The following is a 135,657-nucleotide window of genomic DNA, read 5'->3' as shown; positions in this document are numbered from 1 at the left end:
GCATACGCTGTGCCCCATACAATTTTTATACTGGGAAGGCATAGGCTGTATACTGCATAGGCTGTATACTGCATAGGCTGTATACTGCATAGGCTGTGCCCCATACAATTTATACTGGGAAGGCATAGGCTGTATACTGCATATGCTGTGCCCCATACAATTTGTACTGGGAAGGCATAGGTTGTATACGGCATACACTGTGCCCCATACAATCTAGAATGGGAAGGCATAGGCTGTATACTGCATACGCTGTGCCCCATACAATTTATACTGGGAAGGCATAGGCTGTATACTGCATACGCTGTGCCCCATACAATCTATAATGGGAAGGCATAGGCTGTATACTGCATACGCTGTGCCCCATACAATCTGTAATGGGAAGGCATAGGCTGTATACTGCATACGCTGTGCCCCATACAATCTGTAATGGGAAGGCATAGGCTGTATACTGCATACGCTGTGCCCCATACAATCTGTAATGGGAAGGCATAGGCTGTATACTGCATACGCTGTGCCACATACAATTTATACTGGGAAGGCATAGGCTGTATACTGCATATGCTGTGCCCCATACAATCTGTAATGGGAAGGCATAGGCTGTATACTGCATACGCTGTGCCCCATACAATCTATAATGGGAAGGCATAGGCTGTATACTGCATACGCTGTGCCACATACAGTTTATACTGAGGCTGTATACTGCATATGCTGTGCCCCATACAATCTATAATGGGAAGGCATAGGCTGTATACTGCATATGCTGCGCCCCATACAATCTATAATGGGAAGGCATAGGCTGTATACTGCATACGCTGTGCCACATACAATTTATACTGAGGCTGTATACGGCATACGCTGTGCCCCATACAATCTAGAATGGGAAGGCATAGGCTGTATACTGCATATGCTGTGCCACTTACAATCTATACTCGGATGGCATAGGCTGTATACGGCATACGCTGTGCCCCATACAATCTAGAATGGGAAAGCATAGGCTGTATACGGCATACGCTGTGCCCCATACAATTTATACTGAGGCCGTATACTGCATACGCTGTTCCCCTTACAATCTATACTCGGATGGCATAGGCTGTAACGACATACGCTGTGCCCCATACAATCTAGAATGGGAAGACTGGCCTTTATATAGATTGTATAGGACGCAGCTTACAGATCAGATGACCGTTTTGGGCTCTTGCCCTATTGTCGACCTTCTTGTGCCCCTGAAGCAAAGATATTAGCGTTTAACTAGCACAGGGTTCCAGAAATATAGCCATGAGCCCGGCCTGTCTGTCTTGTTAGGCCATTACCTCACGCTGATAACTGGGCACCAAAACACACTGGCCCTGGCCCCTCTTGAAGCCATTTTGGCTCCTTCCCGCTTTTACTGACATATTCTAGGACGTCTTCCATTGCAAGTGGGATAGCAAATTATTTTGCACACTATTAGGTTAATACCCTCTCTGCCATTATTTCTACCCTCTTCACATCCCTAGGGCAATAGTATGGGGTTTCCAGGTCAGGGTGCCGGATATATCGATCTGAACACTTAGTTTAGAGCTCTTCCTGCTGTACGTCAGATGGGATGGTATTAGGCCTTGCTGCTCCCTCCTTTTAGATATATTCATCCCTACACTCACACTGCTCCCCACCCATAGGGCAAGGGTCTTAGCCATTTACTAGAATAGGGGCGCACAGCCTATGGATTGAACTCAGCATTTTTAGTCCCCATATATATAATTAGTGATTTCAACTGGAGGGCGTCACTTGAGCCTTTAGGTCAATGTCTGTAATAGTAATGTCCACTCTGCAGCTTATTGAATGCTTTAAAGCCAAAACTTGTTTATTTTGTATATTGGAGGCTGCTGTCAGATTTTTCTATTTCAGTCTGTGTCTCGGAGTTTTCCATTTACTTCCGGCTCTATAGACTCAACAGGAAGGGGGAGGACGTCTTCCAATGTAAAGGAAATACATTTTAGACAGTTGTCACAGTAACAGGTGTCCCAAAGGAAGATTTCCCCTCTATTGCTGTTCTGGTGGCAATTGTGGATTTACCGGTGATAATTTTGGTGACCTAGGGAGATTTAGTCTGATTGTCCCCATCAAACAGGGACACTGCAGTAAAGGAATTGATTCTAACCAACTCTATCAATTAAAAAAAAAAAAAAACCTTATAGGCCCCTTTCACACTTGTGCGACTTGTCCTGTAATTTGGGACTGCAAAAAAGCATGGCAAGTCGTACTCCATGATTTCCAATGAGTACAAATTCATATCTGTACGACCAAGTCGCAACGACTTCAAAGTAGGGATCGACCAGATTACCGATGTATCGGGGGGCGATATGCACTTTCCCCAATATATCGGAATCGGCCCCTGAGGTTACTGATATTGATATTTTGGGAAAGTGCTGCACCAGAGTGATGCCTGCAGTTAGAGGCATCACCCCGGTACCGGCGTCCATAGCCCCACGGTCGGCTGTCTTGTAATGACGACCGATGCAGCTGAGAAGCCGCTCGGCCCCCCCGGGCATCCCACCTGCACAGCTGCCGAAGACCCGATCAAAGCTGCATCCATGTAAAAAACCCGGAAGTGATGTCATGACATCACTTCCGGGTACTCGGCACCAAATTAAAAAAACTGCCCGCATTCAAAACAGCCAAACTTGGTGTTTTGAATGCTTTTCAGTGCCGAGGAGGGGTTTGGGGGTCTTTTAGACCCCCAGATCCTTCCACAAGGGGTACCTGTGAAAAAAAAAAAAATTTTTTTTTTACATGTCTAAAAATGTCTACCAATATCGGTATTGGCATTAAAAAACTATATCGGTCGATCACTACTTCAAAGTAGTCCCTGCACTACTTTGGGACGATTTTAATGCGCTTTGAGGTCAAAAGTCCAGTCAAAATCGCGCGACTTTTAGGTTGTTTAAGTGTGATAGGGGCCTTAAAGTAAGGCTGGCTATATAATGGTAAAGGGAAAAGTCCTGGAAGTCGCACATCTCTGCAAAACCCCATAAGGTGGTGTATGACTGCCTCTGCCCAGGCTCCAATGTGTGTCATCCCAATGACTAAGCTCTGTGGGTGGTGTGACACATGATGTGGGTGTGGCCTGGTTAGAGCCTGGGCTGAGGCCGTCATACACCACCTTATGGGGTTTTGCAGAGGTGTGAGACTTCCAGGACCTTTCCCTTTTCCTTTAGATGTCTAGAGCTGGGATGAGCTCCGTCCTTGTCTGCACTCCAAACAGTTGCTACATAAAAGGAAGCCTTAAGAAGCACATGTAAATTTTGGGTCACAAGGCTGGCCATACATTATACAATTTTCTTAGAGATTTACCAAAACAACATAATGAGGTCAGACCTTAACACTTTTAATTCGTATGCAATCAGGCAGGCCCGTGCACTACATAGTTGGCGGTGTAGTTAAAGGAAAATTATGTAAAATATGGCCAGCTTCAAACTGTCATGGGTTTTTTTGGAGTGGGGTAGCTTAGTCTGACACCTTCCATTAGGGTCCTTTCACATGGTCTGCCTCCGTTGGCGGACTCCGTGCTGCTCAGCGGGGGATCGATCCGCCGATCCCCCGCTGAGCAGGCAGGTGACAGCTCCCTCTTCGCTCTGTGTGCAAGGAGGGAGATGTGAGAGCACTGCTGCTCTCTATGGGGGAATTGGATGAGAGCAGACCGCCTGTCCTCTCTCATCCGATCCCCTGGACATATGGAAAATAGGGTTTCCATCCGTCCGGATTTCCCGGACGGAGTCTGATAGCAGCGGAAGTCAGTGGACATGTCTCCACTGACATCCGCTGCCCTATAGGGATGCATGGAGGATCCGATCAGATCCACCTAAAAAACTTGACAGGTGGATTGGATTGTTTGTGTGAAAGGGGCCTTAGGCCCATTTCACACTATCCGTCTGTCGGGCAGACTTCGTTTATCTCAGCGGGGGAGCGATCCCCCGCTGAGCAGAATGACAGCTGTGTCTCTGCACTGTCAGTTCCCCATACATCTCTATGGGGGAATCGGATGGGAACAGACCGCCGCTGGACGGATGGAAAATAGGGTTTCCATCCAGATTTGATGGATCGGATGCCCGCGGACATGTCTGCTGACATCCGATGCCCCATAGGGATGCATGGGGGGGCCGTTCAGATCTGCCAAAAAAACGGACAGGTGGATCTGAATGGGATCTGCCTGTGTGAAAGAGCCCTTACTGTTTTATCCCTGTTAGAAAAATTCTCCCCTTTTTGTCCTGACTTATTTTGAAGTGAAGGGAAAGGCAGGCTTTAGCTTCAGAGCAAGATGAGGAGGAATCATCCAATGGGGGAGGAGAGTACTGGGTAACCACCACTAGGAGAGCAGCTCCCACATTGGGGGCATTTTCTCATTTCCTGTTGTGTCCTCAGAAAAATATGTAATGGGAAATCTCCCCAGTGGGACACAGACACCAAAAATCTCAGTAGTTTTAACCATGCTCTATTCAAACTGAAAACAGTTTTGGCTTTAAACACTAAGGTCACTAGCCTCTGCTTTCCAAAGATGGCAGATTAGAGGGTCCAACAAAATGTAATGCAGGGAAGTGAAAAGATCCGTTATGTAAATTGTATTATGCTTTGTACTGTTCTCTAATTGTGTTTTTCCCTTCTGTTGTAATCCTTGGAGATTGATTTTTAGCTGGCCATCAGTATACATCTTTCATTCTGTGAAGATATAACTGATGGCTAGTACTGTTGGTTTTTTTCCTTCCCTGCCTTGCAATGTTTGTCAGAAAATGGACTTGCAATAGAAGACCATAAACCCGTTCTTGCCCTTGAAATGTCTGTACTCTACATGTTCTGAGATGGGGAACACAAGTCAGTTGCTTGTTAGTTTGTCAAGGCAAAATGGGGAAAAGATATATGCAGTACATGTCTGCAATACATGCATGTTGCCCATGTGTATCCCATTAAAGAAAATGCAAGTACAGACACATTCCCTTAGAACTTTCTGAAATGCACTCGGCTCCTAGGTCCTGTTGTGGACAGACAGCACAAAGCCTATACACTAATAGAAAATTGTTAAAATGCATTTGGACAAATATCTATTTTAGTACATAAAGTAGTAATTGACCACCTTAGCATGCAGATAAGGCTGCCCCTTTTCAAATTGGTGCATGCTCAAGGTTGGTGCTGAGCAAGACCCAAGTAGGCTGTGGCTCACAGATAAGTCAGTGGTATTTATGCCCATCTAAAATAACACAGGACAGGGCGGTGTAAGCCCTCCCGGTGTCTTCAACCACTCCCATGTCCCAACCACATAAAGGGCTTTTTATCTAGTGGAATTGGGAATGATAAATGGAGATAATGGGGATGTATGTAGAGGACACAGGAAGGCTCTAAATTTTTTTTTTTTTTTTTTTTTAGGTGTAGGAAAAAAGATTCATGTAGTCGACCACACATTGCAGCTTTTTTATTCAATGGAAGTGCTTGTTTCACTCAAAGGTTTTGACATACTGTAAAGTGGATGGGGGGGGGGACTTAAGCAGGCCATAGTTGGTGCAAATTTCTTTTGAAATTCGCACAATTTCCCCCTCGGCATGGACAGTGCTGATGGGAATCCCTCCCGCTGAGACTTTGTGCGTCCCCCATCCCCCAACTGGTAGAAGACAGTGATTGTTGCTAGCGGCTATAGCAGCTACTAGCGATAATTGCAAGTAAAATCTGGCAGGCTGGTTGTACCCAAGTTGATCAACTTGGTACGTGGGTGGGATTACGATTCTCTGACCAATTCAGTGGCTAGTAGTGACAAACAATGCTGCATGCAGAGGATTGTCGGATATGGTATCGGTATGGCCTGCTTGGAATCCCAACCAAGGTGGTACTGTTTAAGCGAGCCGTACCATGTAGTGGAAAAGTGCCGCTGTACCAAACCGAACCGTTCTAACCCGTACCATGCAGTGGAAAAGCGCCATTAGTTCCAGCTCTCATACTTGTGGGTTGCTCAGCTTCCACCTTCCTCTCCTTTATAATAACCTCTTGTACCATTTTCACATAATACAATGCATTCTTTGAATCATCATGGCATTCATCCACCCTTCTCCCCTCATCCATTCACAGGACAGTATTTGATCCTTCGAGTATGAGAGCCGGAAGTTTGGGTGCTTACAGTATTGTCTAGAATGAATAAATAGTTATTTTACCTAAAGCAGCGCCATCCACATACTGGACACCTATCATTAAAGTGTTTTTTACTTTACATGGCAAATGTCCACTATTTTCCTGGAGTACAGCTTTGTTTATTGGACAGAGTAGGGGATATTTAAATATCCCCTGTGGTCATTTTTGGGGTCTGTGTCTTTTGATGTGATTTTTTTTTTTTTTTTTTTCTTCTGATCGCTTTCACAGAGAAAGAACGAAGATCTAAAAAGGCAGCCTGTCCAAACACGGGAGGGGGGGGGGGATATTGGTCTTTTTAGTTACTTTTAAAGTCCTGGCTGGGTCTTGCTGAAAATAACACAGGCAGTTTAAATATTTTCCATTCAGTAGTATTTTGATGGTCCCTGTTTTTTCACGATTTTTTCCCTACCCCAAGAAAAATAAATGCTTTAGGGAGTTTTATAGTTTGTCACCCCCCTACATTTTTTTGTAGAGTAGGTTCCATCCCCTATATATGTTTTGGTATTCCTTGGCAGAATATCTAGATTTAGATCTGGAAATTCAGATTAGCGCAGAATTAGTTGAGTCTTTAACTTGCATTTCCAATGAGCCTCCATATCAGCGAAGTAGCCTTTGCCAGTTTCCCTCTGACGTACTTTAACTGTTATTTGCTCCATTGTCTATTGCGTTTTTAGTGCACATTCTCTATTTGAATAAATGGCTTTGAAATGTGTGATTGGTATGCTATAATATGTAAATAAAATGTATGAAATTTGTTATTTGTCTTTTTTTATTTACTGCTGTTTATTGCATCTGTTTTATTGAAGGGTTGAACAGTAAAAAAAAAAAAAAAAGGGTTTGACACTCATTGTGGTGGGAGGTTTTGCATGTATTTCAGTGGTAGTTAATATTTGCATTAACACAGACATTTTAAAGCTATACATATGCATACCTTTTTCTAAATGCCAACATAGCTAGTAAACGCAATCACAACATGGCTATATGTGGGATTCTGGGTGCATGTAAAATCCCGTCATTGGACTAGACACAGCAATATTTTTATTTTGACTAAGCTAGTCTGTGTGATGTTGCAACAAGTTCTTTGGGTTGTTGGGAAAGTTGCACAATAGTTTTTACGCATTACATAAGGTAATTTCAAGTACCATCTACAGACGCGTAGCTCCTTTTTCACATACCGTTCACATACCGTTCACATACCATACACAACATTTTACATCAAGTCTTTCTTTGGCGTTTAAAATGTTCAGTGACTGTGTTACAGGTTTCAAATACACACCTGCCCCAGGAGTTTAAGGCCTCATTCAGACAGCTGATTGGCTTCCCTGCCCGTAGGAATCTGCATTTCTTGCTGGCAGAGAAACTTTGAGCCCATTCACAATGTGTGAATAGCTATAGTGGCCCCGTTCGTACCCTAGCACCACTGATATTCACATGTACCCATACGTATGTAGGGCCCAAGGACTCAAACCCAGGCCTGGCATTCTCTAGAAATGTACTAATTCTCCAGTCTCGCATGTACCCATACGTATGTAGGGCCCAAAGACTCAGACCCAGGCCTGGCATTCTCTAGAAAGGTACTAATTCTCCAGTCTCGTATGTAGGACCCCTGGCCCAAGGACTCAGACCCAGGCCTGGCTTTCTCTAGAAACATATTAATTCTCCAGTCTCAATGTAGCCATAGGACAGAGTGCTGCTGCAGTCAGATGGGGGCATTTATCATTCAGCTGAAGCAGCCTAATCGCCCGTCTGAAGGAGGCCCAAACCTAAAGGGTATATATTTTATGTACTTGTCTGAACAGTATTTAATTACTGCAATTAGCTCTGTACACTGTGAGGTAACTGGACAAACACGCCACTATAAAAGGTGACTAATATGGCAGAAACTGAACAGGTGACACCTGTGGATAATCTCACTTTCCTGAGCAGATATTTAAACAGGTGGAACCATTCACAGGTTAACTGCTTGCTTACCTCTTGAGTGCTTCATGCTGGACACATATGGGAAATGATGTGGAAGATGCAGCATACCTGGCTGTTCAAAAAAGGAAAAATAAAATCTTCAGCAGTTGCCAGATGGAGTGGAATGTTTATAACGCCTTCGAGTATGGAGAAATGTTTCCTCTGGTCATCGGGCCTGGAGATCCTTAAGAGAATGCAACTTTTTAATTGTTGAAAAATGTATAAAAAAAAAACAAAACGTTCAGTTTCAAACAAATGGATAAATCTTAAATCAAGCGGCTAAATTAAAATGGTAACCCTAATATTTTGCTATTTTCTTGTGGAGATATCAAGAATTATTTAAAAAATAAACAAGTTTCTCTTCATTGCACGTGGGAATCAGTTAATCTTAAAGCCATGTTCTTCTCTTGGTTTGTATAGAAATGGGATCAGTAAACTGGGCTGATGGTCTTGTCGTATTAAACTTTATCAGTTTTCTTTTATTTAGGCACCTAGCTCAGAGAAGCTTCCTGTCATGTATCTTATGGATTCCATTGTTAAAAATGTTGGAAGAGACTACATTGCTGCGTTTGCTAAAAACATAGTGTCCACGTTTGTTAATGTGTTTGAAAAGGTATAGATTCATAATTCTTGAAACTTCTGTATTGCAATAGCTTGAATGTGTATGTATTGTGTTAATCTATCTTAACTATGTGCCATGTTATTAGGCCTCATTCACACGGGCATTCAATAATATGGATTTGTTGGATAATTCTTAGGCCCCGTTCACACTGGGGCGATCCGACTTCCCGGGGCGACCTCGGGGCGGCCGGCACGGACTTCATAACATTGAAGTCTATGCAGGTCGCTCCGGGTCGCCCCAAAGAAGCTCCGGACCCTTTTTCTAAGTCGGAGTGACTTGTGTCGCTCCTATTAGAACGGGTCCGCAGCTTCTCTATGGAAGGCGATCTGTGAGGCGACCAGGTCGCCCCAGTGTGAACGGGGACTAAATGCATATAATTTATACTTCATTTATCTACGTTCTGGTGAGTTTAGAAAATGTCAGATACTCAGATGTGTACACACATTGAAATGCTAGAGAAGGTGATCTGAGCTGTATAATGCTTATGCATCCAGATTAATTTCTCGTGATGTTTGTTTTATTTTTTTTTATAAATCGGGCTCGTGTGAATGAGGCTTAAGTGTCTGAAAGGAAGGATTAGTTTGGTCTTGGTAGCAACCAATGAGCTGTTCTTTTCATTTTCGTTCTGCTATATGAGAAGATAAAAGGTAGAATCTAATCTCCTCCTTTCAAGGTTTTTATTAAAATAAAAGGTCCTTGAAAAACTGACTTTTATGGAGTACCCAAAGTGAGTGATTTGTTATGGCATTTGTGTGTTCTGGCTGTTGCTGAAAATTGTCTAAGAACTACAATCTCTAAACAAGTTATAGAAGGGGATTAAAGTCCCAACTGTGGGAAAACTAATTTAAAGTATGTTTGCAAAAAACATTTATATAAATTTTGCAGGTAAAAAAATATATACTTTTCTGTTAGGGCCCTTTAAAGCATGGGCGCTCAACCCTTGACCCTACAATTGTTAAGGAACCTCAAGTCCCATGGGGCTCTGGAATCTTGCCGGGTACAGGTCCCATGGGGCTCTGGGATCTTGCCGGGTACAGGTCCCATGGGGCGGTTGGGATCTTGCCGGGTACAGGTCCCATGGGGCGGTTGGGATCTTGCCGGGTACAGGTCCCATGGGGCGGTTGGGATCTTGCCGGGTACAGGTCCCATGGGGCGGTTGGGATCTTGGCGGGTACAGGTTCCATGGGGCGGTTGGGATCTTGGCGGGTACAGGTTCCATGGGGCGGTTGGGATCTTGGCGGGTACAGGTTCCATGGGGCGGTTGGGATCTTGGCGGGTACAGGTTCCATGGGGCGGTTGGGATCTTGGCTGGTACAGGTCCCATGGGGCGGTTGGGATCCTGCCGGGTACAGGTCCCGTGGGGCATTGGGATCCTGCCGGGTACCAGTCCCACTCCCAAAGACAGAGGCATGATGGACCTTGTAGTTTTGCGACATCTGGGGGGGGGGGGGCACAGGTTGAGCACCCATGCTTTAAAGCCGTGATATACAAACTCTGGCCCTCCAGCTGTTGAAGAACTGTAGTTTTGCAACAGCAGAAGGGCCACAATTTGCATATCCCTGGTTTAAAGCATTATTCTCACATCAGGTGGCGGCACACCTGTAAAATGTTACAAAAGGTGAACCCATCCTTTAAATTCTTTATCGATTTTGTAATGTGGCTGCTTCCACACTGAAAGGGTTAACAGCTTGTTTAGGTCTAGGGTGCATAGAAATGATTTACTTGGTCCTCAGTACTGCTAGAGAAGTCCCTTCAGCATCTTCTGCCCCATGCTTTAGCGGTCGAAGGTCCTGATGTCAAGATCGATGCAGGGTCCACAACACTACTGCATTGGACATGATGACGCTGAGGAACAGTACACAGTTGGAACATAGGGAAGCGCCGTCTGCTGGGAGAGCAGGGGGTTCGGGTAAGTGCTTTTACTAGTATAAATGAGCATCTTTTTAGCGTTGGGCTCTAATTCAGAAACATTACCAAAGCTGTTTCCTGGCAGGGTAATGTAAAGATCTGGCTTTAGCCCTCCTCAAGGAAAGACCTCTGTGGTTGACGTAAAGCTTTTTGTTATCCTTAAATCGGATCTAAACCCTCCTTTTCAGCCAAGGAAGCTGCCATCTTGGTTTCTGTTTGATCTGCAACTGCCATGGTGCCGCACATGTGATCAGTTATGACACCAGCCTTTTGATTGGTTGAGAGCACAAGCAAATGTGACAGCATTCCCAGCATATAACTGTTTTATGCAACTGTTAAATTGATAGGTTTAGTTCTGCTTTAGGATATTATAGTTTAACTGGTAGCCTTTTTCTATACATTTTAAAGTTTTAGTATGCGATCTTCCTTGATGCACTTACTAGTTCTGGGTCTGTTCATGTTGTGTGATAAAGACGCATGCATTTGTCTTTTTTTTTTTTTTTTTTTTTTTTCTTTGTTTAGCATGTGCCGAAAACAGGTAAATTTCAATTTAAAAACCTTTTTCAGGTTTACATTTTCAGCAAACACGATTGTGCATGTGCCATATGTATGCTCTTCTATTAAAGTCAGGCCTGGTGTAACTTTTAGAATGTACTCTTCAGCTGCTTCTGCATCCAATATTTTTTTATTGTAAATTTGATTTTTAAATGCCTGTTCGAGATGTAGCTGGATGAACTGTCAAGACGCAAACTTGTTCTGTCGTTTTCCAGGTGGATGAAAACACTAGAAAAAGTTTGTATAAGTTACGTTCTACATGGGAAGACATTTTTACTTCAAAGAAACTATATGCACTTGATGTGAGGGTCAACCAGGTAGACCCAGCATGGCCTGTCAAGCCTTTACCCCCTAATGTGAACACAGCTAGTATCCATGTGAATCCTAAATTCCTAAACAAAGTAAGTATTATGGATGTGCGTTTTTTTTTTTTTTTGTCCTAAATAAAAAGTGTAATATTTGCCAGCACTCCCTGGCTGACACAGATGATTATGTTCTGCTTTGTCTTAATTCCTCAGAGGATTCCTTGGTCATTTTCAGGTTTTCTGTGAATTGGTACTTAATGCAATGAGCGTCGCATAACTCTTGTGTGTTAATCTTGAACAGAGTAAATGTTGCATTTTAGCAACATGGGTTTTTTTTTTAAAGTCCCCCCTTTTTTCTTTTCAATAGCCAGAGGAGTCTACTACACCCGTTAGATCGGTGCCAAAACCTGCCCCATCTCGTGCTATGAAACCTGAGGTACCAAAGACTCATCTTTCACAAGAGCAGCTTATAAGACAGCAGTTACTTATGAAGCAAAAACAGTTGTTAGAACTTCAGCAAAAGAAGTTGGAGTTAGAATTAGAGCAGACTAAGGCGCAACTGGTAAGTAACGTTTTTACAAGTTCATTTAAATGGTTTCTAACATGGGTTGAGTTAATGTAAATAACCTTTTTTGTCACTAAACCCACATCATAAAAAGACCATCAAATGCTGTTCATACTCGGTCACTAATGAGGTTTGTTTTTCTATATTCTGTAAAAAAAAATACCTGGTTGATCTTTATCTCCACCTTTTTGTTCATGTCACTGTCTCAGCTAGGGTTTTTGCAGAGCAGTGTTGGCAGCTCTGCACATGCTCAGATTTCAGTGAGTTTTCTATGCTGAGCTTTTCCTCCCTATAACAGTGGTTCTCAACTCCTGTCCTCAGTACCCACTAACAGGCCAGATTTAGTGTGTTTCAGCAATGATAGCCTCTGAACTGTCCCCGGGTTCACTTACCTTTTTATACTTACCTTGAAAATGTCTTGTCCAGCGCCGCCTTCTCAGGTGTGGACAGCTGAAGCCAGAGCGTCCTCTTCGGTGACGTCTGAGTCCCAGAATGCCCTGCCCAGAAGCTGTTTAGCAGAGAATGACGCGCCTGCGCCAGAACCAACGAGCGGGGCTTGTGCAGGAACATTGACTCCTGGGAGCAATGATGTTCGGCTCCCAGGAGTCAATGCAAGCAGGAAGTAACGGCGCGGGCCACGTCCGCAGAGGGAGGAAGTGGAAGAAAGGTAAGTATATTTTCTTCTAAAACAAGGTAAAGCAAAAAAAAAAACTTGATTATCCAATTCTTTTTTTAGGTTAAGCCCCATACACACGCACAGATTGTTAGCCATAAATTGTCGGCCAACGTCCGATCGGCCGATTGTAGGCTTGTTTGTATGATTCTTCCGACAACCAACTGCGACTTTTCGGACGAAAAAAAATCTGGTGTGCATGCTATAAAATTTTTGTTGGCCAACAGAACGGCCGATTGTTCCTCAGTCAGTACAGATTTCGGCAGACAAAAATCAGATGAGCAAGACTGGGCATGCTCAGAGAAGAAAAAATACACGGAAAGTCAACCATCACATCGCTTCTGAAGTTTTTGTTGGCCAACAAAAGTCCAGTGCAAGTCTAGAGCACATTTCAACCAACAAACACTGGACAAAAGACGGCCGATCGGTCGGCCAACAATCTGTGCGTGTGTACGAGGCTTTACTTAGAGCAAGCGGATGTCAAATTTTCATTTTGAGGCTGGAACTCCACTTAAGTATCACCTTGGGGAGATACAGACTAGAATACTGCAATCACTGAGCAGTAAATGAGATCACCTGTGATGTATTTGTTATCTTGCAAACCTGGCCTTTTAGGCCCCCTACACACATGCAGGTCCGCCTGTCCGTTTTTTTTTTTTTTTTGGCCTATCTGAACGGATGCCCCATGCTGACATCCGATCTGGACAGATGGAAACCCTATTTTCTCCGATTCCCCCATACAGAAAAATGGAGTTGCCTGTGTGAAAGTGGCCTTAGTGGGTCCCGAGGCCGGAGTTGAGAACTACTGCTAGAACATATGAGCAGCCCATGGTGACTATAGAATCACATGTGGGTGTATACACGGTGATAAATGACGGCTCCCTCCATTACAGCTAAACGCAATAGGAGGTGGGATGTTTCATGTAGATTGATTGAGGCTTCACCTTTTATTCTGAGACGCAGGCTGGAGGAGTGTGACAGACTGCCTGGCAGAAATCCTCCCAAAGCATGGTTTTGCAAAAAAATAATAAAGATTTGATTTTAAAACCATTTTTATTGATATTTCTACTCTGTATCCCAAAGGCCTCTTGCACACGATACTCCTGTTTGAGCATCTACTTTTTTCAGACTGTTTTTATGTATTTGCGCGTGTTTTCATGCAAATGCGGTCACATTTTTGCGCAAATGCATGGAAAAGTTTTCTTGCGTTCTTGTTCAGCACAATATGTAAATGGACATTTGTGCATGAGGTGTAAATTATTGATCAAAAATGCAGATGTGTAGGAAAGTCCCGCGCTATGGAAATCAGGGGAAGGGCAGAAAAGGCTGCAGCCTCCCTAGAATATAGCCAAAGACTATCAAAATTGTGAATGGGTAGGGAATATGGCACTGCCCGATGGGTGATGAGTAACAAAGCAAATAACTTCTAGTGTATCACAAGGATGGTGATTCTGAGTATATAAGTATATTATGCTTTAGGCCCACATATAACGTAGTTAAAAAAGGTTTGTACCACAATAAATATTTAAAATTGGAAAAATGCATCCAGAAAATCGCTAGTAAAACAAATTATTTTTGCAGTAATAGCATTTGTAAAGTGCTTAGTGACATTGCCTGGTATGGTTACTCCCAGTAAAATGATTGTTGTGGCATAAGGTGCAAACAAATAAATATGAGTGACTTATGTGGTATGAGGGAGGTGTAGTAAAAACCGTAACTTTAAATAGGAACTACCAATAGTAAATGTATAAAGTTTATAAAAATTAAGTAGTGTAAACCAGAAAGTGGAAACATAAATAAATATATCCTATGGTAAATAATATAAAGTAATAAGTATATAAAAATGTATAAAGTGCCAGGTGGACTGTATTAAATATATATAAGTGCACAACAGGTTAATAAGGTGCAAGTAATCTTATGCACAGTGAAAATTAAACAATGCTCGGTGTTTAAATTATAAATAATTGTCCATAAATGGGAAAAGAAATCAAAAGAATGGAGCCAATGGAGGTCAAATAATGCACCGACATCCCCATAATATATTTAGAAAAGGAAAAGGGGTATTGTGGGACTTTATAGGTGCGTGTTTTTCATCTAGATATCAAGACTGAGCAAGACACAAAGTTTTTTAAAAGGAAAAACAATTTTCCAATTTTATTAAATACAAACACTTAATATAATCACAAACAAAATTATGATAAAGGAAATTTATGCCATAGCAGGAGGCATGAAGTATAGATGGCTTCTGAATCCTATGTGGTTTTGACCGGTTTCGCCAAATCAGGCTTTCCTCAGAAAATTTAGCGTAAAAAGGGGTCCCTCTCAAGTAAAACGCACGTCATTACAAAAAAAAATAGTAAATTTAAACAAAGATATACAATAAATGTAACACCAAAGTACATCGATGTTCATGCAAAATGACCAAATCCAGCCCAGAGAAACCCAATGTAGGAAAAAACTGATCCAAACCTGTACTTGTCCATAAATGGTGGTGCTCAATCTTCGTGTGGCAGTCCCAAAACTCTTCTTATTAAAAAAGAGGTTGCCCAGGGTGGTTATAAAATTGCGCTCACTAGAGTGCCCAACCCCACACAACGGTATTTTATAAGCTGTATATCACAGCGTGGAGAGATGGCTGGTCCTGTGGGTCCCAAGTACTGCTCCTACGTCTGTATGTCTTGGTACCAGGGAGGGTAGGGGAGTAGGTATTAATCCTTCAGCACTCAGTATGCTTGCTTCCCAATTGGTATTCCAGCGGTTATGTATGTAAATGAACAAGGGGGGGGACACATAGTGTAGTACCGTAATGTAAGGTTTATTTTAAGGTTTCACAAAAATTGGTACTCGCAATTCCATAATGGATAACTCGCATAAAAAAACATCCAAACGGAGGGGCCGTGTAGACAAACTGGTGGTTGTAGCTCTGGAACGGGATGCATTTCAGGAAGTGACGCAACTACGCCGTACGCGTTTCGTCATAGACGTCTTCAGCATTGAGAAAACTGAGTCCACCGATGGACTCCCCTGTGTGAAAGGGGCCTTAGTGGGTCCCGAGGCTGGAGTTGAGAACTACTGCTATAACATATGAGCAGCCCATGGGGACTATAGAATCACACCTGGGCGTATACACAGTGATAAATGACAGCCCCCTCCCTCCATTACAGCTAAACCGAATAGGTGGGATGTTTCATGTAGATTGAGGCTTCACCTTTTATTCTGAGACACAGGCTGGAGGAGTGTGACAGACTGTGCCTGGCAGAAATCCTCCCACAGCATGGTTTTGCAAAAAATAAAGATTTGATTTCAAAACAGTTTTTGATCTTAATTTTTACTCTTTATCCCAAAGGCCTCTTGCACACGATACTCCTGTTTGAGCATCTACTTTTTTCAGCTTTTTTTTTTTATGTATTTGTGTGTGTTTTTTTAATGCAAATGCAGTCGCATTTTTGTGCAAATGCATGGGAACGTTTTCTTGCGTTCTTGTTCAGCACAATATGTAAATGAACATTTGTGCATGAGGCGTAAATTACTGATCAAAAATGCAGATGTTTCTATTTTTGTTTTTACTGAAGGATGCACGGCGCTTGTTTACGTGCCTGTGTGTTTATAGGTACATTACAATGAATGGGCTGTATTTTAGCTCAGTAAAAAAAAAGCTGTACTGAGCTTTTTCGAGCTGCAGTGTGCAAGAGGCCAAGGGGGTTTTGATTTTTGTGTTTGTTTTTAATTTTAAACGTGACCAGCAGCAGAGAAGTAGAAGCTCCTCCTGCTTGTTTCCCTGCAGACAGGCTGGGTCATGTGACAGTTGTATATGGATTTAGGAGTAAGGTAAATGGGGGTGTATGTGGTTTTTATTTTATAATGCCATCATCCATATACAGAAATGGAAGACAATGTCAATTTATAACAGTCTGTTATCACTTTTTACGCCAAGCTATAAAAGAACAATTACATTTTTTATCGCATGAAAATCTGACCATCAAATAAAAAAAATAAAACAAAAATCTGATCAAATAATGCAATCGCTGTCAAATTGTTGAAACAGATGTTGGAATTGTACTCTCTACCACTGATCATCCACGTTTGGTAATCTGTCATTAATCACTTGTCTATCAAAGCCTCTTTTCTGTTTTTGCACACATCAAAATTCACATTTTAAGCCTGGATATTGGGTCTGCCAGAAATACTTTTCCGTAGTGTTGGGAAATCTGTTTTGAATAAAGATATATTGTAGTAGACAACTAAATATTCATTGGATCGCTGAAAATTTGTTATGCGCTACTTAAAGTGGTAGTAAACCGCCCCCAGGAAAGTAAAACAATTGTGCCCCCTGCAGCGTTATGCCATAATGATCTAGTATGCACTGCATACTAGAGCATTATGACACTTAAACGCATACGGAGCCTTCCAGCGAAGCACTGTCACGGGTCCTTGGCGCTTCCAGGTTCGCTTGCTCCACCTCTATGAATGGCTGGGGCAGCAATGACTTCACCCACAGCATGGAGCTCTGAAGGGACAGCACAGGTATGCCATCCCTTTAAAGCGCATGCACTGGTGACTTCACCTACTGCATCCTGTGTTTTTAATATACCCTAAACCGGGGATCCTCAAACTACGGCCCTCCAGCTGTTGCGGAACTACACATCCCATGAGGCATTGTAAAACTTGACATTCACAGACATGACTAGGCATGATGGGTGTTGTAGTTCCTGAACAACTGAGGGCCAGTGTTGTAGTTCCTGAACAACTGAGGGCCATAGTTTGAAGACCCCTGCCCTAAATCGGTGCAACTTTAGGAGATCTTCACTGTACCTACAGGTAAGCCTTGGGTACAAGTTAAAAGTGGATTTTACTACGGCTTTAAAGCCTGTCTGAACACACAACCAAATTGTAATATTTTGTTGCCTTTTTATCTCTGGATGAGGTAGCTTCATCCGTGTGGTTTTTTTTTTTTTTTGTTTTGTTTTTTTGTTTGTTTGTGTTTTTTTTTCAAGATAAGATACAAATAGCATGCTGTGGAACATTTTTAATTGGATAAGTCTGAGAATGGAGGTGGAAAACAAAAAACGTATATAACTGTTGTAGGATGTGCCATAGGGTAGCAATTTATGGTTTGACACTGTCAAGGGAGAAAAATCAAAATGCCATCAAGATTGCAGACTTTAATTACTTGTACAGTGCTCCAGTTTATGCAGGTACCACCGTATAATACCAAGTTTCACTTTTTGGCAGTGTAATAACGAATGTATAAATTGAAAATATAGAAGTTTGTCTTTGGTTAAAGCGTTTCATCTTAAAAGGAGTCTGAAGCAAATGGATTAAGGTGGAAAATTCTTTGTAATTTCTAATTTTCAGTAGCTACTGGATCCCAGAGACAGTTTTATTTCAAGCATTGATGGGTTTTTTTTTTTTTCATCTTGACCCCCAGCTACTCCTTGGCACCTTACAGGATTTCAAGGATTACAATGTATTTTTACATCAATAAGACCGGCTTCATTTGGTGTCAGGACTCCCAATGTGTTTGTTACCTGTGGGCACCACCTGTCAAAACCAGGTACCTGGCTCCTTATTAAAAAAAAGTCCCAGATGTTGATGGCCGGAGGAAGAGCAGGACTTCACCTTTTGGTTGGAGTTCTGCTTTAGGTGACCTTTTTTGTTTTGCAAATACTCCTTCACTCTCGTTACCCTTTTTTTATTTTTAAAGTGCAGTTTGTTCTATGAATGGTTCTTCGGGATTTTAGATTCGTGTGAAATTTTATTGCTTCATTAATGCGCATCTTTACTTATAGGCAAGTTCAGTACCTACAAAACCTAATGTTGTCCCAGAAATTCCACACATGCCTGTTAAGGCTGTGCAACCTACCTCTACTACACATTCTGAGAAGAACAAGATTCCTGTCCCCTCTCAGTCTGACAAGGCTCCAGCATCAACCAGAGACCCAAGGCTTAACAGGGGAAACCAGCATTCATCCCATACAAAAGAACAACCACATAAAAAGGAAATGAAGCCAATCATGCCTGCCCCACCAGACTCTAAACCTCTAAAACCTGTGCCATCAGAAAAAACGAACTTGTCTAAGCCAGAAAAAAATAAGCCAGTGGAAAAGTTACCTAAAAAGGAACCTGTACCCTTGGATGTTAAATGCAAGTCTAAATCGCCCTTGCCATTGATACCCAAGTTAACTCATGCAAAAGATGGCAAGCCCCCGGTTGCCGATGGCGCCAGAGATTCTGGTACAAGAGATTCTGATGTAAATAGAAAAGATCCAAGGTTACGCAAACACGTGAGGGACAAATCTGTTGATAAACCTGAAGAAATTAAGGAAAAACGAAAAAGCACAGAGAAAAAGGAGGACCACAAACCCTCTGAGCATCGACCTGGTAATAGGAATAAGACTGTAAATGGTATTCTACCGAAAAACGATTCAGGTTCAAGTGACTTGGACAAACTAAACCAAAAACCCGGGAGAAGTAGTAATCGAAAAAGGTCCCGATCACGTTCTCCGAAGTCTAGGAGAGACAGTCGACGATCTCCTTTAAAGAGACGACAAAGGAGCCTATCTCCAGTTCCTCAAAGGAGCCGGTCTCCTATTCCTTCTGTCCCTAAAAACAGCAAGCTGCGTCAACCTGGAAGTAAACCACCTCATACAAGTGACTTTTCATCAAGTGCAAGAGATGACCGAATTAAAAGGATTCCCAAACTAGATCCTAGAGATAGCAGGAGGCAGAAAAGACCCTCGGAGGAAAGGCAAAAGAGACCCTCGGAGGAAAGGCAGCCAGATGCAGCAACACCGGTATTTAGTAAAACTGGTTCAGAACCAAAAGAAAATGCGGAGAACTGGCAAGGATCTAAGACAGGGAAAAGATGGCGACCTGGATGGGAAGAAAACAAGCGACCTGGATGGGAAGAAAACAAGAAGTGAGTGTCTTTTTTTTTTTTTTTTTTTTTTTAATTACATATTTTGTTTAGTAGGAACCTGTACTCGGAATATGAATTTTGCTTAACGCTGACTTTAAAAAATGCTTGTTGCTTTGCAGGCATGATCTAAGCTTTTTGAGGCAGTTTTCAGAAATTCTGACTTTCTAATCTGTATGCTTTTTGCATGTCATTGACTAAGAGGCAATGCACACTATGTGCGGTGACAGACGTTTTACTGCATTCCAATTGTTTCCGAGGTGTCCCATTCACGCTGCAATACAGCGTAGCGCTGCATTAAAATGCAGACCTGCTACATTTTATCGCAGTGAACTTGGCCGCCTGACATGCAGTGAATTAAAGTGCATTTTGTAAACTTCAAATAAAGCTTGTACAAAAAAGAGCAGTTGAATGTGCAGAATGGCTCATCACACTGCCCCCTAGAGCAGCCAGCAATGCAGAGCCGCCAGAGAGATCATAGTTCTGGCTGCTGTGTGAATTGGCCCTCCAAAGTATTGATGCCAGAGATGGCCATGTAATTTGTATTTTTAGGAGGCCAGCAATGACAGGCCCCCCCCCTATGTATTCAAGACTGTTGTTGCCCTAACGTGTATCTTTTGTTTGACTGGTTTGTCTTTTTGTATCTTGTAGTTCTCAGACTGATGATCACCACCATGGTAATAGACCTCCTTATCCAAGACATCGGGACAGCTGGCCTAATAGTAAAGGAATACTTTCCCCCCGTACTCCCAAGCCACAACCGTGGCTAAGTGTGGATGCTAACCTAAAAATTCCAAAAGAATTAACAAGTGCAAGCAAAGGAGAACTGCTTCAGAAGGTAATTGGCAAATCAATATGGTTGAGTTGTTTGTACTATGAAACCTTGCTCTTGGTTTATCTTTTGCTATACTTTTCACAATTGTCAAAGACCCCCCCCCCCCCCCCCTGGAAAACTAAAGGTGATCCATCAGCAATGGAATGTCTTATGCATATGATTGGGAAAACATGCTTGCGTTTATAGGCATATGGGTTGATTTACTAAAACTGGAGAGTTCAAAATCTGGTGCATCTGTGCATGGAAGCCAATCTGTTCAGTGGTGTGGGTTTTTTTTTTATCTTAAAAGCGTTTGTTACCCTAACACTTTTCCTGATATGTGCCTGCATTTTTTTTTATCTTAAAAGCGTTTGTTACCCTAACACTTTTCCTGATATGTGCCTGCATTATATGTACTTGTATGAAAGAGTCTCCTGTTCTTTTCTTCCTTTTGTGTGAAATTCCTGAGGTTCCTGCCAGTCCCTCTGCTTTTCTATTAAAAACTGACCACACTTCTCTAGCTATGCATAGGGATATCGGAATGATGCCTCATCATTCAGATTTTTTTTTTTATCCGCCGGAAATTCCCTGCATGTAAGAACAATCCTAGCGGCTGTCCAGCCGCTTGATCTTACAGGCGGTGGGACGTCAATGTCCAGCCTGGCAATTGTAAATACTGCCGTAGACTTGAAAGACCAGAAAGCTGAGGTGTGTGTGTGTGTATATATATATATATATATATATATATATATATATATATATATATATATATATATAATAATGTGTGTGTGTGTGTGTGTATATAGAATAAAGTGTGTTTGTGTATGTATATAGAATAAAGTGTGTGTGTGTGTATGTATAGAATAAAGTGTGTGTGTGTATATAGAATAAAGTGTGTGTGTGTGTGTGTGTGTATATAGAATAAAGTGTGTGTGTGTGTGTGTGTGTGTGTATATAGAATAAAGTGTGTGTGTGTACATACATGCATGCATACATACATACATACATACATACATACATACATACATACATACATACATACATACATACATACGCTATTCACAAATGTTTTGCCTTTTTAATTTCAAATTTTAAAATGAATGGAATCTTTTACTAGGTGAGGGTTTACAAGCACTTTAATTAAACAAGCATAAGATAGAAGCTGATCGGCTGCTATGCAAAGCTACACCAGATTTTGCCTTCTCCAATTGAAGTAAATTGATCTCTATGCCCATAAATGCAAGCAGGTTTTTCCAGTCATTGGATGCATGAGACATTTCATTGCAGCTAGATCACTTTGGTTTACATGGTCAACCTTTTTTTTTTTCCTGCCCATGTTCTGTGTATAGTATTTACCATTACCTGGCACTATGTTTTGTGCTGGAAATTTTTTAATTTCTCTTCCGTTCATGGACAGACACAGCTCCATATTCTTTACTATAGGGTTATGCTGCCCTCTACAGGAGTAGGACTAGGCAGACAACACAAAAGCTTGGCTTCGCCCTGTGAGCCATCCTCAGCTGGCATAACCCCCCCCCCCTCTCTGCTTAGAGATTCTCTGTTTTTTGTTTGCCTAGACGTACCTTCAGGGGGTTAATCTTTTTACTCCGCCTGTAAGTTCTCCTCTTTTACCATGGGTGTTGAACCTGGTTCTGTCGGTTCTTCAAAATCTCCCTTTGAAAACCATACAAGAGATCCCTTTCCTTACGCTGTCACAAAAGGTGGCTGTTTTTTTTTTTGTTTTTTTTTTCTTGTCACCTTTGCCCGCAGGGTGTCTGCTTTGACTTGTCGTCCTCTGTGGTGGTTCACTAGGATAAGGTGGTCCTGTGACCACAGCCATCGTTCTTCTCTAGGGTTGTCTCTGATTTCCATTTGAATGAGGACATTGTGCTGCCGTCCTTGTGTCGCAGGCTGGTTCCTCCCCAGGGTATTTGTCTTTTAACTCTGGATGATTGCGCTATTTGGCAGCCACTGAGTCCCTTCAGGGTTCAGACTCACTTTGTGATTACGGATGGGCCGCGGAAGGGGATTCCTGCTTCCTCTGCTACCTTTTCCAGATGGATCAGACAGACGGTGACCAGACTTATTCAGTTACGGGTCGGGTTCCCCCTTTTCCCTGTGATGGCACGTTTTACTCGGGCACTTAGTGCTTCTTGGTCCTTCTGTCATCAGGCATCCATGGCGCAGGTTAGCATGGTGGCCACTTGGCATTGGTGCGTACTTTTTTCAAAAGTTTTTCAACATGGATGTTTTGGTATCTGCGGTTACCTCCTTTTGGTAGCAAAGTTTTTGCGGGCTGCCATTTAGAGGGTCTGGTTTTTCCTCTTGAGGGTGTATATCAGGTTGCGCTACTATTACCTGGATTGGCTTGTTACTCTTGAGTTGGTTTTTCCCACCCCTCATGTTCGGCACTGCTTTGAGACGTTCCTATGGTGAAGAATATAGAGCGGTGTCAATGAACGGAAGAGGAAATGGGATTTCTCTTACGTCCTCCGACAGTCGCTGCCCCTTCCCAAGTCTTCACCAATGGGTATTGACCTTTGCTTCGCAGGAGTAGCTAGGCACAAGATTTGTTAATAACAAAAGCTTTTAGCATACACACCCCTAGGGGCTGTCCCCTTAGTCAATACCTCCCTGCACCAGCATTCCCAACTCAGTTTGATCTTGCCTAGCTTAGGAGTAGCAGGCTTTCCTGTGCTGGGGCTTCAGTCTCAGCCTTCTACCCTTTTTTTGATTTTATTTCAAGTATTTTTTCTTTCTTTACTAGCTGTTGTTATTTTGTCAGCTTTAGTTTAGGGATCTTCGGATGAAGATGATCATGCGGAGCTGGGTCTCGGACTGGCCGCCCTGGATCCCAGGGCTGAGGGCCAGATGGATCCCCAGCCTGCCATCGAGCGTTCAGCTATGGTTCGCCCTGGCACCATGAACGACCCATCCCTGTTCGCTGCAGGGATGCTGCCTGTGAGGTGGCTACCTCACTGGACGCCATTCTGCGGTCTCGTGCTGCAGTCCACTGCGTCCTGGCTGCGGCACTCCCTGTCATCCTGATAGCGGTTTGTCGCTTGAGACGGCTCCCCACGCCATCCGGTACGGTAAGCACCTTCTGTGTGGGGACTATCTGTGTGGGTGTCAGTCTGTGGCTGTGTGTGCCCCCATGTCTGTGTACTATGCGGGCTCCCTGTCAGATCCCTGTATGGATGCATGCCTTTGTGGGCTGCGAGGGGGGGGGGGACCCTCCCGCTCTGCTGTGAATTCTGTGGGGCAGATTGGACAGACATGCTTGAGCGGCGGCCGCTATTGCGGCCCGCCATTTTTTTGCAGAAAATTGCTATGGACGGCCCTGTCCCTATACAGCGCTGTTTTTGGCGCGGGCCGCGCTCGTTCGAGCACATGTCGGCGCCATTTTCTTGTAGCCTCGATCCCTCAGCCGAGCGGCCATTTTTGCGGAGCCTTCATAGGCTATATAAGTCAGCCGGTTATTGCATCGCTTCCTCTTTCTCTGGGACAGTGATCGGTGGCAGCAGCCTGTTTGTGCTCTCTCCAGGTTTTTCCTTCATTGTCCTGTCATTCATTGCTCAGTGTTCTCTATCTCTGCGGGATCGGTGCATATAGTAGTGTACGGTGGGCTGCGCTCGCCGTGGTGTTAAAGGGACAGTACCTTTTTTTTTTTTTTTTTTTTTTTTTTTCATTGCTGTGGGCATGGATTTTCAGGATAGTAAGTTTCCCCCCGCCCTGGTGGGGGACCAGGGGGCTGATCTGGCCACGGTAGTGGCATCATTGGTGCATATGCTGATGGCTGAACGATCCGCAAAAAGGGCCAGGTTATCCATTTCCTCTGGATCAGAGGGCGATGTGGCTGGCGTGCCCTTCTCAGGGTCTCGCTCATCTCTGGACCTCATGGGGTCTGAGGGGGAGGTGGAAGGGGTTGATGCTTCTCCCCCTGGCTCGCCTGAAGAGCTTGCACTCATGGATGAGCTGATCGCTTCCATTAAGGATACTTTGCACTTGGAGGATGAGCCCACTGCTCCTGCTAGGGTGTCCTCCTTTGGGACACAAAGGACCCGCAAATCAGCGCAGGTTTTTACCTGCCCTGCTGAAATTCACCATACTGTTAATGAGCAGTGGCGCAATTTTTAAAGAAGCCCTTTACAGTGCCGAATAAGTTTAAACTGCTTTATCCATTTTCGCCATCCACCGACGAGCATTGGTGTGTGGCGCCTCAGGTGGATCACGCGGTAGCCACTTTAAACAAAGCTAATGCGATTCCTTCTGAGGATACCCCGGTTTTCCGGGACCCTACGGACAGGAGGTTGGAGTCTCTTGCCCGTCATGCCTATATGGTTGCTGGTTCTATGCTAAAACCTATTTTTAGGTTATGGCGGCCCAGGCGGTAGCCGATTGGAGTACTTGTGTGATGCGGACTTGAATTTGACTCCTTTGGCTGCACGCCTGTCTGGCGTGGCGGTGCTCAACCGTCGCCTGATATGGCTGAAGAATTGGTCCGTGGACCAATCTTCTCGCAAGACGTTGGCGGATTTTCCCTACGTGGGATCTCGCCTTTTTGGCGAGGCTTTGGATACTCTGATTAAGGGTGTTACTGGGGGCAAGAGTACTCTCTTACCCCAGAATCCCAAGCACAAATCTTTCCGTGGCAAACGGAATTCCTCGTTTAGGCCCTCCCAGGGGTCCTTTCGTGCCTTTCGGTCACAATCCAAGGGCCAGGGCTCCCAGAAGAAGCCGTGGGCGGGTAAGCAAAAATCCGGCCAGTCCGGTTCGACAACCCACGCCAGTTCCGCCTGAAGGGGCGCCCTCACCCGTTTCTGGGGTGGGGGGACGTCTGCGCGGTTTCCTCCAACCTTGGCTGATCCGCATGCAGGACAGATGGGTTCAGGAAATCGTTCGATCTGGTTACAAGATCGAATTTCTCTCTCGGCCAGCGGGCAGATTTTTTCCCTCAAATCTTCAGCTGTCTCCGGAGCGTTTGCAGGATCTGCATCTGGCGGTGCGGGCCCAAGGAGTGGTGGTTCCGGTACCTCATCGGGACAGATTTCGGGGGTTTTACTCCAATCTGTTCACTGTGCCCTGAAAGGTGCGTCCGATTCTGGATTTGAAAGCTCTGAACCGCTTTGTGCGGGTTCGCAAGTTCCGCATGGAATCCCTGCGCTCAGTGGTGGCTGCCCTGAGTCCGGGGGGAGTTCATGGCCTCCATCGATCTGAAGGATGCGTACCTACACATCCCCATCTTCGAGGGTCATCAACGGTACCTTCGATTCGCCATTGCGGAGGAACACTACCAATTCGTGGCGTTACCTTTTGGTCTCGCTTCGGCTCCGCGGGTTTTTACCAAGGTGCTGGCGCCGGTCCTGGCCCTGTTGCGGGCACAGGGCATTGCGGTCTTGGGGTATCTGGACGATCTCCTCATACGGTCCAATGCCAGCCAGAGCCTGATGGCCGACCTGTCCACCATGGTGCAGACGCTGCAAGAGTTCGGTTGGACCATAAACATTCCGAAGTCGACTCTGTATCCTTCGGTTCGCCTTCCCTATTTGGGGATGGTTCTGGACTCTGTTCAGGCGAAGGTTTTCCTTCCAGAGGACAAACTCCGGATGCTTCAGGACGAGGTCTGGGCCCTCAGGGACAACCAAAGCTCGTCCCTCCGGACATGCATGAGATGTCTGGGGTTGATGGTCTCAGCCTTCGAGGCGATTCCTTTTGCCCAGTATCTGCGGATCTCGTTGAGTCACCGCACCAGACAGTCTGCTGTGGTGGCTCCAGTCCCAGACGGTGTCGGGGGGGGGGGGGGGGCAAGTCTTTCCGTCCGTTGTTGACGGTAGTCACCACGGATGCCAGCCTGTCGGGCTGGGGTGGTGTCCTGGGCGTTCTGTCCGCCCAGGGGACTTGGTCGGAGGAGGAGTCCTCCCTTCCGATCAACATTCTGGAATTGCGAGCGATAAAGCTTTGCCTTCGGCATTGGTCGGAACGGCTTCAGAGCCGTCCGGTTCGGGTTCAGACGGACAATGCCACCGCGGTGGCCTACATCAACCATCAAGGGGGCACCAGGAGTGCCCGAGCGGCTCGGGAAGTGGCCGACATTCTGTCTTGGGCCGAGACGCACGTCCCGGCGATAACGGCAGTTCACATTCCGGGGGTGGAGAACTGGCAGGCGGACTGAGTCTCCAGACCCTGGACCAGGGAGAATGGTCCCTTCACCCGGATGTCTTCCAGATGTTGTGCGCGAAGTGGGGTTCCCCAGATGTGGACCTGTTCGTGGCAAGAACGCGCGATCCTCAGGCGGACGCGTTGGTGGCGCCCTGGCATCAGTATCGTCTGATGTATGCCTTTCCACCGATTCAGCTGCTGTCCAGGCTCCTTCGCAGGTTAGCCTCGGAACCGCACATGGTGATTCTGGTGGCACCAGACTGGCCTCGCCGGTCTTGGTACGCAGACCTCGTCAATCTGGCAGTCGACGCTCCGTGGCGCCTGCCGCTTCGAGAAGACCTTCTGTCTCAAGGGCCGATATTCCATCCTGCTTTACAGTCGCTGGCTTTAACGGCCTGGCTGTTGAAAGCCAGGTCCTGAAGGACAGGGGTCTCTCCCCTGAGGTCATTCCCACTTTGATCAAGGCTAGAAAAGCCTCTTCGGGAAAGATTTACTACCGTACTTGGAAAGCATACTTTGCCTGGTGTGAGTCCAGGGGGTTTTCCCCTCGCTCATACTCGGTGTCCAGAGTGTTGGCTTTCCTCCAAACTGGAGTGGACCAGCTTTTGGCGCTGGCCACGATTAAGGGCCAGATTTCTGCGCTGGCCGTTCTTTTTCAGCGCCCTGTGGCGTCAAACTCGTTGATCCGCACCTTTGTTCAAGGGGTGCGCCATTTGGCCCCTCCACGGAGGGAGCCTTTGCCTCCGTGGGACTTGAACCTGGTTCTGTCCGCATTGCAACATGCTCCCTTTGAAAAGATCAGGGAGATCTCGTTGCCTCTGTTGTCCAAAAAGGTGGCCTTTTTGGTGGCGATCACGTCGGCTCGCAGGGTGTCGGAGCTGGCAGCTTTGTCCTGCAGCTCTCCCTACTTGGTGATCCACAAGGATAAGGTGGTCTTGCGACCTAACCCGTCCTTTCTGCCGAAAGTGATCTCAGATTTTCACCTTAATGAGGAAATTCTCTTGCCTTCGCTCTGCGCGAAGCCGAAGCACCCTAAGGAGGTTTCCTTGCATTCCTTGGATGTTGTCCGTGCGATTAGGGTTTACCTGTCGTCCACTGAGCCTTTTCGCAAGTCGGATTCCCTCTTTGTCCTTCCTGAGGGACCTCGGAAGGGCATGGCAGCGTCGGCCGCGACTATCGCCAAATGGATTAGACAAACCATTGTGCAGGCCTATGCCTTGAGGGGGAGGGTTCCTCCCTTCCCTGTAAAAGCGCACTCTACCAGGTCTTTGAGTACGTCTTGGGCTTTCCGGCATCAGGCTTCTGTGGCCCAGGTGTGTAAGGCGGCGACTTGGTCGTCCGTTCACACCTTCTCTAAGTTCCTTAAGGTGGATGTTCAGGCATCGGCCGATGCCTCCTTTGGCCATAAAGTTCTCAGTGCGGCAGTGCCTTGGGGACCCTTGTTTTTGGGTCCTTGGCTGGTGGGGTGTTTTACCCCTGGGTTACTTGTTTTTTCCTGGGTTGTTGCTCCTGTTGAGCACGTTTTTCCTGTTGCCCAGTTGGTTCTCTTACTGTGTGTAAGGTTCCTTTCTTTGATGTGGGTACTGCGTTGCTTTTTCTGCGGCTGCATCTCCCACCCCTCAGGTCTACACTGCTTTGGGACATCCCATTGGTGAAGACTTGGGAAGGGGCGGCGACTGTCGGAGGACGTAAGAGAAAACTGAATTTTTGTAAAATCTTACCGTAAAATTCCTTTCTCTGAGTCCTCCGACAGTCGCCGCCCCCCGCCCCTCTTTTGGGGTTTTTGTGTACTCTTACTGCTATGCTACCAAACTGAGTTGGGAATGCTGGTACAGGAAGGTATTGACTAAGGGGACAGCCCCTAGGGTTGTGTCTATGCTAAAAGCTTTTGTTATTAACATCTTGTGCCTAGCTACTCCTGCGGAGCAAAGGTCAATACCCAGACTTGGGAAGACTTGGGAAGGGGCGGCGACTGTCGGAGGACTCCGAGAAAGGAATTTTACGGTAAGATTTCACAAAAATTCAGTTTTTTGTACTTGCTGTAAAATCCTTTTCTGAGTTCATTGACACACAGCACCCTCCCCTCTAAGGAGTTTTTATGCTTCCGTTACTACTTGCTACAAAATTGAGTATTTCTAAGCAGATAGGGGTTATGCCAGCTGAGGACGGCCCACAGGGCGTAGCCAAGCTGATGTTGTCTGCCTAGTCTTTCTGTTGTAGATGGCAGCATAACCTTATGGTGAATATGTAGCCGTGTCTGTCAATTAACTCGGAGAAAAGGATTTTACGGTGCGAGTACAAAAATCATCTTTTCCTTCCCTAAAATGCCACAGGACAACACTTGCCAAGTCCCTGGAATTGTGGTTGCTATGTCATCTAAAACATATTGATCACATGGAGCCTGGAAGCTTTATTGGCAAAATATGCCTTCAGTCTGCAGATCGCAGTGCAGCCAGATGTCAGTCGTATTGATCTGTTACTGGAATTGTCATATTCCATTGCCGTGTATAATAAAAATGTTTGTCAGCCTATATAAAAAAAATATATAGCCTTTGGTTAGCAAAAGTTAAAACCTAGAGAAAATATAGGTTGCTATTTTGCAGATGCCAAGTATGTTGTGTTTTTTTTTTTTTTTTCTTATTACCAAATATATAATAAATGCTAGACCCTTATTTTGTTTGAATCTTTCTTTTGATGTTTTTTTTTTTTTTTTTTTTTTAAAGGCTAACGAACGCTTAGCAACTGGTGAAATTACACAAGATGAATTCCTTGTCGTAGCGCATCAAATCAGGCAACTTTTTCAGTATCAAGAGGATAAGCAAAGATGTGTGTATAGCAGTCCCACAGAAGAATCAAGCAACAGTGGAGTGCGAAAGCCACTTCTTTCTAATGCAGAATTGACTTACTACCAGCATAAAGCGAAGTTAAAGAGAACTCAGGTACAACATAATTTTATGGATCAAGACTTTATGGATTTGCCAATGGATATGTCCATGGATGAAATGGTCTCTGATAGAGAAGGCGAGCACAATGACCGAATACCCAGCAGCTTGTCTGAAAGAAATGAGCAGTTCCCAGAAAGAGTGCGTCTTCAGTCTCCTATGCCTGGAACTCTACACCTCCAGGAAGACCTCCCTCATGAAGATCATAGAAAACTTGATGATCGAGAACTGCTCAAAGGTTTGCTTGAATTTAATTTTTCACTTTGCTTGATTTTCCTTTTTTTTTTCTCTGTATTTAGCAAATTTTTAAACTTTTTCTACTTTTTTTTTTTTTTTTTTTCTCCTCCTGTAGGTTTAAGAGATGAATCACAGCCTTTATACAATGAACAATATACTCTCGAACAACTCAGATTTGATGAAAAAGAACATGCGCCTTTTTTAGACAGTACAGATACAGATCCAGAGCCAGTCAGTAAAGAGAACTCAAAACATGTTGGTTTACTTGAGGAGAGAAGGCCGCCACCACTACATGATCTCCCAACAATGCATGATCTCCCACCACTGCATGATCTCCCATCACTGTTGCCTAATAGAGTTGAAGATGCTGGCAGTCAGGGTTTTGAAGATATGGACATTATGGACAGTAGAGAAAGTTCACCAGTCAAGAGATTTGAAGGTCTTTTAGCAAGTCAAACTGGAGGTCAACTTTTTGAAAACACGAAAGGACAACCAATGGATTTTGATCCTATGGGAAGCAATTTAGTCGACACTCCAAGGTTTGACAATATTTCTGCACTGCCAAATGCACAGAACCAGACATTGCAAAGATTTGAAGGTGTGCAAAATCAAATGGTTATTAACCCACCAATGTGTGGTCAAAGAATAGAGGCTTCTCCAGGTCCACCTCTTGTTCCAACAAGATTTGATGGACCACAAGGACAGCAGTTGGGATCTCAGATGTATGATGGAATTCCTGGACAACCCATAGGACCACCACGATTTGATGGAGTGCAGCCAGTGGGACCGCAGAGGTTTGAAGGTGGTTTAGGACCAGGACCACAAAGGTTTGATGGCCCACAGAGATTTGATGGCGGGCCTGCACCACAAAATTTTGATGGACCTCAACGATTTGATGGTGCACAGAAATTTGATGGACCTCAAAGATTCGATGGAGTAGGCCCACAAAGATTTGATGGACCCCAAAGGTTTGATGGTAATTCAGGGCCTCAAAGGTTTGATGGACCCCATAGATTTGAAGGACCACCCAGGCCACAGCTACACCAGCAGAGGTTTGAGGGTCCACAGGGTCCTCCCATGAGATTTGAGCAACCAATGCCACAACCGGTTATGTTTGACGGTGCTGGACAACCGATGGGGAATGTGAGGTTTGACGTTCCACATGGTCCACGGTTTGATGGTCCTCAAGGTCCTAGGTTCGAAGGGCCACCTGGTCCTAGGTTTGATGGTCCCAGATTTGATGGTCCTAGGTTTGATGGACCACCAGGTACAAGGTTTGACGGTCCTCCTCAAGGTCCACGATTTGATGCAAATCTAGGTCCCAGGTTTGATCACCGTCCTGGTCCCCAAGGTTTAATGAGATTTGATGGACCTATGGGACAGGCTGGGCCCAGATTTGACAATGTTCCTGTAAACCGATTTGAAAATCACCCTCATTTGCCAAGGTACGAAGGTGTTCCTGGACAACCATGCACGCGGTTTGATGGCCCTCCTGGACACCAAACTCCTCCTAGATTTGATGGCCCAGTGCACATGCAGCCTCGGTTTGAAGCGCCTATGCCACAACGATTTGATGGCCCTAATCAACAGCCCAGATTTGATATGCAAATTGGTCCCCAAGGGCCACGATTTGAAAATATAAATCAACCCATTGGACAGAATCCTCCACCCATTGGACAAACTCCTCCTCCACCCTTTGTCCAGAATGCTCCTTTTGTTGATCCCCAAAATGTGTTTCATGGACAGCCGCAAGGTATGCCGTTTCAAAGGCCAGAACAAAGATTTGACCTCCCTCAAGGACCAGGATTTACTGGGCCCCCGGCCCCTGGAATGCAGATGTTTCCGAACCAGCTCCCTAGACCATCGGGACCTTATTTCGATGACAAAAATCCACAGGCGCCTCCATTTGGGAACTTCAACCTACCTGTTGCAAATATGCAGCCAACCCCTCCAGTAAGTAGTTGGTGTAAAGTTTTTGTCTCCATTAAGAAAATGAAAGGGGCTGTCGCTAAAAAAATGGGAATACCCTACAAAGAAAATAGGTTTTTTTTTTACCATTTTTTTCTCACATTCCTGCTGTGTGGTGCAGTTCCTAGTTAATAACGTCCATACACAGATCATGCTTGATTAGCTGCTTTCCTGGACAGGGGTGATAGAATGACCGCTCTGAATGTGGAAATGCTGAGAGCTGAGCGCTTCCAGCTTCATACACAGCAGAGACTTGGGGTCCTTTCACACAGGCTTTTCGCCCCGCGCACTCTGTTTTTGCTCATCGGGGATAGATCCGCCGATCCCCGCTGAGCAGGCGGATGACGGCTCCGCTTACTTTGCAGAGACAGAGCTGGTCAGATCCCTGCTCTCTATGGGAGATCGGATGAAAACGGACCACCTGTCCGTTTTCATCCAGTCTAATCCTCCAGGTGGAAATAGGGTTTCCATCCGTTGAGTTTCACGGATCGGATAGCAGCGGGTGTCAGCGGACATGTCACCACTGACATCCGCTGCTTCATAGGGGTGCATGGAGCATCCGATCAGCCTGAAAAAACTGACATGCGGACCTGATCAGAAAGCCCGTGTGTGAAAGGGCCCTATCTGATGTTCCCTGATCTGCTCCCGATCACCACCCGAACGCCCCTTTCACACATTCATTTCAAAATGGATGCAGTATTCATCGGGGGATCATCGGTTTCATCTTTTTTCTACATCCACTACCAATGCAAAAACAAATGAAAAACTGACAATTCGTCAGTTTACATCCATTTTTCGTCCGTTCTGTTTTTTTAACAGAAGAAAAATAGAGCTTTGATCAGTTTAAAAAAACAGATGACTGAAGCAGATGTAAATGGATAATCATCAGCCGCCTAACATGTGCGCCAGCTTCCCTGCTGACGGCCATCAGCGCGCGCTCGCCCCCTAGCTCCTCCCAGGCAAATTGCGTATATATGTGATTCTGCCTGTAGGTGCTACTCTGCCGCCGTTTATGTACAATAAGCGGTCAGCAAGTGGTTAAAGTTGATGTCCATGTTTCTTGTGACTTTAGATTAGTTTGTACCAAGCTGTTCCAAGCGAACTCTTTGCTTTACTGAGTGCTGCAGTGTCTCGAAGCGCTTGTGTGTATTGCATGGAACCTCCGCTTTCTACAGTACAGTGTTGGATTCCAGCTGTGAGACACTTTCGTCTCACACCTGGAACAAAATCTGGCGGCACTCAGCCATTTATAGGCAGTTTTGATAACGTCAGGCTCAGCCAATCGGAGGGAGCTTTGTAATGATTTACAGAATACAAAACTGCCTATGAATGGCTGAGCACCGCTTAACCAGAATCTGTTTTGCTCAGAGTGTGAGATGGAAGTCTTTCTCATAGCCAGGACCCAGCACTGTGTACTCCCAAGTATGTAGCTTAACTTGCATGCAGTACACAGTGCTTAGATTCTTAGAAGCACTTTGTGAAGGAAATTGTTAATTTGGGCCAGCTTGGTCCAAACATACCATTAAGCCCCCGTTCACTGGGGCGACCTGGTCGCCTCACAGGTCGCCTTCCATAGGGAAGCTGCGGACCCGTTCTAATAGGAGCGACACAAGTCGCTCCGACTTAGAAAAAGGGTCCAGAGCTTCTTTGGGGCGGCCTGCATTGACTTCAGTGTTACGAAGTCCGTGCCGGCCGCTCTGAGGTCGCGGTGCGAGCAGCGTGCCGCGACCTGTGAGGTCGCCCCGGGAAGTAGCGTCGCCCCAGTGTGAACGGGGCCTTAAAGTGACATCAAGCGTGGCCATCAGCTTTGTTTCTTTTGTAACTAACTACGTTGCAATATATGGTTGTGCTTGACAGCCTGTAAAATTTTTAGCACATTTCTTATATATTTATCAATACGGGTTTTATAATCACTTTTTTTTTTTTTCTTTCAAGTTTCCTGCTATGGCTCAACCTCAACCTACACCTTTTAATCAAGAGCCAATGTTGGGTGCAGCACAACAATCGAATCCTGGATCATTTATACCGCCCCAACCAAGTAAGTGGCTTAGTGTTTGTAGGTGTAAAAAAAAAATTGTATTACCTTGGGTGTATTGCGATAATTTGATGGGGATAGATATATATATATATATATATATATATATATGTGTATATATGTATATAATGTATGAGGGAGAGAGAGAGAGATATCTATATCTATATATCTCTATCTATCACAGCACAGTGCCATGTGTCCAGACATGTGGCGCTGTGATAAGTGAATGCTTGCATCACTTTATTGCAACACACACCATGGAAGCGTGTTGATATGGACAAGGCTCTACCCAAAGCAAGTCTGAGTTTGTGTTGGGACTGCTTTGGGCATTGCTGCACAACAAGGCTGGTGTTGAAGCCCAGACAGTTTTCTGTAAAAATAACTTTTTTTTTTTTTTCATGCCAGTCATGTATTGCATTTAATTGGTTTGCTTGAGTTTGAAATTGCTGTCCTTGTGGGCTTGCTAGTTAAGCATATGACCTAATGTGTGTTTTTTCTCCATTTCAGAGTAAATGCAATTTTATTTTTATTTTTTTCTTAGTTGCCTCATTTCCTAACCCCGAAAATCACTTGGGTCAGTTGGATGTTAATGAATTATTTTCAAAGCTGCTTTCAACTGGAATCCTTAAAGGGGCACAGTCTGAGCCATCTTCTTCTCGTAAGTTTTTACAAAACAAGTTTTATGCGCATCGATTTAAAATGCTTTTCCTTCCCTCACTTCCATAGATGCCAGGAATTCCAAATCTAAAGTGGGCTGATTTAACCACTTCAGCTCCAGAAGGTTTTACCCCCTCAATGACAAGGCCATTTTTTGTGACACGACACTGCGTTGCTTTAACTGTCAATTGTGCAGTGCTGTACCCAAATAAAAAATTTTTTCCCGCAAAAAGCTGTTTTTTTGGGTGGTATTTAAACCCCCCCCGGGCGGTGTTTTTTTTTTTTTTTTTTTCTTTCTTTCTCTCTTTTGCGCTCTAAACAATGACCAAACATTTTGAATAAAAAATATTTTTTACTTTCAGCTATAAAACCTTCCCAATATAAAAAATGTTTACATTTTTTTTTTTTTCATCAGTTTAGGCCGATATGTATTCCGATACATATTTTTGGTTAAGAAATCTTAAGTGTGTATTTTGATTGGCTTGTGCAAAAGTTATAGCTTCTACAAACTATGGAATAGATTTATGGCTTTTATTTTATTTATTTATTTTTACTAGTAATGGCGGTGATCAGCAGCTTTTAGCGGGACTGCAACATTGCGGCAGATAAATCTTGACACAATGTGACACTTTGGGGACCAATATAGTGATCAGTGCTAAAAACAAAATGCACTGTTACTGTATAAATGACACTAGCAGCGAAAGGGGTGATCGAGTGTGTGCTCCCAGGAAGTGCTTTCTAAATGGGGGATGGATGTGCTAGAGCAGGGATCTTCAAACTATGGCCCTCCAGTTTTTTGGGAACTACAATTCCCATCATGCCTAGTCATGTCTGTGAATGTGAGAGTTTTTCAATGGGATGTGGAGTTCTGCAACAGCTGGAGGGCCGTAGTTTGAGGAACCCTGTGTTAGAGGAAGAGTGAGATCTTGTTTTTCAGCTAAGCTGAAACACAGATCTCATTTCCTCTGTGACTGAACAGCAGTTTGCCTTGTTTACATAGCACGATCGCGGGTGTCCGGCAGTCATCGCAACCGCTGGACCCGCTCCCGCTGTGTCTAATCACAGTGGGAGCAGCGCGCCCGCCCCCGAGATCCACTGCACAAAATCACGTACCTTATTAGTGATTTTGCGCGGGCTGGCCTGCTGCAGTATATATGCGGTGGGCGGTCCGGAAGTGGGTAAATAAAACTGGAGCCAGTGTAGGATTGTGTGCCTGACCTTGTCGTGATTTCGGTTTGCTGTGTGCCAGGTAGTTTCTAAGGCACAACAGTAAACTACAGATACTATATTATCATGTAAAGTACACTTCATGGAACTCTATTTCATTTTTCAAAATATCTGGTCAGACAAATATTCGATCTTCATTCAAACAATGGCTACAGATAAAGGTGATATACTTGAATGAGACACACAGAAAATTTGCCTTTGCATAAAGATTTACAAAATAATGAAATGTTTTTATATACGGTAATTTGCGCCCAAAACTGCCATGGTCTTCTTTGCTCATATGCTTGCTGTTTATAAATTTTTAATTTTACAGATAAATTTAGTTTGGCAGTTTTACTTGGTTTGGTAAATGTACTAACTGGAGTTTTTAATAGTCAAAATGGAAGTAAACTCGATAGGGAAAGATTTTGCTTTAATATGCAAATATGCACAAAAAGCTTGCAGGTTATGGGACGTGCGTACGTCCTATGCTGTCCTTCATTGATGGGTCCTGGATCTGCATCCCCTGCCATCTTTGCTGCTGATTCTTCTTGGTCTTGAAGCGATCTTCTTGGGCTTTTGGCCAGCATCATTACAGGCGATTCGTTATCTTAACACCCAGCTATATAACATGCCAAGAATGGAGTCGAGGTGTACACAGCACTGTGCATGCGCTATATAGTGTACATAGAAAACTGTCACCAGGAGTCACATGTTAAGACTTTTTTTTTTTTTTTTTTTTGCCCCCCCCCTAATGTGTAAGTGCCTTAGTTCTGCTTTAAGATTAGAGATTTAAGATCTATTTAGATTGTGCTAGGTTCAATGTGTTCCTGATTTTCTCTCATTAGAAACTGAAGCACCCAGTCAGCCTACACCTGAGGAGGAGGAGGAGGAGGAGGAAGAGGAACCAGTTGAAGAACATGAAATTCCTGATCTTACCAGCTTTGTCCTAGAAGATATGAAACAGTACGTTTTTAACTTTAAATTGATGTATTGGTCATGAATGTGATTATAGCATTGATTATATTTTAAAGGGAAACCAACATGCTAGAAATGAGATGTGATTGCAGTCTTAATTTTTAAAGCTGCAAGCTCTCGTGTGTGTGTGTGTGTGTGTGTGTGTGTGTATATATATGCCCTTGGCCGAAAACCGAAAATGACTTTTTCCCCCAAAAAATTTTTTTAAATGGATAGAACAGGGGCATACACCAAAAACAGGCAGCGACGTACACCTGTCGCTGCCACCCTGTCACAGTATATGTACTGTGATGGGTTGGCAATAGGTTAATTTAATTACCAATGGTATTTGTATTATGCAGCATGAGGGGGTTAATGTATTGTCACTGCTGGTCACTCATCTATTAGTGACCGACCAGTGGCAGGTAATTAAACCCTTTGTGCTGCATTAGTGCAACCAGTGTTAATTAACACTGATACTGGTTGCACTAATGCAGCACAAAGGGGTTAATTACCTGCCTGGTCGGTCACTAATAGATGAGTGACCAGCAGTGACAATACATTAACCCCCTCATGCTGCATAATACTAATATCATTGGTAAGCTGCCTCAGCTCCCCCCCCATCTCCCCCCACTCCCACTGCCTCAGCGTCCTCCTCCTCGGGTGTCCTGCATTCAAAAGTCCCGCCTCTGGCCGGTGGCACCGCCTCTCAATGACGTCCCTACTACGATCTGTGCATTATGAATGGACATACCAGGCGGGGGGGCGGGGCGAGCGGCCGCTATAGATAGAACTATGTGATTCTTCCCTGGCCGCTCAGCACGTCTGTGTGAATGAGAACAGAACTGAGCTGACACCGGGGGCGGGGGGGGGGGGGGGCGGGTGGAGCGGCCGCTATTAGCTGTGACTATGTGAGAGCTTCTCTTCCTTGTCAGCGGAGATACATGCCTGTCAGTGAAGAGAAGCTCTCACATAGTCACAGCTAATAGCGGCCGCTCCGCCCGCCTCCGGTGTCAGCTCAGTTCTGTTCTCATTCACACATAGACGTGCTGAGCTGACAGGAAGGATCACATTAGTTCTCTCTATAGCGGCCGCTCACCCGCCCCCCGAGCTGGTATGTCCATTCATAATGCACAGATTGTAGTAGGGACGTCACTGAGAGGCGGGACTTTTAAAACCTGCGCTGCGCCCTCCTCCTTCCCCACGGCGGCCATATTTTATTTTCGGCACTGTTAACCCATTATCGGCCGAAATGAGAGAGGCTCATTTTCGGCCGATAATTTCGTTGGCCGAAATTTCGGTGCATCCCAAATAAATATATATATATATATATATATATATATATATATATATATATATATATATATATATATATATATATATATATATATATATATATATATATATATATGTATATATATATATATATATATATATATGTGTGTATATATGTATATGTATGTATGTATATACACACACACACACACACACACACACACACACACACACACAGTGTGTGTATATATGATATGCAGGTGGGAAATGTAAAATGTGCTAGCTGCTGAATTCTTGGTTAGAGAAACAAGGATGAGGATGACAGATGTTTTTAGAGTATGTTGTACAGTAGGGTCCTAGTGACCTAACAGGAAGTTAAGGAAAAGCTCCCAACAGAGGTCAGAAATAAAACTTGAAAGTGGTTCTAATCTTTCCCAACATTCCAAAAAATTGGCTGCCTTAAATGTACTTTGCACCTGAGCCCTTAAAACGTAGAAGTGTGTATAAAAGGACTATGTAGGAGTTGTGGTTGGCTGATCACTGGGGCTAATTATGAGCAGTGAGGGTCTAAGATTTTTTATTTTTTTTGTCTGCTTGACCCCATGTCTTGTAGTGGCATCACAGGGCTGGAAATGAAGGTAAATCTTTCCACAGTCGGATATATAATCTGGAGTTTGGGCTTTCATTATGGGATATGTTTTTTTTTTTTTTTAAACAGGAGACAGTACAGGTGTATAAAACAGACTGTCAGTGAATGTGTGCTCGTGTTTATTTGTATTTAATGGTAATTCTCTTTTCAGACGCTTTGACTGTGTTATAACTCGTCTGTACACTGGCATCCAGTGCTATTCATGTGGGATGAGGTTTACAAAGTCCCAAACCGATGTATATGCTGACCATTTAGATTGGCATTACCGGCAAAACAGGACAGAAAAAGATGTGAGCAGGAAAATAACACACAGGCGATGGTACTACAGCTTAATGGTAAGATATAATCTGACTTTGATAGCTTTTGTAGTGATTTTTTTTTTTTTTTTGTTTTAAACCTTTTTAGGCCTCGGGATTATTTAAGCTAGAGTTTGGTCAGGAGTTAAAAGTGATTCAAAGCAGGACTAAACCCTCCTATTTGCTGAGGATGGTGCCATCGTCACCTCTATTTAGCTGTGCAGTTGCCTTGATGCTGTACATGTGATCAGCTGTGAAGCTTTTGAAGGTCTTGAGGGCTGACAGTTATCGTCAAAGACTTGCCTTGAATGTAGCATGAACTAGTAGGCTAAATGAAAACATTGGCACATTTTAAGGATTGAATAACCTTTTATTGAATCTTTCTAACTTGAGAATTCATTTAGGAAAAATGCTAAATTGGTGGGTTTAATTCTCTTTAACCACTTCATCTCCCTAAGACGTACCCTTACGTCCTCAGGTTGAAGTAATTTTAACCAGGATGCAGGTGTCGCCCCAGTATAAAAATTCAGCTGGCTTTCATGTAAATGTGACTCAAAGGGCTATACAGCCACCTGTTCACTTCTACAGGGTGTGGAAGGGGCCCCCCTCCTGCTACTGCCTTTCTTCAGCTCTCCCAGGGGAGCCCGGTACCCCCACCACTCGGTGTCATTTTGCTGAGAGAGGAGGAAGGTACATCATTCTGTACCCACCTCTCCTCCTGTGATTTAAGAAACTGAAAGCAACAACGATTTCATCACTTTGATATTTGCAAGCCATTTTACTGGCTTGTAAAGCATCTGATCAAACACATTTTTGATTTGATCAAATGCTTTCATGGCAGAGGAGAGAGCTGGGGTCTGTTAGTCGCCTTTGAAGAATATTAGAAACCCTTTTTTGTTGCTGTTCCTTGAGCATACATAATTTTAAGACATGACATGTTGGGTATCTATTTACTCCTGTATTTTACCACGAAGTGGGTATTTTGCATGGGCTAAAAATTAGAGCATTTGCGTTTCAAAAATGGATTTGTAACTATCGTACAACCTTAAGAATTGCCACAATCGCCATTTTATTCAGGATCTCTGCTTTCAAAAACATGTTTGGGGGTTTTAAGTCCTTTTTCTAGGAAAGAAATGCTAATTTTTAACATGTATGTGAGAAGTGCCAGCATTGGCCTGGGGGTAAAGTGGTTAAGCCAGTAAGAACAGGACTAATATTGGCTAGAATGGACTTGATAAAAGTGTGACTTTCCCATTTTATGTTACTTTTCTAGGATTGGATAGAGTTTGAGGAAATTGCAGATCTGGAGGAAAGAGCTAAAAGCCAGTTTTTTGAAAAAGTTCATGAGGAAGTGATATTAAAAACTCAGGAAGCTGCTAAGGAGAAAGAATTTCAGAGCGTGCCGGCTGGTCCTGCAGGAGCTGACGAGGTAACATTGCTGGGATGTGATGGTAGATGTGTTTTTTTTTTTTTTATATATATATATATATATATATATATATATATATATATATATATATCTCATGTTATTCACTCTGGAACTGTATCTGGTTTCTCTGTGAAGGGTTCTTTAGGGCCTACCACCAATTTTTTGTTGCAGCCCTCTGCCACTGGGGATAACAGGATGCCGTCCTGGTACTGTGTTCAGGTATTGGGGTATGTACGTTCTGTTAACGCTAACTGTTTTATGTTCTTTGTCCTTTAGATTTGTGACATCTGCCAGGAGCAATTTGAACAGTATTGGGATGAGGAAGAGGAGGAGTGGCATCTGAAAAATGCTATGCGTGTTAATGATGACAAGGTATGCCATAATCCAAAGGCCACCGTTGAGTCCTTTAGACTTTTGGTTTTAACACACTGAAAATCAGATCTCATTGTGGATCATGCTGCTTTTTATAACTATATTATCAGAATGATGTAGGCAAAAGGTAAAGCTGGGTATTTTTGTACAGGTTTTTTTTTTTTGTTCAACCAGTAGTTTGAAGGAATTGAAAAACTGACAGATTCCCATATCAATACAAGTGGTGATGATGCAGGGATCGCTTCCACTGCTCTTTTGTATTCGGATGGGGAATAAACATATCGGTGCTTGCAGTCTTTGACCCAGAAGATCAGGTGACAGTGGAAGTGCCCTCCCATAAAGGGAAATGCTGACATTGCAGTGCTATTCATTGAATCATAAATGTGTTATATAAAGCGCTGCGCAAACTGTTGGCGCTATATAAATCCTGTATAATAATATATATATATATATATGCGCGCTGTGCATAATATGAAGCCCAAATTTGGCATTTTTCACTGGTGGTTTACCTCTGCTTTAAAGACCATGGGTAGATTACGCTAGACCACAGCTGTCGAACACAAGGCCCCGGGGCCGAATGTGGTCCTCTGACTCAGGGCTTTTTCTCAGCTGGAATGTGGTGGAACATTCTTCCTCTGGCTCTCGCCCTCCAATCCCTGCTCACCACTGTCTATTCAGTTTCAGTCGAAAGGATTGCATGAGGACTCGAGAGCATACAATGCGATTAGAGGAGAAGCGTTTTAACCTTCAGGCAACGCAGGGGGTTCTTTACTGTTAGGGCTACAAGATTGTGGAATTCTCTACCACAAGAGGTGGTTTCTGCGGGTAGTATGGTGGCTTTCAAAAGACTCTTGGACATACATCTCAAGGATCAGAACATTCAGGGGTATGTGAGTGGATTACGGCCACACACACCTACACAGGTTAAACTGGGTGGACTATTGTCTTTATTCAACCTCCTCTACTATGCAACTGTCACTTGTAAACAAAAGGCCTTCTGTGTTTACAAGGATAGCTTTCCTCGGTGGCTCACAGATCCCTGTCTGCCCTACACTCAGTGAGGACAAGGGAGGTGCAGTGAGGGATGGGGCATCACCTGGTAAGCTGCACTGTGACCCCCCATCTGTGCCCAGGTACAGAGATGCCTACAAGTGAGGGGAGGAGCCACCTACACTACTGGGAGATACTTGGGCTGGGGTAGGTGAGATCTTTGGGTGGGGGGGTGAGGGCTGTGAAGGGTGATGTGTGCACAGGTGGGGTAGGAGTGGTGCAGAGGTCAGAGCCGAGGAGAGTTGGAAGTGAGAAGATGTGAACTACCAGTGAGAGCTAAACCTTGCGCACTCCTATTTTTTACTCAACCCAGCATTGCACTCCTGAACTCTGAACATAACGCACCCCTGCTATTTTATTGCCCTTTTAAGATCGCCCCAGATTGGCACTGTTCAATGCGGTTTCACTGGGGGAGGGGGTTCAAGGTTGAGTTCTTGAAGTTGTTCTCTGAGAAAACAAGCCCTTTGAGGGAAACCATAATGCTGATATGGGCCGTGATGAAATTGAGTTTGATACACCTGCTCAAGACTTTTTTTTTTTTTTTGATCCGAACACAATGGAAATCAGATCCTTTTTATGGATTGCACTAGTTTCTAAACGGATCCCAATGCTATAGCGAGGAAGGGTTAGGCTGGCCATGCATGTTCGATTGTCTGTTATATTTACCACAAACATAATGAGGTCAAAACTAAACCCTTTCACTTGTATCCAATTAGACAGGCCTTTGTACTACATAGTTAAAGGTAAATTGTATAATGTATGGACCAGCTATGGACACTGAACGTTTTTACAGCGGCTGTTTTTGGCGTCAGACGTTTTTTTTTTTTTTTTTTTTTTTGCAGCCAGTAAACTCCCCAGCATGTTATCCTAGTTGTCCATGCACACACAGGCTGTTAGCAGTTTTTAATTAGTAAAGCAAATCTCCTGCGCTCAAGTAGAATCTGACGGAGTAGAGAGAGGTGCACTTCAAACTCAGGTGTTTAAAAAAAGCTACCGATCTTGCTGCCCCCTCAGGATCAAGGGTATCCAGAGCCAACTGGGAGAAAAGACAGAAAGGAGGGCGCACCGACCTAGTGCATTACCATTAAAACCATTTATTAAAAAGTGTACAGAATACTCACAAAACTGGTGGGCATTTTTCTCCCTCTGAGGAAGGGGGTTCACCCCTGAAACGCGTCAGCCCAGCCATAGCAGCCCCATGCGACCATCTGCATGCCTATTTGCTACATTTGGGACCTTGGCTACCTTGGAGATTGTACATGCTATGTTGTGTGCATTATCACACAAGTTTTGTGAGTATTCTGTACACTTTTTTAATATTTTAATGGTTATGGTAATGCACTAGATCAGTGCGCCCTCCTTTATTTTTTTTCTTTTCTCCCTGTTAGCAGTTTTTGGCAAAACTCCAGAACTAGTGGGTTTTAGGAGGCATTTTTCAGCAGTAAAAACATTTGAACTCCGATTAAAAGCTGAAAAAACGTGGCAGTTGTGCATTTGAGGTTGTTTAAATCAGTAATTTGTGCTAGAAAACTATTTTAACTTGTAAATAAAGTGCCAGAAAAAGCTGGGATTAAAGTGGTTAAACCAGAGCTGCACTCGAATGGAAACAGCGGAGTTTGACAAGAACTCCGATCAACATGAGACACAGATCTTCTTGCAGCACTAATCTGTTGGAACACAGATTGCTGAGCCATGTGAATTTGCACATCAGGTGGTATTGACTTCACTCTTGAGTTGCCGATCTGTCTTTTGCATGGAGGAGGAAGGGAGTTTCTGCTATTTTTCTGTGCAATAGGCTGCATGTTTTGATTACGCTGACAAAGATGAAGAAAAAATTGCTAAGGACCTCACAATAGCAAGCAAATATGGTAAGGGAAAATATCAAACTTGCCATCAGCCAATGTTTATCAAGTGTGTTTGTTTTAAATACAGCCCTCTCCCCTTCATTATGTGGATATAGATTTGCTAAGGCATGTTGACTAAGTTCTCCTGACGGTTCATTAAAGACTATGCTAGTACCCACTGCAAAGTGCATTTTCAGTTTTATTCATTGGTTTTAGGATATAAACTAGGCAACAAATCTCAGGACATGTATGCCACCTCCTGGATTGCTGCCTGTTACTATTTACTTGTTTTTTTTGAGTGCCACAAATGCAGCTTTTGCTATTTTCTTCAATAAGAGACTTGCAACTCTCCTACACAGCAGTTGCCTCTCCTTGTCCAATTAGAATACTTTATATTGTGTGACTGGACCAGGGAACAAAGGGGCACAGACAGTGCATGCAGCTTGTGTGTAAAGAACAGCAGATTTATTTTTTTCCTGTAATACGAAATGGTTTTGACTCTTTCCTCTGTTTTGCAGATTTATCACCCTTCCTGTTATGAAGATTATAAAAATGTAAGTGTTTAGTGATGTCTGAAATTAGATTGTAAGCTTTCACAAGCGGGGCATGCTTACCCCCTTCTCTACAATTGTTTAGTTATACTACTGTCTCCCTTTATAACCCCTTCTCTTCAATTGTTTAGTTACACTACTGTCCCCCTGTAAATTTTAAAGTGCTATGCAGGTTGTTGTATATTTCTTCCTATATTTGGGTTCCAGTTAGTGCAGTTCTACTGATAGCAGAACTCCTTTCTGCTGGGCCTCTAAAATGACAGAGCGGCGATCGGTGGTACGGTGTGCCACTCTTCACTCACCGCATCTCCGATCCCAGTAAAGAGCCTATGATGTACAGCTGGTCACATAGTAAATAGGAAGTGCTGTTGATTGGCTTTCCTCAGCTCACGCTAGACAGGCGTGAGTAGAGGAGAGCCGATCGGCGGCTTTCTGGACGGGTCGGGGGTCTGTTCATTTCTAATGTACAGCAAGTTAAATAGTCAGTAGGCGGTGTCATATGTTAGTACGTCATAAGCATAATATTAGCATAATACTGATTTGCAGCTTTCTGATTAGTCATGTCCATTATAAGGTAGTCCCCTTTGAGTTTATGAATGTTATCTTCTCTTGAAGGCTCTGTGCCAAAAGCGCCATCTTTCTCAAACGTTCCATTGACGGTGGAAGGGGGTATCTAGTAACGGCCTGGTAATCAGAGCATTGATTACCAGTGCAGACCCATGGGGGATGCCACCAGGGATTGCCCACCCATGCCACCAGGGATGCTAGTCGGTGCTCAGGGATCCTGCCAGTGCCCTCATCAGTACCACCCACCATTGCCATCTATCAGCAGAGATGTATAGCATCTAAGTAGAACTACTTCACTACTGTACTTAAGTACTGAAAGGCGGTATCTGTACTTTCCTAGAGTAGAATTTGTTTCTCCTACTTCCACTTTTACTTCACTACATTTTTTCGATTTCAATACTTCTACTCCGATATTTTTTTTGTGCTGCATAGTTACTCGTTACAATTATAAAAATGACCACTGCCAGAACAGTAGATGGCAGGTTTCATGAAGTTCAAAAAAATGTGTATGTCATGTGTACTTTTGACTTCTTTCTTTAATAACTACATAACACAGTACTTGTACTTTTACTTTCAGTACTTGAGTAGCAAAAATTTAAAAAACTACTTGCAATACAAGTACAAAAAATGTTGAATACTTTAGTACTTCTACTCAAGTCACTTTTTGATCGAGCACTTGTACTTTTAGTCAAGTATGAGTTTCCAGTACTTTATACAACTCGGTCAGTGCCGCCCACCAGTGCTGCACATCAGTGCCCTATCAGTGCCTCCTCATCAGCACAGGAAAAAACGTATTTATTTACAAAATTTTATAACGTACACATTTTTTTTTTCTCAAACTTTTTGGTCTTTTAGCAAAAAAAAAAACCCTGCGGTGGTCAAATACCACCAAAAGAAAGCTATTTGTGGGGGGAAAAAATGACATAAAATTGGTTTAGGTATAGTGTTGCATGACCGCGCAATTGTCATTCAAATTGTAACAGCGCTAAGAGCTGAAAATTGGCCTAAGCAGGAAGGGGGTGAAAGTGCCCGGTATTGAAGTGGTTAAAGGTGTCCTCTACGGGTAGCTAAATACTGAAGCTGTTCAAAGGCAGTGCACTAATGTGGAAATATTGCCCTGTGTGTATGATGCCATGAAATGCACACTCCCTGCTATGCAAAGGAGGTATCGTAAGACCGCTCTGCAATCACATGACTGCCACACAACTGTAAATGTACAAGACACTGGTTAAAATTTCATGTGATTATGGTAAACCATGAATGTGTCCCATATAACTTGTATTGTGTGTTTACATATGCTTGAAATACTGCAGCTGTGTGAGATTACTTTTTTTTTTTTCCTCAGACTTCTTCCTTTTTGGAATCCACACCTTCTCCAAGTAAAGCACTCCTGGAAAATCCACTGAGTGCCATGCTAAGTTTGGTTAAGGAGGAAGCGACCAACACTACCGACATTGCACCTAAGGTGAAGGAAGAGCCTACAGATGACAGACCCTCTAGTAAGGGCGAGATCATACCTCTGTTGACGGAGATCAAACTGGAACCCACCGATCCAGAGTAGAAGCTGCTGCCATAAGACTTTTCTGTTGTAGTTTAGATCATTTCTACTAAATGTGAACTGGGGGCGGGGCCTCTGGTTCTTTTTGTTACTGAATACATTTTTGTATTTGTATTTCCACATGCAGACACAGTTTCATGTGTAATTTTGATGGATGTGCGCAGATAGACCTTGTACAATAAGATGTTGTATAAAAAAGAATTTCCACATGGCTGTAAATTATAAATAAAAATATTTTTGCTATACCTGGAGTGTGAGGTTTCTGCACACCATACAGAGGTTTGAGAATAAAGTGCTTTACTTTCTGTGGTTGACCTGTATCTTTCTGGAAACATTTTTTTTGAGTTTAACAAAGCTGATTCTGTCATTGGGTTTTCCTATATTACATATTGGACTAATAACTGGTTTACAGTTTTCTTAATACAGTTTATAAACAAATTCACTAATAAGATCCAGGTAAATGACTAAAAATGGAAGTGATTGTGCCCAGGACAAAGCACATCAATACTCGGAGGAGACGTTTAAGTTAAACACAACCTGTACATATATATTTAAAAAAAACTTCTACTTTCAAGGATCTGGATGAATGACAGAATTTTTTTTTTTCCTATTTTTGTTTTTTTTTTTTTTCTTTCAGTGTTCTACTTTAAATTGCATTAGATGCAAAGTATAAAGCTGTGTTAAGGTTAATAAAAAAATAAAACCCATTGAACCGAACTATGCTTGTATTTTGTTTTATTTTTTGTGGAGATTGGAGTTGCTGTTGTGAGGAGCTTTGTAATTCAACCCCCGGGTACCAGCCCCTGTTGACCTTTTAGGGCAGGGATTCTCAAACTTTGGCCCTCCGGGTGTTGCAAAACTACACATCCCATGAGGCATTGTAAAACTGACATGACTAGGCATGATGGGAATTGTAGTTCTTGAACAATTGGAGGGCCGTAGTTTGAAGACCCCTGCTTTTTAGGGCAATAGTTCTCAACTCCTATCCTCAGGCCAGCTTTTCAGTATTACCTTGGGGAGATGCAGACTAGAATACTGCAGTCACTGAGCAGGAAATTATATGACCTGTGATGTATTTTGGTTATTTTGCGAACTTGGCCTGTGGGTTTTGAGGACGCGTTGAGAACCCATGCTTTAGGGCTCTTTCACACAGGCAGATCTGCCTGCTCAGCGCAGGACCCATTCGCTTATCCTCGCTGAGCAGGTGGATGACAGTTTGTTTACTCTGCTTATGCAGAGCGGACACACACAGCCTGCTTCTCTATGGTGGTCAAATGTAAACGGCTGTTTACACCCAGTCCACCACAGATGAGTAATGGATCCCTTATCTGTTTTTTTTGTGGATAGGATCAGATGTTGGCAGGTGTAAACTGACATGTCTGTTTACATCTGCTGCCAAAAACTGACCGGTGGACCCGATGGGTTCATCTGTGTGCAGGCCTGCCATCAGGGGGGTACAGCCAGTACTCCTGTATGGGGCCCCGGCACATGGGGGGGGGGGGCGGACAGCAGGAAGATCGGTAGGATGACAGCATACCTCCCAACCTGGGCAGGACTGTCCCGCTGTACAGAGGCTTTGTCCGGCATAATTCTGGTGATAAAGGTTACCTTCTAGCTCAGAAGGACCTGCAGCAGTGGAAACATTTAGAACAGCCAGGGATTGGCTAACAAACCAGCTGGGTGTGCACTATGCAGCTACAATGAGACTGCACCTGTCAAATTCATGCTGTAATGGGAGGGACTGCTACTCAGACCCACCCCCTGTGTCGAGCAACACGTGCATAGGGAAGAAGGAAGATATGGCAGCCAGCAACAGAAAGGTATTTTAAAAAGGTAATCATGTGGAAGATGGGGGACCTTTGGGGAAGATAAGGGCAGAGGAGAGACGTGCGTGTGTGTTGCAGAGGTTGTAGCAGCTGGGAAGAGGTGCAGTACAGAGGCATTTACGTACATTCGCTACTATGTACAGCTTGGTATGGCACTACTCCCGATTTTTAACATTGTCCTCAATGGAGAATCTTGTGGCACTTTTCCACTGCATGGAACCGAACGGTTCGGCTCACTTTTGTGCTTTTCCACTGCTGGTACCGCATTGGAATAGTGTAGGAACGGTTCGGTACGACTCAAAAACAGTACCTACTTGATTGTGGTTCCAAGAGGTACCATATCCCACAATCCTTTGCATGCAGTCACTACTAGCCACTGATTGGTCAGAGAATCCCACCCACCCTGTTATCCCACCCACTTAACTTTAGTACTACTTTAGTGGAAAAGCAAACCGTACCATACCGAACTGTTCCAACACCGTACCATGTGGTACCAGCAGTGGAAAAGCAAACTGGGCCAAGCAGGGCTGAGTAGAGCCGAGCCGAGCCGGTACTTGTAGTGGAAAAGTGCCATTGGTCACCTTGGTATAGCACTACTCCCGATTTTTTAACATTGGCCTCAATGGAGAATCTTGGTTACCTTGGTATAGCACTACTCCCGATTTTTTTTAACATTGGCCTCGATGGAGAATCTTGGTCAACTTGGTATGGCACTGCTCCCTGTCTAACATTTGCATCTATGGGAAATCTTGGTCAGCTTAGTAAGGCACTACTCCCTGTCTAGCACTCTCCTGTACCCTGTGCATAATGCACTCCAGAACCCTGCATTCTGTATCCAGCATTCCCCTGAACATAATTCCTGACCCCTGCACTCTGTACGGGGATGGGGTTGTCAATTTTGGGGGGTTGCGCAGTGAGGGGTGATTGGGAGGGATTTCTGCTAGGAAGAGGGATTGGGGGGGGAGGGGGTGATATCATTTTGATATTTTCAGTGGAAGGGGGGAGGGGCCCTGTCAGGTAGGCTGTATGGGGCCCCAGGATTTCTAGCGGCAGCCCTGCCTGTGTGAAATGGACCTTTAAAAAGGGTTTTGAAAAATGGGCAGAGTTCCTGATGGGACTGCTGATATTGGGCTTCTCTTTAGCGGCTGCATGTATGGGACTGCTGATATTGGGCTTCTCTTTAGCTGCTGCATGTATGGGACTGCTGATATTGGCCTTCTCTTTAGCGGCTGCATGTATGGGACTGCTGATATTGGGCTTCTCTTTAGCGGCTGCATGTATGGGACTGCTGATATTGGGCTTCTCTCTAGCTGCCGCATGTTCGAGAGTTCTGCCCACCAATTTCAATTTAAACCGTATACTGGGAGTTGGTTATCTTATGCAGACATGGACACAGCCCGCTCTGCCCTCAGATCGGATCTGGCCAGACGGAGGAGAACAGATCGCCTCCTTTTTTTGCCAGATCAGAGATATTGGTGGAAATGTCTTTTTTTTTTTTTTTTTTTCTTTTTACATCCAACTGCCCATGGAGAACGAATGAAGGACAAAACGAAGGCTGGATACACACTATACAACTTTTGTTGTTAGATTTCCTTTAGATGAACCTTCAACTATGTAGTGAAAGGGCCTGCCTGATTGCATACAAATTGAAAGTGTTTAGGTTTGACCTTATATGGTTTTGATAAATCTAAAGAAAGTTGTAGTGTGTGTATCCAGCTTAATAAATCCTGTACCGTCCTGTCCTGCCCACACCAACTCTTATAGGACAAGTTCTCCTTCAGGAACATGTTCCTAATGCTGCTGTTTGATTTTGTGCCCCCCCCCCCCCCCTTTACCTGTGACAGCAGTACAGGGAGAAGTTTCTCCATCAGTCCGCCGTCTCCCAATGCTGAGGAAGAGAGGCACAGAAGGGTCAAACAAGGATGCTGTGGAGGTGACCGAGATCCTCCTTATCAACTGATGATGTCATTGGTTGTTAGGATGCCAATGTTCTAGAAAAGTCATAATGGTGCATAATGAATGGCTTTGTGTAACTAAAAAGCAGGTTTCATTCACCACGTGGCTTGTATACAACTTTTGATACATTTTTAGGCATTTTGCCAAGGCAGATCCCCAGGACAACGTCATCTGTGACGAAACACGTCAGATGGCAATGTGCTGACGTCAATGTAGTCTCCTGGAAGGATGGGCAAGATTGTAGGATAGCCAGCCGGCTTTTTAAATATGCGTGAATTAAATTTTTATCGTCTGTCCCCAGAAGACCAATTTTCGTTTAATGTGTATGCAGTACATCCACGAAAAATCGGATACTAAAGATCGCGCATGATCTGAAGTTGCTGACGTCCCGGAAGTCTAGCAACAAACGTCCCAAAGAAAAATCGGACGAGAAATTGTTAACATTATGCACTGTCAACTAAAAACGGTAATGAAGGCTGAGCAAGAAAGACAAAAATCGGACGAGAAATTTCGTGAACATTATGCACTGTCAACTAAAAACGGTAATGAAGGCTGAGCAAGAGAGACAAAAATTGGAGGATATTTCATCCGATTTTCATCAAATGTGTACAAGCCTTTACCTTCTGTCTGGACAGTGCTGATTGGCCCTGTGCTGATCACATGCATCCTCTCAATGGAAAAAAAAAATCTCTAGCAATACACACCAAACTGAGCATGCGCAGAGTGCTCCCAAGGCTCTTTACTATCAGGAGATGGAATGGGGACAGTGGAAGTAGGGGAGGATCAGAAGACAGGATCAAACAGCCTTTTTACACAATGCGCGTATTAACCCCTTAGGTTCCACAGTGAGTATAACAAGCATGCTTTACTCCATATACCGACTGATTTTACTGTTGTAGATTTAGTAACACTTTAAAAAGAACTTTTATCAAATAAGAGGCAATAATATCCACCACAATCTGTGTCAGGAGATGATGCAATGATAACCACTCTTATTGGGAATAAGAGATGCAAAAACTCTCAGGACTGATGTCAGTGGATGCAATAATAACCCCCAGCTTAAAGCCTCATACAGACGATCAGATTATCGGACAAATTTTCTTTCGTTTTTAGTTGCATGCTAGTCTCAGCTGGAAAGTGAAGAGGTTACTTTCATACGAAAATTCTCCTACGACAGAATTCTACTTCAGAAGTGATGCCATGTGTTGGATTGTTTTGAATGTATTCTTTCGTTTCTGAGCATGCTCTTATGATTTTTTTTGGACAAAAACTGTACTAATTAAACGAAAATCAGACGTGTTCACGTAAGATAAAAATTTTATAGCCTGCACATCCAGTTTTTGTCGTACAAAAATCCGTAATTGGCTGTCGAAAGCACCATACTAACAATCCGAACATCGGTAGGTCGTTTTTTTAGAACAAAATTTTACTTCTGATTTTCTTATCGTGTGTACGGGCCTTTAGAGTCGGTAGCAGCAATAATTACTTCTCTTGTGTGTCAGTGGATGCAATAATAATTCCCAGCAATGGTCCCAGTGGCTGTAATAATAACGCTCAGCATTGGTGTCGGTGAATGTAATATTAACCCCCAACAAAACCGTCCTAATACGCCATTCTTGGCTGGATATTGCGCCATCTGACAACGCAGGCTTACTTTCTCTTCTGGGTGCTGGAACAGTTGTCACACTACCAAATGCCAAGTGTGATGGCACACAGTGGTGAAAAAAAAGGTGGGTGGAGGCACCCAGCAAAAGATGCGGGATATTTAAATACTTTAAGTTCCAGACAGGAACAGCTGCAGCCAGAAGGATGGCATCATCATAATATTTGCAGTAAGTGAGTGCACAGTGGGCCCCATCCTCCTTGGGGCCCATGTGCAATGCATACATTAATGGTACACCACTGCCTGGGAGCTTTCGGAAATCATAATTCCTGAATTTCTAGGAGTGGAGGGGGGGGGGGTCTTCTTTCTCATCCTCTATGGTCAGTGTGCCCCCTGCTTGTTCCCACTTAAGTATCCTCATGGTGTGGCGATTGCACAAACCCTGCCACAATGGGGTTTTGCAGCATGTGCATTCCCGCCTGGAGATGTAAATTATTTTTTACCCCCCTGAACGCTGCTCTAGAACTATAACTCTAGTTTTTTTTTTTTTTTTTTTTTTTTATTTATGGCACTGTGCAAAATCTCGGGGCACCTAAAACCTAAAATGTAAAAACACATAAATATTACTTATTAATGGGAACTCTGAGCCTAGGACCGTGCACACAACTGCATTCATAAAAATTAACTTCACATTAGAAGTCCCCCTTCTCCCATCAAAGGTCCCTCCATCACATCAGAGGCCCCTTCACATCAAAGTCCTCCCTGTATATCAGAGGGCCAATATCACATTAGAGGTCCCCCCCAACACATCAGAGGTTTCCCATCATTTCAGAGGTCCCCCACCACATTAAAGTCTCCTCTTCACATCAGAGGCCCCCCATCACATCCGAGGTCTCTCCATCACATCAGAGGCCCCTTCACATCAAAGTCCTCCCTGTATATCAGGGGTCCAATATCACATAAGAGGTCCCCCCCACCAATCACTTTAGAGGTTTCCTATAATTTCGGAGGTCCCCCACCACATTAAAATCTCCTCTTCACATCAGAGGCCCCCCCCCCCATTAAATCCGAGGTCTCTCCATCACATCAGAGGTCCCCTATCACATCAGAGCCTACCTTCACATTAGAATACCCTCTTCACATCAGAGGCCCCCCCCCCTCCCATCACATCCGAGGTCTCTCCATCACATCAGAGGTCCTCTATCACATCAGAGCCTACCTCCTTCACATTAGAGTACCCTCTTCACATCAGAGGCCCCCATCATATCCGAGGGCTCTCCATCACATCAGAGCCCCCCCATCTCATCCAAGGTCTCTCCATCACATCAGAGGTCCCCTATCACATCCATGCCTACCTTCACATTACAGTACCCTCTTCACATCAGAGGCCCCCCCATCACATCCGAGGTCTCTCCATTACATCGGAGGTCCTCTATCACATCCAAGGTCTCTCCATCACATCGGAGGTCCTCTATCACATCCGAGGTCTCTCCATCACATCAGAGGTTCCCTATCACATCAGAGCCTACCTTCACATTACAGTACCCTCTTCACATCAGAGGCTCCCCCATCACATCAGAGGTCCCCTATCACCTCAGAGCCTACCTTCACATTACAGTACCCTCTTCACATCAGAGGCTCCCCCATCACATCAGAGGTCCCCTATCACCTCAGAGCCTACCTTCACATTACAGTACCCTCTTCACATCAGAGGCTCCCCATCACATCAGAGGTCCCCTATCACATCAGAGCCTACCTTCACATTACAGTACCCTCTTCACATCAGAGGCTCCCCCATCACATCAGAGGTCCCCTATCACATCAGAGCCTACCTTCACATTAGAGTACCCTGTTCACATCAGAGGCCCCCATCACATTATTTCAAGGGTCCCCAACCACATCAGAGCCCCTCTTCACATTAGAGCCCAATCAGAAGTTCCCTCCATCATATCAGAGTCCTCCCTTAAAATCAGAGGTCCTCTTTCACCCCTGGGGTTCCCCCATCACGTCAGAGGTCCTCCTATCACATCAGAGACCCCCCCTCAACACAAGCGTTTTTCCCATCACGTCAGAGTCCCCCCCCCCCCCATCATATTTAAGTTTTCTCTTTACATCAGGGGGCCCCCCATCACAAAAAGTCCCTCCATCACATTAGAGTCCACCCTCTATATCAGAGGTCCCATATCAAGTCATAGGTCCCCCCATCGGGTCAGAAGGTTACACCGTCATATCAAAGGTCCCCTCATCATGTCAGAGGTTCCCCGATCACATCAGGGTGCCCTAATCATGCCAGAGGTCCCCCGTCACATCAGAACCTTCTTCATATAGGAGTCCCCTCATTGTGTCAGAGGTTCCCCTATCACATCAGAGGCCCCCACTACATCAGAGCCACCCCTTCACAACAGAGAGCCCTTATCCCTTCATCACATCAGAGGCCCCTTCACATCAAAGTCCTCCCTGTATATCAGAGGTCCAATATTGCGCAAGAGGTCCCCCCATCACATCAGAGGTCTCCCCATCATATCAGAGGTCTCCCCATCTCATCAGAGGTCTCCCCATCTCATCAGAGGTCTCCCATCATTTCAGAGGTCCCCCATCACATTAGAGGTCTCCCCATCTCATCAGAGGTCTCCCCATCTCATCAGAGGTCTCCCATCATTTCAGAGGTCTCCCATCATTTCAGAGGTCCCCCATCACATTAGAGGTCTCCCCATCTCATCAGAGGTCCCCCATCACATTAGAGCCTCCCTTAACATCACAGTCCCCTCTTCACTTCAAGGGCTTTGATTATCCATCATGTCAGAGGCCCCTCATCACATCAGGGGCCCCCCTATATATGAGGGCCCAATCATCACATCAGAGGTCCACCCTGTACATTGGAGTCCCCTCTTCACATCAAAGGTTCCCCCAGCACATCAGAGCCTTCTTCGTATCAGAGTTCCCTCATTATGTCAGAAGTTTCCCTATCACATCAGAGCCCCCCTTCACAACAAAGACCCGCTGCACGTCAGAGAGTCCTCATTACATCAGAGGTACCTCCATCACACTAGTGGTCCCCCATCACGTCAGATCCTCCATTTACATCAGAGTCCCCTCTTTAGTTTAAAGGCCAAGATCATCCATCATGTCAGAAGTCCTCATCACATCTTCACATCAGAAACCCCTGCACGTTGGAGGCCCCTCCATCACATCAAAGTCTTTCCAACACATCAGAGTTTAGGTCCCCAGCACTTTAGAAATTCCCCCACCACATCAGAACCCCCCCTTCACATTGGAGACCCCTCTTTACATCATAAGCCCCCTTCACGTCAGAGCCCCCCCATCACATCAGAGGTCCCGCCTTCCTATCAGAGTACACCCTTGAAACCAGAGGTCCCCTATCACATTTGGGATTCCCCCATCATGTCAGAGGTCCCCCTATCACATCAGAGCTCCCATTTATATCAGAGGCACCCCATCACTTTAGAGTCTCCTCTTCACATCAGAGGCTTACTTCATGTCAGAGGCTGCCCATCAAATCAGAGTTCCCCACATCACATTAGAGTTTCCTCTTCACATCAGAGCCCCCCCTGTATATCAGAGGTCCCATATCACGTCAGAGGTCCTCCCATCAGTATAGAGGTTCTACCATCATTTCAGAGGTCCCCCTAGCACATCAGAGGTTCCTTCATCACATCAGAGTGCCTTAATCATGTCAGAGGTCCCCTCATCACGTTGAAGGTTCCCCCATCACATGAGAGGTCCCCCCCATAAAATCAGAGCCCCCCTTCACATTACAGTCCACCCTTCACATCTGAAGCCCCCTTCATGTCAGCAAGCCCCTATCACATCAGAGGTCCCTCCATCACATCAGAGGTCCCCTACAGCATCAGGTGTCCCCCCATCACATCAGAGGTTCTCCCATCATGTCAGAAGTCCCCCCTTCACATCAGAGGTCCCATTCACATCAGAGTTCCCCCATTACATCAGAGGTCCCTCCATCATATCAGAGGTCCCCTACAGCATCAGGTGTCTTCCCATCATGTCAGAGGTTCTCCCATCATGTCAGATGTCCTCCCTTCACATCAAAGGCCCCATTCACATCAGAGTTCCACCATGACATCAGAGGTCCCCCCATCACCTCAGAATTCCCCCTATACATTTGAGTCCCCTTTTCACTTTAGAGCCCCCCTTTACATTAGTTGCCTCTTCACATGAGAGGCCCCCTTCACGTCAAAGAGCATCCATCACATCAGAGGTCTCACCATCATGTCAGAGGTTCCCCCATTTCGTCAGAGGCCCCCATCACATCAGAACACACTTCACATTAGAGCCCCCTCTTCACTTCAAAGGCCCTCATTATTCATTATGTCCAAGGTTCTCTCATCAAACAAGTGGCCCACCTATACATAAAAGCTCCCATCAAATCAGAGTACCACCTTGACAGAGTCCTCCCATCACATCACAGTCTTTCCTCCATCATAGAATCCCCCATCACACATGTCCCCCCATTGGAGATCCACCCCAATCACAGAGACCCCCCAGTCTCACAGTCCCCTTTTCACATCAGGGCTTTAATGTTTGGCTCCAGCAGTGAGGCAGAGGGCGGGAGGAGGGGGCTTCTTTCCTCTCCTGAATGCTAAGGAGGACCCTGCATGCATGCTGTGTTCCCTGGATCAGTGCTGTGTACCGGCACAGTACAGGCAAGACGCTAACACCATAGCAATGAAAGTAACCTGGCTCTAGAGTTTCATTGATTGTAAGGGTGCCGGCGGCTGGCCCACCGGGGGACAGCACAATAGCACTTTATGAGGCTGATCCAGGACAAACCAGGTCCTGCAACCCCGAAGAACCCAGACAGCGCCCTGCATGAGAAACCCCGCTGTAGAACACATTGGCTGTAACAGGGTTGCATACACCTGTGACAGTGCCCCTGTGCACCAATCTTAATTGCACCCATACATCTACACAACACACACATACACTCACCGGCCACTTTATTAGGTGCACCTTGCTGGCAGAGATGTATAGTAACTAAGTAGAACTACTTCACTACTGTACTTAAGTACGGAAAGGCGGTATCTGTACTTTCCTGGAGTAGAATTTTTTTCTCCTACTTCCACTTTTACTTCACTACATTTTTTCAATGATTTCAATACTTCTACTCCGATATTTTTTCTTTGTGCTGCATAGTTACTCGTTACAATTATAAAAATTACCACTGCCAGAACAGTAGATGGCAGGTTTCATGAAGCTCAAAATATGTGTATAATCAGCGCATACGAAAATAAATGCTACTGTATGTATAAATAAAAGCTGCATTTGAAATAATAAAAAACAATATGATGTTCAAACTTTTGACTTCTTTCTTTAACCACTTGGCCACTGCTCACATTGCTGCTACTGCAGCAATGTGGCTCGATACCGTCCACCGCCGGAGGCTCGCTCCCGCTCTGTTCAGTCACAACGGGAGTCGGGCCAGGGGAGGAGCGGCGGCGATCGCTGCCGCTCTTCCCCGATCGTCGGGGAATCGTGTGTGGAGATCCGCCCGCTTGTGTAAACAAAGCGGGCGGATCTCCTAAGTGACAGACAGGGTCAGATTGCAGGGTTCAGCATAGCTGAACATGCGATCTGTCCCTGTGTCACTCAGTCACCTCCCCCCACACACCTTAGTAAGCACCAGGCATACATTAACCCCTCCCTCTCCAATACAGTTAACCCCTTCCCTGCCAGTGTCATTTTTACAGTAACAGTGCATATGTATAGCACTGATTACTGCAGTAATGTCACTGGTACCTCCAAAAGTGTCAAAAATGTCAGTCAAGGGTCCGATCTGTCCGCCGCAATGTCACAGTCCCGCAAAAAAAATCGCAAATCACCGCCATTACTCTTTAAAAAAAAAAAACACCAAAAATGACAAAAATCTTTCCCTTAGTTAGTAAACGAAATAACTTTTGCGCAAACCAATCAAAATACGTTTACCATGATTTTTTTTACCAAAAATATGTAGCAGAAAACAAATTGGCCAAAAATTAAAAAAAAAATTAGATTTTTACATTTTTTGGGGGGGAATTTCATATAAAAAAATGTTAAAAATATTGTTATTTTTTCAAAATAAACGCTCTTTTTTTGTTTATAGCGCAAAAAGTAAAAATCGCACAGGTGATCAAATACCACCAAAAGAAAGCTCTATTTGTGGGAAAAATTTTGTTTGGGTACGGCGTCGCACGACCGCGCAATTTTCAGTTAAAGTCGCACAGCGCCGAATCGCAAAAAGTGGCCTGGACGTAAGACAGCAAAATCCTCCGGTGGTAAAGTGGTTAATAACTACCTAACTTTCAGTACTTGAGTAGCAAAATTAAAAAAAAAACTACTTGCAATACTTAAGTACAAAAAATGTTGAATACTTTAGTACTTCTACTCAAGTCACTTTTTGATCGAGCACTTGTACTTTTACTCAAGTATGGGTTTCGAGTACTTTATACAACTCTGCTTGCTGGTACCGGGTCGGACCCCCTTTCTGCCTTCAGAACTGCCTTCATTCATTCTTCATGGCATAGATACAAGGTGTTGGAAACATTCCTCAGAGATTTTGGTCCATAGTGAAATGATAGCATCACACAGTTGCTGCAGATTTGTCGGCTGCACATCCATGATGGGAATTTTCTGTTCCACCAAATAGCAAAGATGCTCTATTGGATGAGATGTGGTGAGTGTGGAGGCCATTGGAGTACAGTGACCTCATTGTCATGGTGAAGAAACCAGTGGTGAGATGATTGGAGCTTTGTGACATGGAGCATTATCCTGCTGGAAGGAGCCATCAGAAGATGGGGACACTGTAGTCATAAAGGGATGGACATGGTCAGCAACAATACTCAGGTAGGCCGTGGGGTTTACAATGATGTTCAATTGGTACTAAGGGGTCCAAAGTGTGCCAAGAAAATATCCCCCACACCATTACACCACCACCGGCCTGAGCCATTAATACAAGGCAGGATGGATCCATGCTTTCATGTTGTTTACATTAAATTCTGACCCTGACATCTGAATGTCTCAGCTCAAATTGGGACTCTTCAGACCAGGCAACGTTTTATCGATCTTCTATTGTCCAATTTTGGTGATCCCGCACCAATTGAAGCCCCAGTTTCCTGTTCTTAGATGACAGGAGTGGCACCCGGTGTGGTCTTCTGCTGCTGTAGCCCATCTGCTTCAAGATTTGATGTATTGTGCGTTTAGTGATGGTATTCTGCATACCTTGGTTGTAACGAGTGGTTATTTGACTTACTGTTGCCTTTCTATCATCTCAAACCAGTCTGACCATTCTTCTCTGACATCAGCAAGGCATTTTCCTCCACACAACTGTCTCTCACTGGATATTTTCTCTTTTTCGGACCATTCTCTGTAAACCCGAGAGATGGTTGTGCGTGGAAATCCCAGTAGATCAGCAGTTTTTGAAACACTCAGACCAACCTGTCTGGCACCAACAATCATGCCACGTTCAAAGTCACCTAAATCCCCTTTCTTCCCCATTCTGATGCTCGGTTTGAACTTCAGCAAGTCTTTTTTACCACGTCTAGATGCCTAAATTCATGGAGTTGCTGCCATGTGATTGGCTGATTAGCAATTTGTTTTACCAAGCAATTAAACTGGTGTACCTAATAAAGTGGCCGATGGGTGTATATATATATATATATATATATATATTTATATATTGCATTCTATAAAAAAAGTTTATTAAATTTACCAATGACTTAACCACTTTACCTCTGCTCACAGTAATATTACTGCGGCAGAGTGGCTCGTTATCGTCTGACGACGTAGTACTACGTCGTCAGACACTCCCCCTTCTGGGCGGTGCTTGCGCGCCGCCAGAGGCTCACTCCCGCTGTTTTCAGTCACAGCGGGAGTCGGGCCAGGGGAGGAGCAGCGGCGATCACCGCCGCTCTTCCCCCCGATCGTCGGGGATCTAGTGTGGAGATCCGCCCGCCTGTGTAAACACAAGCGGGCGGATCTCCATAGTGACAGGGAGTGACAGATCGGACTGTTCAGCATAGCTGGACATCCGATCTGTCCCTGTGTCACTCAGTCACCTCCCCCCCACACGTCAGTAAGCACCAGGCATACATTAACCCCTCCCTCTCCAATAAAATTAACCCCTTCCCTGCCAGTGTCATTTTTACAGTAACAGTGCATATGTATAGCACTGATTACTGTAGTAATGTCACTGGTACCCCCAAAAGTGTCAAAAATGTCAGTCAAGGGTCCGATCTGTCCGCCGCAATGTCGCAGTCCCACAAAAAAATCGCAGATCGCCGCCATTACGCGTTAAAAAAAAAACACCAAAAATGACAGAAATCTTTCCCTTTGTTAGTAAACGCAATAACTTTTGCGCAAACCAATCAAAATACGCTTATTGTGATTTTTTTTTACCAAACATAGGTAGCAGAAAACAAATTGGCCAAAAATTTTTAAAAAAATTGGTTTTTACATTTTTTTTGGGGGGGAATTTCATATAAAAAAATGTTAAAAATATTGTTATTTTTTCAAAATAAACGCTCTTTTTTTGTTTATAGCGCAAAAAGTAAAAATTGCACAGGTGATCAAATACCACCAAAAGAAAGCTCTGTTTGTGGGAAAAAAAAGGACGTAAATTTCGTTTGGGTACGGCGTCGCACGACCGCGCAATTGTCAGTTAAATTCGCACAGCGCCGAATCGCAAAAAGTGGCCTGGACGGAAGACAGCAAAATCCTCCGGTGGTAAAATGGTTAAAACAGAGGGACTTGTAGTTAACCCCTTAATGCCGACGTAACGCAAATTGGCATCCTTCGGCTTCAAGGGGTTGTACCCCGTTACCATTTTTTAGAGCAGACGATCAGCTTTCTTATGTCCCTGTCTGCCGGCTGGCCGGAGTCCCGAACAAAGCTGGATTTGGCTCTGATTGGATCTCCAATGTAAAAACCCGGAAGCGATGTCATGATATCACTTCTGAGTACTGGAGCCTTAACCTCTTTACGACCGCCCGCTGCAGATGTACTGCAGCAGGCAGCTGCTCCTGCGCAAATCACCGTAACTGTACGGCGGTCGCAAGCAGGGAGCTAGAGGGTGAGCGCGTGCCGCCGGCGGTGCGCTCCCGCCCCCATTCGGCAGCAGGGAAGCCGATGCACGGGTTCGGCGGCTCTGACTGCCGCCTGACACCCACGATCGTTCCCCGCTTCTAAAAAGAAAAGTATATATATTGTAACAGGAAGTCAGCTAAATCTGGGAATGTAGTCACAGGAAGGAGATACATTTCCACCTGATTTAGAAAGTCCATTAATTAATTTAGGGTGTTGGCTACAGAGCTAGCCAGCAGGAAGTTGAAAGGCCTTCACCTGTTCAGAATGAGGGAGTTAAGGCTCTATAATTTGTTCAGAGAAATTCCTATTGTTTGCTGCCTCCAGAAGCTGTGTCCTGAAGCCATGTGGGCTGGGAGCAGGAGGACAGTCAGCGTGTGCCTCCCGACAGGATGTGTGGGCCTGGGAGAAGACCCCCCGGAGTGATGTGTGCCCGGGACGGTAACCAAGGGTGAATACGTCTCAAAGGTGAGAAGACGAACTGTTGATGTGAAAGAAACAAAAGGACTGTGTTGCCCTGTGAAGCTATTATAAAAGGACTATTGAGTGTCCGCTGTAGGACGAGGAAGTCTGCCCGACGGTAGGTTGGAGACAGACACTTAGGCAGGTTCCAGTTGTGAGAAGGTAGCCGCCCACAGAGGCAAGGATTTATTTTCTGTTTTATTTTATTTTGGATGTTTTGCTGCATACAGCCTGGTGAAGAAAACACCATTTAATAAACCACACTGTTTGTTTGCAAGCACTTGTCGGCTACCTCTCTGGGAAAACGCACCCCCCAAGGGGTCATCCACACCCGCCACCGAGCTAATCCCTCACATATGGTGGAGGTATGCAGTGGGCATAAGCAGAGATCCCTGCAAGGAAGTGCATATGTTTGATGAACTTTATCTGGTGCATGAGATTGCACAATCTATGTGTGCAGGAGAGAAGATCCTGACAAAAAAAAAAAAAAGTGTTTTAAAGAGACAGGGGTCTCAAAATTTTTTGATGAACTTTGTTGTGTCTGGTGCAAGTGACTGCACAAACTGTGTGCGCAGGAAAAGCGATCCTGCAAGAGAGAGAAAAACTACATGTGTTGAAGAGACAGTGGTCTGAAAATTGTTTGCTGGACTGTGAAAAATTTGTTTGTGGAGTTATTGAAGATGGGGCGATCCAAACGCCTGAAAAATGCAAAGATAGATGAAATGAGAGACCGGATTCTATGGATGGAGGGGATGTTGCCGTCTGAACCAGCCCCATCCATGCCTAAAGAGAGTCTACTAAAGAGGAAGGTTGTTGTCCCTAGCAACACTGATGAAACTGCTATGGAGACGCAGTGTGCTCAGATGAAAAGTAAACTCAAAATGGAGGAGATGTTGAAACATCTGATTATATCAAATGCAGCTCAACAGCAAGCAAATGCAGCTCAACAGCAGGCAAATGCGGATTTTCAGCAGAGCTTTGCAGCTCAACAAAAGGCTCATCAAGAGAGCATGGCAGGCTGGAAACAGAGACGCCAGCAGCCAATGGAGGCCATCGGTTTGGAAGAAACCGAGTATGTGTGCAGGGCTGAGTTGGATGCCTTGCAACGGAAAATGGAAGAAAAGGAACAAGCCTTGGAATTGCTTAAAATGGAGCATAGAAACTTGCAGGAAACAAATGAACTACTCAAGTCTCATGTGTCACAGTGGGAAGAATCCACTGCTCTTCTTTTGGTCGAGTTGAAAAAACGCAGAGAGACTATAATGGAGAAAGATACCATCCTCATGGAAAAGGAAAGTGAAATTCAGACTTTGCAGAAGCAAAGTATGGCTGATATGTTGGAGTTGCGTAATCAGCTGGAAAAAAGTCTTCAGTCTTTGGGAGCTACAAAAATAGACCTGCAGGAGTCGCAGGAACAGAATGTTGCTCTGGAAGCGACATTGTCTCTCAGCGACAAAGAGAAAAGTGAAAGAGAGGCTAAATTACTGAGTACTGTGTATGAGCTCACTACTTTAAGCAATGTGGTAGATGAATGGCGTGCGGACTGTGAAAGTTGGAAAGGGGAAGCCCAACGTGTCCAGCAGCAGTTAAAGGAGAAAGAAGCCTGTGTGGCAGAATTACATTCTTATTCCCAGATGCTAGCCAATGAGGTGAAGGCTCTTATGCAGGGAAAAGAAGATTGTGAACATAAGAGGGAAAAAGTAGAGGCACAGCTTCTGGAATCGCAAGTCAAGGTGTCAGAAGGTGACCGATTGTGTGCTAAGCTGTCAGAGAAGGCAAACCGACTGCAGGTTGAGTTGGACAATGTTACAAATCAGCTTTCTCAAGCAGACAGCAAATCTAGAGAAATTGCGGAAGATTTTTCTATCTTGGAATCGCAGCTGCAAGACACGCAGGAACTCTTACAGGAAGAGAGGTGTCAAAGGCTGAGTTTTAGCACAAAGCTCAAACAAATGGAAGATGAGAAAAATGGCTTCCTGGAACAATTAAAAGAGGAGGCGGAAGCAAAGAAAAACCTATCAGAGCAAGTCGCAACATTGCAAGCTCAGATAGCGGTTATGAAAAAACGCATGGAAGAAAGCGTTGGTTCATTACAGTGTGTTGAAGATGTGAAAAAGAAGTTTGATCAGATGCTTGGTGAAGAGAAGAATGTGTCTGCAAAATATGCAGAAGAACGCGCCCGTGCAGAAACGGAGGTGCGTGATAACGAGAGCAAAGCCCTGTTCTTGGCTCGCTCTTTGGAGGAAGCTCTAGAGTGTAAGGCTGAACTAGAAAGTGTTAAACAGCTGCGTACAGAAATGGAAGAATTGGTCAGCTCCAAGGATGATGTTGTGAAAAGAGTTCAGGAGCTAGAAAAGTCTAAGCGAGCCTTAGAACAGCAACTAGAAGAGATGAAGATTCCGTTGCAGGAACTGGAAGAGGAATTCCAGGCAACAGAGGATCTGTCCCAAAGAGGGGATAGTGTGCCTGATGCAGTTTTTAAAAGGATCAGTGTTTTGGGGTCTGTCCTGAGTGAGCCTCAGAAATGTGACGACATGTGGCTTGAATCACCCCTTTGGAATAAACCGTTCCTTCAAAAACTTCAAGCATTGGAAAATGTATCATTAGAGCTTCAGCAAACAAAGGAGCTGAGTAAGAAATGTGGTGATTTCTCAGTTCAGGCTGAAAACCTAGTGGAGAAAACTAAGGCTGTTGGTGAAAACGTGAAGCAAATGAATAAGTGCCTTTCAGGGAGTGTTTCCAAAATGGAACTGGTGAAAGACGGGTGGCAGAAGTTTGATCGTGATCTTGAGATGCATTCCATGTGGAATTCAGATAGAGAAAAAGAACTAGGTGACCTTGAGCGGTCAAATAGTTCAGCAGAAAGTGCATTGAAGAAACCTGTAAAAGAATGTGTTGCAGTTCCATGCTTCTTCACTGATGCAGAGAGGAGGTCTATAATGGATACCACCCAGATCGCTGGGTTCAACTGTGTTGTTGCCTTTGACCCCTATGTTGGTGGAAGGAAAGTTGATGATGTTCTGGTTGGCTACTTCTGTGAAGAGTTTGGCAAGAAATATAAACTGAATATCAAATCAAATAGTAGGCCTTTACTGCGACTCGCTCAGGAGGGCGAAAAGTTTAAGAAGTTGATGAGTGCAAATGCTTCAGATCTGCCTATGAATATGAAATGTTTGAATGATATTGATATCTCTGGGAAAAGGAACAGGGGTCACTTTGAAGAAATGTGTGACAGCCTGTTGTCTCAATTGGAAAATCCTCTGCACAGCATCTTAGAGCAAGCAAAGCTCAAGAAGGAAGATCATTCCCTTTTACAACAAAAAGTCAATGATTGTGTACAGCTGTATGGAGAGGCAACTCAAGTCACAGAGGGATGTCAAGAGTCCCTACTTGGAACAAAGCTTAGTGAAGCAAAGGTTCTCAAAGTTTTGTGGAAAACATTTATGGATTGCAGAGAGAGGCGTCTTAAGAATGTTGAAGACATTAAGACTAGCCCAATTGAGTTGCCTATGGATCACGGTCCTCCATGGTGGATTGGACAGATGGTTATGAGGGACAAGCTGTCTGACATTTATGAGAAAGCTGTCAATGAAGATGACAGAAACGAGAAGGAGCGAAATGATGCCAAAAATGCAGTTGAAGAATGTGTATATGAGATGAGAGACAAACTGTGTGGCATTTATGAGAAATCCGTCAATGAAGATGACAAAACAGTTTCATCCGGAGGCTTGAGGATAATAGGAGGCTTATCAGTGAGTCAGCAGTGCTTGACACATGCGTGCCTGGAAATCTGTGTCCCAACCCTAGGGTTGAAACAAGAGGGGGGGGGTATGTAACAGGAAGTCAGCTAAATCTGGGAATGTAGTCACAGGAAGGAGATACATTTCCACCTGATTTAGAAAGTCCATTAATTAATTTAGGGTGTTGGCTACAGAGCTAGCCAGCAGGAAGTTGAAAGGCCTTCACCTGTTCAGAATGAGGGAGTTAAGGCTCTATAATTTGTTCAGAGAAATTCCTATTGTTTGCTGCCTCCAGAAGCTGTGTCCTGAAGCCATGTGGGCTGGGAGCAGGAGGACAGTCAGCGTGTGCCTCCCGACAGGATGTGTGGGCCTGGGAGAAGACCCCCCGGAGTGATGTGTGCCCGGGACGGTAACCAAGGGTGAATACGTCTCAAAGGTGAGAAGACGAACTGTTGATGTGAAAGAAACAAAAGGACTGTGTTGCCCTGTGAAGCTATTATAAAAGGACTATTGAGTGTCCGCTGTAGGACAAGGAAGTCTGCCCGACGGTAGGTTGGAGACAGACACTTAGGCAGGTTCCAGTTGTGAGAAGGTAGCCGCCCAGAGAGGCAAGGATTTATTTTCTGTTTTATTTTATTTTGGATGTTTTGCTGCATTACAGCCTGGTGAAGAAAACACCATTTAATAAACCACACTGTTTGTTTGCAAGCACTTGTCGGCTACCTCTCTGGGAAAACGCACCCCCCAAGGGGTCATCCACACCCGCCACCGAGCTAATCCCTCACAATATGTTTAGGGGCTCTAAGTAATATTTTACCAAAAAATACTGATTTTAACCGGTTGCCGACCGCCGCACGACGATATACGTCGGCAGTCAGCCCCGGCCAGGCAAAGTGACGTATATATACGTCACTAGCCTGTCACTTGCTAGGGAGCCAATAGCTCCCGCCCCGGCTCGTTCCCTAGCAAGTCCATGCGTGTGACTGGCGGACTTTGGTCACTCGCCGATCGTCGCTGCAGAGGGAGAAAGTCAGGCGGCTAATGTAAACAAGCCGCCTGTCATTCTCCCCTGTGTAGGAATGGTGATCATACGGTTCTACTATGTAGGACCATTGATCACTGTTCCTACACTTAAAGCCACAGCCAATCACAGTTAGGGACACACATAACCCCTCCCTCTCAAAAAAAGTTAACCCCTTCACTGCCAGTGTAATTTTACAGTAACAGTGCATATGTATAGCACTGATTACTGTAGAAATGTCACTGGTAACCCCAAAAGTGTCAAAAATGTCAGTCAAGGGTCCGATCTGTCCGCCGAAATGTCGCAGTACCGTAAAAAAAAAATCGCAGATCGCCGCCACTACGCGTTAAAAAAAAAAAACAACAAAAATGACAAAAATCTTTCCCTTTGTTAGTAAACGCGATAACTTTTGCGCAAACCAATCAAAATACGCTTTTTGCGATTTTTTTTACCAAACATATGTAGCATAAAACAAATTGGCCGAAAATGTTAAAAAGTTGTGATTTTTTTACATTTTTTTGGGGGGAATTTTATATAAAAAAATGTGAAAAATGTTATTTTTGCAAAATTGTCGCTCTTTTTTTGTTTATAGCGCGCATGATCAAAAAATCGCAAAGGGGATCAAATACCACCAAAAGAAAGCTCTGTTTGTGGGGAAAAAAGGACGTCAAATTTGTTTAGGTACAGCGTCGCACGACCGCGCAATTGTCCGTTAAAGTCATACAGTGCCGAATCGCAAAATAGGCCCTGGTCAGGAAGGGGGTAAAATCTTCCGGGGCTTAAGTGGTTAATGACCGCTGTGCAAATACTGTGTGACATAAAATATTGCAGCAATCGCCATTTTATTCTCTAGGGTCCCTGCTAAAATATATATATATAATGTTTTGGGGGTTTTAAGTAATTTTCCAGCAAAAAATATATATATATATTTTTTTTTTTTTGTCCTGAAAAAATTAAAATTAAAACTAACAATATGTATCCCTAATGCTGCTAGTATAGAACTGTAACCTATGGACAGTGATCAAATAGTATTATAACGGGGGGATACTGCGCTTCAGGGATATGTAGATTACAAAAAGGCTCCTTCAGATATTAAATTAACCGTGTAATACAGTTTCCTTACTGTAAACCATCATAAATACATACACATGAATATTAAATAAATTGGTAACAATCATAAAGGGCGCAAAGCGGCTTTGCTGCAAATATGATAAATAAAATATAAATAATCAAATAAAGAGGTGGAGGAGTGAACATAAGATCATTTATTGGAATACCACCACATAAGCACAATATCATTTTGGATAAATATATGGACTTTTTTAAATAGCTCACTATTTATAAATTGATTTATATCGGAACAGCACTGGCACTTTGATTATATTTTGCACTTTATTATATATTGTTTAATAGATATCTACCTCACATGATGGCACAGTATTAAATATTAGCACACATAAATTAGCACCTTATCTTCATTTTTGAATATTTATTGACTATATTATTGCACTTCAGTCACCATGCACTTTATTGGATTATTTATATTTTATTTATCATATTTGCAGCAAAGTCGCTTTGCGCCCTTTATGATTGTTACCAATTTATTTAATATTCATGTGTATGTATTTATGATGGTTTACAGTAAGGAAACTGTTTTACACGGTTAATTTAATATCTGAAGGAGCCTTTTTGTAATCTACATATCCCTGAAGCGTATCCCCCCATTATAATACTATTTTTTTTGTTTGTTTCTTTTTTTTTTTTTTTTTTAGCAGAGACCCCAGATAATAAAATGGCGATTGCTGCAATATTTTACATCACACGGTATCTGTGCAGCGGCCATTCAAATGCAGTTTTTTTTGGAAGAAATACACTTTCATGAATTAATGGAAAAAAACCCAGTAAAGTTAGCCCAATTTTTGTTGTATAATGTGAAAGATGATGTTACACCGAGTGAATAGATACCCAACATGTCATGCTTTTAAAATTGCGCACAGTCGTGGAATAGCGATACACTACGGCAATTAACCAGTTAAGGACCAGGCCTATTTCTGACATTTGTTGTTTACAAGTTAAAATCTGTATATATATATATATATATATATATATATATATATATATATATATATATATATAGTGTTTAGGGGTTCTAAGTAATATTTTGGCAAAAAATAATGATTTTAACAACAAATGTCAGAAATATGCCTGGTCCTTAAGTGGTTAATTACCGTAGTGTATCGCTATTCCACGAGTGCAATCGCCATTTTATTCTCCGGGGCCTCTGCTAAAAACAAAACAAAACAAAAAAAAAAAATGAAAAACAAAAAAAAAAACCCATACAAAAAAAAAAAAAAAATAAATATATATATATATATATATATATATATATATATATATATATATATATATATATATATATAATGTTTAGGGGTTCTAAGTAATATTTTGGCAAAAAATACTGATTTCAACAACAAATGTCAGAAATAGGCCTGGTCCTTAAGTGGTTAATTACCGTAGTGTATCGCTATTCCACGAGTGCAATCGCCATTTTATTCTCCGGGGCCTCTGCTAAAAACTAACAAAAAAAAAACCCCATACAATAAAAAAAAAAAAATTATATATATATATATATATATATATATATATATATATATATATATGTTTAGGGGTTCTAAGTAATATTTTGGCAAAAAATACTGATTTCAACAACAAATGTCAGAAATATGCCTGGTCCTTAAGTGGTTAATTACCGTACTGTATCGCCATTCCATGAGTGCAATCGCCATTTTATTCTCCGGGGCCTCTGCTAAAAACAAAACAAAAAAATGAAAAAAAAATGAAAAACAAAAAAAAAAACCCCATACAATAAAAAAAAAAAAAATAATAATAATAATAATAATAATAATAATAATAATAATAATATATATATATATATATATATATATATATATATATATATATATATATATATATATATATATATAGTGTTTAGGGGTTCTAAGTAATATTTTGGCAAAAAATACTGATTTCAACAACAAATGTCAGAAATATGCCTGGTCCTTAAGTGGTTAATTACCGTAGTGTATTGCCATTCCACGAGTGCAATCGCCATTTTATTCTCCGGGGCCTCTGATAAAAACAAAACAAAAAAAATGAAAAACAAAAAAAAAACCCCATACAATAAAAAAAAAAAAAAAAATAATAATAATAATAATAAATATATATATATTAAATATATATATATATATATATATATATATATATATATATATATATATATATATATAGTGTTTAGGGGTTCAAAGTAATATTTTAGCAAAAAATACAGATTTCAACAACAAATGTCAGAAATAGGCCTGGTCCTTAAGTGGTTAATTACCGTAGTGTATCTCCATTCCACGAATGCAATTGCCATTTTATTCTCTGGGGCCTCTGCTAAAAACAAAACAAAACAAAAAAAAATTAAAAACAAAAAAAAAAAAACCCATACAAAAAAAAAAAATTATATATATATATGATGTTTAGGGGTTCTAAGTAATATTTTGGCAAAAAATACTGATTTCAACAACAAATGTCAGAAATATGCCTGGTCCTTAAGTGGTTAATTACCGTACTGTATCGCCATTCCACGAGTGCAATCGCCATTTTATTCTCCGGGGCCTCTGCTATAAACAAAACAAAAAAAATGAAAAAAAAAAAAAAAAAACCCCATACAATAAAAAAAAATAATAATTATATATATATATATATATATATATATATATATATATATATATATATATATATATATATATAATGTTTAGGGGTTCTAAGTAATATTTTGGCAAAAAATACTGATTTTAACTTGTAAGAAACACGTGTCATAAAAAGGCCTAGGCATGAAGGGGTTAAAGGTTCCAGGGACAGTTCCTCAAGCAGCAGAAGAACCACCTCCTTCGCTGTGCCAGGAACAAAGATGGCAGAGCCGGGGGGACATGGACCCGGAAATGACGTAAAAACTCTCCTGGTGGCCATGGAAACCGCGGAGCGTCCCGGAAGTTTGGGTTTATAGAGGGCAAGAAAGCTAAAAGAACACCCGAAGATGCCTGCAGCCTCCGGAGCCTCTGCAAACGGTGAGCGGCGGTCCCGGGGAAGAAGGGGAGGAGGGGGAGGGGATGCTAGGACACGTCACATGACCTCCCCCATCCAGCTGTCTGAGTGCTGCAATAACACTCACCGTTCACTCTGCTGAGTATTAGGACCTGCCAGTCTGCACATTGCAAGCAACACCTTGCTGCTAAACCCTCTCTCTCTCTCTATATATATATATGTATATAAATGTATCAATTCACCCAATACAGGTATTTATCCAATCACAGGGAGCTCCTGATTTTATTTATAGACTTAAAGGCACAGTACACCTTACATTGCCTTGAAAAAAGTATTCATACCCCTTGAACTTTTCCACATGTTGTCACGTTACAACCAAAAATGTAAATATATTTTATTGGGATTCTATGTGATAGACCGACATAAAGTGGCACATAATGGTGAAGTGGAAGGAAAATGATAAATGGGTTTCAACATTTTTAACCCCTACCGGGCCAATTCTGGCACTCCGCTCCTACATGTAAAAATCATCATTTTTTTTTTTTGCTAGAAAATTACTCAGAACCCCCAAACATTATATATATATATAATTTTTTTTTCGCAGAGACCCTAGGGAATAAAATGGCGGCCATTGCAAATTTCTATGTCACACGGTATTTGTGCAGCAATTTTTCAAACGCATTTTTTTGTTGGGGAAAAAAAACAATTTTATGAATTAAAAAAAAAAAAAAAAACAGTAAAGTTCGCCTAATTTTTTTTCTATAATGTGAAAGATGATGTTACGCCAAGTAAATAGATACCTAACATGTCACGCTTTAAATTTTGCACACACTACTGGAATGGCGCCAAACTTCAGTACCAAAAAATCTCCATAGGCAACACTTTTACAATTTTTTTTACAGGTTACCAGTTTAGGGTTAAGCCCCGTACACACGTAGCGATTGTCGGCCGTAAATATTCGGCCGCCGTCCGATCGCCCGATTTTCGGCTTGTTGATATGATGCTTCCGACAGCCGACTGCGACTTTTCGGCTGAACAGAATCGGGTGTGCAGGCTTTAAAATTTTTGTTGGCCAACACTAGAACGGCCGATTGTTCGTCAGTCAGTACAGAATTCGGCCGACAAACAGCAGATTTGCAAGACTGGGCATGCTCAGAGAATAAAAAACACACGGAAAGTAAACCATCACATGACATCACTTCTGCAGTCGGCTGTTGTTGGCCGACAAAATTCGTGTGCAGTCTTTAGCACTTTTCAACCGACAGGACAGCCCCGGACAAAAGACGGCTGATCATTCGGCCGACATTCGGTACGTGTGTACGGGGCTTTACAGTGGAGGTCTTGGGCTAAAATTGTTTCTCTGGCTGCTTCTCTGATGAATGGGCTCCTTGCCTGGCCTGTCAGTTTAGGTGGACGGCCCATGTCTTGGTAGGTTTGCAGTGGTTCCATACTCTTTCCATTTTCGGATGATGGATTGAACAGCGCTCCGTGAGATGTTCAAAGCCTGGGATATGTTTTATAACCTAACCTAACCCTATACTGTGTGTATATATATATATATATATATATATATATATATATAAAAATATATATATATAAAAAAAATATATATATATATATATATATATATATATATATATATATATATATATATATATTTTTTTTTTTTTTTTTAATCAGAGGCCCTAGAGAATAAAATGGTTAATGTTGTGATATTTTATGTTACACAGTACTTGAACTGCGGCTTTTCAAACGCATTTGTTTTGTTGGAAAAAATACACTTTTTAATTAATTTTCTTTCACTTTTTTTTTATTGGGTGCTTTAATGATTTTTAATGCACAAAAATATAATATAAATATAACACGCATTTGGTAAAAAATAAAAGATGGTGTTATGCTGAGTAAATAGATACTTAACATGTCACGCATTAATATTGCTCACGCTTGTGGAATGGCGACAAACTGCGGTGCTTACAAATCTCCATAGGCGATGCTTTAAAAGTCTTTACAGGTTATTATCAGTTTAGAGTTCTGGTGGTAGAATTATTGCTCTCTCTCTCTGATGTTTGCAGTGATATCTAAAATGTGTGATGCGATCACCGTTTATGTATGCCTGTAGGCAGTGGTGTATTTTGGTTTTGTGGTGCCCTAGGCAAGACTAAAATTGGGCGCCCCCCACCCTCCTCCTCCTATGTAATTTTGCCCACCCCTGTTTAACAGATGCGACTCCCTCCTGAATTGAAGGACTCCAAGTCCCAGTAAGGACCCCTGAGATCTCACAAGAGGAGGGGTTAGAAGAGAGGGGGGGGGGGTGGGTAAGGGAGGATGAGGGGGAGATGAGAAAGAGAGAGGGAAGGTGGTGGGAGAGAGAGAGAGAGAGAGAGAGAGAGAAGGAGGGAAAGGTAGAGAGAAGGTGGGAGAGAGAGGGGGGGGTGATGGGAGAGAGAGAGGGTGGTGGGAGAGAGAGAGAGAGGGGGAAGGTGGTGGTGGGAGAGAGAGAGAGGGAAGGTGGTGGGAGAGAGAGAGAGAGGGAAGGTGGTGGGGGGAAGAGAGAGAGGGAGGTGGGAGAGAGATAGAGGGTGGTGGGAGAGAGAGAGAGGGAAAGTGGTGGGAGAGAGAGAGAGAGAGAGGGAAAGTGGTGTGAGAGAGAGAGAGGGTGGTGAGAGAGAGAGGGAAAGTGGTGGGAGAGAGAAGGTGGATGAGAGAGAGACAGTGAAAGGGGGGATGAAAGAGAGAGAGGGTGGATGAGAGAGGGAGGGGGGGGTGAGAAAGAGGGAGGGAAGTGAGAGAGAGGGGGGTGGGTGAGAGAGAGGGGGGAATGGAGAGAGAGGGGGGTGAGAGAGAGGGAAAGTAGGAGAGAGAGGGGATGGGTGGGAGAGAGAGAGAGAGAGATGGGGTGGGAGAGAGGAAAAAAGGAGTGGGAGTGAGAGGGGGGTTGGGGGAGCTCTAGGCGCGGTGGAGGAGGAAGTTAAATCCTCCTCTCCTTTGAATTATGGGCAGGGCCATGGAGTCACAGCCGTAACACCACTGGTTGCTAGACGCCAGGCGGCTCTAGCAACCAGTGGCCAATAGAGTCTCGGAGGCGGAAGCCATTATTTTGCTGCCCCCCTGCAAAGTGCCACCCTAAGCCAAAATACAGCACTGCCTGTAGAACTGACGCGTGCATTCGCCTTTGCGCACAAGCATGATGGTAAGGGGCACTTTAAAAATCTCTTTTTAGGAGAGATCTGGGTTCAATATTGGTTAGAACTGAGGCTTTTAGAAGCCGGCAATGGCTTGTTTACATGAGTCTGAAACTGGAAGTGACAAAGTACTTGTCGCTTTCGGTTTCGTAGACCATAGAGATGATCGAGGATGTTCTGGTCCTCAATAATCTATGGTCAGCTGGCGGAACTTCAGGCTTCAGTCCTGGTGGGACAGGAGAGCTCGGGCAGGCCCCTTCCGCCACCTGTAAAAGTGATTCAGTGGCTAATTAGGATCAGTTTTACATTCAACAGCATGTCAGCTAAAAAAAAAAAAAAAAGATATGGGGATAATGCCTGCAGCTGCAGGCATCATCCAGGTATAACAACTTCAACCTGGTGACATATGGATATAGATTTGTTTTACCTTCCCTCATGGAGGGGTAAAATCAAGCAAGCTGCTCTAATAAATATAAACAATTTGGCTCATCATGTACCTCCAAAATAGTAAAAAGCATATTGTGCATCATTGTGTACCCTAAAAAAAAACAAAGAGCCCAGAGAAAGGCAGATTATCAGAGACAAAGGAAAGCCAGAGTAAAATTGGCGCAGTTGTCCCTAGGCATTGGGTTTCATCTGTCAAATGAAACAAGATTGGTTGTTGCTTCTTTTTTTACTCCCAGTTTTTGAAAATCAGCTACAGAATTCTGGAGTTTTCTTTGTATCCTGCATAAATTCTGTAAATCTTTTTCATTGTGTATTAGCAGGGGTGCAGAAGAAGAAGAGTTACAGCAGTATCCATGAGGCGGTTAAGTGTGGAGATGTGGAGCAATTGGAGAAGATTGTGAAAAGCGGGACACGGGTTAATGAGGTGGATCCAGTTCATAAATTTACACCCCTGCACTGGGCAGCACACTCAGGGAGCCTGGAGGTAAGAGGGGTCATAGGGAGTCACTTTGGCTGGGGGGCTTGTGGAACCCAGATTGCTTTAGGGAGGTTGGGAGACTACTTGTCCAGCTTCCCCAGCCCCTCCTATGTGTAAGTCACCCTGTGTCTATTAGGGGCACAGGGTGACCAAGAACCCCAGTCAGGTCTGCACTAATCAGACTCGCTGTACAACCACACCGGACTCAGCCTTTTGTGTTACCCCTTTTGTCCTGGATTCTATATGTGTGGTTTGTATTGGGGGAGTGAGGGGTTCTTTCACTTGGGACTGTAATATTTCTGAACAGTGTCCCTCAGGAAATATATAAAGATATATTGCAGATTGCTAGGCTATTGCATAAAGTGTTTTCATAGACCCTTGCTAGTGGGGTGAGGGTTTGTTATTGTTGCATACCTGCATTCCATTGTTCATGTCTGCCTTGAGTAAGCTTATTATGGGATGTGTATGTTTGTGTGGATTGGCTCTAAGAAGGAGGGATTGTCCCAGAGTGTATATCTCCTTCTGCTTTGTGTTTCAATAAACAGTTTGATTCTGGTTTGACTCCAAAACTTGTACTGTCGAGTTCTTGGGGTAACTATAGCCAGATTCACAGATCCCGTGTTCCAGAGCTTAGGAAGCAGATTCTTGGCGGAGATACCCAGGCAGGGTGACCGGATTCCGTCACAATCTGGGTTATGAAATGATATCTACAAATCTTTGCCTATAACCAGGGCAGCCATCAGAAATGTTGGGGCCCCTTACACAGCTGTAGGCCTGGGCCCCCAGGCCTGACCACCAAGTTACATCCTCTTCCTCTGCCCGGGCCTGTGAATGCATATAATTGAATGCTATGATGCCAGGCGGTCCTAGCAACCAATAATTTAGATAGTGGCAGCCAGCGGGAGGCTGGGAGTCAGTAGTCAGTGCAGCGTTGCCAGTGTAGGGGAGGAAAGGAAAAAAGGGGAGGTGTCAACTTGGAGTCTGGGCATCCCTCAGGACTGGGCCCCTCGGGACACCCGGGCCCCCTACATCTGTATGGGCTGTACCCCCCTGATGGTGGCCCTGCCTATAACTATCTGAGTTACTACCTCACTGACAGCAACCTTCTCGACCCCTTACAGTCTGGCTTTCTCTCACAGCACCGCCCTACTAAAACTCTCTAACGATTTACTAACTGCTATAACCAAGGGCCACTACTCCATACACCTTCTACTAGACATTTCTGTGACCTTTGATACTGTTGACCACCCAATCCTTCCCAAAACACTTCACTCCCTTGGCCTCCAAGAATCATCTCTTTCCTGGTTCTCCTCTTACCTATCACAGCGCTCCTTCAGTGTTTCCTAGAACTCTGTCTCCTCTTCTCCGCTCCCTCTTTCTGTAGGGGCCCCTCAAGGCTCTGTCCTTGGACCCCTTTACTTCTCTATCTACACCTCCTCTCTTGGTCACTTAATAACCTCCCACGCCTTCCAATACCATCTCTATGCCGATGACACCCAAATCTATCCCCCTACCCCTCAGCTCACTTCTTCAGTCTACTCTTGCCTTAGCAACTGACATATCAACATGGATGTCTCGCCCCTTCCTCAAACTAAATCTTTCTAAAACCAACCTTATTTTATTCCCCCCTCCTCACGTCTTCCTCCCTGACTTTTCCATCAAGATGAATTCTACAACTATCAGTCCTTCCCCACAAGTCCTTTCAGCACCTAATTCAATCACTTTTAAAAGCTTTATAAACTTCACCTCCGTAACATCTATAAAATTCGATCCCTTTTTAACAAATGAAACCACCAAGCTACTCATTCACTTCCTTGTTATCTTTCACCTTGACTATGGCAACCCCCTTCCCATGGGCCTACCTCTCCATAGGCTATCCCCTCTTCAGTCTATTGCTGCCAGACTCCTGGCCATCTTACCGAATAGGCACGCTAAGCAGTTGCCCGGGGGCCCCACCTGCCTAGCAACCCAGCCTCATCCAAGCATTCGACTTGATTCCCGTGTGCATCCCGCCGCTGAACGTAGCAGGTGGCAAGTGCCTGTCGGCCCTGCGCTGCTGTCAGGCCACTTGGGCCGTGGAGGGGGAGCCCACAACTGCAGGAATGCCTGTCTGCCTTCACTGGAACAGGAACACACAGGACAGTCGAGTCTGACTCCCGTCCGTGTGTGTTCATATCGTCTTATCGATAATTTTAATTTTAATTCTCGTGGGTGATTGTGTAGGCAGGGCCCCAGTGGACTGCATTGTCCAGGGCTCTTTAATGCTCTTAAGATGGCGCTGGCCAGACTCATCTATCTTACCAACCGCTCAGTGTCTGCCACCCCTCTCTGCCAATCCCTCTGCCAATACCTTAAGAGTGTGCAGCATCAGAGGGCTTAGAGAAGGTGGGAGCACTTTTTGAGGTAGCCAGGGTAAAACCAAGACTGGGGTAGAGTCACAGTTGGGAAATCTCTGGAAGTTTTTTGACCAGGCTTCAGGAGATCTAAAAATGGCCTACACCTATAGCAAGGCAGTTTTTGGTAAAGATGAACTGACCCTTTAAACATAACTCATATATCCAACTTCATATACAACCCACTAAGAGGATCTAACTTTCTTTACATAAAACACCACCTCTGTGGAAAAGGGATTTGATATTACACCAAGAGGTGAGATTAATATTTGCAGACATACGCCTCTTAGACTCCATTCTAAGAGGGGTCATTTCAGGGCTGATCACAAGCAGGTAATCGCCATATAGCGATTACATGTGAGCAGCGACAATTAGCTGCAGAAACCAACAGACTCTAATGGCTTTCAATGGGGTTGCCTCCCGCAGCTAATCGTTGGGGCCTCAATGGGGTTGCCTCCTGCAGCTAATCGTTGGGGCCTCTCCGCTGGGGTTGCCGCAGGTACACGCTATCAAATGAAAATGCAGGTGTAAATGTAGCCTAATAGTTCCAAAATTAATGAATGTTTCTTCTCGAAACTGTTATGATATGTTGGTGATGCATCTAGACCAGCCTTTCTCAGTTAGGGTTCCTCCAGAGATTGCTGGGGGGATGCCTTGAGCAATGAGCAATCTCTGACTCCCAGATAAGGAAGCACTGACAACAAAGACATTTTTAGCTAACTTTAACCGCTTGCCGACCGCCGCACGACTATTTACTGCGGCGGTCAGCCCCTCACAGGCAAAGCGACGTAGGGCTACGTCGCTAGCCATTGAGGCTCTAGGGAGCGAGTGCGCGCCGCCGGAGGCGCGCTCCTGCTCCCGCTCGGTCTCGGACCCCCCTGCGCCTGTGCCCAGCGGACCCGATGTTCGCCGGGCACTCTCGATCTTCCGTTACACCGGAAGAAAGGCAGGCGGCTAATGTAAACAAAGCCGCCTGTCATTCGTCCCTGTGTAAGAATGGAGATCACACGGTTCTACTATGTAGGACCATTGATCTCTGTTCTTACACCAGTAGCCACAGCCAGTCACAGTTAGAAACACGCCCCTAGGGACACACTTAACCCCTCCCTCTCCAATAAAGTTAACTCCTTCACTGCCAGTGTCATTTTTACAGTAACAGTGCATATATATAGCACTGATTACTGTAGTAATGTCACTGGTACCCCCAAAAGTGTCAAAAATGTCAGTCAAGGGTCCGAATTGTCCGCCGCAATGTCGCAGTCCCGCAAAAAAAAATCGCAGATCGCCGCCATTACACATTAAAAAAAAAACAACAAAAATGACAAAAATCTTTCCCTTTGTTAGTAAACGCAATAACTTTTGCGCAAACCAATCAAAATACGCTTTTTGTGATTTTTTTTTTTTTTCTTTTTTTACCAAACATATGGTAAAAAAAAAATTGGACCAAAATGTTAAAATTTTTTTTGATTTTTACATTTTTTTGGGGGCATTCATATAAAAAAAAAGTGAAAATATTGTTATTTTTGCAAAAGTGACGCTCTTTTTTTTGTTTATAGCGCATGATCAAAAAATCGCACAGGTGATCAAATACCACCAAAAGAAAGCTCTGTTTGTGGGAAAAAAAGGACGTCAAATTTGTTTAGGTACAGCGTCGCACGACCGCGCAATTGTCCGTTAAAGTCACGCAGTGCCGAATCACAAAAAAGGCCCTGGTCAGGAAGGGGGTAAAATCTTCTGGGGCTTAAGTGGTTAAGGAGGGTTCTTCATACTTAACCACAACTCATTCCCAGTGACCATAACTCTAATGTATTGTGAGCTATTTCGTAACTATTAGCAGGTTTTCCCTGAGATCTGAAAGTTTGTTTCAAGGGTTCTCCTATTGTAAAAAGGTTGAGAGAGGCTGACTTTAAGGCTGCATTCACACTTGATCGTAGCGTTTTACCGCGTTTTTTTACCGCGATTTTCAGGCGTTTTTTTCAGGCGTTTTTGGAGGCAGGCATTGACATCTATCAAAAACGCTGGTAATCAGCCCAAAAAGAAGCTCATGTACTTTTTTCAGCTACAGGCGTTTTGCAAAACGCTCAGATGTGAACAGGGGCCATTTAAATGAATGGGGTTTTACTTGTTGGGCGTTTGGAACGTTTTTTTTGAGCGTTTATGGAGCTGAAAAACACTCAAAAACGCCCAGGTGTGAATGGAGCCTAAAAGACAGAGCATCATTGGGACTTTTCAATGCATTGGACATCATCAAGGCTTTTGAAGGCATCAAGAAGATACTGTATTTGTCCAATGTGACCAAAGGCATGGGGAAAATGGCATTCATTTTTTTTAGAATGTTCACTATTAATAAAATTGCTTCAGTAATGAACCTATGGACACCGGTGGTCCACACACTACAGTTTGAGAAGCACTGAGTTAGTGCTGACACATCTATTCCATTGTCCCTCACGTTATATGTGCACAAGCACCCAAGTGACCTTACACATTGCCAGAAACACATGAGACTATGAACTTATACTTTATTTCTCTTTATATTTCAGTGCCTTCATTGGTTGCTTTGGCATGGAGCAGATATCAGTGAAGTGACAACAAGAGGGTGGACTGCGGCTCACTTAGCCGCCATTAGAGGCCAAGATGCATGCATGCAGGTATGTCATTGTGTGGGAACTGCTTGGATTCGGTCCTCTGTCCTCTGGGTCTCTATGCATCTTCGTTGTTTGATAAGCCAGGGAATCTCAACACGTTCTCCTGACTTTCTCTACCAGTTGCATGTCTGTCTCTTAAGTTGGGTACACACGTATTGAAATTCAGGCGGTTCAGCAGGTACTGGCCAAATTTCAATCTGCATTTGGCCCTCTCATTTCAACAGAGGCGGATCATTTGACCAGCTTCTGTTGAACGGTCCTGCTGGAAAACCAGCATTCAATCAGCTGCTGCAGCCAAGGGCTGCAGAGCTGATTAGTGTATTCCGACTGGGGAGGGGTCTCCGCTATCAGAATACAATAGCATAGCAGCAAGAGATTCTTACATTCACATCCCTTGTGTGGGTGCAGGAATCTGTGAGTTTTATTTGTTTAGCCTGCTGGACGAACAAAAAAAAAAAATCAGTGTGTACCTAGCTTTAGCCTCTATTTCAGTCCTGTCTACTCCTGTGTCCTTATCTAAGTGCTGGCGGTGGCTATTTAACCGCTTGCCGACCGCCACACGACTATTTACTGCGGCTGTCAGCCCCTCACAGGCAAAGCGACGTAGTACTACGTCGCTAGCCTGTGAGGGTCTAGGGAGCGAGCGCACGCCGCCGGAGGCGCGCTCCCACACGGTCACGGACCCCCCCGCGCGTGTGACCGGCGGACCTACCTGATGTCCGCCGGTCACTCGCGATTGTCCGTTAGAGCAGGAGAAAGGCAGGCGGCTAATGTAAACAAGCCGCCTGTCATTCTCCCCTGTGTATGAATAGTGATCATATGGTTCTACTATGTAGGACCGTTGATCAGTGTTCTTACACCTCAAGCCACAGCCAATCACAGTTAGAATCACGCCCCTAGGGACACACATAACCCCTCCCTCTCAAAAAAAGTTAACCCCTTCACTGCCAGTGTCATTTTACAGTAACAGTGCATATGTATAGCACTGATTACTGTAGTAATGTCACTGGTAATCCCAAAAGTGTCAAAAATGTCAATCAAGGGTCCGATCTGTCCGCCGCAATGTCGCAGTATCGCAAAAAAAAAAAATTGCAGATCGCCGCCATTACTCGTTAAAAAAAAAACAACAAAAATGACAAAAATCTTTCCCTTTGTTAGTAAACGCGATAACTTTTGCGCAAACCAATCAAAATACGCTTTTTGCGATTTTTTTTTTTTTTACCAAACATATGTAGCATAAAACAAATTGGCTGAAAATGTTAAAAAATTTTGATTTTTACATTTTTTTTGGGGGGAATTTCATATAAAAAAAATGTGAAAAATATTGTTATTTTTGCAAAATTGACGCTGTTTTTTTGTTTATAGCGCATGATCAAAAAATCGCACAGGTGATCAAATACCACCAAAAGAAAGCTCTGTTTGTGGGGGAAAAAATGACATCAAATTCGTTTAGGTACAGCATCGCACGACCGTGCAATTGTCCGTTAAAGTCACGCAGTGCCGAATCGCAAAATAGGCCCTGGTCAGGAAGGGGGTAAAATCTTCCGGGGCTTAAGTGGTTAAAGTGTTACTAAACCCAGGACTCTGCATTCACTATATCTGGTCTCCTTCAGTACACAGAACATGGAAATGCAATAGTTTTAGTAAATATAAACTGCTAAATACCTTTTCTTATCAGCAGTATATAGCAGTCTTGTGACTTCTATCAGCGTCTGGCCGAGAACTGGTTAAAGCTTGAAGGAGCAGTTTTAATTCTCCTCTGACTGTCTATGAGGCTGCATGGCCCCTGACCCTTTGTCTGGACAGTGCACTCTCCCCAAAAAAAAAAAATCTCTAGCAAAACACACCAAACTGAGCATGTGCAGTGTCCCAAGGCTCTGTTCTATCGGGAGATGGTTTGGGGACTGTGTAAGAAGGGGAGGATCAGAGAAGACAGGATCAAACAGCCTTTTTACACAGAGCAGAGGATTAAGTTCTTAGGTGCCACTGTGAGTATAACAAGCATGCTATACTGCATATACAGACTGATTTTTACTGTTGTGGGTTTAGTAACACTTTAATGGGATCTTGCAGAGGTATGGGTTCAAATAATAATTTTCTGGGGGGAAAGGTGTATTGTTTTGGTATAGAAATCTTTATGATATGCTAACTTTAATTAATTAGTAACTCTTTTTATGCAGAAATCTATTAAATATTGGATATGATTATTTTACATATACCAATTGTGGCCACCGTGATGTGAGAATGTTTACAACTTTGTGTAAAAATGTTGTTTAAGATGCTGATTTTTAGTGATGCAGCAAATGATGACATTATTGCTATTATTATTAGTAGCAGCCAAACTTTTATATGCAGTCATAGTGGCTTCCGTTTTTTTATGTACAGTCATTTTTATTTTGCAGGCTCTTGTCCTTAGTGGAGCAAACCTTTCAGCTAAAGATGACCGGCAGTGCTGCCCCACTCACCTGGCGGCTGCCCATGGCCACTCATTCACTCTACAGACTATACTACGCAGTGGAGCTGTAAGTATTATTATTGCTGATGCTCATAATACTGTTAAGTACTGATGCACAGTGTCATTTAATCACTTGCTATGAGCCCATGCAGCATTATTACACTACACCTGGTGTAGTGTAATTACAATAAAAAGAAAAGAGAAGGCGCCTGGCCCTTTAAATAAAAGATTGTTGAACCTGCTGCCCTTTTAATTGTAATAAAACAATAAATAGGTATATATCATAGGTAAAAAGGCGCTGGTAATCTTAATATATCACGTGTTATAAAAATTAATAGGTGATTTAAAGTGTAATATATGTGATTAAAAATTGCTACAAATATATATATGATCTACTATTGGTGCAATTAGCAAAGAAAAGTGCATACCAGTGCAATTTCAATTCAGAAGTGTTTGTGCTTCTCAAAGTAAATTAATCCACAAAGGTGTGGATCAGTGAACCAATAAATAGATATATAAAGAATTCCATACAAAAATCACATAAGAATATATAAAAATATAAATATATAAATGTGCTCCAAGTAGTGTTTAAAAATCCAGGCAATAGCATGCAATCAAAATTGTGCTTGGTGGATTCTTATTAATCCCTTCACAGTGCTCCAGGTGCTGGGATGTGACAACCGTCAATTAAGAAGTGCTTGTGCTTCTCAAAGTAAATTAATCCACAAAGGTGTGGATCAGTGAACCAATAAATAAATATATAAAGAATTCCATACAAAAATCACATAAGGATATATAAAAAAATCACATAAGAATATATAAAAAAGTATAAATATATAAATGTGCTCCAAGTAGTGTTTAAAAGTCCAAGCAATAGCATGCAATCAAAATTGTGCTTGGTGAATTCTTATTAATCCATTCACAGTGCTCCAGGTGCTGGGATGTGACAACCGTGGCCTCTTACCAGCTAGCAGCAGGTCACAAGGACCCCCAACGCCTGTGATCCCTTTATTGGGTGGATCAGACCTCTCCTCGATTGCTTGGATCTCTGGCTCCTATATTACTCGAGTTGGACCATGTAGTCCCCCCATACACATAAAGATATAGAAGAACAAATAGCCTCCAATAGTGAAATACTGTTTTATTCTCCAAAAAACATACACTATAAGGTGACAATTAGCCTCTTACTATTTGTTGTGCCCTCCTGGCACTGGGCAATTCGGCAGTACAAAATCGTTTTTTTGGGTCTTAGGAAGATATTCTCCGGGGATCTGCAGCACCCTGTATCTCCTTTCCCCCTTTCTTTGTATTGCAGCGGTGGATGTGTATCCCAGCCTCTGTTCCGAATGCCTCTGTGTGTTACTTCCGGGTTAGCATTGACCACAATGCATTTCGCTTAACGAGCGTCCTCAGGCAGTCTGTGCTGGCCCTGTCAGTCACATCTTAAGTATCGCTATCTCTATTATGATTGGCCGGTGTTTAATTTTGCTTTTGTAGCGCCATTCATTTATTTTTATTGACATTAAGTGCTGATCTGTATATTTAACAGGATGGTATCGATTTATTACGTGACCCTTTTATTTTATGTGTATTTGACATTTGCTGCAAATCGCCCGGGTATATTCCTATTCCCCGCATTATACAAACAGCAATTCACATCCAATAATTCTTAAAAACACATAATGTATTTCCCACAATTATAAAACTATTTATATCTAGTATTAAATCTTTATTAATAAAACATTATAAATAAAATTGAAATTAGACATTATAAAATAAAAAATAAAAAAATATATATCTTTAATTGACGCCATCTAGTGGTCATCTAATTTCTCCTACATTCTTTTTAGTGTAATTCGGGACTATAACTCCATCTAGTGGCCATATATAGGAACAATTATTTTTTATTTTATCATTCTTATGGACATAGATATTAATTTATAGGGACATATGCTTATTAAAAAGGTACAGTGTACATTATAAATTTTTTAAAATAATATTATCTATATAAAAATCCATAATTTGTAATTAAAAAAATATATATATAAAATGGATATATAAAATATAAATATGAGATATATTATCTAAAGGCAAGGGATATAATCAATTAAATTCCTAAAAATTATTTAAAAAGCAATTAAGGTCTATGTCTGCATTTAACCCCATGGGTTTTAATGTTTTTAGTCTATGGATCCATGCGGTTTCGTTCTGCGATATCATTTTTCGCATATCTGAGCCTCTCCAATGACTGAATATTTTGTCAATTCCACAGAACCAAAGGAGGGAGGGATCTTGGTTGTGGAAAATTCTGAAGTGATTGGACAGGCTGTGCTTTTTGAAGCCTTTCTTTATGTTATCGACATGTTCTCCTATCCTAATTGCTAAAGTGCGGGTCGTGCGTCCGATGTATTTTAATCCGCAAGGGCAAGTACACATGTATGTAACAAATCTAGTGTCGCAGGTGATGAATTTTTTAATCTCAAATTCCCGATTGTCCGCGGAGAAGAACTTGTGTTCAATCCTTTTCTTAAATCTGCTTGTCCTGCATGCTTTACATCTTCTGCACCTATAGAAGCCATTTTTTGCGAAAAACATTTGTGGTTTTTTTGGTGGGTCTGGAACATTTTTTGATAGGATATTCCGTAGTCCCGGGGCTCTTTTATAAATAAATTTTGGATTCTTTGGGAGGAGTGTTTTTAAAGTGTCATCCCTTAATATGATGTGCCAATTTTTCTTTATGCATTTTTCAACCTCTTTGTATTGGGTGTTGAATCCCGTAATAAAAGCTAGTTCAAAGTTTGGGTTTTCTTTCTTCTTTTTCTTCTTATTCTTTAGGAGGTCTTCTCTCTTCAATTCGGATATTTTCTTTTGTGTGATTCTCAGGTCTTTCTCTTTGTATCCCTTTTCTCTGAATCTTTCTATTAATTTATCTGTCTGTGTATTGTAGTCTTTTAAATCTGTACAATTCCTTCTAATTCGGGTGAATTGCCCTTTTGGTATCGCTTGTATCCAAGCCGGGTGATGGCAACTCCTCTTAGAGATGTAGCCATTAGTATCCACCTTTTTAAAGAAGGTTCTGGTGTTTAAAGTGCCGTTGTGCTTAAAGATCTCCAAGTCGAGAAATTGCACTGTATTTTTGTCCATATTACCTGTAAATTTGATCTGATATTTGTTTTTATTCATTTTCTTGAAGAAATGTTCCAGGGATTCTTGCGATCGCAAGAATCCCTGGAACATTTCTTCAAGAAAATGAATAAAAACAAATATCAGATCAAATTTACAGGTAATATGGACAAAAATACAGTGCAATTTCTCGACTTGGAGATCTTTAAGCACAACGGCACTTTAAACACCAGAACCTTCTTTAAAAAGGTGGATACTAATGGCTACATCTCTAAGAGGAGTTGCCATCACCCGGCTTGGATACAAGCGATACCAAAAGGGCAATTCACCCGAATTAGAAGGAATTGTACAGATTTAAAAGACTACAATACACAGACAGATAAATTAATAGAAAGATTCAGAGAAAAGGGATACAAAGAGAAAGACCTGAGAATCACACAAAAGAAAATATCCGAATTGAAGAGAGAAGACCTCCTAAAGAATAAGAAGAAAAAGAAGAAAGAAAACCCAAACTTTGAACTAGCTTTTATTACGGGATTCAACACCCAATACAAAGAGGTTGAAAAATGCATAAAGAAAAATTGGCACATCCTATTAAGGGATGACACTTTAAAAACACTCCTCCCAAAGAATCCAAAATTTATTTATAAAAGAGCCCCGGGACTACGGAATATCCTATCAAAAAATGTTCCAGACCCACCAAAAAAACCACAAATGTTTTTCGCAAAAAATGGCTTCTATAGGTGCAGAAGATGTAAAGCATGCAGGACAAGCAGATTTAAGAAAAGGATTGAACACAAGTTCTTCTCCGCGGACAATCGGGAATTTGAGATTAAAAAATTCATCACCTGCGACACTAGATTTGTTACATACATGTGTACTTGCCCTTGCGGATTAAAATACATCGGACGCACGACCCGCACTTTAGCAATTAGGATAGGAGAACATGTCGATAACATAAAGAAAGGCTTCAAAAAGCACAGCCTGTCCAATCACTTCAGAATTTTCCACAACCAAGATCCCTCCCTCCTTTGGTTCTGTGGAATTGACAAAATATTCAGTCATTGGAGAGGCTCAGATATGCGAAAAATGATATCGCAGAACGAAACCGCATGGATCCATAGACTAAAAACATTAAAACCCATGGGGTTAAATGCAGACATAGACCTTAATTGCTTTTTAAATAATTTTTAGGAATTTAATTGATTATATCCCTTGCCTTTAGATAATATATCTCATATTTATATTTTATATATCCATTTTATATATATATTTTTTTAATTACAAATTATGGATTTTTATATAGATAATATTATTTTAAAAAATTTATAATGTACACTGTACCTTTTTAATAAGCATATGTCCCTATAAATTAATATCTATGTCCATAAGAATGATAAAATAAAAAATAATTGTTCCTATATATGGCCACTAGATGGAGTTATAGTCCCGAATTACACTAAAAAGAATGTAGGAAAAATTAGATGACCACTAGATGGCGTCAATTAAAGATATATATTTTTTTATTTTTTATTTTATAATGTCTAATTTCAATTTTATTTATAATGTTTTATTAATAAAGATTTAATACTAGATATAAATAGTTTTATAATTGTGGGAAATACATTATGTGTTTTTAAGAATTATTGGATGTGAATTGCTGTTTGTATAATGCGGGGAATAGGAATATACCCGGGCGATTTGCAGCAAATGTCAAATACACATAAAATAAAAGGGTCACGTAATAAATCGATACCATCCTGTTAAATATACAGATCGGCACTTAATGTCAATAAAAATAAATGAATGGCGCTACAAAAGCAAAATTAAACACCGGCCAATCATAATAGAGATAGCGATACTTAAGATGTGACTGACAGGGCCAGCATAGACTGCCTGAGGACGCTCGTTAAGCGAAATGCATTGTGGTCAATGCTAACCCGGAAGTAACACACAGAGGCATTCGGAACAGAGGCTGGGATACACATCCACCGCTGCAATACAAAGAAAGGGGGAAAGGAGATACAGGGTGCTGCAGATCCCCGGAGAATATCTTCCTAAGACCCAAAAAAACGATTTTGTACTGCCGAATTGCCCAGTGCCAGGAGGGCACAACAAATAGTAAGAGGCTAATTGTCACCTTATAGTGTATGTTTTTTGGAGAATAAAACAGTATTTCACTATTGGAGGCTATTTGTTCTTCTATATCTTTATGTGTATGGGGGGACTACATGGTCCAACTCGAGTAATATAGGAGCCAGAGATCCAAGCAATCGAGGAGAGGTCTGATCCACCCAATAAAGGGATCACAGGCGTTGGGGGTCCTTGTGACCTGCTGCTAGCTGGTAAGAGGCCACGGTTGTCACATCCCAGCACCTGGAGCACTGTGAATGGATTAATAAGAATTCACCAAGCACAATTTTGATTGCATGCTATTGCTTGGACTTTTAAACACTACTTGGAGCACATTTATATATTTATACTTTTTTATATATTCTTATGTGATTTTTTTATATATCCTTATGTGATTTTTGTATGGAATTCTTTATATATTTATTTATTGGTTCACTGATCCACACCTTTGTGGATTCATTTACTTTGAGAAGCACAAGCACTTCTTAATTGACGGTTGTCACATCCCAGCACCTGGAGCACTGTGAAGGGATTAATAAGAATCCACCAAGCACAATTTTGATTGCATGCTATTGCCTGGATTTTTAAACACTACTTGGAGCACATTTATATATTTATATTTTTATATATTCTTATGTGATTTTTGTATGGAATTCTTTATATATCTATTTATTGGTTCACTGATCCACACCTTTGTGGATTAATTTACTTTGAGAAGCACAAACACTTCTGAATTGAAATTGCACTGGTATGCACTTTTCTTTGCTAATTGCACCAATAGTAGATCATATATATATTTGTAGCAATTTTTAATCACATATATTACACTTTAAATCACCTATTAATTTTTATAACACGTGATATATTAAGATTACCAGCGCCTTTTTACCTATGATATATATGTAGTGTAATTACGCTGCCTGAGTGCCGGGTTACACTTGTGCGATGCGGGAAGGCTGCGAATTCGCAGCCTGTTCCCGCAACGCAAACGCACATCTGGCAGCTCACACTGCCATATGCGATACGCTGGGGGGTGTCAATGAAATGTTAACGACACCCCCAGTTTGATCGCATATCGCAGTGCGATCTGACAGTTCGCACAGGATCGGATCGCACAAGTGTGAACCACTGTGCGATCCGATCCTGATGCGGCTGAAAAAATGCCTCATGTGCGACTTTTGTGCGGGTGCAGTGTGAATTTAGCCATAAAAAGTGTATGGCTGAATTTGCACTGCACATCCGATCGCATGTAATGAAGGAGCAGTGCGCTCCGATATTACATGCGATCGCCGCACACGCGGAAGTGTGAACCGGCACTGAGCCCACAGTAAAACTGAAGAAATGGAGAAGAGAGACAGCTGGAATGAAAGTGATACTAAAGTCTTGTTTTTTTTTTTTTTGTTTAAAAATAACAATCATGTCATACTTGCCTGCTCTGTGCTGTGTTTTTGCACAGAGCAGCCTAGATCCTCCTCTTCTCAAGTCCCTTGTTGGCGCTCCTGGCCCCTCCCTCCTGCCGAGTGCTCCCATAGCAAACTCCTGTGTGGGTCCATTCAGATACGGAGCTGCAGCTACACCCCCCCCCCTCTCCTCATTGGCTCACTGATTTTGACAGCAACGGGAGCCAATGGTGCCTGCTGTGTGTCTCAGCCAATCAGGAGGTAGCGTCCCGGACAGCTGAGTCTCTTGTGCAGCATCGCTGGATCGAGATAGGGCTCTGGTAAGTATTAGGAGGGCTGAGGGGGGGGGGGCTGCTGCACACTGACGGTTTTTTATCTTAATGCATAGAATGCATTAAGATAAAAAACCCTCTGCCTTTAGATACCACTTTAAAGTATGTACCTGTTACACGTGTTGCTCACCCGCTTAAGGGCCCACTGAAATGGTTCCCAAGGTTCTTTCCCCAGTAGGTGTACTAGTCGCCACGCACACAGTCTCAGTCTTTTCTTTGCCTCAATGATTAGTCTAGGGGTATTCTTTGTGGATGCTTTACTGAAAAACTTGAACTTGGATGTGTGATGGGTAACCATGGGATACTCAAGCAACATTAAGTAGTAACTTGAGGATACCTATCTTCCTCCTGAAGATTCTGAGCACAGTCCTTGAAGCAACAAATAATGTGCTGAGCTACACGGGGGCACTATGAACAATGTCTACTTTTAGGTACAAGCTGACTCTGATGCAAGAGGAACATCAGCAGAATACATTCACTGGGATCTCATACAGCGATCTGTACTCACTAATGTCCTTGGATAGTTGGATATCCCCTTCCAATATCTACCAGACATATTTCCTGTGAATTCTTCAGACCAGATCCCCAAAAGAAGTCCCTCAGTCAGCTCCAGCAGAGTTCAGCAGAAAAAGCCTCCCCAACTAGCACAGCTGGGACCTCAATGAGCAAATTAGCTAGTATACTCACCTGACAATATTATATGTCTGGGTATCACATCCCTAGTGCAGTATTGAGTACAAAAACATGGAATGAGACGTTATGTAGTGTAACATATCAACTGTCACCCCGACTGGGTACCACCGTTGCCGGAAGCTCCTAGTGCATCCCGAGGGCTCTAAGCACTCCACCAGACACCATAACCACCTCAGACCCCACAAACCGCCGTAGCTTGGTTGGGGTCTCGCCGTCTCCTACCCACCCTGGACCTACGACAAGGCTCCAGGTTCCAGTGGGTGAATCTCTCTTTGCCCAGAGAGTGCAGTAGGAACAGGAACAAGCTTTTACAAGAGCGTAGTGATTATTCAAGGGAGTATGAAGAGCATAGCAATGCCTTGTAGCAGATTCCCCCAATAAGAGACAGGACTCTAGATTGAGGGTGAAGTAGAACTCAAACTGTTTATTCAAACACATGCACAAAGAGATATACACTGTGGGACGATCCCCCCTCCTCCTTAGCAGCCAATCCACATACACATATACATCCCATAATAAGTTTATCTTAAGGCAGACAGAAACAATAGAACAATGGAATACAGGCACTTGCCAATAACAAACCCCACCCCATCTCACTATCTAGCAAGGGTCTATGAGACACTCCTGCAATATTCTAGCAATCTGAAAAGTCAAACCATTCATCTTCATACATTTCCTGAGAGATATTTCTGACAAATATTACTGTCCCATCTGAAGCCATCCAAACCATTCTCTCAGCGTCCCCCAAGTATCCGTCCCTCACTCCCAGTGACGGTGAACACCGTCACATGTAGGCACCCAGAACAATAGAAAATTCATAAAAATATTTATTTAATAAATATAAATTAAAACTGCAGACATGGAATAAATTATAGCAATCAATACATCAAGGGTGTATCATATACTTGAATTCCATCATGCAAAGATATCTTCAACGACAATCTGTCAATGGTATTGAACCTCAAAGTGTTTCAATTCCGAATCCTCATCAGGTGGTGAGCAATAAATAAAAACCCAATGATGCAAGAAAAGAATGAATGCGTGTCCAGGAAAGCCGTAGACAGATTTTGGTGTGACGCAACAGATGCCAGACCCAGCCACTCACAACACACAGAAGAAATTAAACATCTGACAACAACGTTTGTAGAGGAATGTAGAAAAGCCCAGCAGATGGTGTCCAAACTCGGCAAGGCGATCACAGCAAATGAAGAAGTAAAGCTGGACTGCCCGGGACCTTCAGGCTGGGATCTTCAAGTTCGGGACAAGAACTCTGTTCCAGGCCTCAAAGAATTTTATGCTACTTCCCAGCCACCATTTGGGCATTCTCCCCCAGGGATTGGCTGGTATAGCATAAATATTCAGCTGCTGATTTGACTCTCCCAACCCAATAATACTTTCCAGAACCCTCCAGAAGGCAGGGGGAAGCAGTCAATCCTGCAACCAGTGAGACACAGAGCAGCCCAAAGTAATCACATGCAGGTCAACTGATTACAGTAGAGCTAAGAACTAGATTTACTTAACCTGGCACCTATCTAGGAGGATGCTACATGTTTTTTAAAATTGGGTGAAGGGGAAAGGAGGACTTGGAGAGGGGGAAGTTGAAGCGGAGTTCCATTCATTCACTCACCTGTCCAACGGTCCAGCGATGCGGCCGCCCGAAGCCTCGATCCTCTCCCTCGGCACCGGCATCACTGCTGTGGGCACCTGGCTGTGACAGTTTGCAGCTTCACAGCCGGGTACCCACTGCGCATGCGCGAGTCGCGCTGCGCGTCTTGATTGGCCGGCAATCTTCTGGGACCTCTGACGTGTCCCAGAAGATTACAGGGAGGGAGGAGGAGAGGAGAACCTCCGTTCAGGGCGCCGCGGCGCTCCAAGCGGAAGTGGGAGCGGGTACCTGTCAAAACTAGGTACCTGCTCCCCCCCCAAAAAAAATGACATGCCAAATGTGGCATGTCAGGGGGTCAGGACTCCCTAAAGCGGAAGTTCCAATTTTGGGTGGAACTCCGCTTTAACTTGCAGTCAGAGCTAAATTTACAATTAAGAAATTTTGGCCGTGTGTCTCCTCGACTTTCTGTTAACAATATTTTTTTGTATGTTGGGTGGCGCACATGTGTACAGTTAATAGCTTGTACTGGGAATGATGTATCCCCCCCATGCACATACTCAGGAATTATGTTCTCAACTGTCAACCAATTGCTGAAGAAAGAAGACTCCGGCCCCGGGGGAAGACCAGAGGAAGATGGCAGTGGAGGGGAAGGTTGAAAGGGAAGGGTGCAAATCTTCTGTGCATACTTTATTGCAGAACATCATCTTATTTCCTGCTAGGTTTCTTTTATTCATATTTCTTTCAAACAGGATACAAGCAGTCCTGATGTGAATGGTTGGACACCGGTTCACTATGCTGCTTTCCATGGCCGGCTTGGTTGTTTACAACTCCTTGTAAGATGGGGAGCTTCTGTAGAAGACACAGATCACAATGGAAACGCTCCAGGTATTAATGCTAAGCCAACTCTTGTCTTTAATTGGGGGTGGAAAACATGGGTTGCACTATGTGTACCACCCCCGCCTGGCAATCATTGTAGCTTAACCACTTCAACACCGGACACTTTCACCCCCTTTCTGCCCAGGCCAATTTTCAGCTTTCAGCGCTGTCGCACTTTGAATGACAATTGTCATGCAACACTGTACCCATATGACCTTTTTATTATTATTAATATTATTATATATGATTTATATAGCACTGACAGTTTACACAGTGCTTTACAACTTGAGGGTAGACAGTACAAATACACTTTAATACAGTAGGAATCAGAGGGCCCTGCTCGTTAGAGCTTACAATATAATTTTTTTCACACAAATAGAGCTTTTTTTCAGTGATATTTAATCACCACTGGGTTTTTTTTTTTTTTTTTTTCAAAATAAATGAAATAGAATGTGTTTCTGTTATTACATTTTGCAAATAAATAATATTTCTTCATAAATTAAGGCCAAAGTCCCGGTTCACACTACCGCGACTTGTCAGACGACTTGGTTGCCTGACAAGTCGCGGTCCATTCTGTGCTACGGGAACTGTTCTAATAGGAGCAAATCAAGTCACTCCGACTTAGAAAAAGGTTTCTGTCCTACCTTTGACACAAGTCGGAGCGACTTGCATTGACTTCCATTATGTGAAGTCCGTGCAAGTCACGCCGAGGTCGCCGAAATCACATTTTTTTGTTTGTTTTTTTTTACACACTAAGATTGCTTATAACTGTGAATTTTTTCTGAAACTTTTTCTGTAAACCATTCAGTGTTTACTTTTTGTGATTAGCTGTGATTGGTCACAGCTAATCACATGGTACAGATGGGCCGTGATTGGCCCAGTCTGTACCATGTGATCACTGTGACCAATCACAGAGCTCATCACAATAGTACACAATGAAAGGCATGAATCAAGGCCTTTCATTGTGTGCAGTTGTTATGTGATCTGCTGTGATTAGCCACAGCGATCACATGGTGCCAGTACAGTGATCTGTCATCAGCTGTTTCTGGTGAACAGGGTTCCTGCTCGGCCGTTATATTACAACAGGCCGGGTGGAAGTGGGTTAAAAAGTAGAATTCTGGGATACAACTAACTAATCTTAAAACTGCCCCCACGCCTCTTCTAGAACCCCTGACCATATTTTTATTGATGCCTACGCCTTCCTGTCCTGGTGACTATCACATCACAGGGGCAGGAAGTGAGGGAAAAGCTTCCCAGCGAGGTCACAGACAGAAATAAACACCTGATGGAAATATTTAGTATTCTCCATCCAAAGCTAAATAAAAGGGCTGAAGTGAGACTGAAAGTGGTTGTAAACCCTTACATATACCCAGTGAAGCAACTGGCCCACTACGTAATACCTAGAGATGTAAATAATCCTCCTACATAAGTTATAACTGTTTATCTGCAGCCCTCTCTTCTTTACATCAGTTTAAAGTGCTGCATTTACATAGAATCTCTCAGCTTTGAAAAGCAGGGGGGGGGGGAGCTGGGGATACTCTGTGCAGAGATCAGTGAGGAGAGCTCTGAGCCCCGATTGGAAGGAAGGGACACACCCAGGGGAGGACTGGGCCAGGGGGGCAATTGCCCCCTGGGCCACTTTGATGCCCCGTAAAAAGGCTGCACTGCTTCTGCCAGAGACATGCCTAAAGGATTCTTGGTGAAGAGAATTAAAAAGTCCCTGCCGCTGACCTACTGAGTGCGGGATGAAGACAAGGCAGGCCTCCCCCAGCATGGATGGTGTAAACTGTGTCTGAGCAGAGGCCGGTTCAATGCCCCACTGGAGACTCTGCTCCCTCAGCCAGCCCCAACCAAGCTGTCCCAGCTCCCCCCAACCGCCCCTGCTGGCTAGGTCACGAACCCGGATTCAGCCGGTAAGTAGAGAGTATCTGGAGCAGAGCTTCAGCTTGGAATGGGGATCAGGAGGAGGACAGGAAGAAGGAGAGTGGGAGGGGGGCCAAGTCGCTGCACCATGGGCCTCTGGTTTGTACTTGCCCCCTGAGCCGAAAGTTGCCAGTCTGCCCCTGGACACACCCCCTTCACACAGCACACAGGAACAGAGCTGAGGCTGTCAATCACAGACTGTGCACTGGAGTTGCTCTAGAGCTTAGTAAATGGGGTGAAGCTTCACTTTGCAAAGAATACCCAATCACATGCAAGGAAAATACAAAAATCAGCATTTTTGCTTACACTTGATTGGCTGATAGAAGTCAGCGGAGTTTCCGCTCATTTACTAACCTCTGGAGCACTTGCATAGTGCAACTGCGCTTTGCAAAATGCGTAGTCTATTTGCCTATAGTGAATAAACCCCTTAGTGCTCTGGATAGAGACAAGTACATACTATAGAGGGATATGTTTTGTTCATATTTCATGTCTGAGGTTTACAACCATTTTAAACTCTCCAGTACCGGAAAGTAAAATAGAAGTTTTGGATGAACAGATACTTCTACAAGGACATGATACTTTTTTTACCAGATTTATTACAACAAGAGAAGAGCAAGGAGAAGGTGGACCCTGTGCTTGTTTTCATTTTTCTATGGTGATTATTAATTCTACATAGTAATGAGAAAAGATATTGGATTTCTTTTACTAAGAATTTTTTTTAATCTTTTCTCCCTAAAGTACATTTAGCGGCCATGGAGGGTCACCTGCACTGCTTCAAATTTCTGCTCAGTAAAGTCGTGAGTATAACCCGAGCATTGGAAGCGAGGAACAGCAATCAGGACAGCCCGAGAGACCTGGCCCGCCGCTTCTATAAAGAGAGGATTACACAGTACATCGATGGTGTGGAATATGAGCGAGATCATCCAGAGGAACAAGAGAGTGAGTGCCAAATCCATCCTCTGCAAATCTACAACAAACTTAGTTCAGACACTGACTCCAGTGAAGGCCTTGGAAGACCTAAAGAATATGTTAACCCAACATTTAATATTCCTGATATGTACATGCTGTACCATGAAGTCTCATGTTTTCCTTGTATTGCTTCCTTTGTGTGAAATCCTGGCCAGTCTCTCTGCTTTCCTATTAAAAACTGACCACACTAGGCATGAAAGCACAGCACGGTCAGTTTTCTAGCTGAGCTGGGAGCTCAGCCTGCTCTCCTCCAATAATTACTTATTACAGGTCTTTATATAGCAGCATGTTTGCTTACACATGATTGGATGATGGAAGTCAGCAGAGCTTCTGCTCATTTACTAACCTCTGGAGCAACTGCACTTGCATAGTCCTCTTTCCTCTACCATTTAACAGTTCCCAATGGGATCTTCGATGTGATCTGGGGGTGCCATTAACTTTACATTGACACCTGCAGCGAGTTCGTAGATGTCAGTGTGAACCATCTGCGATTCAGGTGCAAAGTGTGAACCCGCACAGGATTCACAGATTTCCCGCATAGCAGAAGTGTGAACCCAGCCTATATGTACCGTGTGTGTGTGTGTATATATATATATATATAATACATAATGTGTACCGTATGTGTGTGTATATATATATATATATATAATACATAATGTGTACCGTATGTGTGTGTATATATATATATAATACATAATGTGTACCGTATGTTTGTGTGTGTGTGTATATATAATACATAATGTGTACCGTGTATGTGGATATATATATAAAATACATAATGTGTACCGTATGTGTGTGTGTGTGTGTGTGTGTATATATATATAATACATAATGTGTACCGTATGTGTGTGTGTGTGTGTGTATATATATATATATATATATATATAATACATAATGTGTACCGTATGTTTGTGTGTGTGTGTGTATATATATATATATATATATAATACATAATGTGTACCGTATGTTTGTGTGTGTATATATAATACATAATGTGTACCGTGTATGTGGATATATATATAAAATACATAATGTGTACCGTATGTGTGTGTGTGTGTGTATATATATAATACATAATGTGTACCGTGTGTGTGTGTGTATATATATATATATAATACATAATGTGTACCGTGTGTGTTTATGTATATATATATATATATACAGTATCTCACAAGAGTGGGTACACCCCTCACATTTTTGTAAATATTTTATTCTATCTTTTCATGTGACAACACTGAAGAAATTACACTTTGCTACAATGTAAAGTAGTGAGTGTACAGCTTGTATAACACACAGCCATTAATATCTAAACCGCTGGCAACAAAACTGAGTACACCCCTAAGTGAAAATGTCCAAATTGGGCCCAAAGTTTCAAAATTTTGTGTGGCCACCATTATTTTCCAGCACTGCCCTAACCCTCTTGGGCGTGGAGTTCACCAGAGCTTCACAGGTTGTCACTGGAAACCTCTTCCATGATGACATCACCGAGCTGGTGGATGTTGGAAGGAGGAGGAGCGCAAGGTCTCTATTTAGGGGTTGCCCCACAAATGCTCAATAGGGTTTAGGTCTGGAAACATGCTTGGCCAGTCCATCACCTTTACCCTCAGCTTCTTTAGTAAGGCAGTGGTCATGTTGGAGGTGTGTTTGGGGTCGTTATCATGTTGGAATATTGCCCTGCGGCCCAGTCTCCAAAGAGAGGGGATCATGCTCTGCTTCAGTATGTCACAGTACATGTTGGCATTCATGATTCCCTCAATGAACTGTAGCTCCCCAGTGCCAGCAGCACTCATGCAGCCACAGACCATGACACTCCCACCACAATGCTTGACTGTAGGTAAGACACACTTGTCTTTGTACTCCTCACCTGGTTGCCACACACGCTTAACACCATCTGAACCAAATAAATGTTATCTTGGTCTCATCAGACCACAGGAGACGGTTCCAGTAATCCATGTCCTTAGTCTGATTGTCTTCAGCAAACTGTTTGCGGGTTTTCTTGTGCATCATCTTTAGAAGAGGCTTTCTTCTGTGACGACAGCCATGCAGACCAATTTGATGCAGTGTGTGGCGTATGGTCTGAGCACTGACAGGCTGACCCCCCACCCCTTCAACCTCTGCAGCAATGCTGGCAGCACTCATATGTCTATTTCCCAAAGACAACCTCTGGATATGACGCTGAGCACGTGCACTCAACCTCTATGGTCGACCATGGCGATGCATTTTCTCAGTCATGGCGCACTGCTAGTAAAGGATAGGTAGTCAAAATAAACAGTTATTGGGTATGGCATAATATTGGGCAAAAAGTCCAGTTCTGATCCAGGATGGGGAGGCAATACTCAGCGGCTGCCTGCTGGAGCGAGGAGAAGCTCTGGAGAAATGATAAAAGGACAAAGCGGTGCCAGCTTAGTATAGCAGAAAATTTATTTGGTATAGGTAACAAAAGACTCACCCTTTACTTTAAGTGAGTCTTTTGTTACCTATACCAAATAAAATTTCTGCTACATTAAGCTGGCACTGCTTTGTCCTCTTATCTGTTCTGAGTGGAACCTGTCCTGTTAAACCGCTGTATGGTCTTGGCCACCATGCTGCAGCTCAGTTTCAGGGTCTTGGCAATCTTCTTATAGAACACCTTTGGGATGAATTAGAGAGCAGACTGCGAGCCAGGCCTTCTCTCAGGAAAAAAAAAACCTCTTTTTCTGTATACGTGAATTATTAAATACACAAAATGTGTCCAGCAGAGAATAATGACATAGTATTTGCTTTATAGACTTCTGGGACACTGAATTTCATAGACGGCACCATTCATTTGCCATTTTCGTTATCTTTTTTTAGATTTGGCATTTCCTGCTCATGTTGCTGCCTTCAAAGGTGACTTGGTAACACTTCGAAAGCTAGTAGAAAGCGGAATCATCAACATCAATGAGCGAGATGCCCGGGGCTCCACACCACTACACAAGGGTAAATGTCATACTTTAATTTACACAGCCTTCTGTGTATATGAATATAAAAATGGCTTTTAGCAACGTCTTATGATGTAAAGTTACAGAGGTAAACTTCAGTGTTTGATCCAAATGGCTTTTGAATTTTTTTTATCAGACCAGGCAGATTACAGTGCATCTATAATGTATTCACAGCGCTTCACTTTTCCACATTTCGTTATGTTACAGCCTTATTCCAAAATGGATTAAATTCATTATTTTCCTCAAAATTCTACAAACAATACCCCATAATGACAATATGAAAGAAGTTTGTCTGAAATATTTGCAAATTTATAAAAAAAAAAAAATCAGTTGTGCGTAAGTATTCACAGCCTTTGTTCAATACTTTGTTGAAGCACCTTTGACACCAATTACAGCCTCAAGTCTTTTTGAGTATGATGCTACAAGCTTGGCACACCTATTTTTTTTGGCAGTTTCTCACATTCTTCTTTGCAGGACCTCTCAAGCCCCATCAGGTTGGATGGGGAGCGTCGGTGCACAGCCATTTTCAGATCTCTCCAGTTGTCCCGTAGCCACTCCTTTGTTATCTTGGCTGTGTGCTTAGGGTCGTTGTCCTGTTCTCCCATTCTTCTTTGCAGGACTTCTCAAGATCCATCAGGTTGGATGGGGAGCGTCAGTTCACAGCCATTTTCAGATCTCTCCAGAAGCCATTTTTGGATCTCTCCAGTTGTCCCGTAGCCACTCCTTTGTTATCTTGGCTGTGTGCTTACGGTCCTTTTTTCCTGTTCTCCCATTCTTCTTTGCAGGACCTCTCAAGATCCATCAGGTTGGATGGGGAGCGTCAGTTCACTGCCATTTTCAGATCTCTCCAGAAGCCATTTTTGGATCTCTCCAGTTGTCCCATAGCCACTCCTGTGTTATCTTGGCTGTGTGCTTAGGGTAGTTGTCCTGTTCTCCCATTCTTCTTTGCAGGACCTCTCAAGATCCATCAGGTTGGATGGGGAGCGTCAGTGCACAGCCATTTTCCAATCTCTCCAGAAGCCATTTTCGGATCTCTCCAGTAGTCCTGTAGCCACTACTTTGTTATCTTTGCTGTGTGCTTAGGGTCGTTGTCCTGTTCTCCCATTCTTCTTTGCAGGACCTCTCAAGATCCATCAGGTTGGTTGGGGAGCCAGAAGCCATTTTCAGATCTCTCCAGAAGCCATTTTCAGATCTCTCCAGAAGCCATTTTCAGATCTCTCCAGAAGCCATTTTCAGATCTCTCCAGTTGTCCCGTAGCCACTCCTGTGTTATCTTGGCTGTGTGCTTAGGGTCGTTGTCCTGTTGGAAGATAAACCTTTGCACCAGTCTGAGACAAAACACAGAGAAATTCTCTGAGACAAAACGCAGAGAAATTCTCTGAGACAAAACACAGAGAAATTGCAGAAAAGGTTATCACTTAAACTTTACATTTTCTGCATTAATGGATGGCTGACTTGGTACAATACTACTGTTATGAGACAAATATTACCTAGGAGAAAGCGCTTGTTGCTAATTTTTTTTTTTTAAACCAGACGTACAGTAAACCCCCGCTCCATTGCGGTTCAGTTTTTGCGGTCCCGGTATATTGCGGTTTTTTTTGTAATGTTATTTTACTATATAAAGCATTAAAAATGAAATATTTTTGTGTTTTCCATAGCTCTTGCTCTGTCTCTCAGTATCTTTTATGTGTTTAAATGAGTTTCTATTGTTTTAAAAGTGTGTTTAAAGACCTTAAAATGCTTTTACACGTACAGTGACAGTAAAAAAAACATGCCTACAATGCATTTTAAAAGGGTTTTTCTATTTCGCGGATTTTCACTTTTTGCGGCTGGGTCCGGAACGTAACCCCCGGGGTTTGGAGGGGGGTTTACTGTACTTGGGAAAGGTTGAGGTCCTCTTTGAATTTAAAGAATCCCCAGTACAAATTTATAATCTCTCTCCTTTCCTTCCCAGCTGCAGGACAGGGCCAGATTGAGTGCCTGCAGTGGCTCCTGGAGATGGGGGCTGACTACAATATCACCAATGATGCCGGAGAGACCCCAAAGGATGTTGCTAAACGGTAATATGACTGGGTGTCCGTTTACACTATATTAGCAAATGTGAGCCCATGGCTAATTTGTAGTGGTGTGATTAATTTGAATGTAGATTTTTACGGTCTGTGTATAGCAGTTATGATGAAGGGCTGGCCACGCATTTTGTAATCTGATTGTATCATGTGCTGAATTGAGATAGAATTCATTTTATAGAAATCAAAAAAGGTATAGGTTCATAAGATCATAGCTCCCAACTGTCCCTGATTTTGAGGGACTGTCCCTGATTTGGAACAAAGTCCCTCTGTCCCTCCTCATTTGTCCCTCATTTTAGTCTGATCTATATAGTTGTCTATAAAATGCACTATTTATCTTTTTAAACAATGTTTCCCAGTTCTAACCCTTTCATCCACATTTTAAATTGCTGCATTTGTAAATTTCTAAAACCAATATAAAGGAATAGTAGTGGTAAAAAAAAGAAGCACTTTGGGTTTAACTAATGATTTTCTTTGAAAAAGGTTTTGGTGGCCCAAAAGAAACTGCGCAAAATTGGTGATATTCGATAATAAATTAATCAATCAAATTGTCATAAATAAATTAAATATATATAAGAGGAATTGCTTCCATAGTGCAAGCTGCAATAAAAACGTATAAAACGCATAAATGTGAAAAGAGTGGAATAAATTGCGCTCAACACTTAAAACACAACCAAAAAGTGCTTGTGTGCATAAATATGTGAATAAATGGTTATAAATAAATAAATATACAGAATCCTAAATGTGAAAAAAGTCCTTGGTAAATAAATATATCAACAGTCTTTAAAGTGCCCAGTGCAATACAAATCTCTCAGCAATGACTGAATATCACTCCAACTTCAAGTGAGGGACCTCCACCTTAAGAGACTTTTCTCCACCCAGTGCTCGGGGTAAATACTTCTTACCAAAGCTGGTGGACCCCTTAATTACGGGGGGTCTAAAGCAGCGTAAATGGTCCACAAATGCCTCCAAGCTATCCTTCAGGTCCCTTGATATATGGCTCAGCTCGCATAAGGAACTCCAAGTATTTCAGGATGTTGTGGGGAGAAAGATAAGGAAACTCCAATAGTGTAGTATGTTCTGATAATTAGGGTTTATTAATGAAATTGCACTTACTCAAACATTAGAATCAAATGCCTTCATGCAGTAAATGCAGCATGGGTTCGGTGTACGGGACGCTCCTCTGCTCCTGCGTATCACCAACCCGGAACTCCACGGTCTCACGTTCCCGACGCACGTTTCGTCAGACGCGCTGACGTCATCAGGGGATCATGTGACCGTACGTTTCCATTCACAATAAATAGAGGTATCTAGCTGACAACATCCAATCGCTGGCCGGCGGTTTCAGAACCGCCCATTCCTTTCGGGATGCTAGGTTCACTCCCATACCCGGAAGTGCTCCGCGGCCATTTCTTATTTGGGCAAATCGCCAGTGGTTTACTGTAACAAGCCCGAATAGACAATCGGCAGTATTATGCTAATACAAAAAAGAGAGGGTCCGATTGCCATACTAAAGATTGATGGAATAATTAAATGCCAATCAATGTATAACAAATCAAGGCGATGGGATGCTGTTTACAATGAATGTTGTATATAAATATATTACCCTCAGTGCGATATTTAAAACCATACTACATAAACTTATATTTTATTAAAATATTACATAAAATTTATTAGTTTAAACATATCCCTAAAAATTAATGTGTAGTAAAAATTCATTAAAAATTGTTAAAAAATATATTTTTTTATTAATCATATTAATATTAATAATGGTATGGAAAGAACGGATGAAGTGCACTATATAATTCCTAAAATTTATGAAATTGCTCAAAGGTATGTTTTAAAAGTATTTTATAAAGTATTTTTAAAAGTACATTTTAGAAATTGGAAATATAGCAATTTAGGTCGATGTCAATATTCATACCTGACGGCTGTAAAGTCTGCATTTTGTAGATCCATTGGGTCTCGTTCATTGAGATCTTTTTAGTCATATTTCCCCCTCTCCAATGACGATCTACTCTGTCAATACCACAAAAGGTCATCTGAGATGGATCCTTATTGTGATATAGACGGAAATGGTTGGAAAGGCTATGCTTGGGAAAGCCTCTCCTTACATTTCCTACATGCTCGTTGATCCAGATAGAAAGCTCTCGTGTGGTCCTGCCTATATATTGTAGTCCACATGGACAACTTATCAAGTAAGTCACATGTGTAGATCTGCATGAAATGAGCTTTTTGATTGCAAATTGTTGTCCTGTAACTTTCGACTGGAAGCTGGTGATTTTCCTAGGGTTTTTCCTTGTCATAAGGCAGGCATTGCACTTACCACAAGGAAAAAAACCCTTTACATCCAAAAAGGTCGGTTTGTTTTTTGGGGGGTCAGGTATATTTGGTGCCAGCATATGTCTCAGATTTGGGGCCTTCCTATAGATAAAATGCGGTCTTTCAGGGAGGACTTTATTCAGAGTTTTGTCTTTCAATAAAATCGACCAGTGCTTGCGCACAATTGCTTCAACCTGTTTATAATTCCTGTTAAAATCTGTTAAAAACGCTAGTTCCCCTTTTGTCTCTGTTTCCTTCTTTTTAGTTTTCAGTAACTCACTCCTAGGCATCCGATGTACCTGGTCTCTAATTTTAGTAACCTCTTCTTGTTTGTAGCCCTTTTCTACAAATCTTTTTGTCAATAAATTAGATTGGGCTAAAAAGTCTTCATCATTTTTACAGTTTCGCTTAATGCGCATGTATTGTCCTTTTGGGATGGCACCCAGCCATTTGGGATGGTGACAACTGCGGGTAGGGATATAACTATTTCTATCTGTTTCTTTGAAGAAACTCTTTGTAGCGATAGAACAACCCTGTTTCACCAATGTTAAGTCTAAGAAGTTTACAGATACTTTGTCCCATGTGGCTGTGAATACAAGGCCGTACTGATTCCTATTCATGTCATCAAGGAATATTTTTAAAGATTCCTCTGACCCATTCCATACTAACAGTAAATCGTCAATGAATCTTTTGTATAGAATGAGTGACAGGTTCAGATTGGCAAAAATTTCTTTCTCTTCCCATTGCCCAAGAAGGATATTTGCCACACTAGGGGCATATTTGGCGCCCATTGCCACGCCTCTAATTTGGTTATAATAACCTCCATCATGCCAAAAATAATTATTTTCCATGGCTAGACTCAGGGCATCGCAAATAAACTTTTTTTGTTGAGGTTTTATGTTGGTTTTAGTGTTTAGGGCAGCTATGGTAGTGTTAAGTACATCGTCTTGCTTCAAACTGGTGTACAGGGATTCAATATCAACTGTCACCAAGAAGGTATTTGGCTGTACTTCCACTTGCTCCAATAGGTTGATCAAGTGTTTACTGTCTTTCAAATGAGAAGGATAAAGTGGTACAATCGGTTGCAAAAAATGGTCCACATATTCCCCTATCCGGGAAAAAATCGATTCAATGCCACTAATAATGGGCCTCCCAGGGGGCTTAGTCTTGTTTTTGTGGACTTTTGGCAACTGGTAAATTGTGGGTAAGCGTGGTGCTTTGGGCACAAGATACTGTGCCTCTTTTTTGGTTAGTATACCTCTTTCTTTAGCCTTTTTCACAATTTTCTCAAGTTTTGATTTTAGACTCTGGGTGGGGTTGGTTCTCAACTTTTGATAGGTGACTTGGTCACCCACTAGTCTGTCCAGTTCTAGTTTGTAATCACTCTTGTTGAGAACTACTATTCCCCCCCCTTTGTCTGCTCCTCGTATGACTATGTCTTTACGATCCTCTAGTTCCTTGAGACCCTTTTCTAATTCTTTTTTGGTGTAGTAGTGTTTTAATTTAATTTTCCGCACATCATCTTCTACCATACTTTTAAAAACTTCCAAACAATGGTTGGAAGCTTTGGGAGGATTAAAAACAGAACGATTTTTCAATCCACTGTCCTGATAATCAGCATTATTAGAGGTAGGGTTAAACGGTTTTTCTAAAAAATGTTTTTTAATTTTAAGCTTCCTGACATATTTTTCAATATCTATAAAAGTGTTGAACTTGTCAACACTTTTGTCAGGGGCAAATTTAAGACCAAGTTCCAGTATTTTTAATTCGTCAGAGGTGAACTGGGCATTGCTGAGATTAAAAATCCCAGCCCCTAAGACTCTCTTTTCCTTTTGTTTCTTTTGTCCACCTCTGCACCCTCTCCTCTGTTTTCCGTTCTTTCGTTTGGTGGAGGATTTCTTTGGGGTGTCATTTCCTGTTGATAATGGGGATAAGTATCCCCTCCCCACTGCTGCCAATGGTTCTCTTTCTGCCAATAATTCCCTTGGTTCCATTGTTGTTGGGGTCTCCAATTCTGTGAACCCCTCCCTCATTGCCAAGGTTGGCCTCTCCCACCTCCTCTGTGTCCCCGCCAGGTTCCATTCGGGTGGTTGGAGCCTCTTCCCCTCCCTCTTTGACCCGGGGCGCCACCTCGCCCCCTCCCCCGAAAACCCTTCTGTTGATTTTCTGGGGTGTAGGCCAGAGGGGAGTAGCTGTTATACGTGGGTACATTGTACTGGGAGGTGTTAAAATATTGTGGTCTATTGTTTCTATTTCCAGTATACTCATTCCTACCATTATCATCAAAGTTAGGAGTCCCCCCAGTGGGAGTGAAATTAGGATCTATGAATCTCTCAATTCCCATCTCTCTCACTGCCGGGGACTGTGTAGGGATATTATTAATGTTTGTGGCATTTGGTCCTAACGGAATATCCTGCCATTTATACACTTTAGACTCTTTGTAGTCCAATAGATCTCTTTGGTACTTATTAATCTTTTTATTTCGGGTGTCCTTATCTATTTTCTCTAGAAATTTCTGGGTTAATATAATTTTTTCTTTAAAATCAGCATTATCTTTATAAGGTTCTAAAGTGGTTTTTAACTCACTAATTTTTTCCTCCAGCTTAGTCATTTTCGCCTTCCTTCGCGATATAATGAGACTAAGTAGTCTGGATTCGCTGTGGTTAAAGAAATTAAACCATTCTTTATCTAGGTCGGGATCTGCCAGACCATCATTGGGACCTAGATCCCAACGTAACCTTCTTGGCGTTATTTTCATTTTTATGTACTGTTCTAAGGTGGCCAGGTCCCACCATACATGGATTTTCTTTTCAAGTACATTTTTGAGAGTTTTGACACTCTGCTCCATGTCTTTTGAAACAGTACTTTGTGCTGAAAAAATATCTGCTGTGGTCCTATCTTTCATGAAATCAAATATATCCATTGCTGCAGGATCAACACAAATGTGCAAAATAAATGAAAAAGGTTTTGGTGGCCCAAAAGAAACTGCGCAAAATTGGTGATATTCGATAATAAATTAATCAATCAAATTGTCATAAATAAATTAAATATATATAAGAGGAATTGCTTCCATAGTGCAAGCTGCAATAAAAACGTATAAAACGCATAAATGTGAAAAGAGTGGAATAAATTGCGCTCAACACTTAAAACACAACCAAAAAGTGCTTGTGTGCATAAATATGTGAATAAATGGTTATAAATAAATAAATATACAGAATCCTAAATGTGAAAAAAGTCCTTGGTAAATAAATATATCAACAGTCTTTAAAGTGCCCAGTGCAATACAAATCTCTCAGCAATGACTGAATATCACTCCAACTTCAAGTGAGGGACCTCCACCTTAAGAGACTTTTCTCCACCCAGTGCTCGGTGTAATATAGAAGTATGAAGCACTGTGTGTAATTGAGAGATATGAAGAACTGTGTAAAATAGAGCGGTATGAAGCACTGTGTGTAATAGAGAGGTATGAAGCACGGTGTGTAATAGAGAGGTGTGAAGCATGGTGTGTATTAGAGAGGTGTGAAGCACGGTGTGTAATAGAGCGGTATGAAGCACGGTGTGTATTAGAGAGGTGTGAAGCACAGTGTGTAATAGAGCGGTATGAAGCACTGTGTGTAATAGAGAGGTATGAAGCACTGTGTGTAATAGAGAGGTATGAAGCACTGTGTGTAATTGAGAGATATGAAGAACTGTGTAAAATAGAGCGGTATGAAGCACTGTGTGTAATAGAGCGGTATGAAGCACTGTGTGTAATAGAGAGGTATGAAGCACGGTGTGTAATAGAGAGGTGTGAAGCACGGTGTGTATTAAAGAGGTGTGAAGCACGGTGTGTAATAGAGCGGTATGAAGCACGGTGTGTATTAGAGAGGTGCGAAGCACGGTGTGTAATAGAGTGGTATGAAGCACGGTGTGTAATAGAGCGGTATGAAGCACTGTGTGTAACAGAGAGGTATGAAGCACTGTGTGTAACAGAGAGGTATGAAGCACTATGTGTAATAGAGCGGTATGAAGCACGGTGTGTATTAGAGAGGTATGAAGCACTGTGTGTAATAGAGCGGTATGAAGCACGGTGTGTATTAGAGAGGTGCGAAGCACGGTGTGTAATAGAGTGGTATGAAGCACGGTGTGTAATAGAGCGGTATGAAGCACTGTGTGTAACAGAGAGGTATGAAGCACTGTGTGTAACAGAGAGGTATGAAGCACTATGTGTAATAGAGCGGTATGAAGCACGGTGTGTATTAGAGAGGTATGAAGCACTGTGTGTAATAGAGCGGTATGAAGCATTAAAGATTGATTGGATAAGTTAGAACATTCTTTGTTAGCCCTAAACAGATGTTAAAGCTGTGTGTAGAGAGGTATGAAGCACAGTGTGTAATATAGAGGTATGAAGCACAGTGTGTAATATAGAGGTATGAAGCACTGTGTGTAATTGAGAGATATGAAGCGCTGTGTAAAATAGAGCGGTATGAAGCACTGTGTGTAATAGAGAGGTATGAAGCACTGTGTTTTTTAGAGGTATGAAGCACGGTGTGTAATAGAGCGGTATGAAGCACGGTGTGTATTAGAGAGGTGTGAAGCACGGTGTGTAATAGAGAGGTATGAAGCACGGTGTGTATTAGAGAGGTGTGAAGCACGGTGTGTAATAGAGCGGTATGAAGCACGGTTTGTATTAGAGAGATATGAAGCACTGTGTGTAATAGAGCGGTATGAAGCACGGTGTGTATTAGAGAGGTGTGAAGCACGGTGTGTAATAGAGCGGTATGAAGCACAGTGTGTATTAGAGAGGTATGAAGCACTGTGTGTAATAGAGCGGTATGAAGCACTATGCGTAATAGAGAGGTATGAAGCACTGTGTGTAATAGAGGGCTATGAAGTACTGTGTGTAACAGAGAGGTATGAAGCACTGTGTGCAACAGAGAGGTATGAAGCACTGTGTGTAACAGAGAGGTATGAAGCACTGTGTGTGTAACGGAGAGGTATGAAGCACTGTGTGTAACAGAGAGGTATGAAGCACTGTGTGTAATAGGGAGGTATGAGACACTATGGGGTTGATTTAGTAAAGGCATATAGACTGTGAACTTTGCAAAGTGCAGTTGTACTCTGCAAATGCAATTGCTCCAGAGCTTAATAAATGAGGTAAAGTTTCACTTTTCAAAGAATACCCAATCACATGCAAGGAAAATAAAAAACTGCATTTCTCTTTCATTCAACGATGGACACAGCTCCTGATCTTCTTAACCATTGGGTTATACCGCCTCCGACAGGAGTAGGACATCAGGCAGAAAAAAAGTCTGGCTACGCCTATGGGCAGTCCCAGGAGGTATACTCCCTCTCGCTGCTATAGGTTTTTTCTGCCTAGTCAGGAGTAAGAACCTAGTTCCTTGCTGTGATCTCTGGTCCTGGCAATTTTTTCTTTTTTGATAGAATTCTTTCTGCTGTTTTTTTCCTGTGAGATCTACAAAACTGCCGGACTGGGCGACAGGCTGGATAATCTAGATCCAGTGGTCATCCCAGTCTGGCCAACGAGCGTGCGCAGACCTCAGCTCCCCACTAGGTCGGCCACAACATAGCCTCACCGGGCAGGGGCTGGCCTGCGAGTTAAACGTCTCACGAGGTCGCATACGACTGGGTCTTGGCCCAAGTCTTAGCGTTCCTCCTGGCTGACAGCCCCCTTATTTCGATAGAGAGGAGGTTCTGTCTGGAGCGGTGCCCGTCTGGTTCCTGGTATGGTAAGTGACTGTCCCCCCTCTCCCCCTGGAGGGTTTTGGGGTGAACGTGGGCCCCACCATGGGATGGTCAGACCCCTGGGGTTCCCCTCCTTCCCATTAGGCACCCCCCTCATCAGTCTGGTGGTCCCTGTGGGGCTCTCCTGGTCGCTAGGCTCTCTGTTTCAGCAGTGGTTATTCTGCGTATTTTTTGGCTCCAATCCTGGTCTGTGGACCGGACTTCTAAGAAGGTCTTGACTGATCTTCCTTTTCAAGGAGATCGCGTGTTTGGAACTACCCTGGATGACATCATTAAGGGTCTCACAGGGTGGAAGAGTACCTTTCTTCGGCAGGCTACTAAGGGCAAGGACCCTTGTAGACGTGGGCCATCCTTCTCGGCTCATAAGAAGTTTTTTCGTCCCTCAGGGGCGACTGACAAGGAATCAATGCTGGTCAGGGCTTCCTCTAGTGCAGGGGTGGGGAACCTTTTTTCTGCCAAGGGCCATTTGGGTATTTATAAAATCCTTTGGGGGGCCGTACAAAATTATCAACCTAAAAATGTGCCTGTTATATTTGGTCAAACATTTTATTAACTCACCCCTAAAGTGATGGCTGGAACTGCTTCTGTTTGGTGAGGTGTGTGATTTTAGCTGGTATTGATGATGTTGCTACTTGCAACTGGTTTTCCAGGTTTGCGTCAGTCAGTCTGGAGCGCAGTCGACTCTGTGGTGGTAAGTTTTGAAAAGAACTTCTGATGGGTACTGCTGGTTGGTACTGCTGGTGGGTATAGCTGGCTGGTACTGCTGGTGGGTACAGCTGGCTGGCACTGCTGGCTGGTACTGCTGGCTCAGGCTGGTACTGCTGGCTTGTACTGTGCTGTGGGTACTGCTGGCTGGTACTGCTCTGGGTACTGCTGGATGATACTGCTGACTCAGGTTGGTACTGCGGTGGGTACTGCTGATTTAGGCTGGTACTGTGCTGTAGGTACTGCTGACTCAGGCTGGTACTGCTGTGGGTACTGCTGATTTAGGCTGGTACTGTGCTGTAGGTACTGCTATGGGTACTGCTGGCTCAGGCTGGTACTGCTGGCTGGTACTGTGCTGTGGGTACTGCTGGCTGGTACTGCTGGCTCAGGCTGGTACTACTGGCTAGTACTGCTGGCTGGTACTTCTGGCTCAGGCAGGTACTGCTGTGGGTGCTGCTGGCTCAGGCTGGTACTGATGGCTCAGGCTGGTACTGCTGGCTGGTACTGCTGGCTGGTAATGTGCTGTAGGAACTGCTGGCTGGTACTGCTGTGGGTACTGCTGACTCTGGCTGGTACTGCTGTGGGTACTGCTGGTTCTTCTGTGGGTACTGCTGGCTATGGCTGGTACTGCTGTGGGTACTGCTGGTTCTGCTGTGGGTATTGCTGGCTTTGGCTAGTACTGCTGGCTCTGGCTGGTATTGTTGTGGTTACTGCTGGCTCAGGCTGGTACTGCTGGCTGGTACTGTGCTGCAGGTACTGCTGGCTGGTACTGCTGTGGGTACTGCTGACTCTGGCTGGTACTGCTGGTTCTGCTTTAGGTACTGCTGGCTATGGCTGGTACTGCTGTGGGTACTGCTGGTTCTGCTGTGGGTATTGCTGGCTTTGGCTAGTACTGCTGGCTCTGGCTGGTACTGTTGTGGGTACTGCTTGCTCAGGCTGGTACTGCTGTGGGTACTGCTGGTTCTACTGTGGGTACTGCTGGCTCTGGCTGGTACTGCTGGCTCTGGCTGGTACTGCTGTGGGTACTGCTGGCTCTGGCTGGTACTGCTGTAAGTACTGTTGGCTCTGGGTGGCACTGCTGGTTCTGGCTGGTACTGTTGTAAGTACTGCTGGCTCTGGCTGGTACTGCTGTGGGTACTGTTGGTTCTGGCTGGTACTGCTGGCTCTGGCTGGTACTGCTGCCTCTGGCTGGTACTGCTGTGTGTGCTGCTGGTGGAAAATGCTGGCTAGGAGAAGTGTAGTGTGCAGCGGTGCTGCGCTGGAGGAAGAGGCGATGTCTGTATTTGTCACAGGCGGAGTGCATTTGAAATCACTCTGCCTGTGACTCACTCAGACTGTCAGAACGGAGCCAGAACTATACAGGAAGCATCAGCTCCATTCTGACAGATCAGCTGAGACACAGACTCCGCTGCACGGGGGGCCGGACCAGATGACTTCGCGGGCCGCATACGGCCCTCGGGCCGTAGGTTCCCCACCCCTGCCTTAAAGTAACCCCCCAAAGGATTTTATAAATACCCAAATGGCCCTTGGCAGAAAAAAGGTTCCCCACCCCTGCTTTAAGGGGTGATTGTCCGAGTTCCGGGTTTTTACTCAAACCTGCTTACAGTTCCCAGGAAGAAAGGCAAGGTGCATCCAATCCTGGACCTCAAGGCACTGAACTGCTTTGTGCGGGTGCAGAAGTTCAGAATGGAGTCCATTCGCACAGTGGTGGCATCCCTGCATCAGGGGGATTTTCTTGCCTCTATCGACATCAAGGATGCTTACCTTCACATTCAAATATGTGCCGGTCACCAGCACTTCCTCTGCTTTGCCGTGGGAGAGGATTATTATCAGTTTGTGGCATTACCCTTTGGTCTCGCCTCTGCTCCTCGGGTTATCACAAAGGTGTTAGCCCCGGTGCTAGCATTGTTACGCCAATGAGGGATCGCGGTACTGGGCTACATGGATGACCTCCTTCTGCGAGCGGAGTCTCCTACTGCTCTGGTGGAAAACCTGGAAATCACCATACGAACTCTCGACAAACTCCAGAAACTGCAGGCTGCGACTCGTCTCCTGCTGTCCAACAGATGGTCATCCTTACGGACGTGGGTGCTGGGTCTGATGGTGTCTACCTTCGAGGTTGTTACGTTTGCACAGTTCTATACGAGGTCTCTTGGAAGCTTCCTCTCAGGGAGGATCTTCTTTCCCAATGACCAATCTTCCATCCTGCTTTACAGTCGCTGCCTTTGACGGCTTGGCTGTTGAACGCTAGGTGCTGATGGATAGAGGTTTTTCTGAGTCGGTGATTCCAACGCTGTTAAAAGCTAAGAAATCTACTTCTAGGAAGATCTACTATCGTACGTGGAAAATGTACATTGCGTGGTGTCAGTCTCTTGGGGTTCATCCTCATTCTTTTTCGGTGGCTCTGGTCTTGACCTGCCTTAAACGGGGGGTTGAGCAGAATCTGGCCTTGAGTACTATCAAGGGCCAGGTGTCGGCCTTAGTGGTCTTCTTTCAACGGCCCTTGGCCACATACTCCCTGGTGCATACTTTTCTTCAGGGAGTTTGCCACTTGGCTCCTCCAGTGCTGTCTCCGTTACCACATTGGGACCTCAATTTGGTACTCTCAGTCCTCCTCCCTTTAAAAATCTTCGGGAGATTCCCCTGCTTACGCTGTCCCAGAAGGTGGCCTTTTTGGTGGCTATTACCTCTACGTGCAGGGTGTTGTAATTGGCGGCGTTAGCCTGTCGTTCACCTTACTTGGTAGTTCACAGAGATAAGGTAGTTCTTTGCCTCTGTCTGTTGTTCCTTCCAAAGGTTATCTCTGATTTTCATTTGAATGAAGACATTGTGTTGCCTTCCCTGTGTCCCAGGCCAAGACATCCAAAATAAATTGCTTTGCATGCCTTGGATGTGGTCTGGGCAATTAGGGTGTACCTGGCAACTACAGAGTCTTTTAGGAAATCAGACTCACAGATGGGCCTCAGAAAGGGTTGTTTGCTTCCTCTGCGACCATTACCAGATGGATTAGACAGACGGTGATTCAGGCCTATTCCATCCAGGGTCAGGTTCCTCCTTTCCCTGTCAATGCGCATTCTACTCAGCGCTCAGTGCCTCCTGGGCTTTCCGTCATCAGGCATCAGTGACGCAGGTTTTCAAGGCGGGCACATGGTCGTCGGTGCACACTTTCACAAAGCTCTATAAAGTGGATATGTTGGCATTTGTGGATGCTTCTTTTAGCCGCAAGGTTTTGCAGACTGCTGTTTAGAGGACCTGGTCCTCTTTGAAGGTGCATTGTTTTTTTCAGGTGAGCTCCAGTTGTTAAGTTGAGCTCCTGTTTACCTGGTTGGCTATACTTGGTCTTGGGATTATATTTTTCGCTGTTCCCACCCCTCATGTTTAACACTGCTTTGGGATGTCCCAGTGGTTATGAATATAAGGAGCTCTGTCTGTCAATGAATGAAAGGGAAAATGGGATTTTTGACTTACCGTAAAATCAATTTTTCTACTGTTCATTGATGAACACAGCACCCACCCCTCTGTGTTGTAATTTTTCTGAAACTGCTTGTAACCAAACTGACTACCTATAGCAGGGAGAGGGAGTAAATGCCCAGGGACTGCCCATAGGTGTAGCCAGACTTTTTTTCCACCTAGTGTCCTATTCCCGTAGGGGGCAGTATAACCCAATGGTTAAGAAAATTCGGAGCTGTGTCCGTTAATGAACAACAGAGAAATGGATTTTGCAGTAAGTCAAAAATCCAATTTTTTTCTTCCCCATAATTGGATGTTGGACGTCAGCAGAGCTTCTGCTCATTTATTAAGCTCTGAAGCAACTGCTCTTGCAGAGTGCAACTTCTCTGTTTGTTTGCCTTGAGTAAATCAACCCCTGTGTGTAAAAGAGAGGTATGAACCACTGTGTATAATAGAGGTATGAAGCGCTTTGTGTAATAGAGAGGCATGAGACACTATCGGGTTGATTTACTTAAGGCAAACAGACTGTGCACGTTGAATAGTGCAGTTGCTCCTGAGCTTAGTAAATGAGCAGAACCTCTGCTGACTTCCATCATCCAATCATGTACAAGTAAAAATGCTGCTTGTTTTCATTCTCTTTGCACTTGATTGGGTATTCTTTGGAAATTAAAGCCTTACCTCGTTTACTCTAGAGCAACTGCACTTTGCAAAGTGCACAGTCTGCTTCTCTTTAGTAAATCAACCCCTATGTGTAACAGAGAGGTATGAAGCACTGTGTGTAATAGAGGGGTACGAGACACAATGGGGGTTATTTACTAAAATTGTATGGTGCAGAATGGGGTGCAGCTCTGCATCAAAACCAATCAGCTTCCAGGTTTAAATGTCAAACCTTAATTGAACGAGCTGAAGTTAGAAGCTGACTGTCTACCATGTCTGACTGTCTACCAGATTCTGAGTACACCAGTTTTAGTAAATCAACCCCTATGCGTAATAGAGAGGTATGAAGCACTGTGTGTAATAGAGCTGTATGAAGCACTGTGTGTAATAGAGAGGTATGAAGCACTGTATGTAATAGAGAGGTATGAAGCACTGTGTGTAATAGAGCTGTATGAAGCACTGTGTGTAATAGAGCAGTATGAAGCACTGTGTGTAATAGAGCTGTATGAAGCACTGTGTGTAATAGAGCTGTATGAAGCACTGTGTGTAATAGAGCGGTATGAAGCACTGTGTGTAATAGAGCTGTATGAAGCACTGTGTGTAATAGAGCTGTATGAAGCACTGTGTGTAATAGAGCGGTATGAAGCACTGTGTGTAATAGAGCGGTATGAAGCACTGTGTGTAATAGAGGGGTATGAAGCACTGTGTGTAATAGAGAGGTATGAGACACTGTGCATAATAGAGGTATGATGCACTGATGTAAAACTGAAGTATGAGGAAATGATTCCTCATTCCTCAAAGAGTTGAGTCAGTAGAGTTTATTTACTAAAAGCAAATCCACGGTGCACTACAAGTGCACTTAGAAGTGCAGTCGCTGTAGATCTGAGGGGAAGCTCTGCTGATTTCTATCATCCAATCATGTGTAAGCAAAAATGCTGTTTTTTTATTTTGCCTTCATGACCCCCCTCAGATCTAGAGACTGCACTTCTAAGTTCACTTGTAGTGCACAGTGGATTTTCCTTTAGTTTTAGTAAATCAACCCCACGGTATCCTATACCTATCACACACAGTGAGGTTTATTTACTAGAGTGCAAAATCTGGTGCAGCTCTGCATAGAAACCTGATGAAGTCCCACCTACGGGGACGTAACGCGTATAGAGGGAGGAGGAGTGGATGACGTCACCCGCCATGCAGCTCGGAAAACGATTCTGCTGTTCAGATGTATACCGCGCACTGGGTACAGTGCCTTATCCGGTAATTTTAACTTATGTGTGAAGCAATAAAGTATAATTTTAGTACATTACACACTATGCGCAGTACTTTGTTTTTTTCATGGTGAACAATTGGACTGTACTTGATTGAGGATCCCAGGTCTCATTAGAGTGCTTCAGCTGTGATTACTATCCACATACTCTCTCAAGGACTCTGCTTGTTTGGCCCGTCTAGTAAAACAGGGGCTTTCCTGGAGGTGAGAAGCTAGTGTGGCTGGTGGAGGATTCACTCAGTGGAGCACATCCAGTGGCTCTTTTGACTGCATGAGCACCTCTTTTCACTCTGGGACTCTCATTTGCATTTCCATATATTTCATCATATTTATTTATTGTTAATGTTTTATTGTTCCTAGCGCTGCACTGTGATTTATCTGCATAGAAACCAATCAGCTTCCAGTTTTTTTTTTTTTTTTGTCAAAGCTAAATTGAACAATTTGAAGTTAGAAGCTGATTGGTTACCATGTACAGTTGCAGCAGATTTTGCACTCTTCAGTTTTAGTAAATCAACCCCTATGTGTGATGATAGAGAGGTATGAAAAACTGCATATTTTACAAATGTAATGAGGAATTGCTTGCAATGCATAAGTATGAGACACTGCATATAATGGAGAGACCAAAGTCACTGTGTAAAGGGCGAGACAAAACGTGTGTAATACAGAGGGATGTGGCAATATTTGCAAGAGAGGTTTGTAGCTTTAGTCTTATAAGAAAGTGTGAGTCACTCAATGAAACTGATAGGTATGATTCAACGCATGTAATAGAGCGTTTACGAGGCCCTGGTGGATTATTTTAGAGTGCGTTCATTTTATTACAGCTCACACACTGGATTTAAACAGTCAGTTAGCCCTTAAAAGAGACTTACAGTCAGGTCCATAAATATTGGTACATCGATACAATTCTAACCTTTTTGGCTCTATACACCACCACAATGAATTTGAAATGAAACAAACAAGATGTGCTTTAACTGCAGACTTTCAGCTTTAATTTGAGGGTATTTATATCCAAATCAGGTGAACGGTGTAGGAATTACAACAGTTTGTATATGTGCCTCCCACTTTTTAAGGGACCAAAAGTAATGGGACAGATTAACAATCCTAAATCAAACTTTCACTTTTTAATACTTGGTTGCAAATCCTTTGCAGTCAATTACAGCCTGAAGTCTGGAATGCATAGACATCACCAGACGCTGGGTTTCATCCCTGGTGATGCTCTGCCAGGCCTCTACTGCAACTGTCTTCAGTTCCTGGTTGTTCTTGGGGCATTTTCTCTTCAGTTTTGTCTTCAGCAAGTGAAATACATGCTCAATCGGATTCAGGTCAGGTGATTGACTTGGCCATTGCATAACATTCCACTTCTTTCCCTTAAACTCTTTGGTTGCTTTTGCAGTATGCTTCGGGTCATTGTCCATCTGCACTGTGAAGCGCCGTCCAATAAGTTCTGAAGCATTTGGCTGAATATGAGCAGATAATTTTGCTCGAAACACTTCAGAATTAATCCTGCTGCTTTTGTCAGCAGTCACATCATCAATAAATACAAGAGAACCAGTTCCATTGGCAGCCATACATGCCCACGCCATGACACTACCACCACCATGCTTCACTGATGAGGTGGTATGCTTTGGATGATGAGCAGTTCCTTTCCTTTTCCATACTCTTCTCTTCCCATCACTCTGGTACAAGTTGGTCTTGGTCTCATCTGTCCATAGGATGTTGTTCCAGAACTGTGAAGGCTTTTTTAGATGTTGTTTGGCAAACTCTAATCTGGCCTTCCAGTTTTTGAGGCTCACCAATGGTTTATATCTTGTGGTCAACCCTCTGTATTCACTCTGGTGAAGTCTTCTCTTGATTGTGGACTTTGACACACATACACCTACCTCCTGGAGAGTGTTCCTGATCTGACACACATACACCTACCTCCTGGAGAGCGTTCTTGATCTGGCCAACTGTTGTGAAGGGTGTTTTCTTCACCAGGGAAAGAATTTTTCGGTCATTCACCACAGTGGTTTTCCGCGGTCTTCCGGGTCTTTTGGTGTTGCTGAGCTCACCGGTGCGTTCTTTCTTTTTAAGGATGTTCCAAACTGTTGATTTGGCCACACCTAATGATTTCGCTATCTCTCTGATGGGTTTGTTTTGTTTTTTTCAGCCTAACGATGGCTTGCTTCACTGATAGTGACAGCTCTTTGGATCTCATATTCAGAGTTGACAGAAACAGATTCCAAATGCAAATAGCACACTTGAAATGAACTCTGGACCTTTTATCTGCTCCTTGTAAATGGGATAATGAGGGAATAACACACACCTGGCCATGGAACAGCTGAGCAGCCAATTGTCCCATTACTTTTGGTCCCTTAAAAAGTGGGAGGCACATATACAAGCTGTTGTAATTCCTACACCTTTCACCTGATTTGGATGTAAATACCCTCAAATTAAAGCTGGGAGTCTGCAGTTAAAGCACATCTTGTTTGTTTAATTTCAAATCCATTGTGGTGGTGTACAGAGCCAAAAAGATTAGAATTGTGTCGATGCCCCGATATTTATGGACCTGCCTGTATGTGCAGGGTTCTGATCAATCTATAAAATGCTGCAGAATTGGCTTCTACTGATAAATCAATGAAAGGATAAATCGATAAAATGTAGTTTAGTTTTTCTGGTATCCACCTCTAATGTTCACGAACATCTGTTTTTTTTTTTTTCTGTTTACAGGTTTGCACAGCTAGCCGCTGTCAAACTCCTGGGAGGAGGAGGAGTGGAGGAAGACTCTGATGAGGAATTCAATGAAGATGACCCATTATTCTTTGAAAGACACGGCGTAGAGGGGAGCACTGACCAACACGATGAGTTAAACCTTAGTGCAGCCGAGAAGAAGCAGGCACGCAGTATGTATCCTGCTTCCCAGCTTCAAAAGGACCAGGATAGGGGCCATTTATCACATGTAGCATCCTTCTAGATAGGCTGCTAGGATGTTAGGTAAAGTTAGTTATTTTGGCTCCTCTGTAATCATTACAGAAGCTGTTTATTTCTTTGGGCTGTTGTAGGACCCACAGGCTATAGGTGTGATTACTTCCCCTGCATTCTAGAGGCTTCTAGAACATAGAAGGCTGGAAGATTTAGATGGGCAGGTTGAATATTTATTAGGCTGCAGCCAATCCCTGGGAAAGGTGTGCCCAGTAGGTGGCTGGAGTGGAGCCTAAATAATCTGAGGCCTTAAGCAGCCAGGGGTCTTGTCCTGCTGTAGTGTGTCCTCCTGGTACAAGTCATTATTTCTGGAATACAAGTTTCTACAATCAAAATAAAATTTAAAAAGACATCCCCTAAAACCAGGGGTCTCCAAACTTTCTAAAAAAAAGGGCCAGTTTACTGTCCTTCAGACTTTAGGGGAGCTGGACTGTGGCCATTGGGAGCAAAAATTGTCCTGGCATTAATGGAAGTAAACAGTGTATCTTTGTCATTAGAGGGAGAAATAGTGCCCTATTGTTGGTGTCAGTGGAAGAAGTGTGCTTCGTCGTTAATGTCAGTTGGAGAAATAGTGCTCCATCGTTGGTGTCAGTGAGAGGAATAGTGCCCCATCCTTGGTGTCAGTGGGAGAAATAGTGCTCCATCCTTGGTGTCAGTGGGAGAAATAGCGCCCCACCCTTGGTGTCAGTGGGAGAAATAGTGCCCCATCCTTGGTGTCAGTGGGAAGAATATTGCCCCTTCCTTGGTGTCAGTGGGAAGAATAGTGCCCCATCCTTGGTGTCAGTGGGAGGAAAAGTGCCCCATCATTTGTGTCAGTGGGAGCAACAGTGCCTCATCCTTGGTATTAGTGGAGAGAATAGTGTCTCATCCTTGGTGTCAGTAGGAGGAATAGTGCCCCATCAAAGGTGTCAGTGGGAGGAATAGTGCCCTATCACTGGTGTTAGTGGGAAGACTAGTGCCCCATCCTTGGTGTCAGTGGGAGGAATAGTGCCCCATCCTTGGTGTCAGTGGAAGGAATAGTGCCTCATCCTACTTGTCATAGTGCCCCATCGATGGTGTCAGTGGGAATAATGGTGCCGTGTTAGTGGGAGGAATAGTGCCACATTGTTGGTGTCAATGGGAGAAATAGTGCCCCGTTATCAGTGACAGGCATTATGCCCCCTTGTTGGAGTCAGTGGGAGGAATAGTGTCTTGTATCAGTGGGGCCAGATAGGGGCAAGCAAAGGGCCGCAGTTTGGAGACCACTGCCCTAGACTGTTCAGTGAGCCAGAGTAAATGGACTGATGCTGTGGGGTTGATTTACTAAGACTAGGGAGTGCAAAATCTGGTGCAGCTCTGCATAGAAACTAATCCGCTTCCTGGTTTTGTTGTCTAAGCTTAGTTGAAGAAGCTGAAGTTAGAAGTTGAGTGGCAACCATGCACAGCTGCACCAGATTTTGCACCTTCCAGTTTTAGTAAATCAACCCTTGTGTGGCTGGCTGCCTCTGCATTATTTTGAGAAAGAACCTGTTAAAACCAGCCGCTCCTACAGGGGCAGCACTACACACACACACACACATTCTTACCATGCAGTGAATGTGTTTTAAAACAAGCCCTCACTGACCTCTGTAGCTGCTGGCAATTCTTCCTAAATTTATAACAGAGGCACTCCTGCTCCTCCCTCCTACAGTAGGAGAGACTTGACAGCCTTCTAATGTAAACAAACAGCAGGTGCATTAGAAGGCTGGAAGATGGACTAAAATGTAATTCAGTGCCTCTACAACAAGAATGAATTGCTCTACAGTGCATGCAGCTATAGAGGTCAGTGAGCACTTATTTGAAGATTATTTACTGACTACTAAGAACAATAAATAATTCATGGCTTGGCCACAAGTTTACTTTAAAGCCCAACTGATTTCACACAAGTTTTATCTTTCTGTAGTCCTCTGCCCTACATGTTATAATATGTAACTGGTTATTGCTTGGAAATGTCTTAAATGACAATGGTACATTTGTTGTCATTTAATTCTGCAATTCATTGTCCTCACCCCCTGAGTGCAGCCCACTTGGGATCTTCCCTATCTTCAGCCTCAATCCATTGATCTTTACTGTGCTGTCCCGCTATGAACTGCCCAGCCTTTCCTCAAAAAATGTCTGCTTCATACTGCGCATGTGTGCTGCAGACCCATTTATTCCTGTGGGAAAGCTGTACTCATAATGGTCTCAAGAGTATTTTAGAGTACAGCTTTCCCTTAACAATGAATAGGGCATGCACAGTATGAAGCACCCTTTTCTCTTATGGAAAATGTTTTTTTGCTATCAAACTGCAATGCTCTGTGAATGCAGAGCTGAGTGATAGCCACACCTCTCATTTACAGGGGGTGAGTCAGATCATTTCTGTTATTAAGCACTGATAACTGTGTGCAATGGGTTTAGCTCTGGTGCAAATTGGACAGCATAGTCCTAGACAATCTGCAGTACTACTGTTATAGAAAAGTGAAGGAAAGAAAAGAATATGAAAGTGGAGGTTTTACAATGGCTATCATAGTTAATTTGCATTTAATGACTACATCCAGGCTTTGCCTTAAAAATTAAAACTTGCCTTTCAATGGTCAGGGCTCTGACCTACCGAAATTTAACCACTTAAGCCCCGGAAGATTTTACCCCCTTCCTGACCAGGGCCTATTTTGCAATTCGGCACTGCGTGACTTTAACGGACAATTGCGCGGTCGTGCGATGCTGTACCCAAACGAATTTGACGTCCTTTTTTTCCCCACAAACAGAGCTTTCTTTTGGTGGTAATTGATCACCTGTGCGATTTTTTTGATCATGCGCTATAAACAAAAAAACAGCGACAATTTTGCAAAAATAACAATATTTTTCACATTTTTTTTATATGAAATTCCCCCCCAAAAAAATGTAAAAATCAAAATTTTTTAACATTTTAGGCCAATTTGTTTTCTGCTACATATGTTTGGTAAAAAAAAATCGCAAAAAGCGTATTTTGATTGGTTTGTGCAAAAGTTATTGCGTTTACTAACTAAGGGAAAGATTTTTGTCATTTTTATTGTTTTTTTTTTTTTAACGAGTAATGGCGGCGATCTGCGACTTTTTTTTTTTTTGTGGGACTGCGACATTGCGGCGGACAGATCGGACCCTTGACTGACATTTTTGACACTTTTGGGGGTACCAGTGACATTACTACAGTAATCAGTGCTATACATATGCACTGTTACTGTAAAATGACACTGGCAGGGAAGGGGCTAACTTTATTTGAGAGGGAGGGGTTAAGTGTGTCCCTAGGGGCGTGTTTCTTACTGTGATTGGATGTGGCTGTGTGTGTAACAGCAGAGATCAACGGTCCTACATAGCAGGACCGTATGATCTGTGCTGTTACACAGAATGACAGGCGGCTTTGTTTACATTAGCCGCCTGCCTTTCTCCCAGTGTAACCGATGATCGCGAGTGACCGGCGGACATCGGGTCCGCCAGTCAGTCGCGTGGGGGGGTCCGTGAGCAAGCGGGAGCGCCCCTCCGGCGGCGCGCGCTCGCTCCCTAGAGCCTCACAGGCAAGCGACGTACTACTACGTCGCTTTGCCTGTGAGGGGCTGGCCACCGCAGTAAATAGTCGTGCGGCGGTCGGCAAGTGGTTAAGGAAGGTCTGCATTACAGTTTGATTATACCTAGCTGAGTGGTACTTAAACTGGTTCTAAAGGCTCAAGGCTTTTTACCTTCTTTCATAAAGGTAAAAAAACCTTCTCTGTGCAGCCCCAATACTTACCTGAGCCCCATTGCGATCCAGTGATGTGCACGAGAACCTCAGCTCTCTGGGGACTCTCCATCCTCATTGTCTGAGACAGTCATTGACTCATTGTCAATCACAGCCAAGAACCAATGAATAGAGAGGGGGTGTAGTGTGTGTGTGAATGGACACGCAGAGCAGCGGCTCAGGGGCGAGCCTGCTTAGGTGCCCCATTGTAATCTGCTTACTCTGGGGGCACTCGAAAGGAGGGAGGGGCCAGGAGCGCCGTCGGGACCCGAGAAGAGGAGAGCAAAACCAACTGCACAGAGGAGGTAAGTATAACAGGTTTGTTATTTAAAAAAATAATTGTCTTTAACCACTTGCCGACCGCTTACCTCATATTTCCTGCGGCAGTGTGGCTCTCCCAGGCAAACTGACATAGGTCTACGTCGGTCGCTTGGTGGCAGCTAGGGGGCGAGCGAATGGTCAAACATCCCCATAGACACACTCCTAAACCTTGTGGACAGCCTTCCCAGAAGAGTTGAAGCTGGAAAAGGGTGGGCCAACTCCATATTAAACCCTACGGACTAAGACTGGAATGCCATTAAAGTTCATGTGCGTGTAAAGGCAGGCAATACTTTTTGGTAATATAGTGTATCTGGCTGCCCAATACTCTCAACCAGTGGTGGCCATTTCTTTTTATTGGGGACCTCAAGTGCTGCCCTTGGCTTCTCTAAAGGACCACACATAATATTCAATGACTGTAATGCTACAAAAAACAGTCAGATATTGCAAACATCAACAGGAGATGGCCAAAGACTACAGGAATGCTTCAAGAGATGGTTAGAGACTGCAAACATGCCAAAGGAATTGTTAGAGACTGGGGAGCAGGGCCGGCCCTACCATGGGTCCCACTGGGAAAGTTTGCAGCGCATAATGGGCGGCATTTTTTCATCTCATACTGGCGCCTGTAGTGCAAACTGAGTATGAGGAGGTGGAGCGTCTCCTCCGGGGAACGTTCTTCACATGATTCTGGTGTGTGCAATGACCTCAGACACCAGAGCACTCCATCTCACACAGGGCAGGCTGGATCTTCTAGGGGAGTGGGCGCGGCAGATACAGGAATGACAGGAGAACTGAGGACAGACAGTGGGTGTTTGGTGGACTGGTCTGGTGGTGAGTTATGGAAGAAGATAACAGGATATATAATATTTTTAAAATTTTATATTTATATAAAATAATGGATGTGAGGGGCCTTTTGTTGGGCGTGATTTTTTCTTTTTGGGGGGGGGGCAGCATTTCATTTTTGGATCCAGGCAGCACAATGTCTTGGGCCAGCCCTGCTGGGGAGTCATAGACTGAAGACACATTACATGAGAGTGCTAGAGATCACTGCTATTACAGCCCCTTAGGAGATCACTACTTCCACATTTGTGCTTCCTACAGCCCCCTTAAGAAGTTACTCGATATTTCTCACAGCACGATACATTAACCACTTGCCGACTGCCTCCTGTACATTTACTGCGGCACGCAGCCGCTTACAGGCAAAGTGACATAGGACTATGTCGCTTGCCAAAGAGCCTGTAGGGGGCGAGCGCGCGCCCGCTCGTTCCCTGCCTAGCTAGTGCGTGTGACCGGCGGCTCCAATGTCCGCCGGCCACTCGCGATCTCCCACAGCCGTCTGTCATTCTCCCTGAAGTAATGACAGAGGCTATGCGATCCTGCTATGTAGGATTGTATGTCTCTGTGATTACTTCACTAGCCACGCCCCCTAACAGTTAGAATCACGCCCCTAGGGACACACTTAACCCCTTGATCACCAAAAAAAGTTAACCCCTTCCCTGCCAGTGTCATTTTTACAGTAACAGTGCATATTTATAGCACTGATTACTGTAGTAATGTCACTGGTACCCCCAAAAGTGTCAAAAATGTCAGTCAGGTGTCCGATCTGTCCGCTGCAATGTTGCAGTCCCACAAAAAAAAAAAAAATCGCAGATCGCCGCCATTACTAGTAAAAAAAAAAAAACAATAAAAAATGACATAAATCTTTCCTGTAGTTAGTAAACGCAATAACTTTTGCGCAAACCAATCAAAATACGCTTACTGCGATTTTTTTTTTTTTTTACCAAAAATATCTAGCAGAAAGCAAATTGGCCTAAAATGTTAAAAAATTTTGATTTTTACATTTTTTTTTTTGAGAATTTCATATAAAGAAATGTGAAAAATATATATATTTAAATATATATTATAATTAAATAATTTTTTCAAAATTGTCGCTGTTTTTTGTTTATAGCGCAAAAATTTAAAATAGCACAGGTGATCAAATACCACCAAAAGAAAGCTCTGTTTGTGGGAATAAAAGGACATCAATTTCATTTGGGTACAGCGTTGCAAGACCACGCAATTGTCCGTTAAAGTCACGCAGTGCCGAATCGCAAAAAAGGCCCTGGTCTTTGAGCAGCCAAATCCTCCGGGGCTGAAGTGGTTAATAGAGATCAGAGGAAAAAAAACATAAAAAGTGAAAATGTTTGGGTAGATAGTGGGAAAGAAATAAAACAAACGATTTAGCTACTAGAACCCAGTCTAATAAATATTTTTCATTTACTGGCCTGAGTAGGCAACTAGGGGGGGGGGGGGGGGGTAAAACAAACTACTGCCTTAAGGGGCCCTGGGACTGTATAGTAAGTTCCGCACGTGGGGCCCAAGTCTCCAAATGTTTTATGACACATCATCTTCCTTACAGTGAGAGCATACAAGAAGATGAAGGAACTCGAAACTCTTCTGCAAATTGCTAAAAGCAATTATAAGCATCTTGGTGGGATCTTGGAAGAGGAAACTCAGAGAAAGAGAGAGCAGAAAGAATCAGAACGGTAAGAGTTTCTTCTGATACCTTCCACTTATGTGCTTGCGGAAATTGAAATGCGGTTTTATCACATGATGGGGAGATATTGTTAAAGTATATCTGAATCCAAGATTCAAAATGTAATATATAGCCCATAGATGTGGTGGCTAGGGGTGTGCACGACGGAAAAAATTGTTTCGTTTTGGATTTGTTCATTAAGGTAATAATTTTGTTTCCTCATATTTGTTACGTCAGAATGATTTGTTTTCTGAAATTGTTTCCTATATTCGTATTCGTTTTATAGAATTGTTATTTTCAAATTGATTTGAAACTGAAAATTTGAAAATAAATTTGAATTCTAAATAGAAACATTAAATGCATGTATTAAATGCAGTAAGGTATAAAAGTGAAATAAGATGATGATTCCTACTTAGGCGAGTTTATAGAATGGAATAGAATTGAAAATAAAAGATTGGAATAGAATACAAAACTATAGAATAGAATAAAATAGAATATACAAGAATAGAATAGAGAAGAATAGAATAGAAAATAATAGAATAAAACATAATGAAATATAAAAGAATAGAATGAAACAGAATAGAATGAAAAATAATAGAATAAGACATAATATAATATAAAAGAGTAAAAAAGAACAAATATAGCCGTCTTCGTAAATTTGAATTTTTGAAAGACGGCTATATTCCTTCTATTTTCTTCTGTTCTATTCTTTTGTATTTTATTCTATTCTATGCTATTTTTTTCTATTCCATTCTATTCTACGTTATTCTTTTTCTTTATTTTCTCTTCTTTTCTGTTTTAGTCTATTATATTCCTTTATTTTCTATTCTGTCTTATTCTATTCTTTTCTATTTATGTTTTATTTTATTCCCTTTTTCTACTCCTATTCTGTTTTCTTATTTTTCTATTCAATTCTATCCTTTCCTTTTCAATTCTGTTTTATTCTGTTTTATCATATGTCAGTTTACAGGGGTGGCTGAGCAGGAGCAGAGAGACACAAACTAGTAGAAAAGACTGTTATTGTGAAGACTGACTGTGTGTAGTGGGACGCTGGCTGAGCAGGGTGTAGTGTATTGTGAGTACCTGAGTAGTGTGAGTACCTGAGTAGTGTGTGTACCTTAGTATTGTGAATACCTGAGTTGAGTGACTGTGTAGCGTTGAATACTGCTGAGTAACTGTGTGAGTGCTTCAGTATTGAGTTCCTCAGTATTGTGAGTACCTGATTAGTGTGAGTCCCTAAATATTGTGAGTACCTGAGTATTGGGAGTACCTGAGTAGTGTGGGTACCTGAGTATTGTGAGTACCTGAGTGGAGTGACTGTGTAGTGTTGAATACTGCTGAGTAACTGTGTATGACGGGAGTAACTGTGTGCTGAGAAATTAGAGCTAGAAAGCTAGTAAACAGCTAATGGGACAGAGTTAAATTCCCAATCCCCATTAGATTAGTGGGTACAATGCCTGGTGGGTGTGGAGATGTGACCCGGTGCACATCTTGTGGCATGTATGCGTTCCTCGATCATACGATCGAGGGCGAATACAGCTGCACAAAATGTAAGCACGTTGCCTCCCTGGAAGCCCAGGTCCTAAATCTAGGGAAGCAACTGGCAACACTGAGAAGAATCTCCATACTTAAGGAGAGCTGGGAACATACCCGGCAGGGGCCAGCACAGAGGCAGGTGGGTGCAGGCACCAGAGCAGAGTAGTTGGGTGACATTTAGGAAGGGTAGAGGGGAAAGAGTCAAGAAGGCCGGTCCTGGGCTGGAACATCCCAATAAATACGCTCAGTTGCGTGATGTTGGGGAAACCTGTGAGGAACCAGCATTACTGGAGCACACACTCATCATAGGTTGAACTGGATGGACTGGTGTCTTTTTTCAACCTCAGTAACTATGTAACTATATAAAGCAGCCTAAGTAGGAATCATAATCGTATTTCACTTTTTTTACCATACTGTATTTATTGTTTCCTATCTGAATTCAAATTAATTTTCGAATTCAAATAACTTGTTTCGTTATAATTTATTTTGGATTACCGTAGTTGAAATTCATTACTATTGTGATTTTAGAAATTCAGATACATCCGAAAAATAAAAATGTCCGAATTTCGATTCATAACGACAAAAGACACACATATCTAGTGGTGGCTATGTTAGTTTTTTTAGGCTTTTTTCCTTTACATTTTCCTTCTGATCTTGCCAGTACCATACTTTATGGTCCTAGAGTAACAACACTCCCTCTTCCACTCTCTTTACGGAGAAGCAACATGCTCATCCTAGGTTTCCTTCAGGATTTGGACTACAGAACATCCCCTCATATTCATAAGATCAAAATGGAAAGGTTATGTATTTCACACAGAGAGTTCAGAAAGCTGATAACATTGTTTGAGAATTAAATTTGTCTAAGGACAAATTTGATGCAATATATTAAATTTTTGTTCTTGAGTTTAGATATACTTTCGTAATGATTAAGCACACAGTGTAGTGTATGAAACGCGTCTACCTTGTCACTATTGTCACATTGGGATGTCCAGTCAATAAATCTGGATTTTGACTTCATCTGGAGTGCTGCCAATTCTTTCTTTTTCATTAGATATACTTTCATGCTGACCAAATTTAGATGAAACAAAGTTTCCTGCTTGTATAGATATGTCAGTGATCTCTAGTGAATGTGAGTATCTACAGAACTTTTCTTTGGCCTCCTCAGTGGGTATGCACCATTATAAGGACTTGGTGTCAATGGCTTTGGGATTGTGTTGATGGCATTCCCTTCATGTCAGTTTGAAATGCTTCTCAGATCATTCATTGACAAGTGTATTTGAGCTGCAGTTGACTTCCTTTTGACCTGCTTCAAGTGGATTTTGCATTCCTATAGGCTTGTAGGGGGTGCAAAACCCATATGGCACAAACAAATGGCCTTTGATACAGGCTGTAAGGCACGTGTTATTAAACACAGTGATTGAGTCAGCTGGGAGGCTTGCAGGGAAAGCCAAGAGGGGAGAGAGCAAAATGCCATTTTACTGGGAGGTAAATGGATGGTATGAAAAGATAATGGCATCAACAAATTCATGAAGCCTACAAACCCTCTACTATGTGGACATAAATCGGGAATAAACCACTGACTATTCAATTTATGTCATGATGATCTTCGCGGAACACCAGGTTACTGGCCTTTTAGAGTGAGAGGTGGCCAGGTGCAATGCAGCAACTACCAGGTAAAAATTGGAAAACAGGGCAGGTAGCCTGGTTCTTTGTATTTTATTGAATCATTCAGTTTGAAACCACTATGCTATAAACCAGGATTCTTCTCTATAACACTGGAGAGATTGAAGCTCATATTTGTTCATGTCTCATATTTCTAACCTTCTCTCCAGGATGATAAAAGACTTGGAGGCCCAACTAGAGTATGAACGCCTACGCCGGGAGAAGATGGAGGTCCAGCTAGATGAATACAGGGTACAGATCTCTCAGCTTAATAGTTGCCTGGAACAGATGAGACCCCTTCCTCAACCCAGTGTAAGTGCTCTCTTCTTCGAAGGACCCTTAATGGACAACTTCACCTTTAGTAAACTGATTACATAGTTAGTCTGGTTGAAAAAAGACACAAATCCATCTAGTTCAACCTATGAACCAATTGTTCTTTTTATAAATGCTCCCACCCCAAATTTTTTTTTTTACCTGATCCAGGAATCTTTTTTTCAACAAGGTCCCGGGTGGCTCCTCTTCACACTGCGCATGCGTGCCATGGCCACATTCATTCTAAAGGGATAGCTATACTCTTGAAAGCCTCCAGTGGTCTGTCAGAGTATGGCTTACTCATACAACTGAATACCACGGCACACATAGGCTTTTTAACGCAGAACATCACCCTCCCGCAGCACTCCCTTCTTCATCCTGCTCCCCCTCCACAGCACAGATATCAGGTTTATTTGTTTTCTTCCTTTTTTCTTTTCTTGGTAAAAGCCGCAGCCTGCCCCCCATCTTCCGGCATTTGCATAGACGGATGAAGCCGGTGCCCCGGTGCCTCCTGGGCTACATGACGTGCAGTCCCATTCAGTAAGGAGGAGGGGGGCTGGCCTAGCGCGCCGGCACCCGGAAGAGCCGGCAGCTGTCAGGAGGCCACATGGCAGTGCTGGACCCCTGCAGCGGCTGCAGAGAGGAGGATCCCAGCAGGTCAATGCTGGATTCACTTGCTAGGGGAGTACCCTTACTGTTTAGAACACAGTATCAGGTAAGCAAGGGAAAACTAATTTTAGGGGAGGGAAAGGCTGGAGTTCCTCTTTAAAGAGAAGCCACCCAGGACCGTGTTAGAGGAAAGAACACTGGATTGGGGAGGAGAGTAGGTATTATCCCCAGTGGGCTGCACTCAGGCGTGTAGGGGAGATTTTTTAAAAGACAACTTTACTAAAGGTAAAGTTGCCCTTTAAGCATGTGCCTATGTTTATTTTAGAGCTTGTAAACTGGCAGCAGGAAACGTGGATTTTACCAGTAGATGTCTTCCAGTGTGCCCATGAACCCTGAGAAACACAGGGGCTTGCTATGCTTAAGAGCTTTGGGCCACCTCCAGGCTTCACGTTCCTCACTGTTGTTCACGGAGTTTGCCTATCATGGTTTTGGACCATTAGGGAGATGTGGCTGGAGAATGGGGTGGACCGGAGTTCTGCACTCTAGGAACTGTTACTTATTTATCCAATAGATTGCCCTGGGGTTTGGGTCTCCTGTGGGATCTGGTAACAGTACCTCCCAGATTTATGTATATACAGGTGCATCTCATAAAATAAGAATATCATCAAAAAGTTAATTTATTTCAGTAATTCATTTCAAAAAGTGAAACTCATATATTATATAGATGCATTACACACAGAGTGATATATTTGAAGCATTTCTTTCTTTTAATTATTGTGGCTTACAGCTAGTGAAAACCCAAAATTCAGTATCTCAGAAAATTTGAATATTACATAAAACCAATAGAAAAAAAAGAAGGATTTTTAATACAGAAATGTTGGCTTACTGAAAAGTATGTCCATGTACAGTATAGTATGCACTCAATACTTGGTCGGGGCTCCTTTTGCATGAATTACTGCATCAGTGCGGCGTGGCATGGAGGGGATCAGCCTGTGGCACTGTTGAGGTGTTATGGAAGCCCAGGTTGCTCTGATAGTGGCCTTCAGATCATCTGCATTGTTGGGTCTGGTGTCTCTCATCTTCCTCTTGACAATAACCCACAGATTCTCTATGGGGTTTAGGTCAGGTGAGTTTTCTGGCCAATCAAGCAGTGATACCATGATCATGTGACCAGGTATTGGTAGTTTTGGCAGTGTGGGCGGTGCCAAGTTCTGCTGGAAAATGAAATCAGCATCTCCATAAAGCTGGTCAGCAGAGGGAAGCATGAAGTGCTCTAGAATTTCCTGGTAGAGGGCTGCGCAGATTTTGGACTTGATAAAACGCGGTGGACCAGCACCAGCAAGATGTCATGGCTCCCCAAATCATCACTGACTGTGGAACATTTTGCATTTCATTTGGAAATCAAGGTCCCAAAGTTTGGAGGAAGAGTGGAGAGGCACAGAATCCAAGTTGTATGAGGTCCAGTGTGAAGTTTCCACAGTCAGTGATGATTTAGGGAGCTGATTTCATTTCCAGCAGGACTTGGCACCGCCCACACTGCCTAAAGTACCAATACCTGGTTTAATGATCACGGTATCACTGTGCTTGATTGGCCAGCAAACCCTGCCTGACCTAAACCCCATAGAGAATCTGTGGGGTATTGTCAAGAGGAAGATGAGAGACACCAGACCCAACAATGCAGATGAGTTGAAGGCCACTATCAAAGCAACCTGGGCTTCCATAACACCTCAGCAGTGCCACAGGCTGATCGCCTCCATGCCACGCCACATTGATGCAGTAATTCAAGCAAAAGGAGCACCGACCAATTATTGAGTGCATACTATTCTGTACATGGACATTTCAGTAAGCCAATTTTTCTTTATTAAAACTCCTTTTTTTTTTTTATTGGTCTTATGTAATATTCTAATTTTCTGGGATACTGAATTTAGGCTTGTTACTAGCTGTAAGCCAAAAGCATCACAATTAAAAGAAAGAAAGAAATCTATAAAATATTGAATTACTGAAATAAATGACCTTTTTTATGATATTCTAATTTTATAAGATGCACCTGTATTTCTAGCTGGTAGTATGCAAATTTATGGGGTCCTTGTGATTAAAAGCCTTGTAAAGGTAACAACAGAATATCATGTTTCCGCCAATTTTAGCAAAGTTGCTATTTGCATAAGAATAGACTTACCTCCTCCCAACACACAATGTCCATCCCATTGTCAATGCCTGGGCCTACTGATTAGTAGCTTCTCCCTAGTACACCTGATGAAAAAATTGGATGAAAATTACCGCTTTCGGAACGATTGTCTGATTATCTGATCGTTCGTACACAGTTTTCGAGAGTCGATCACGACAGTTCATGCAAATTATCCGAAGGGACATGCATGAAAATGTTTCCTGTACGATAACAGAACTAAAAATTTTCTATTAAGCAGTCCAGTATTCGCCCATAAAAAATTGAGCGACCAGGGCTGTGAATGCTCGGAAACAAAAGAATATATTACAATACAATACAATACAATACAATACATTACAACACAACACCACAGAAAGTTGTATTCTGTCTTACAAGAATTTTCATAACTCTGTAACCTATTCCGTTTTCGATATAAGACTAGTATGCAAAAAAAATAAAAATAAAAAATATGATCATTCGTCCGATATTGTCATTGTATGCCAAGCTTTAGGCACTGCGAGATGGGGTGAGACTTTGTACTGCCTGCTGGTCCTGTAAGGTTTAAGGTTGCTTGTGTATACATCTGTTCTGCTTCTGGCCAGTGTTTGTGAAGCAATTTGGAAGTATTTTCAATGCAGCATTTGAATTTAGATTTTAATCTCATAGAGCAGTGTTACTTAGGCCAGTCATACACAGTTTGAATCAGCCTGAATCCTGCTGAAGCGGCCGAGGTTTGAACCGTGTATAGGCAGGTTGATTGTACCAAGTTGATCAATCAACTTGGGTACAACCAGCATGCCAGCTTTTTCCTGTGATTATTGCTAGCGGCTGCTATAGACGCTAACAATAATCACTGTCTTCTCCCAGCGGGGCTTCCCCTGCCCCCATTACCCCCACTGGGAGAAGGTTGAATGTACCAAGTTGATTAATCAACTTGGGTACAACCAGCATGCCAGCTTTTACCTGTGATTATTGCTAGCAGCTGCTATAGCGGTAGCAATAATCACTGTCTTCTCCCAGCGGGGCTTCCCCTGCCCCCATTACCCCCACTGGGAGTAGACAATAGCTGGACAGGAGGGATTTCCGCATCAGCACTGTCTGCAGGAAAGAAATTTGCTCCATGTATGGATGGCCTTAGCCTCCACCCCCACCTCCAATCCTCCCTACATACTTACATGAGCCTAATCTTGATCCAGCTCTGTGCCGGAGAGCAGTGGCGCTCTCCTCCCTCCCTCTCTCCTTACAGGACATGGAGTCAGCAGATGAAGCCATTGGCTCCTGCTGCTGTCAATCAAATCCTGTGATGAAGGAGAGGGGGGCAGGGCCAAGCTGCAATGTCTGTGTCTATGGATGCAGGGAGCACAACTCAGCTTGCATGTGCATAGGAAGCGCGACTTGCTGTGGGGACACAAGCCAAAGAGGAGGAGCTGGTTTGGGGCCACTCTGTGCAAAACCATTGCACAGAGCAGGTAAGTATAACATGTTTATTATTAAAAGCAAATGAATCAGTAGAATCACAAGAAAACTTGCTGCACTTAAATTTAAAGTGTATGTTTTCCCTAAAAATGAACTTCTCCTATTTACTAACTTTTGGTCTGCTAAATAAACCATTGAAAGTGTTATGTTGTATTAACAAGTCGGCAAAATACCTGATGATCCCACCAGAGGTTTTGTCAGATAACTTCCTGTGCTCTCTGCAGTGTTTTCTGCCCACCTCTGTGGACTGCAGAACACCTTCACCCTAATTAATGGAGAAAAGGAGAGGGGGAGATGCTCTGCAGTTTTAACACACTTTCCATGCTAGGATGGCAACGCTGTTCCTCCATAGATACAGTGAGTAAGTGTTATCACACTAGTAGCAGAAGTGCATTATTGCTGGGTTTGTCAGGTGAAAATAAGGGGAAAAAAAAAAGGAAAACGAATGCCGCCACCATATCTAAGACCCCATTCACACTAGTGCGACTTGGTCACCTGGCAAGTCGCGGTGGGTCGCCTGCCATAGATTAGCACAGGACCCGTTCTAATAGGAGCGACACAAGTCGCTCCGACTTAGAAAAAGGGTCCTGTACTACTTTGGGGCGACCTGGAGGCGACTTGCATTGACTTCAATGATATGAAGTCCGTGCATGTCGCGCCGAGGTCGTGGTGCACGCTGTGCTCCGCGACTTTACAGGTCGCCCCAGCAAGTCGTGTCGCCCCTGTGTGAATGGGCTCTTAGAACTGTAGTATTATTTTTGGGTTTAGACACACACAATTGTGACAAAAAGTAAATAAATGTAACAAAGAATATATAGAATGCATGGCCTATATACAGATTCTTAAAATGATGGCTGCCCAGCTTTTTATATTAATGTTGAATTCAAGGCATCAGCGTGGCAGCCAGCAAACCAGCATTTCCAGAAGCAGAGGTCACCAATGGCCGTCCGCATATTACTTTCCCAACATGTGCACTTTATTCTGGAAAATCTGTATTGCGGGAGTGTAACGCTAATCCACCGACTTGCTGAGCCAGGTTCAGCATCAATAGATTTAGCTGCCACACCAAGTCTTTTGTCCGACCCCAGTCAGAAAACATAGAAGGGGCAGCGCTGGTTTTTGTTCTTCACATAAAGAAATATTTTTTTCTAAAAAGGCCGCATGAATCGGAAACAAAAAAGTGCGAAAACTAGACTTCTATACATCTACTGTAGACAAGCCGTGTCAGTATAATGGTGGTGGGGTGAAGTTATTGTGAACTCTATGTGTGATCCTAATTCCTGCCTATATACTATATATGTATAGTATAGGTGTAAAAATATCTCAAATAAAGGGAATTTCAGCCGTGCTAAAAACAAAACTGCAACAGGAGAGACGGCTCTATAGGAAATAATAAAAAACAGGGTAAAGCTGTCTTCCGTAAATTATAACAGCCACTGACCATCTCTAATTTCTTACCCTAAGGCTACATTCACACCAGCGTATAGGGCCGGTACCAAATAAAGCACCAGCTCTTTCTGGACTAGGTGCGACCGCCAGGCCCATTCATTATGACAGGTCACTGGTGGTCACAGCTATTCGCAGCTTTCTGCAGTGATCTCTGCTAGACGCACACCGCAGGTAATTGCTGGCTGTGCAGAGAGCTGCAAATCTCTGATTCCTGCCACTACTATTTGCACTGATAGTGCAGTGTGGTAAGGTTTGATAAAAGACTTGGTATTTTTTTGCTGTGCATTACCCCTTAGGCATGGAAGGGCATGAACTGTGGTGCATTATTGTGCCCTTTATTTTGAATGGCACTCCAACAGGCCTGCATTTATAGCGCACCACACTGAACAGGTGTTTTAAACCTACATTGACAGCCCATATTGGCTGCCATACCATAATCAGGGCTGCTGTTAGAAATCGCGGGGCCCCGTACAGACTACCTGGCAGGGCACCCCCAAGAAAATATTAAAGATATATTTAGCTAAAATTACAACAAAATCACTATTAGCAGACACAAATATAACATAACTCGCATAATTCCTGCTAAATCTAAAAAAAAAACTGTTAAATAAAAAAGAAGATGAGATGAGAAAAATATACAGGCTGGGCAGTTGGAGCTCAGTGATCAGAGAGGCCCCGTTCACATAGGGGCGATCCGACTTAGAGGGGCGACCTCCGAGGTCGCGGTGCGAGCAGCGCGCCGCGACCTCGGAGCGGCCGCCACGGACTTCATAACATTGAAGTCTATGGCGGTCGCCTCCGGGTCGCCCCAAAGAAGCTCCGGACCCTTTTTCTAAGTCGGAGCGACTTGTGTCGCTCCTATTAGAATGGGTCCGCAGCTTCCCTATGGAAGGCGACCTGTGAGGCGACCAGGTCGCCTCACAGGTCGCCTTAGTGTGAACGGAGACAGAGACAGAGAGAGAGAAACAATGTTACAATTTTGCAAATAAACTCCTGAGCATAGATAAGTGCTGGGAGTGGGGCCACACAAGGGAGGGGGATTAGTGAGGGACAACTGTCTCTTTCTCAACAGATAAAAGCTGATAGCAGGGAGGGGGACAGATCAGATTCAGGTGCTGGAGGAAGATTTCTGTATTTGTTGTCCATCACTAATCCCCCTCTCTGTGTGGGCCCCCCTGTGTGCTCGGGCCCCCTACAAGAGGGCTGGTGGTCCCCCCCCTATCAGCGGCCCTGACCATAATGCATGTTAAAGCTGACCTCCAGCTTTACCTTTAGTCTTACATGGTTAGACGGTTGCACAGGCTCCTCTTCTTCACTGAAATTACTTACTCTGATTTTGTTGCACACTTTGAGATTTTTTACAGCGTGCATTAGAAACTGTAGCAAGTCTGGAGGATGTCCAGCATCATCTAGCCCAGAAGTAGGCAACCTTGGAGAGGTGGAGATCTACCTGAACAACATCGAAGGGAACAAGGGATGCAGCACCCTTTTTTTGTAACCTAGCAAAGTTCAAATATAAAGAAGTGGTTGAATAAAACTTAAAATATACAAATCTCAATGTAAAAATATAAACCAGTCATTCCTTTTTAGCTTGGTTTGGCTGACTGGTTAGATTCTTGGCCTGGCTGGTCAGTAATGCAGTGCACCAGTGGCGGAACTACCAGGGTCGCAAAGGTCACACTTAAGACGAGCCATGGCATTTCATCATTGTCGGGGGGCCCCAGCGGGGTTGCTGGCAGCAGGGCTCTGAGCTGAGAATGTCTCTCTCAAACAACCCAGAGCATGCACTGACAGTGCCCCCTCCTTCCTCCCTTGCATGGATGGGTGAGGAGAGTGTCGATCTGCTCCTTCTCCTCCCGCCCCCTCCCCTAAGCAGGAGGAGAGGGGCGGGAGAAAAAGGAGCAGATTGGCTCTCTCCTCTCCCATTCGTGTGGGGAAGGAGGGAGGGGAACTGTCCGTGCAGGCTCTGGGCTATATAAGAGACGCTCAAAGTGTAGAGTCCTGCTGAGGAGGCACTGATCGGCAGCAGTGATGAGCACTGATAGGCTGCGTTGATGAGCACTGATAGGCAGCACTAATGGGCACTGATGAGACTGCCCGTAGGGGGTATGCGGGAGACAAGGAACTGGAAGCCCAGGGCTTGGATGGAAAGGGGGGTCAGGAGGGCCCTTCATGGTTTCTTGCACTGGAGCCCTGAAGGTTCTAGTAACACCTCTGCAGTGTGCAGTGGTTGATAAGAACAAAAGTATTGTAATCAAAGCTGCCAGGGCAGCCCTGATTCTCCTCTTCTCGGGCACTCTGATGGCTCGTCTGGCTCCTCCCTCCTGCTGAGTGCCCCCCACAGCAAGTAGCTTGTATGGGGCTCCCGAGCTGCTGCTCTGTGTCCATTCACAAACGGAGCAAGGCTCAGCCCGCCCCCTCACTCCTCATTGGCTCACTGGCTGTGATTGACAGTAGTGGGAGCCAATGAGGAGGGAGAGACCTAGGAAAAGCTGAGGCACCCCTGTACATTGCTGGATCAGGATGGGGCTCAGGTAAATTTTATGGGGGGCTGGGTCCGTGGCTGAACATACAATGTATGATGGTAGAAAACCTTTACAACTACTTGTAACAATTTTTATAAGCTGGAGTCACTGACATTTTCACTTTTCTCTCTCAGGGGGTGAAGCTGTCAGAGGAGTACAAGGAGAAGAAGAAAGCCAAGAAGAAAGCCACTCCGCAACCGAACCCCGGAGGAGTGTTTGTCAGGCGAGCCAGTGAGAAAAGGTAGAAGGCGAGAGACTGGCAAGGCCCCTGACCTTAGATTACATCAAATCATTTCCACACACCTTCCAATGTACCAAAAAAACTTAATAAACCTATATTTTAAAGAACTCAATTCAGGATAAACTTTTTTTTTTTTTTAAGAATAATTTTATTAACTCTTTTTTTATGTATAAAAGAATAAGAAAAAGAAGCACAAGAATCCATAGAGTGATACAGGTTAAGATCATATTATAGATCAATTATAAAGTGTCTCACAAAAGTGAGTACACCCCTCACATTTTTGTAAATATATTTTATTCTATCTTTTCA

General features: G+C 43.4%; 2 protein-coding genes across 3 annotated transcripts in view; both read left to right on the top strand.

The window, feature by feature from the left end:
* PCF11 (PCF11 cleavage and polyadenylation factor subunit) overlaps nt 1-46,464 on the top strand; it is a 51,750-nt gene extending 5,286 nt beyond the window's left edge. The window contains exons 2-16 of the mRNA XM_082245236.1: nt 8,597-8,722; nt 11,410-11,595; nt 11,867-12,061; nt 18,527-19,656; nt 20,305-20,491; nt 29,350-29,806; nt 29,921-31,758; nt 33,709-33,811; nt 34,350-34,466; nt 36,520-36,637; nt 38,704-38,887; nt 40,122-40,277; nt 40,554-40,649; nt 44,062-44,097; nt 46,007-46,464. Of these exons, the coding sequence (XP_082101362.1) occupies nt 8,597-8,722; nt 11,410-11,595; nt 11,867-12,061; nt 18,527-19,656; nt 20,305-20,491; nt 29,350-29,806; nt 29,921-31,758; nt 33,709-33,811; nt 34,350-34,466; nt 36,520-36,637; nt 38,704-38,887; nt 40,122-40,277; nt 40,554-40,649; nt 44,062-44,097; nt 46,007-46,222 (5,145 nt within the window). The 3' untranslated portion in view covers nt 46,223-46,464. The remainder of the gene's footprint in view (nt 1-8,596; nt 8,723-11,409; nt 11,596-11,866; nt 12,062-18,526; nt 19,657-20,304; nt 20,492-29,349; nt 29,807-29,920; nt 31,759-33,708; nt 33,812-34,349; nt 34,467-36,519; nt 36,638-38,703; nt 38,888-40,121; nt 40,278-40,553; nt 40,650-44,061; nt 44,098-46,006) is intronic.
* Nucleotides 46,465-69,933: 23,469 nt separating this feature from the next.
* Nucleotides 69,934-135,368, top strand: ANKRD42 (ankyrin repeat domain 42). Of its 2 annotated transcripts, none has more exons than XM_082247199.1 (12): nt 69,934-70,032; nt 73,959-74,122; nt 79,050-79,157; nt 81,557-81,676; nt 91,646-91,781; nt 94,434-94,634; nt 97,497-97,622; nt 99,578-99,683; nt 116,542-116,714; nt 123,258-123,384; nt 126,743-126,884; nt 135,242-135,368. In XM_082247199.1, exons 1-12 carry the CDS (start codon nt 70,002-70,004, stop codon nt 135,350-135,352), a joined length of 1,545 nt encoding a protein of 514 aa, XP_082103325.1. In that variant the 5' UTR covers nt 69,934-70,001; the 3' UTR covers nt 135,353-135,368. The 2 variants fall into 2 exon arrangements, with proteins under 2 accessions (XP_082103325.1, XP_082103324.1); XM_082247198.1 differs by having other exon boundaries at nt 69,965-70,032; nt 73,956-74,122.
* The last annotated feature ends 289 nt before the right edge of the window (nt 135,369-135,657 follow it).

Source organism: Pelophylax lessonae, assembly GCF_965119305.1.
Source record: "Pelophylax lessonae genome assembly, chromosome: 2".
Taxonomy (NCBI): Eukaryota; Metazoa; Chordata; class Amphibia; order Anura; family Ranidae; genus Pelophylax; species Pelophylax lessonae.
The sequence above is the reverse complement of the archived record's forward strand: the minus strand, read 5'-3'. Positions and strand labels throughout refer to the sequence as shown.

Bases quoted from the DNA above. Each gene is read 5' to 3' on its own strand.
- ANKRD42 (XM_082247198.1), top strand. From the start codon at position 70,002: ATGCCTGCAGCCTCCGGAGCCTCTGCAAACG. The intron at 91,782-94,433 runs GTATTAATGCTA...TTCTCCCTAAAG, and splicing joins TCACAATGGAAACGCTCCAG to TACATTTAGCGGCCATGGAG. The intron at 123,385-126,742 runs GTAAGAGTTTCT...CCTTCTCTCCAG, and splicing joins GAGCAGAAAGAATCAGAACG to GATGATAAAAGACTTGGAGG.